Source organism: Budorcas taxicolor, chromosome 2 (genome assembly GCF_023091745.1).
Source record: "Budorcas taxicolor isolate Tak-1 chromosome 2, Takin1.1, whole genome shotgun sequence".
Taxonomy (NCBI): Eukaryota; Metazoa; Chordata; class Mammalia; order Artiodactyla; family Bovidae; genus Budorcas; species Budorcas taxicolor.
Window position 1 is genome coordinate 65,027,852 of NC_068911.1, and position 130,652 is coordinate 65,158,503.

A 130,652-nucleotide genomic window follows, 5' to 3' on the forward strand; every position below is an offset into this window, starting at 1 on the left:
CCCTCAATCCCTCCCAGCATCAGAGTCTTTTCCAATGAGTCAACACTTCGCATGAGGTGGCCAAAGGATTGGACAGCTTCAACATCAGTCCCTCCAATGAACACCCAGGACTGATCTCCTTTAGGATGGACTGGTTAGATCTCCTTGCAGTCCAAGGGACTCTCAAGAGTCTTCTCCAACACCACAGTTCAGAAGCATCAATTCTTCGGTGCTCAGCTTTCTTCACAGTCCAACTCTCACATCCATACATGACTACTGGAAAAACCATAGCCTTGACTGGATGGACCTTTGTTGGCAAAGGAATGTCTCTGCTTTTCAATATACTATCTAGGCTGGTCATAACTTTCCTTCCAGGGAGTAAGCATCTTTTAATTTCATGGCTGCAATCACCATCTGCAGTAATTTTGGAGCCCCAGAAAATAGTCTGACACTGTTTCCACTGTTTCCCCATCTATTTCCCATGAAGTGATGGGACCGGATGCCATGATCTTTGTTTTCTGAATGTTGAGCTTTAAGCCAACATTTTTACTCTCCTCTTTCACTTTCATCAAGAGGCTTTTGAGTTCCTCTTCACTTTCTGCCATAAGGGTGGTGTCATCTGCATATCTGAGGTTATTGATATTTCTCCCAGCAATCTTGATTCCAGCTTGTGCTTCTTCCAGCCCAGCATTTCTCATGATGTACTCTGCATATAAGTTAAATAACCAGGGTGACAACATACAGCCTTGACTGTTTGGAACCAGTCTGTTGTTCCATGTCCAGTTCTAACTGTTGCTTCCTGACCTGCATACAGGTTTCGCAGGAGGGAGGTCAGCTGGTCTGGTATTCCCATCTCTTTTAGAATTTCCCACAGTTTATTGTGATCCACACAGTCAAAGGCTTTGGCATAGTCAATAAAGCAGAAATCGATGTTTTTCTGGAACTCTCCTGCTTTTTCCACGATCCAGTGGATGTTGACAATTTGATCTCTGGTTCCTCTGCCTGTTCTAAAACCAGCTTCAACATCTGGAAGTTCACGGTTCACATATTGCTGAAGCCTGGCTTGGAGAATTTTGAGCATTACTTTACTAGCGTGTGAGATGAGTGCAATTGTGCAGTAGTTTGAGCATTCTTTGGCATTGCCTCTCTTTGGGATTGGAATGAAAACTGACCTTTTCCAGTCCTGTGGCCACTGCTGAGTCTTCCAAATTTAATATTTGTGTATTGAGTGCAGCACTTTCACAGCATCACCTTTTAGGATTTGAAATAGCTCAACTGGAATTCCATCACCTCCACTAGCTTTGTTTGTAGTGATGCTTCCTAAGGCCCACTTCACTTCACATTCCAGGATGTCTGGCTCTAGGTGAGTGATCACACCATTGTGATTATCTGGGTTGTGAAGGTCTTTTTTGTATAGTTCTTCTGTGTTTTCTTGCCACCTCTTCTTAATATCTTCTGCTTCTGTTAGGTCCATATCATTTTTGTCCTTTATTGAGCTCATCTTTGCATGAAATGTTCCCTTGGTATCTCTAATATTCTTGAATAGATCTCTAGTCTTTACCATTCTATTATTTTTCTCTATTTCTTTGTACTGATCACTGAGGAAGCCTTTCTTATATCTCCTTGCTATTCTTTGGAACTCTGAATTCAAATGTGCATATCTTTCCTTTTCTCCTTTGCTTTTCGTGTCTCTTCTTTTCACAGTTATTTGTAAGGCCTCCTCAGACAGCCATGTTGCTTTTTTGCATTTCTTTTTCTTGGGGATGGTCTTGATTCCTGTCTCCTGTACAATGTCATAAACCTTTGTCCACAGTTCATCAGGCACTCTGTCTATCAGATCTAGTCCCTTAAATCTATTTCTCACTTCCACTGTATAATCATAAGGGATTTGATTTAGGTCATACCTGAATGGTTTAGTGGTTTTCCCCACTTTCTTCAATTTCAGTCTGAATCTGGCAATAAAGAGTTGATGATCTGAGCCACAGTCAGCTCCTGGTCTTGTTTTTGCTGACTGTATAGAGCTTCTCCATCTTTGGCTACAACGAATATAATCAATCTGATTTTGGTGTTGGCCATCTGGTGATGTCCATGTGTAGAATCTTCTCTTGTGTTGTTGGAAGAGGGTGTTTGCTGTGACCAGTGCGTTCTCTTGGCAGAACTCTATTAGCCTTTGTCCTGCTTCATTCTGTACTCCAAGGCCAAATTTGTCTGTTACTCCAGGTGTTTCTTGACTTCCTACTTTTGCATTCCAGTCCCTTCTAATGAAAAGGATATCATTTTGGGTGTTAATTCTAAAAGGTCTTGTAGGTCTTCATAGAACTGTTCAGCTCCAGCTTCTTCAGAGTTACTGGTCGGGGCATAGGGCATAGACTTGGATTACTGTGATATTCAGTGGTTTGCCTTGGAAACGAACAGAGATCATTCTGTTGTTTTTGAGATTGCATCCAAGTACTGGATTTCGGACTCTTTTGTTGACCATGATGGCTACTCCATTTCTGCTAAGGGATCTCTGCCCAGAGTAGTAGATATAATGGTCATCTGAGTTACATTCACCCATTCCAGTCCATTTTAGTTCTCTGATTCCTAGAATGTCGATGTTCACTCTTCCCATCTCCTGTTTGACCACTTCCAATTTGCCTTGATTCATAGATCTAACATTCCAGATTCCTATGCAATATTGCTCTTTACAGCATCAAACCTTGCTTCTATCACCAGTCACATCCACAACTGGGTGTTGTTTTTGTTTTGGCTCTGTCCCTTCATTCTTTCTGGAGTTATTTCTCCACTGATCTCCAGTAACATATTGGGCACCTACCGACCTGGGGAATTCATCTTTCCGCGTCCTATCTTTTTGCCTTTTCATACTGTTCATGGGGTTCTCAAGGCAAGAATACTGAAGTGGTTTACCATTCCCTTCTCCAGTGGACCACACCTTTTCAGACCTCTCCACCATGACCCGTCCATCTTGGGTGGCCCCACAGGGCATGGCTTAGTTTCATTGAGTTAGACAAGCTGTGGTCCATGTGATCAGATTGGCCTGTTGTCTGTGATTGTGGTTTCAGTCTGTCTGCCTTCTGATGCCCTCTCTCAGTGCCTACTGTCTTACTGGGGTTTCTCTTACCTTGGACTTGGGGTATCTCTTCACGGCTGCTCCAGCAAAGTGCCTTCAGGGGCCACACCTTCCCAATTCAAGCTGACTTTTGGCCTCTGTTGAGGTGGAGAAAGGTGGATGAAGCTTGCTTTCCTGTCTTCCTGTCTCCCCACTCAGGGCCAGTTTAAGGCCTCGCTCCAGACCACCCCAGCTCCACATTTCTCCAGTTCCTCGTTAATTTATGACTGGCATTGGAGCTGAAGATGGGCATGGTAAGCCAGACTTGGAGAGCCTCACCTCCTGGCCTTCATAGGTGACTGAAAGTACATTCCTCAGTGATGGCATGTCAGTTCAGAGGCTAGATCAGAAAGCCCTTGGCTTCTTGGGTTGCTTGTTTTGGAGGGAGGCAGTAGCCATGCCGGGAGGCTGCTCCAGCAGCCTCACAGAGTGGCCAACGTGAGAGGACAGAGCCACCAGCCACGTGAGAGAACCTCACTGGGAGTGAATCCTCCAGCTCACTCAGGCCCTCAGACTGAGGCAGTGCAGCAGACATCTGGCTGAAACCTGACTGGAGATCCTGAGCCAGAACCACCCAGTCATACCACTCCAGAATTCCTGACCCCAGGAACTGAGAGGTTTAATGAATGATTATTGTTGCTTTAAGCCACTAAGTCTGGGGTGATTTGTTACATCACAGTAGGTAACCAATACAGGAGGTTAATATATAACCTCTCTTGAGGGGCATTTATACTTTAACCAGAATCTTTCACTTAAAAATAAAAAGGCAAAATGACAGGTAGGGGTGTTTATGAGTGAATGTGTGTGTGTGTGAGTGAGTGTGTGTGTGTAAAACAGGCTCATTGGCAGTCAGGCCCTACATTACCAGGCAGCCCCTCCCCGACTCTGGCTTCTTTCTACTGTGGAAAATAAAATGGAGTGCTTTGAGCAATAGGTTACATCTTCTCCCTCAGACTTCGACAGAAAGATTCTTGATTATGACCTGGTACTCCCCCTCCTCCTGGCTTTAAGAGACCCAGAAATGGGACGTCCCTGGTGGTCCAAGTTAAGACTCTGTGCTTCCAGCGCAGGGAGCATGGATTCAGTCCCTGGATGGGGAACTAAGATCCCACATGCCACGTGGCATGGCCAAATAAAAAGAAACCCAGAGACGTAAAAACACTGAATCACTATATTGTACAACTGAAACTAATATGACACTTATAAATCAACTATATTTCAATTGAAAGAAAAGAAACCTGGAGAGACAATGAGCTCATAAAGCCTCCCATTACTGCAGCTCCAACTCTAGCTCTACGCTGAGCTGTTAGGACAACGCCTCTGGGCTTCAGAGTAAAGTGAAGGATGGCTAACGTAGATTTGCTAACTGATAAATCACTTCAGTGGTGTCCGACTCTGTGCGACCCCATAGACGCAGCCCCACCAGGCTCCGCCGTCCCTGGGATTCTCCAGGCAAGAACACTGGAGTGGGTTGCCATTTCCTTCTCCAATGCATGAAAGTGAAAAGTGAAAGTGGAGTCGCTCAGTCGTGTCCGACCCTCAGCGACCCCATGGACTGCAGCCCACCAGGCTCCTCCATCCATGGGATTTTCCAGGCAAGAGTACTGGAGTGGGGTGCCATTTATTTAGTGCTTACTATATAATGAAGATACAAACTATACCAAAAACTGTCCTTCAACACTTTTTAATAGGCTGTCTTTATTTAATCCTGATGACAATCTTATGAGGTAAATACCATTTAGTTCATTTCCCCGCAAGGCAACTGAAGCGCAGAAGAGGTCAAGTGACATACCCAAGGTCAAACAGTAAGGAGTAGAGACAGAATTCAAACCCAGGCCCTCTGATTACCAGGCCTATGTTCTGAGACTGGCTCAGGCAATCACTAAGCCTCTTTCCAGCCCAAACAATTAGGATTCTATGCTGTAAGAGGCTCTTCCTCGACCCTGCCTCATGGCACCTAAGCACCTCCACCTTCACCCAGGAGTGCTCATGCAGCCATCCCGAGGGCTCATCTACAAGGGAGGTTTGGGAGAGCCACACACCTGCCCTGGCCACACAAGTCTCACCTTCTCCAGCAGCTTGCCACTCTCCTAAAGTTTCCATTCCCACACTGTCTCCAGGATTCATTAGGGTCTATTAGGAAAAAAAAACAAAAACAAAAACTCCTGGTTAAAATGTAAATATTTAACCCGGGAAATGGACACCAATCTATTGTCACCCTCCTTGATCTTTTAGTAGAGAACAGCCCAGAGGGAATAGGAGACTGGCCAGATACATTTGAATCTGGGGAGAATCCAAGAAAGATCTGAAAATGTAGCTTTTCTAGGCATTGGAAGGCCTCCTGAGTAGTGAAGGAGCACTTAGTAGGGGAGCAGAGGGTACCCCTAAACACACTACACACCACTCACACCCCAGACACACGTAGAAAAGTTCAGCTTCATTTATCTGGAAATTTGCAATCAGAAAACCCAGAAATAGGCCTTTTAAATTTAAGCATATACATAATCGATGTCATTTTGAAAAATACAACTTTATTTTAAGCGACTTGTGATGGGGCAAGGTACAACACAATTATTTGTTTTGGAAACATTATGCTAATTTAAATAAGCCAGACACAAGTGGACAAATATTATATGAGATGCCTAGAATAGGCAAATTCACAGAGATAGAAAGCAGAGTAGAGGTTACCAGGGAATGAGGGGAGGGGTGATGGGGAGTTAGTTTTTAATGGGTACAGAGCTTCAGATTGGGATGATGAAAAACTTCTGGTGATGAATAGCGGTAATGATTGCACAACAATATGAGTGTACTTCATGTCACTGAGTTGTATATTTTTAAATGAGTAAAAGGATAAATTTTAAATTATGTAGATTAATATGATAAAAAATTATTTTAGTCATTTCTGTTTCTAGAGCTCTAAGGTCTGTATCTGGTCTTACTGCTCTCCTGTTACATCAGTCACTAACACTTTCCCATTTTTGCTCCAAAATGTCTGTTTTATGTTTTTGTCTTCTTTGCCTCAAGCCTTCAACATCTCTCATCAAGGCTATTGAAATGAACCCTGAAATGGCCTGGCTGACTTCTGCCTCTTCCCATCTAATTCATCTTACAAGGCTGCTTTTCATGTCATCTCAGAGTTTAATACACTGAGTCTCATTCTTGCCTCTAGAAGAAGCTTAAAATGTATTAAAACAGCCTTCACTCTCATACAGAGGGAAACCCAGTAATATGTAGTATAGACACATGCTTTCAGTGTGCATTGTTTCACTTAATTTGATTGCAGAAGGGTACAGTGAATTTTGGGGTACAGTTTAAAAGACAATAATGAGACCACTCATGTAACCAGGTTAAGACAGAACATTGTCAGTTTAGTGCTTTAGAGCTGACTTAATCCACAACTGACTGGAAGGTATACCCACAGGGGAGTACTGGCAGAAGGTACCTCGGAAAAAGAAGATACAGAGACAAACTTGTCCTACTTTATCATTCTAACCTGAGCGTGGGAGGCAGCAACTTCTAAAAGGACCAAAGTAGAGCACATGGACAATTCTTACAAAAAAAAAAAATGTCTTCAGTAATTATGATAAATAAAAACAGCATAACACTAAACACAGCAAAACTGGGGGTGGTAGAGAATCCAGAATTAGGAAGATGAACATATTACAGCTCCTGCCCTGGAGACATGGACACAAATCATTGTGATAACCTGCAATCAAAGGCATGTATAAAGTTCATTGTGGAGCACAGAAGAGTATGGAAACAGAAGGAATTACAATTAATCAAATGAACCCAAGCAAGAAGCAATTGATAGTGAGATGTTTATCATCACTGTCAAAATTCCTGCCTTGAGGGACTTCTACGGCAGTCAGTGGTTAAGACTCCATGCTTCCAATGCAGGGGAGATGGGTTCGAGTCCTGGTCAAGGAACTAAGATCCCACATGCCATGTGGCAAAAAAAAAAAAAGAAAAAAAATCCCACTTTGAGCTGAGAAAGTTCTTGGGAACCAAAAGAGAGGAAAAAAACACCCTCTCTTCTTCTCCATTGCCAGAGTCTGTGAAGCAGCTCCCAGCAAGCTCCCAGTGGAAGCTGTAGATACCCTTCTCCAGAGATATGATCCACTCTGCAGCTTTATGTATTCAGTGAACTGCCAAAATTATTAAAGCTACTGGATGCATGCCCAACTGCCACTTCATTTTCTGCTGTGTAGACACCGTTCTCAGCATGTGAAACTCCCCTAAAGCACTTAACATTATTTTTGGACTCGTCTCATCTTCCCTACTTCTGAGTGTATAAGTTCCTTGAGGGCAGTGCGTCACACAGGGTTTTGAGAGACAAATATCACACCCATTCAAGTCCATTTAAACAAAAAAGAATAAAAGATTAACTTTAGTTATCTCTGGGAGGGCTGTAGAACTAGGCTTGGAGGTGGCTCCACAGGCTACTGAGAACACCCTGAAAAGTCCCAGGGGTGGCATCACCACCATGGGCATGAGAATCAGCCATTCCTTTCCCCACAGGAAAAGTGGAGAGTTGTTAGAGGAAGGAAGAGTGGGTACTGGAAAACCCAGAACAACCAAATGATGGAACCCACTGTAGAGCTGATGCTCCACAGAATTTTCACAATGTCAGACAAATGGAGATACACAATCTAGTTAGAAAAAATAAGCATCTATTTTAAGTTTTATCATACATACTTAGAGGTATCAAGTTACTAATGAAACAAGCCAACTTTGAAATAAAACAGTGAAAGAACTAGCCTTTTCTCATCATGGTTATCTAACTCCTAACTATAGTCCTCGAGGCTTAACTCTGTGTATGTGTGTGTGTGTGTGTGCGTGTGTGTGTGTGTATGTGTGCACACTCAGTCACTCAGTCGTGTCCAACTCTTTGCAATGCCAAGCACTGTAGCCCACAAGGTTCTTCTGTCAATGGAATTTTTCAGGCAAGAATACTGGAGTGAGCTGCCATTTCCCTCTCCAGGTGATCTTCCCCACCCAGGGATTGAACCTCCCCACCCCCTCTTGTGTTTCTCACATTGGCAGGTGGATTCTTTACCACTGAGCCACTTGGGAAGCCCCCAGAGGCTTAACTAGACCTGGTATTTTGTATGTTTCTCTCACAGACCACTGTGAAATTTTGTCTTCCTGCAACAGAAAATGCAAGAAAAAAACAATATTTTGGTGTTGTTCTCCATGAAAATGCAAAGCTCATTAAGAATGTGGATTCTTATAAAAAGCTTGTTTGTATCTTTATAAACTTGCTTTTAACATAAAAAGCAGTGTTCCTCTGGTTTTGCTTTGTAGGTATGAAAAAATGATCATTAGAAGTGCAGTTTTCCATATTTCTTGGTTCTCCATTTTACTTAAGCGAAGGTATCCTTATTCTTTTGCTAGTCATGAATTCTGCTTTTATCAGCACAATTCAGAGCTGGTTTCCAACCGATAGGATGAAAATTGAACATATGTGACATTCAAGTACTGAATTCCCTGTTGAAGAAATGAATGATAGACCTTATCTATCATTTATTTGACTCATGTGTATACCCATGTATATTACAGACATTTTTATTTAATTATTCAGGAATTGGCACATGAGATGCATTATCTAATTCCCCTGGGGTCTTCCACTGGCAAAAATAAATGCAAAGACTGTGGCTACCAATTGCATTTCCCCCTTTTTTATATATATTAAAGAAACAACTCTATTATCTCTACATTTAATGACTGATTATTTGAAAAGTTTAAGCAATATAGAAATGTACTACAGAGAAAACAAATTGACAAAATTCTGCTATGTAGAAATAATCATCAGTAATATTAACATCTTTCTATACATAGATGTGAGGGATGATAGATGAACACATGAAGAGATAGTTTTGTGCTCAGATAAAATTTTATAAAACTGGCTAATACCATGTATATTATTTTTTAAATAAAGCTATTAAATTTGACAAAAGAGAGAAACAGATAAAACTAACAACTAACTTCCTTCTTCACTAAGAGAGCAGCTTCTAATAAAGCCTTCTAACATTAAGAGAAGAAAATACTAAAAAGTTTGGATTTTCTAGCAACCCAAAAGTGTTTTGGAATTTTATTAAAGTGTCCCTAACACTACATTTACTGTGGAAAATCTGAAAGAGATGGGAATACCAGACCACCTGACCTGCCTCTTGAGAAACCTATATGCAGGTCAGGAAGCAACAGTTAGAACTGGACATGGAACAACAGACTGGTTCCAAATAAGAAAAGAAGTACGTCAAGGCTGTATATTGTCACCCTGCTTATTTAACTTATATGCAGAGTACATCATGAGAAACACTGGGCTGGATGAAGCACAAGCTGGAATCAAGATTGCCGGGAAAAATATCAATAACCTCAGATAAGCAGATGACACCAGCCTTATGGCAGAAAGTGAAGAAGAGCTAAAGTGCCTCTTGATGAAAGTGAAAGAGGAGAATGAAAACGTTGGCTTAAAGCTCAACATTCAGAAAACGAAGATCATGGCATCTGGTCACATCACTTCATGGGAAACAGTGTCAGACTTTATTTGGGGGAGCTCCAAAATCACTGCAGATGGTGACTGCAGCCATGAAATTAAAAGATGCTTACTCCTTGGAAGGAAAGTTATGACTAACCTAGACAGCATATTGAAAAGCAGAGACATTCCTTTGCCAACAAAGGTCCTCTAGTCAAGGCTATGGTTTTTCCAGTGGTCATGTATGGACGTGAGAGTTGGACTGTGAAGAAAGCTGAGCATGGAAGAATTGATGCTTTTGAACTGTGGTGTTGGAGAAGACTCTTGAGAGTCCCTTGGACTGCGAGGAGATCCAACCAGTCCATCCTAAAGGAGATCAGTCCTGGGTGTTCATTGGAAGGACTGATGCTAAAGCTGAAACTCCAGTACTTTGGCCACCTGATGCAAAGAGTTGACTCACTAGAAAAGATTCTGATGCTGGGAGGGATTGGGGACAGGAGGAGAAGGGGATGACAGAGGATGAGATGGCTGGATGGCATCACCGACTCGATAGACATGAGTTTGAGTGAACTCTAGGAGTTGGTGATGGATAGGGAGGCCTGGCGTGCTGTGATTCATGAGGTCGCAAAGAGTCGGACACGACTGAGAGACTGAACTGAACTGAACTGAACTGAACACTACATTTAGTCCTGAGTTCAAATGATAATTATGTTTTATAACTAAAATTGAAAGATGACAGAATTGGAAAATATGAAATTATTACTTACAAATAACCTGGGGTGGTCCTTGTGATGCATACTGAGTTAGGGACAGGTATAAAGCAATGCCTTTATTATCTTTGATCATTCAGAATGAAGATAATTCAATGTACTGGTGTTATAAAATATATAACTTACAATAGCCTGTGTTTATATGGGATGAGTTAAGAAACTGTACCATTTTCTTATAAAATATATACATCTTCAAAGTCAAGGGCCAAGGCAAAAGTCACAACCTTTTAATCACAGTGGACTTAATTCTTGGATAGTGTCATCATGTGACGAATTCCAATGCATCTTCAGAGATACAAACACTGCCATTTTTGAAGTTTGCAAAAAATCATATGCTATTATAAAAATAAATTATTCTGATTGCATGTGGGCTTTTATTTGCAGTCAAAACAGAAGAATAAATTGGGCTTTTTGGCAGGTTAACCCAAGAAAGTTTAAATTGCTTTTAAAGTCACTTGAAACTTTTAGGGACAAATAGTATGCTACTTTCATCTGAATGAGAAATATTAGAGCTTTAGTTTGTCCTTTGGAGTTCATTTTATTTATTTTACATTGAATCTGTCTTTTCTACAGTTCTTTTATAAGTTAAGAATTTCTTTTCTTGTCCTCTATAGTGAAACCAATACTTTACAAATTTGAAATTTCAAATGGAAGAGGAGACATAAACATTTACATATGGTAGAGCAATAACTCATAGAAGCAATTGAATACTAACACTATTTTGACAATTAGGTCATAGGCATTTTGGAAAAATAAAATGCTTTCTATTTATATAGAACTTTATACAGGACCTGAAAGTGTTCTTTTTTGCAGCAAGTTTTTTGGTTTTGTTTTGTTGTTGTTGTTTTACTTTAAGAGTAGGCTTTCTTAAACCCACAATGGAAATAGTAACAGGTTGGGAAAATTCACAATTCCCCACTGACAGTAGCAGAGAGAGAAAGACTTTCTTCTCTCTGCAGTAACAAAGTAAAAACTGTGGTTAATCCTATTTTAACTTTGATGTCAACAGAACAGAGCAACAGGAGTCTCTATTTTTAAGGATGATCCATTCCACACAAGGAAATATCCCAATGTAGGAAAGTCATGTAAGTCAGTACTTTGTTCTAATTTATGACACCTGATCCCAAAATACCATGCATGTCAATTCACAGATCCTTTTGATAGGGAAAAATGAATTTAAGTTTTCTGTGTTGCCTGGAATGATCCAGTAAATTAAAAGCAGTGTTTAATGGTCTAATGCCCTTCTTGGTTTTTTATTTCCCCTGTAGCGAAATAAAAGGCTCAGCAGATAAAGAATCTGCCTGCAGTGCAGGAGACATAACAGACACGAGTTCAATCCCTACAAGGTCAGGAAGATCCTCTGGAGGAGGAAATGGCAACCCACTCCAGAATTCTTGCTTGGGAAATCTCACAGACAGAGGAGCCTGGCAGGCTACAGTCCATGGGGTTGCAAAGAGCCGGACACGACTAAGTGACTGAGACACACAAAGGCTTCTTCCAAGATCCTGGGCTCTTAATTCAGTGAGAACTCAGCCATTGCTCTCATCAAGTATCCACTGTCTATTATCATGTACCACCAAATTTTGCTAATTTTATCAATAACCATCAGTTCAGTTCAGAGGCTCAGTCGTGTCCGACTCTTTGCAACCCCATGAATCACAGCAAGCCAGGTCTCCCTGTCCATCACCAACTCCTAGAGTTCACTCAAACTCATGTCCATCGAGTCGGTGATGCCATCCAGCCATCTCATCCTCTGTCATCCCCTTCTCCTCCTGCCCCCAATCCCTCCCAGCATCAGAATCTTTTCTAGTGAGTCAACTCTTTGCATCAGGTGGCCAAAGTACTGGAGTTTCAGCTTTAGCATCAGTCCTTCCAAAGAACATCCAGTACTGATCTCCTTTAGGATGGACTGGTTGGATCTCCTCGCAGTCCAAGGGACTCAAGAGTCTTCTCCAACACCACAGTTCAAAAGCATCAATTCTTTGGCGCTCAGCCTTCTTCACAGTCCAACTCTCACATCCATACATGACCACTGGAAAAACCATAGCCTTGACTAGAGGACCTTTGTTGGCAAAGGAATGTCTCTGCTTTTCAATATGCTGTCTAGGTTAGTCATAACTTTCCTTCCAAGGAGTAAGCGTCTTTTAATTTCATGGCTACAATCACCATCTGCAGTGATTTTGGAGCCCCCCAAAATAAAGTCTGACACTGTTTCCACTGTTTCCCCATCTATTTCCCATTTCAGCCTTACCCCCTATTTCCCATGAAGTGATGTGACCAGATGCCATGATCTTCGTTTTCTGCATGTTGAGCTTTAAGCCAACTTTTTCACTCTCCTCTTTACTTATTGTCCCCAAACTGATTTTCCTCAATTCTTGTTTTCTTCTCAATATCTCTTCAATTCCAGTAGTTAAAATTCTGTGCCTGGCACCTGGGAGCTCAATAAATATTTGTTCTATATATAAATTATTTTTCTCCCTTAGCCTACATCTTTTCATTCTGGCTGCCTATTATAATTTTCATAATCCATCCTATATTAGTAATTAGTGATTGTTTATTAAGCATCAGATATCACGTTAAACAATCTGCATGTATTATCTTTGTTCATCCCCAAAAGTCAATGATGTAAGGACATTATTATTTCCATTCTTAAGGGAGGAATATAGAAGCTAAGTGTTACTAAATCATTTGTCCCAGCATTTGCTCCCAAGCCTGTCTGCCTCCAAGGTACACTCTTATAACCAGCACATTTTATTGTTTCCAGACTTTTCTTGATAAACTCCACACTAGCCCTTATTTGTTCCCACAATCCTGAATGCTTCTGTTCCCATAAGGTCCTCAAGTGGCTGTAGCAAGTAATTAATGCAGTATATTAGAAAGCCTCAAACAACAACCAAAGTGCATTTTAAATTATATTCTGAAAGGATAAAAGGGACCATGTTAGACAATATTCACAATCTTTGTTAGTTTACAATGTACTCAATCAAAAAACATGTCCCTTGACATACAAGGAAAGGAGTCTATAGTTCCCCCTTCTTCACCTGCTAGCCTCTTATTGGAATTTTGTCCTGTGGTCAAGAATAGCTTGTGTTCTATTGTAGATAATGAAATATAAAGAATACTTAGCAAATAAGTGATTATAGTGTTCTTCACCTGGTAGAAGAGGCACTTAACAAGTAGCAGTATATGCTTACTCTACTAAAACTGCATTTCAGTTCAGTTCAGTCGCTCAGTCGTGTCCGACTCTTTGTGACCCCATGAATCAGAGCATGCCAGGGCTCTCTGTCCATCAACAACTCCCGGAGTTCACTCAGACTCACGTCCATCGAGTCCATGATGCCATCCAGCCATCTCATCCTCTGTCGTCCCCTTCTCCTCCTGCCCCCAATCCCTCCCAGCATCAGAGTCTTTTCTGATGAGTCAACTGTTCACATGAGGTGGCCAAAGTACTGGAGTTTCAGCTTCAGCATCATTCCCGCCAAAGAAATCCCAGGGCTGATCTCCTTCAGAATGGACTGGTTGGATCTCCTTGCAGTCCAAGGAACTCTCAAGAGTCTTCTCCAACACCACAGTTCAAAAGCATCAATTCTTCAATGCTCAGCTTTCTTCACAGTCCAACTCTCACATCCATACATGACTACTGGAAAAACCATAGCCTTGACTAGATGGACCTTAGTCGGCAAAGTAATTTCTCTGCTTTTGAATATACTATCTAGGTTGGTCATAACTTTCCTTCCAAGGAGTAAGCGTCTTTTAATTTCATGGCTGCAATCACCATCTGCAGCGATTTTGGAGCCCCCCAGAATAAAGTCTGACACTGTTTCCACTGTTTCCCCATCTATTTCCCATGAAGTGATGGGACCGGATGCCATGATCTTCATTTTCCGAATGTTGAGCTTTAAGCCAACTTTTTCACTCTCCTCTTTCACTTTCATCAAGAGGCTTTTTAGCTCCTCTTCACTTTCTGCCATAAGGGTGGTGTCATCGACATATCTGAGGTTATTGATATTTCTCCCAGCAATCTTGATTCCAGCTTGTGTTTCTTCCAGTCCAGCATTTCTCATGATGTACTCTGTATAGAAGTTAAATAAGCAGGGTGACAATATACAGCCTTGACATACTCCTTTTCCTATTTGGAAGCAGTCTGTTGTTCCATGTCCAGTTCTAACAGTTGCTTCCTGACCTGCATACAGATTTCTCAAGAGACAGGTCAGGTGGTCTGGTATTCCCATCTCTTTCAGAATTTTCCACAGTTTATTGTGATCCACACAGTCAAAGGCTTTGGTATAGTCAATAAAGCAGAAATAGATGTTTTTCTGGAACTCTCTTACTTTTTCCATGATCCAGCAAATGTTGTCAATTTAATCTCTGGTTCCTCTGCCTTTTCTAAAACCAGCTTGAACATCAGGAAGTTCATGGTTCACGTATTGCTGAAGCCTGGCTTGGAGAATTTTGAGCATTACTTTACTAGCATGTGAGAAAACTGCATTTAACTTTCAGCAAATAGTATAGAGACAGACCAATGAGGGCAGAGGAGAAGGGAGACAGTGGCAGAAAGGGAGAGGGAGAAAGAAAGGGAGACTGAACGAGGGAGAGCTCATAAAATAGCAGGAGATTGTTAGTGCTAAAGGAGTAATACAAGCAATAAATGCTGCACAAGCTCAGAGGAGCTTGCTTTAAACTTGGATAGGGCAAAAGATTCTACAGAGGGGATAGGACTTTAGCTGTGCCATAGAGGATGAAGTAGGATAGGCAAAGAGAAGGTAGGATGTAATTACAAGAGAGAGGAACAGCATGAGAAACAGTTCAGAGGCAGAAAAGCTTAAATTGCCTCGGGGAAAGAATGAACGGATCATACTACCTGCGGTGAAGTTTTTGTGGCACGCAAAGGTATGAGATTAACATGGATGAATAGAGGTGTTGAGGGTACTTGAGTCTCAGGTTAAAGACGTTTGTGTTTCTCCCACTGGCAACCAACCAGGAGCAATCAAGAATTTAAAAGTGGAATAATATGGTGAAGACGTGGCTTTAAAATGGATTGACCAAGGAAGCGAGATGCAAGGAGATAAGGAAGGCGGCCACTGCACAGATGAATGAAGGATGATGCAGCCTATGTAGAAAAAATGGACAGAATTTGGTGACTGATGGAAAGCAGGAGTGAGCTGGTTCTCTGTATCTCTTGTCTTCAACATAACAGCATTTACTTAGGAGTCCCACAAATCTTAAAAGAAGAGAAATTCCGGACTTCCTTGGTGGTCCAGTGGCGAAGACTCCATACTCCCAATGCAGGGGGCCAACCATCCCTGGTTGGGGAGCTAGATCCCATATGCCACAACTAAGAGTTCACATGCTTTTGAACTATTGTGTTGGAGAAGACTCCTGAGAGTCCCTTGGACTGCAAGGAGACCAAACCAGTCAATCCTAAAGGAAATCAATCCTGAATATTCATTGGAAGGACTGAAGCTGAAGCTCCAATACTTTAGCCCCCCAGTAGGTAGAGCCAATTCATTAGAAAAGACCCTGATGCTGGGAAAGATTGAAGGCAGGAGAAGAAGTGGACAACAGAGGATGAGATGGTTGGATGGCATCATCGACTCAATGGACATGAGTTTCAGCAAGCTCTGGGAGATGGTGAAGGACAGGGATGCCTGACATGCTGCAGTCCAAGGGGTCTCAAAGAGTCAGACACAACCGAGTGACTGAACAATGCCACTACTAAAGATCCCGCATGGTGCAACTGAGACTCAGCACAGCCAAATAAAAAATTTTTTTTATTTTGAAAAAAGAGAAATTCAAGATTACTTCTTTATTCTGAAACGAAGAAATTCAGAATTAAGAGCTAGGAGACTGAGAATGTGAAACCCTGACACTTATTTGAAAAGTTTCTTAGTAGACCCTAATTTACCTGTTCAAAGGGAGAATCTAACTTCCAGGAAGGGGGCTATCACCATTGTTCATTGTTAACTTTTTTGTTCATCAAGTCAACACCATGAGAAACATTACCCAACTCACTCACACCACACACATACACATCCTAAAGCTCCATAGGTTAACTTTATAAGACCTCAGATATTACTTCAACAGTGTCTCTTGTTGATAATAGTCATACAGTTTCATTATTGCTAAATAAACTCTTCAGTAATAGCCAGCAGAATAAAGAAATATGGAAGGATACTCGATAAGAAAACAGAATGATCATCCAAACCAACCCTCTTTGTTTTATTGGATAAACTGAGACCAGGGAAGTTATTTTCCCTTTTAATCAGGAAACACAATTAGTGTTAACACACAATTATTATTTAGCACATGTGTGTGTGCATGCTAAGTTGCTTCAATCATGTCTGACTGTGCAACCCTATGGACTGTAACCCACTAGGCTCTTCTATCCACGAGATTCTTCAGGCAAGAATACTGGAGTGGCTTGCCATGCCCTTCTCCATGGGATCTTCATCTGAGTCTTCTGCTTTGCAGGTGGGCTCTTTACCATCTGAGCCACTTTGGACTTCCCTGGTGGCTCAGACGGTAAAGGGTCTGCCTACAATGTGGGAGACCCAGGTTCGATTCCTGGGTCAGGAAGATCCCCTGGAGAAGGAAATGGCAACCCACTCCAGTATTATTGCCTGGAAAATCCCATGGACGAAAGAGCCTGGTTGGCTACTGTCCATGGGGTCACAAAGAGTCGGACACGACTGAGTGACTTCACTATCTAGTGTTAAAAGCAATTATTGGTCTCATCTTACAAGTGATGGCTGGGTAGTGGGAATAGAGAAATCTTTCAGGAAGGAACAGAGGTGAACCCAAAGAAATGTAAACTTCACTAACTTGGACCCTATAAGTTCTAGGGAAGTGCTCCAACAAGTTTGCACTTATGATTTTGAGAGTTTTTTTTTTTTTTCCTCAAAGATATTCCCTCAAACTGTAGTTTAGGCTGTACAAAACCCCTAAGAATCAGTCAGTCCAGTTCAGTTCAGTTCAGTCACTCAGTCGTGTCCGACTCTTTGCGACCCCATGAATCGCAGCACGCCAGGCCTCCCTGTCCATCACCGACTCCTGGAGTTCACTCAAACTCACATCCATCGAGTCAGTGATGCCATCAGCCATCTCATCCTCTGTCGTCCCCTTCTCCTCCTGCCCCCAATCCCTCCCAGCATCACAGTCTTTTCCAATGAGTCAACTCTTCGCATCAGGTGGCCAAAGTACTAGAGTCAGCTTTAGCATCATTCCTTCCAAAGAACACCCAGGACTGATCTCCTTCAGAATGGACTGGTTGGATCTCCTTGCAGTCCAAGGGACTCTCAAGAGTCTTCTCCAACACCACAGTTCAAAAGCATCAATTCTTCAGCGCTCAGGCTTCTTCACAGTTCAACTCTCACATCCATACATGACCACAGGAAAAACCATAGCCTTGACTAGACGGACCTTAGTTGGCAAAGTAATGTCTCTGCTTTTGAATATGCTATCTAGGTTGGTCATAACTTTTCTTCCAAGGAGTAAGCGTCTTTTAATTTCATGGCTGCAGTCACCCCTAAGAATGGGATGTACTAAATAGTTTAGAGCCCTCTAGAAATTCCTTGAAGATGTCAGTGATCTGCTTTATTAGTTATTACAAGTCCAAGTGACCACCCTTTGGCCATCTTTTATATTTGTTAGATATATCAATAAGACTATTAGAAAATATAATGTTTAAATCTTTGCAATCTAAGCAAAAGATCTTTTCATACCAATGTTTAGGATTTCTTTCCATTTGGCTTGAATTTAAACACTTCTATTGAAATTATATTTCTTCATAACATATAACTTCAGAAGCAGTTATAAGTGAGATCTTAAACAAAACTGTTTTGTATATTTGTTGCATGTTCATGCCCCAGAAATATGCTATAGAATTTAAAGCCATGGAAATCCTGATTCCTATCAACATGGAGATTTATCATTATTTGTGATATATGTCCAGCTTGGTTTCACTTTAAAACCACCAATAAAGTTTGAACAATGGACATTTTTCTCAGTGAGAGGTCTATGATCAAACTAAACATCTCTCTGAAACTGATTAGGTCCTGAGGTTTTCAAATTCAATATTCGGTAAATATAGAGCATTTGTTTGGCCATAAGAAATAATTAAGAACTTCAGAGTTTGTGCAATTCTCCTGAGCCTGCTCCTCTTTTCTGATAACATGATAATTGGACATAACCTCGTGTGGTCTTGGGCCTCATTTTATATAAGACTGAGGCAGAATAAATCACATACAATTAATCTTTTGAGGATCTAGGTGACATTGCTTTACGTTTGCACATCAGCAAGTCCTTTGTTTCTAGTAGTCAAGTGCAGTAATGGAAATTTTTGTTATTAAATGCTTTATTTCTTCTTCCTCACTCCCAGCTATCCTGAATCCAGAAAAATAGACACATAGTCATTCTGTGAAGACAAAGGAACATTGAATAGTTAATTATATAACAGATAGAGCCGTCCACTGTGTATTCATTCTTGTAACGAGTTGCTAGAAGAGAAATTTGCATATTTAGTTCAAAATCTTATAAAATAGAAATGAGATGGATTGTTTTAGCAGTTTCATAGTTTCTGTAGTAACCATAACACTTCATGGAAGATCTGACTCAAAATACCACAAGGCTCTAAATAAATGGAAGAGGAATGCCATACAAACATCCGCATAGTGGTATCTCCACTGACAAGACATATTTAATAATGTTTAAAATTCACTTTTCCTGTATAAACAGTATCACTGTAAACCTAGGGACGGCATTTGCTTTCTCAGAACTGAAGTCTCTTTCTTCCAGTGATAGGCCTAAATTAAAATCAGCAGAAGTCACTGAGTTGTTTTTGTAGCATTTTCATTGCTGGAAGGGACCTCCAGAGGTCACCTAGTTCGTCCCGATCTCCAGCCAGGACTCTTCCTCATACTGAATATAGCTGTATAGCGATCTGCATTAAGAAAGCTTTTAAAGATCCCTGGGGTTAGTCAAAAAATAGCTAATATTGGCCTGATTCATAGAACAGCATTATATGTATGTCAAAATAGCCACCTTCATCAGGAAAGACATCCATCAGGGCTAAGTGCTACTAGTAGCTTCAAAAGGGAAAGCATTATTTTCTCTGAGAAAAGGGTGGTAAATTAAGGAAATGACCAAGTGTGTTGCTATTTTTTTGTTTAGGTGTGTATTTGAATGCTTATCAAAAAAGAAACATTGACCACTGCAGGGGAAGCCCGGAAGTAGCTGTGGGCAAGCAGATCACAACTCTTTAACAAGTACTTTCAAATTGCTACAGAGCTCAGAGGGGGACTGTTATCTCAAACAAGATCTGATTAGCATCAGGTTAGTGATGGGCAGATGGTAAAACATAAGAATAATATTGACAGACCTGCTTTATAAATGGTATCTTTTCCCCATAATCGGCTGAGTTTGTTAGAGTTGATCATTTTATTTCTTCAACTCCATCAAACTTTGGGTCCAATGGACAGGAATTTAAGTGTCATTTCAATTTTCTAAGACAATGACACTATTGTTTTATAGAGAAAGTATTTCTCCACAATTATTGGACTTCTGAATTATTGGATTGAAGTACTACACTAGAATCTAGAAATTCAGCTAAAAGGAGAGCTGATGCTCTTAGCTGGATTATTGTGGGCCTTTAAGCCTTTCAGTGAAACTTGATAGAGAATTTAGATATGTCTATAACTTATGAAGTGAGGAAAATGAACTGCCCCTTCTCCCCACACAACTGTCCCAAGTATCTGCTTGTTTTTGTGTATTAACACCAGAGTTTTCCAAGTAATATTGTGTTTGGTTACATAAAAGCCTGCTCAATCATGGATGCTTTCAGGTGGGAACTGGGGGGCTGGATGGAAATAAGGTTAGAGGGTTTTTTTAAATCACATACCTTCTTGGCAACTTTCAAATTATTTCGTGCCTGGGGTGCGCCTTCAAAAAAATTCATTTGAAAATATATCATAAAAAAAAACACACACACATAAAGGTACCTCTATGTTCTTATAAGTTTAAACACAAAGTCTGGGTTACAGGAAGTGGAAAGCTTGACTACTGTACTGGCCTCTCCCAGCCTCCTCTGTAATTCTTGACTTTGAAAATGGGAATTCAGCCACTGAGACTTTTTGATGTGCAGCTGCCTTTCTCAGAGAACACTGACCAACTAACAAAGTCTTCAAGTTGTCTTTCTTCTTCCTTTTGTGAAAGCAGAAGACAAAAGGAAAAGGCAACGTCTCTTCAGTGTCTCCTTAGCTATACATCATCCCCACAGTGGACATCTAAACTTAATGTGCAGTCCACATATTCACCATAAAACTTGGGCACTTAAGGTAAGGAAATACTTCTATAGTTACTTGGTATATTGAGCAGAGTTAGGTGTTTTCCTCCCTTAAACTACTCAGATAATTGTCCCTAACTAGTTTGCATATACAGCCTTTAAGAAGTGTTGTTTTTTAAAGTTGCCAGCCTAACAAATTTCCATAGCAGAATTCCAAATAGAAGAAACTGAATCAGCTTTAAAGAAAGATCATCAAAATAAAGGAGTATAAGGAAAAGCAGAAAGTGGCACATTCTGTCATTTTTATTACCAAAAAAGTTCAAACCATTTACATGCTGACGTTAAATGCCATATGTAAGTTCACTACAAGCAAACTTTCTAAAAAATATACATACTGTATATATTTACATTCAAGTTTGAGTAACTGGTGTCAAGGTATAGTTCAGGGTCTTTACTTACCCTGTGCATTTGTTCAGCTACTAACTAAACAGAGATTGTATCTTCACTTAGGCACCTGGAGAGGTAGAAACTGCTTTTTAAGAGGGGGAAAAAAACCTGTAGTGCAAATGTGAGGATCAGGGTTGAAGCAGCTTATACACCAAGGAGGCCTTAAGTATAACTAGCTTTGGTCATCAGAAGCTGAATACATGTAGCCTTGTCTTTTAAATTAAAACCAGATAAAACTTTGGGTAGATGCTCTTCTGAGCACATCAGAGGGTTGGCAGTTAGCAAGGAATGCTCTGCCACTCTGCAGGAGAAACTGCATATGAGTAAGTTAGGCAACATAGCAGTAGGGCTGGGCTGGCAGCTGGGCACCTTTTCCCTGATAAGACACAATACACAGATGAGTGGCTTTAGAGACTTCAAATTAACATCTGTACACCCACAGCCCGGAACTCAGAAGCCACCAAGGTATTTCCTCTCCCAAGTGAAACCGCTCTTATTTCCACCATGCCCACCTCCATTCCAAACTGAGCTAATAAGTCTAGAGAGGGGTGGGGTGGCCCAAGAGTTCTGCAGCCCACAGTTCACCAGCGACGTGACTAAACCTCAGGATGGCTCCTGGGCCTGAGAGGGGCTCCCCGGGTTCTTGCCAGACTTGGCAGGGCTCGGTCCTGAGAGGGGAAGCTGGAAGGAAGCCACGGGGGTGGCCGAGGGCAGAAGCCCTTCCCGTTCCCTTTTCTTCTGTTTCATCCTGCGGTTCTGAAACCAGATTTTGACTTGGGTGTCATTCAGTTGCAATGAGTTGGCTATCTCGATGCGTCGGGCCCGAGTTAAGTACTTATTGAAATGAAACTCCTTCTCCAGTTCTGTCAGTTGCTTGGTGCTGAAATTCGTGCGGATCGCGCTGGAGGGGGTGGCGGCTCCATACTCCGCGAATTTGCCTGCAACGTAAAGACAGGGCGTCGTCAGCGTGGCGAGATGACACGGAGACGCGACTTGGGAGAGCTTTGGGGCCACACTAGAATCAGAGTTACTGAGCGGCCCTTCTGGGTCTCCGAACACAGCTGTGCCAAGAGAAAAGCTTCACGGAGCGCTCCTTCCCGCAATTTTCTCAACCCCTGGCATTCGGGGCACGCTCAATGCAATTCGCCTGGTTTAATAATGCCTGGGGCCGCGTGTTCCCCATAAGACCCAAACCGCCGTCCACAGGGACCGCTGCAGCGCGCCCTCGGCTCAGTTCCGCTGGGCAGGCTCGATCCCCAACCCCAGTCGCGTCCGTCCGTCCAAGGCTCAAGTACTTACTTTTCTTCGGCGCGTTCCTCTTCACTTTCATCCACTCGAACGTGCTGAAGGCGGCAGGGAAGCCGGAGGCTGGGGACGCACACTTGGGGTAGACGCCGGGAGCGGGGGACGCGGTCTGGAAGGCCCCAGACTGGCCGTCGGTCGGCTCTTTGAGACACGCCGAGAAGGGGCCCGGGTCGCCGAAGGCCGCGTAATCCACTTGGCCACTGAGGAGGAAGGAGCCGCCTCCAGAGAAGACAGCCGAGGTGGCGTAATGGACGTGCGCCCCGCTGTCGTCTGCCGGCCGCCCGAGCGCGCACGGTAAATCGTATGCGGGCGCAGACCCCGGCAGGCAGTAGTCCTCGCCCCCGGCCTGGACAGGTGCGGCGCCTGGCTCGTAGGCCCCCTCTAGGGGGCACGGCGCGTACGCGGGCGCGGCAGGCCCGGGAGGCTGCGCCGGGGCGGCCGGGGGCGAGGGCACCGCTCGCGCCGCGGCCAGGGGCAGGCAGCTAACAAACGCGCCGTCGCCGCTGCCCAGGGGGAAGGCGGGCTGCAGGACCATGGGCCGGGCGTCGGCGCGACAGAACTTGGGCGCGAAGCTCAGCAAGTCGCCGCCGTCCCGGCCGCACGACACGTAGTCGAGGTAGGAGCTCATGGTTCTGGCCCACCCACCGGAGGGCGCCGGCTGCGCCTGGGTGTGGGGTCCGCAGGACCGCCGCGCTCTGCGCCGTTCCGCCTCCCCTGTCTAGTCGACCTGCCCTCGCCGAGCCATGGCGAGCCAGCCGGGGGTAAATAGTGGCCTAATATAGAGGCGGGGTGGCCACGTGGCGCCGGCCGGCCAATGGGCGCCGTCCCCGCACGGCCCGGGTCCCGACTGGCGCGCGGCTCCACGCGCCTGCCGGGCCGCCAACTTTGCCAAACAGGCGGGAGGCCGCCGCCCCGCGCCCCAACCCGGCCCAGGGGACAGCCTCTGGCCCCGGGGCTGCTTGGCTGAGGGCGGAGCCTGAGCGCTAAACGCCCGCTTCCCGGACAGGTATTGGACAAGTTAGGGGCAGAAAAGCAGGAAGGGCCGCTCGGGGGAAGAGGAGAGAATGGAGAGGGGGAGAGCCTGTTCTACACCATGGGTGGCTAGCCCCTCGAGTGTGGATGGTGGGCGCCGCGGTGTGGGAAGGGTTAAAAGGCCCTACGGAACCCCTTCCTAGCCTCCTCCAGGGAAGGTAAAGTGATTTCTCTTCCCTTTTTATCTGAACCCTATGTGCTTTCAGTATTCTTGGCACTGGTGATATCTCTGGTGCTCAGACGGTAAAGAATCCGGCTCCATCGCGTGAGACCTGGGTTCGATCCCTGGGTTGGGCAGATCCCCTGGCGGAGGGCATAGCAACCCACTCCAGTGTTCTTGCTTGGAGAACCCCATGGGCAGAGGAACCTGCCGAGTTACAGTCCGTGGGGTCGAAAAGAGTCGGACACGACTGAGCGACTAAGCACACAAACCTGGAGTAGACGTTTAATTTTCCTTTTCCCCTCACCCGCGATTTTGGAGACATAAATTTTATGCTGTAGGTGCTGTGTAGTTGGGACGGCACAAAAGCTTCACTTCTAGGCTAGATTTTCACGTTACTTCGCAGCTTCTTCCACTGTTCCCATTTGTGGTGCACGAGAAGTGAGTGTTGAGTGCGGGTTTTGATTTGGACAGAAGATAAAGTTTCTGCCTGTGGGACGTTTAGCAGATTATCCTCGTGGACTAGTTTGTAAAAGACAGAATCTGCCGTTGGGATGAGTCGCTCGCTGTGTTCCTCTCTGGGAGGCTGGCTCTCGCACCCGTGCTGCGCCCGCTTTTTTAGAGGTACTTTGGCTCCAGGGCGCAAAGGCTTCTCAGGGACCCGTCAGATCTCAGAGGTTTGGACGGGCTTGTGCCTCTAAGCAATTAAAGCTTCTGTTCCATCAGATAAGTGCTGCGTCGTCTCTTGCGAGTGAAATCTGAGGGCTCACAATGTTAATGGGCTCACGTCTTTCCCTTGATAATATGGTTTTGTTTTTGAGTGTAGAGAGACGGGAAATAAAAGTGCAATTGGCACAGGAAATGGTGGGTAGAAGAGTTACAAAGCTTTACACTGAAACTTTCCAACTTCCTTGAACATTTTTTTTTTAAATGTTTCCTTCTTTAGGGCTCTAGGAAAAGTAACAAGCTAAATAAATAAATAGATGTTATTTACACACAGCAGTAATGAAAGAGGGTGGTTTCCTAAACTCTGTGTGAATAAAGAGCCTACTCTTGGCTTTTTCAAGTGCTTTTAAGAACTTGATCTGTTATAGCCTCTGAGTTATGGTGACAGAGGTTTTATTGTTGTTTTACTGATCCACTTGTCATGAAAGAGCGATTGAGCCCTTGCCTAAAATTCCACTCTGAGGAAGTCTGGAAAATAGGAGTGGTTACAGCCCAGGGAGCCAGTTCCCTGCAGGTATGTGAACTTGTGAATAAACAGAGAGGCACCGAAAGTGTTAACCACAGTGCTGAGGCTGAAGTTGAGCCAGGATGGGGGAAGGCTAAGCCAGGAGGGGAGCGGAGAGGTAGAGAGGGGACACCAAGGAATGAGCACAAAGCTGAAGAGGTCTAGGATTCCTGCATTGCTGAAGCTCTTGGATTTCACTGGGAAATAAAATTCTGGGCTGGAAAATAGCCCTTCAAGCTTGATATTGCTACTTCAATTATCTCCTGTAGCCAGTCACACAGCAAGGGTCCTAAATAGTTTTTATTTTCTAAATAGTTTTTTAAAAGAAAAAATTAAGGTTCTTCTCTAGCACCTTGGCTGGGAAATAATAGACCTCTTTGGAGCTAACTCAGGCTTCAAATATATAGGCATTTCTTCACTGTCCTCCTTCTGTACCCTTAATGCAAAAGTATCAATAGGTCACAATGTCCCTTAACCCCTCACTGGCTAGACTTCAATTTTTACCAGTTTTTACCAGCATAATGTCTCAGCTCTCACACTCCTGTCTCAAAACTAGAAGACCCAGTCTCAGATGGTACTCATCTGATCACAGCTCCTAGGTCCAGAGGCCCAAGGGGGTCAAGAAGGAAGGGCTGCCTTGTCAGCTTCTCTGGAGAAAGACCTCTAGCCCTCTACAACCCAGGTGGAGGACAGAAAACCATGGTCTGGCAAATATGGCCCATACCTATCAAATTAATTGCCTTTTCTCTAAGGTTTCAGGAAAAACAGCCAGCCTAGATGCCTTGGCAACGGTCATTTCAACAAAGACCAGGTTTTTGCTGCTAAGCATTTAGAACAAAGGTTGGGTCCTGCCTGTCGCAGTTAAGCACTGACTTTGTTGCACCCATGAGCTGTACACACTATTTCCCTGAAGCGAAATTTGGGAGATTGAGCTTTGCTGAGGGAAGAAAATGTCCTGAAAACGACATCTAAAATTAATAATCTAAAAATTAGATTTTAAAAAGTGTGTTATTTTAACAACTGTGGACGAAAGTAAGTAGGTGGGGTTTTCAGTATTTGTTCAGATCCAGTAACAGGTCCCTGACAACTGCATGCAAAGAGCTATATTCTGTTCATCCTTCTCCCTACTCCCTTTACTCTCCCAGCCTTTGGCATATTCTACACCTTGGGGCTCAGAGTTGCCATCTCCACTCCTGGGCTGTTCTGACTTGCTCAGGATGAAAGTCAAGAGTTTGGTTATCTCAGACTCAGATTCAGTAAACATTTGCCAAAGACCTACTGTGTAAGAACTTTTTGTTAGGGGAGGGTTAGGCTAAGAAAAAAGATATTTTTAAACCAAAGGAATAAGGGATTCATTTTTGACACATGTTAGCTATGCTATAAATCTACTCTAGGAAAATCTGAATCTATAATTTTCTAAGGAGATGTTGGAAGGTATTATTAGGGCAATTGTGTATATAAAGATATGAATATAGGATATTTTGAGTACCTTTAAAGTTTGTCTCCTAGAAGTTCACAGGGTATAGAAGAAACATCTTAAGGATTTTATTGCTTGTTCCCAAGGGTCACTTGCCCTGCTGGGTCCTGGTGCTGTGAGTTCTCAGCAGGAGGTGGCAGCCTAGGGGCCTGACTGCCAGGTTGTGTTTGATGTAGGAATGCTTTGAAATCTCTTCCATCCTACTTACCACAGCAGTCACCCCCAACCACCCCCCAGGACTACCTTTCTCTCTACCATTCAAACAAGCAGCTTCTTTTCTGCAGACAGAGCAGTGGAGGCTCAGCAGTCTAGTCTTCTGTGTGTTTACAGTTGTTCCTGAAAAGCCTCTTACAATCCTTCTCCACAAGTCCCATTGTGTTATCCCTTTAAGATGCTTATGTGCTGGCTAAGTCCTTTCAATCCTGTGTGACTCTTTGCAACCCTATGGACCATAGCCCCCAGGCTCCTCTGAGCATGGGATTCTTCAGGCAAGAGTACTGGAGTGGGTTACCATGCCCTCTTCCAAAGGATCTTCCCAACCCAGGGATCAAACCCACTTCTCCTGCACTGACAGGTGGGTTCTTTACCACTAGTGCCACCTGGGAAGCCCAGTGATGCTTGAGCACAGGCAAACTCTTGGCTCCATAGTCCCAAAGGACAGAAAGGCTCTTGCTTGTTGGGATAAAAAGTGGGGTTGTCTTTTCTCTTAAGCAAGATTTGTAGTTCTCTGCAGCATCTTGCTATCCCAAGATAGGGGTAGAGATGAACAGGATCCTAAAGACAAGAATTCAAAGCTTGTCAGAAGTCTGATACCATGACCCTCCCTGAGGAAAAGAGTCTAGTGTGCTGTGACTTTTCCTAGAGCTTTGTGAAAGGCTTGTGAGTCAAGCCTGTCCCTGGCATATGGGAGGCATTCAAGAAACGTTTGTTGGGCAGAAATGAAAATGGACAGAATGGTGTGTCTTCACCATGACCAATGTTGACTAAAGGATATCCTTAGATTGCTGGCTCCTAGCACCACTTCAGGTGGGTAGGAATCACCAGAGAAGCTGGTTTAAATGTGCAGTTTCCTTAGCCTTCCCCCACCACCACTGAGCTTCTAATCCAATAGGTCTGACTCAGGAGTCTTTCTTTTGAATAAATCTGCCGAATGATTCTAAAGCAGTATTCTTCAGAACCACACTTTGAAAATGTCTGCTTTAGGAGCTGGGGTAGGGGGTAGTGTGGGGAGATGGGGTAAGTCTTGACCAGCACGATGAGAGCTCATGGCTAAATGGAGCAGGATTATACCTGAAAATTATCCAGAAGCCCCTTGGGAGGTAGAGGAAGAGAGATCAATGTCAAGATCAAACTTAAGTCTCACCAGACTGAAGTTCCAGAAAATGTCCTTAAAAGGTAGTCAGTAGGAGCGTCCCAAGTGCTTTGAAGAGATCTAGCTCACTTCTTGCCACTTCCCTAACCTGACTTTGAGAATGTAGTGGAGTAGGAAGTGAAAGAAAGGGATTTGTCACTGGCAATCCCTTCAGAGGGAGCCGAGTGGTTCTGAGGCAATGGGAAGAAGGAAGGAGTAGGAATGGGGGTCTTAAGAGAGAGAAGCCAGCTGTCATTTCCTTCCATCTCTCCCAAATGGTCTGGAATGAGCATTTAAGCTCTCAGGATCCACAGCAGGCCACCGTCCCTTGGCCTAAGGTGTAACTCCTACTGTGGCTAAAGATTGACCTTTTGCACACAGGATGTCAATGCTAGAAGACCCCTTAGAGAGAGAAGTGACATCAAACCCCTCATTTTAGTGGTGAAGCTACTTTATTTACTCAGAAGTTAAAAGGCAAAGCCATCCTGCAAAAGATGAGGGTGGCCACTGGGGTCTCCTGCATTTCCAGTCTGCCAGGAGCAGAGAGTCAGGCAGCCCCTCCGCTACACAGTGGCGACCTCCATGCTGAGCAGCTGAGCAGTGCTCAAGGAGACCACACAGCCAGCGGGCTGACTGGGAGGCCTGCCCTCCCTTTGCCATTTGTTTGCTAAACCTGTGCCCTAGACTTCTGAGGCCGCACCTTGAGCTGCTCCAGCTAGAAAGGGCAGAACTGAGCCTAGATCCCTACACCCTCCATGAAGGTAAAAGATCCCCTCATTTCCTGTTCAACTGATAGGCATCAGGGTCCTGAAGATAAAACAAGAGGTATCCATAGATTAATGTAGTTGGATAGGCAAGTACAAATAAAGATATGTGTGAACATGCAAAAGTACACCCATGTCAGTTATACTGATCTTTGGGACTTTCCTGGCAGCCCAGTGGTGAAGACCCCATGCTTCCACTGCAGGGGTCTTGGCTTTGATCCCTGGCTAGGGGGAGCAGGGGGTGGGGGGAAGGTCCCACATGCCAGGTGGTATGGCCAAAAAAAAAAAATGCTGATTTTTTTTGCTCCTTTATCTTTATTGTAGCTATTAAGTTTAAATTTATATGATTCAAGATTCAAAGGGTACAAAAGGGTACCCTTTCTTTCTCCCACCTCTGTCCCCAGGCACCTAGTTCTCCTTCACATGAACATCAATTTTGAGTTTCTTCACCAATTTTATGAGTATATCTTTCCAGAAATACTTTCTACTTCACAATTATAGATAGATAAATATCTAGTTAAGAGATATATCTCCCCACATTTTTACACAAATGATAACATATTACAAGACTCTTCTGCACCATGCTTCCCCCGCCATTATATCTTGAAGATCCTTTCTTTCTACTTTCTTACACCTTTACGCTGTTCTACTGTATACATCTACCACCATTTATTTAGCTAGTCCCTTATTAGTGGGCATTTATTTTCATTTTGGTATTAAGACACATGTTCAACTTTTTGCCTATTAGAAAAAATTCCTAGACATGAAATTACTTAATCTAATATATGTGTACTGGCAGTGTTTCTATATATTGCTAAATCACTCTCTTTAGAAGTGAATCAATTTATACTTCTACAGTAACATATGAGAATTCCTGTTTCCTCATACCTTTGATAAGTCAGTGGGATATTAAAGATTTTTTTTAAAATTTTTGCCAATCTGATAAGTGAAAGATAATACCCTTATAGCACCTCCAAAAATGTCATTCTTCTTTATCTTACCTGATCCTATTATAATTCTATTTTACAAATGCTAATACTGACACAGAAAAAAGAAACAACTTACTGCAGTCACGTTCAATGTAAATGGTTAGGGTCAGATGTTCAGCACTTCCCTATACAACACAAGGAAGCCTAAGATTTAAAGAGAATGGGTGGCTGCAAGCATTCCCTGAAAGACACATGGTATAAAAAAGCACAGAAGCTTTCAGACATCTCTTAGAGGCCCCCTCTTTAGTGGTCTGATACCAAGACCACATTTCTGCATTCCCCTGGAGAGTACCCTCTGGAAGCTGAGGGACTCTGATTAGCAATCTGATCTGACCTAGTCCTAAGCATTAGCTTGAATTCAGTATCTGGGAAGCAGTAGGGTGTTGCTTTTAATTTCCCTGAGACTTATTTCTCACTGGCCACCCAGGATCTAAGTATTGATCAGCATGGGGGTGGGTAAGAGGATGTTTTCCCTAGATTTTAGCTTTTTGTAGACCTGATAAAGATAATTCCTAAGCTTGGGAGTGCACACATGCACTGCTTTACTAATGATAAACCTGTAGATATCTTTATTGACTGTTCCGTTGATGATGAAAGTGAAGGCCAGAAAGATTAGGTGAATATCTTAGGGTCACACAGTGCATCAGTTAGCAAAGCAGAAACCAGTGAACAGAGACCTAAACCTGAACTCATTCATTTCCCCTGCAGTCTTCTCTTCCACTCCACTGTTCATTTTGGTGGATAACTGACTACCTGCTTAGGCTGTCAAAATCAAAACCTAGGGATTAGCATCCACAACTCCTCTTTCACTAATCCAATTGATCACCAAGTCCTCTGAATTCTTCCTCCTAAATGCCTCTCCTCTTCATCCTTATTAAGTTTCTCCCTCTCTAGGCTGGATTATGGCAGCAGCCTCCTTCTTTATTCTTCCCGCTTCCTATCTCTCCTTTCTCCCACCAGACACAGTACCCCCTAGAGTCAGCTTTCCTAATATAGATAACAAATGACCACATGTCCCAGCTTAAGACCTTTAGTGGCTGTCCCTTGCCTACACGTTAAGTCCAGGTGCCCTTCCGTGGCCCTTACACAGCTTCTGTCCAGCCAGATGCCACACTCCGAGCTCCTCCCCTTGTTCTAGGTCCATACCTTGCTCTTTCTTCCCTCCCTGCTTTAGTATGTGCTGCTCTCTCCACCTGGTAGATCACTCCTTCTTGGGCCTAAAAAATTCCTATACTTCAGGAACCCAAATTCACCTCTTCTGAGAAGCCTTTTTTGACACTATGATACTGTTAATGACTCCTTTATTCCAGGAACATTTTGGCCACACCTATGTTATAGCATCTGTCATACTAATCTTAGGATTAATTCTTTTCCTACCCCAGTAGACTGAAAAGCATATGCCATTAGTGACTCAATTTTTATATCCCAGAGCCCAGCACAGTACACGTAGGAACTGTTCAGTAGGCACTGCTGAAGAGAGAAGACTCTGAACCAAGAACAGGAGGTTCAGTATTGAAGCCTTAAGGCTTCAGCTTATATCCATCTGAGGAAAATGATAGTAGAACATTTCTCCGGAACAAGCTATTTCCACCCTAGAGGATGGTGAGAGAGAAGAGGACTGAGGGAAGAGGGAGAGAGCTGGGACTTTCTGTCCTCCAGGGGCTCTTTACTGTGGGCTGAGACAACACGTTAACTTGAGAAACTTCCCATCTCATATCACTGAGAACAAAAGTTAAAAAAAGAGGGTAGCCCAGAACTCTCTTAGAATTTATGACAAAGAGGACAGCGGGTGCCACTCAAGAGGGGGTATGAGTGCTTCCCCACCCACTCACCCAGGCCTTCCTGCTGTGAACAGCTCTGACTGAGGCCTGCCCCTCGCCCCCAGCTGTCGTCTGCTCCTTTACGGTGTTTCTAAAATGAACCCCCAAGAGCTAAAAACTACTCCAAGCCTTCCCTCATATCACAAAAGAGAGAAGAGGCATATCATTGTGGTTAGTGTTTTAAGTGTATTTTAATGGTTATTTTAAATGGCATTCAAGTTTAGTTCCAAGTTCAACAGGGGCTCTTAACCTCCTTCCTCCCATACAAATAGGAAATAGTCCTGAAGGACAATGAGAGAACTCGGTCAGCGTCTCCCCTGAATTCTGATCCCTCGGGACATCCTTTATAAAACTCTTAAATAAAAGTGTTTGCAAGAACCTTCCCACCTATTGAGGTTTTTTTCTCGTCCTGCCCTCAGAGACGGGTTTGTCCCTAGGGGGACAGCAGCGGTGAAGGGTGTCCCTGGGGCAAGCGCGAAGTGCGCGGAGGTGGGGCGTGGAGGTGGAGCCGGGAGGCTCAGGGCACCCGGCGCCCTGCCTGGCCCGCGGGCGGGGCTGCTGGGCGGCTGCCGTCCCTGGCGAGGGGAAGACCGGGCGGCGCTACCCTCGGGCCTGGCGCGGCAGAGCGCGGGGCGGCAGGTCGCGCCCTCCGTTACCGCTCAGCTTGCGTACCCGCGTCTCCTCCGCTTGCGGTTTCTGGTCGGATCCCAGCTGGCCCGGACTTGCTCCGAAGTAGGAGGAACCGCTGTCGAGCGAAAAGTGCACACCGGTGATTGATGAACTCTTAATAGAACTAACCTCTCCCGCCCCCAGCCTAGACACACACGCAGAGCAGGCCTTCACCCCAGCCCCTCCCCTGGCCTCCCCGCGGGCCAGGGGGACGCGGTCGCCAGCCGGTTGGGTGATTAACTCACCGTTTGTCTTTCGGAAAGTGTTCCAGGTGGGTCGGAACACCCTCCCGTCCGCCGCGCCGCCGGGAGAGCGGGTCGAGCGCGCGTCACATGGCGCTGGCCGAGCCGGCTTTTGTGCGGCGCGACCGCCCCACCGCCCCGGGGAGGCGGCAGCTATTGTTCCCCGTGGGGGTGGGAGGCTCTCCGACTCGGGGTCCACGCCGGCCCTCTCTCCAGTGTGCCCCCAGGTTCGAGCCTGGGTGGGGGCCTCCTTTGTGTGTTTTTGCCGGCGACGGAGATGGCATCGTTGCTGCCCCAAGGGGTTAGCAGACGCGGGTGAAAGAGGTCAGTTCTGGCTCTGCCACTGCCTGGAGTTCAACCCAACCGACCCACTTTCCCGGTCATTTGGCTCTCAGGCCCTTGTGGAGATGGGGAGAGGTGTGGTATTTTAGGGCAGCTTTCCTACCAGTCGAGCCATCAGAAGGCCTTCTGCCTGTCTCATAAGTCAGGGACTCTCGTCGCCTCCTTCAAAAAGGCCTTGGTCCAACAGGCACTCTTAGACAAGATTTTAGCCTGGCTTCCCCACCTAAAACACTGCCTCTGTACCAGGGTTCTCCATGCATCCTGATTTCAATCAAGATCTCCTCTTTGGGCTCTTACTAATGTTAAAATCCTATTTTAATGATTTTCCAGATTTTACTCTTCCATATAAAATGACCCCAACTAGATATAGGAACCATTCAAGAGACTTACCTCTGGAGGAGGAAATGGCAACCCACTCCAATATTCTTGCCTGGGAAATCCCATGGACAGAGGAGCCTGCGAGGCTACAGTCCATAGAGTAGCAAAGAGTCACGACTGAGCAATGAGCAGGAAGAAGAGATTTTACCACAAGGTCTGGGACAAGACTTCTGTAGTATCTCCCACCAGGCTGATCTTCTGGGAACCCATCACCTGCTTCTGCTACTGCAAATGACTGGACATCCATTAACCTTGGCTCTTCATGTGTGGAAACCTTTTGTTTACTGTGCTTCAGAAGGCTGGGCCTGGCCTGAAAATGGATCTTTGAATTGTCTTTGTACTTTCCCAACTTGCCAAGGTGAGTATGAGACCTGAGTGAAATGTTTAGGCATGGGCTTTGGGCCAGGCATATAAATGCATTTGGGCAACTCTGGGCGCCCAAAATAAAGGGCTTTGTAGCTGGAGTAGAAGACAAGGGAGCAGTGATAACTAAGATTTCATCCTCTGTAATGATCTTCTCTACCACCAGCATCACCAGTGCAGTAAGTGCACAGGATTCATCTACCCTATGTTTGTTCTCTCCATCCAGACCCTTCTACAAGAGAGCTCTAAGAAAGCCAGTTCTCAGAGGTGCTGTGGGTGCAGCTGGCGACTCAGCCTCACTTCCCTGTGCCTGAAGTGTCAAGGAATAGGCCTGCTCACCCAAGCCATAGCTACATCCCCTCTCTAGAAAGTTGCAGTGCCCTGAAGTAATCAGACTATAGGCCTGTGGGAACTGGAGCCTTCTGTCTCTCTTTTTATTTTCTTAATATGAACTGCTGTTCATCTTGTTCTTTTCCTACAGTTTGTGAAAGAAGGACCAGAGTAATGCCAAGTTGCCAGATGAAGAGGACCTTCCTGGATTCTGTAACTGGGATTAACCCATTCTTGACTTCAGGAGGCAGTTTCAACTAATTCTCAGGATAAAGTCTAAACAGGCCTGGGATGTCCCTTGAATATCCATGGTGTAAACAGGCTTCTGGCTCCCCCAGGTCAAGAAGAGAAACACTTTTTTAGAATGTTGGGTTTCTCCTTTGTTATTCAAACATACACCCACACTTCACTCTCCCTAATGAAAAACCTCAACAGATGGGGAGCCTAGGTGCTCAAGCCTGCTGGCTGAGATCACTTCACTCAAGGGTCAGTTGGCTGGTACAGAATGGGGGAGGGAGAGGGATGAGTAACTACTATGGTTAATTACCACGTTTAAAGTACTCCTTACAGATACAAATTTTAAAAATGCTTTTCAGCAAGGTTAGCAGCCTCTGGGGCCTGGGAAACCAATTTGGCTGATGCATCTCTGATAGGGACTAGGCTTGCGGTTGCACCAAGGGGCAAGCACTTGCTCTGTATTCTCTCCCTCTCTTATTTGGAAGCCTCTACAAAGAAATGGTACAAATGGATAGTTAACAAATGATTCCATCTGAGAAGGATTTTTCTCTGTGAGGTCCTTAGATAAGGCTGAGGTCTGAAAGCCAGGAGGTAGAATGCGTTACCGCCCTTTCTTGCCACCTTTCCTCTGCAACTTCCCTATCCCCTTGGCTAACTCAATAGGGTTTTCTCACTCCACTGCAGGCTGGGTCTTGAGTTTCTCTTTGGTAGCCAGGGCAGGGTCTCCTTGTCCCTAAATCTTTTCCCACCCCCAGCTCTCATTCTGCAGCTGGTCATTCCAGCTACTTCATCTCAACCCTGCTTTAATTCACGTTTGATTGGCAAGACAGACCAGGGGGCTCCCAAATGACTTCCACCCCCATCCGTAGGCCTGGGCTTGGAGCCCTGACCCCTTTCTTCTGGTCCCAGGAGAATCGCCCACAACCTCCCAGATAAGACCTCCCTCCAATGGGTCTAAGTAAGGGGGGGGGCCGGGGGGGAGGCAGAACCGGCCACGGCCAGAGCCAAAGAACCATTTCCTGCTCTTGGGCAAAGGGGTTAACCTCCCCAGCCCAAGGCCCACAGCGAGGCCGGCCCCTCCCCGCCGGCGGGTGTCGGACGCCTTGCCGCCTTTGTGCGGCCTCTCCGCCGCGGGGCCCGTGGGAAGCCGCACCCGCAATGGCGCCGCTGCTCCCGGAAGGCCTGCTGCTGCGGGCCCCCTCGACCCAGCAGCGCTCGGCGGCGAGGGGCCAGCAAGCAGCCTCCTCGAGGCCGTGGTGAGCTCCCAACGGAGCCCGCGCGCCGCTCCCGGGAAGAAGCCTCGGTCTGGAGTGGCGGTGTCCTTCCGCTGCAGACGCGCCCCTTCCCGCGGCAGGTCCTCCGCGGGAGAAGGAGCGGCCTGGGCCTGGGGCGCCATTGCCGGCCCGCGCTCCCCTCCCCCACCGTCCTTTCTCTGCCTTCCAGAGACCCGAGAAGGGGGAGGCGGGCGCCTCCGCCGATAGAGCAGCTATTGTGACCTTCTCTCGCGGAGCGGGAACCCAGCCGGCTGCGTACCGCCGGCGGTGGTGGGGGAGGAGACTGCGCAAATCTCGGGCTGTGGCGGGGGTGGCAGTGGGAAATAAATAAAGCTTTGCAACCTCGGGCAGTTGGGCCCTTCAGAGGGTGTTTGGTTGTGTTTAGACTCTGGTGTTTCCTAACACTAATTGCAGGCTCAAAAAGAGCAGAATTTATGGCGAAGGACAAGGCGGCTTGTTTATAATTCATGCAGTTTTAAATGGCTGTGCGCGGGCTCCGCTCTCGCCCTGGCTGGCGGCCGCGCGGGAAGGGCCTTCCCAAGACTGGCCGCCGCCCCCACTCGCGCCGGGAGCGACCGAGTGTAGTCATCACATGACGCTCACGCCAGGGGCAGGAACGCATCTATTCGAGTCGCTCCCGGAAGCCTCGGGGAACCTTTCTCCAGAGGTGGGAGAGGACTCCCACTCTGCTAGTGAGGGTGTGCTTTGGGGCGGCTGCAGCTGCTTGGAGAGGGAGCTCCCAACCCCGCGCTTCTTTGGAGCCTGAGTGGGAGAGGAGGCTGATGTCAACCGGGCCAGACACCGTTTAAAATCTAATCCATGAAACCCTAAGCCGCAGATGACACTTGGGGCCTTGCAGACACCCGCAGACTCAGCAGATACTCCTGCGGTAACACACCGCGCTGGAAAACGCCTGGAGCCGTGATGCATTATGTATTTTTATTATTATTTATGGTAGGAAGAGGAGATGAGGGGAAAACCGGGCTGAATCTAAACAGCCTGACAATTCATCTATTTAATATTTAGCCAGTTAAGAAAGGTTGTTGTAATCCCTGCAAGGCAGCAAGCTCTCCTTTGATTTCCCTAATAGCTTTAAAAAATAATTTCTTACAAGACAATTAGAAATTCTGCCTATGGATGCAAATTTCATAGAAAAACAATTTTAAGCCTTGAACGTGGGTAAAATATCCCTTCGGTTGAAGTCATTTATTCTTTTGATACACTTCTACAACATGTATACTTTAAACCTGCTCAGATAAAGTGAAATTTAGCAAAAAGGATAATTCCCTCCCGCCCCCAATCTAACATGCCATTTTAAAAACAGCACAAAGGAACAAGGAAACTAAATATTATTTTGAGCCATAATTATTTAGCGAAACACAAACATCCAAATAGAAACGATTGTTGTTCCACCAGAAGATTGGAAGTTAAATGATTTCCACACAATAGAAATTTCACCTCGTGTCACCGGGGATGTAGTAGGAGTTGCATTATTTGTCAAATCAAATAGAGATGCGTGGGCCGACTTTGCTGAAATACAAAAGAATCGAACCTTATCTGAAGGCGTTTTCCGAGTGCCTCCTCCTAGAGAAGCCGGTCTAAGCAGTCCGCCCCAGTTAAAACCACGCTAATATTTACAAAACGGTTATAAATCGTCGAAGACATTTTGCCCATTTTGTACAAAGAAACAGGAGTAAACAAAGTGTTTATACTTATTATGTTCCATTAATGAAACTTTTATTACTTTACATCGTGGGGAACGTTTGTTTTCTTTAGAAATGAACCACTGATTTCTATAAGGAAAAAATCGTGAGGGCATTTCCGACAGAAAAAGCTTAGGTGCATGGCTTCAAATGATCGTTTCTTTTTCTGCATCTCAGCTTTTTCATTGTTCGATTCTTCTTATGACTTCTCTTGTATCTTTTCTTTGATTGTCAGTTTTCTTTCAAAGTTTTTTTAACTACTTAATGCAGAAAAGTGAGCTCTGGCCTCCCCAATGTAAGTGCAACCTAAAAAGGTGGATCTGTATCTAGAAAGAGGGCGGTAGAAACAGTAAAACAGGCAGCAGAGAAACACCCTACCCAGATCATCCCACCCAGAACATTTCTAGGTTTGCATCTTCAGATATTGCACCCTCTGAAGTCAATAGCTAGAAAATAATCAAGTATTCCCCAGAACCAATTTGTGTACTAGATTCCAAGTAAGTGGAAACAATGTTTCACAGGGTTAGCCTATGGGGAGGGGGGGGGGAGGCGGGGTTCCTCTGGGATTGTGCACAAGATAAAGGCAGAGAGACCTACTTGCAAGTGTGGGTGATTAACACAGATACACTTCCGACTGAGAAATTTTTTATTCTAAATATTTGTTCAAATAGTACCAGACAATTTGAAATCAATAAACTGTGGCGAGGGCTGTGGCTGTTGGGAAAAGAATAACGAGTGTCGTGCCACGCCATGGGGCCGCCTGACTCTACCCGTGAAGGACAATTTGCGGTCTTAATCCTTTACAACTACAAACACCAGCCACGGTTACAACTGTTCAAAACTACTCTCTCAACTAGTTTAGAGCAAGGGGACTAAAGAGGTGATATGTGGCCCCCCGCGGCCCGGGAGCGCGTTCCTAAACTCGGCTGGAGAACTCTACGAATATACACATAAATACATTAAGACGAGGATAAATAATCAGGAAAACGAAATGACTCGCTTCAAATAATAAATACAGATCGTTGAGTCCGATGCAATTCTTATGGGACGGGAAGAAGCATATAAATTAAGGTCTCCGCAACTAAACTAGACGCGGGCTAGGCCCGGACCCTCTGCGAGGCGCGCCGCCGATGGATCTCAGACTTACCTTCGGGACACCATTACCAGATTAGAGTCCCTCGGTCCGCAGTATGTGGCACTGTCGGGTTTAACAGCGGAGAATCCTTGCGGCTGATTTACGGCGAGTCACCCAAAACAGTGTGCGCCTGGAAAGGAGGCCCAGGCGCCTGCGCCTCGGCCGCTGTTGGCCCAGAGACGGGGAGGCAGCGGACCGGGCCAGAGCGAGGGAGTGGGGGGGTCACCGAGCTGCCCCGCGGGCCCCGCCCGCCACCCCCGCCACCAAAACCAAAGAGGTAATCGCGCCGCGAGTTCGGGCCGGTGGCGGCCGCTACAGATGCGTCAGTTTGGGGGCCTCGGGCAGGCGTCCCTGAGACGAGTGGTGGGCCGAGAGATCTGTGTAGGTGGGATGAGGGTCACACGGTCCGTGGTGGTGGTTGCCTGGAATCTGCGCGGCGCAACTGTAGTCCACGCTGGCCGAAGAGGGGTGCGAGAGGTGGCCCAGATTGAAGACGGGGCCGGACGCGGGCGCCATGGAGTCGACGAAGTTGCCGCTCACGTACACCGGGCTGCCCTGCAGGTTGGCGCTGGCGAAGCCGCCGCCGTTGCTCGCCATGGGGTGGGGCTCGAACTCGGGCGCCGCGTAGCGCTTCTGCTGAGGCAAGCAGCTGCTGAGCGGCGCCGTGTAGGCGGCCAAGCCGTACATGTTGGGCTGAGATTTGGCGAAGGCGGGCGGCGAGGGCGCGTCGTAGGCCAGGCCGGGCACAGGTGGCAGCTGGCCTGAGTAGGCCACGTGGCCCGCGGCGCCGCCGAGCGGCGGGCTGCGCTCCGGAGACTGACCCGCCGGCGAGTGCAGGATGCCCTTGGCCTTCTGGTCCTTCTTGTACTTCATGCGCCGGTTCTGGAACCAGATCTTGATCTGCCGCTCGGTGAGGTTCAGAAGGTTGGCCATCTCCACGCGGCGTGGCCGGCACAAGTAGCGGTTGAAGTGGAATTCCTTTTCCAGCTCCACCAGCTGTGCACTTGTGTACGCCGTGCGCACCCTCTTGGACGCTGGGCCCGGCGGGCTCTTGTCCTCGCAGCTCTCTCCTGGGCCGGGAGAGAGAGAGAGAGGTCGCTGAGCGGGAGATGTGGGGACACCTTGGGCCGTAGAGGGGTGCTTCCCTGACTCCTTCCTCTTCCTCCCCTTGCCCCACTTTAATCCTGGCTGGAGCGAGGGAGGGGCGTTAGAGCGGTGAGATTCCAAGAGATTCCCAGAACTCAAAGGCCCCAGGCCTACCTATCAGTGGCACCTGAAACTCCCATCTGCCTTCTGAAGTCCAACTCACTCAGCCCACCCCTTCCCCTTCAGCCTAGTCCATCATCCCGTTCCCAAGGCTGAGGAGGAGTTTAATGAGAGACTAGTAGCAGCTGGTAAGGCCTCCCGCCCTGTCAAAGAAGGACCAGACTTCACTTTGAACACTCCTTCCAGCCGCTGCTGCTAGGAAGGTAGGTGGGGGGAATCTTGGAGGCAGCCTCAAACTGCCTTGCTCAGAGGCTGGCTCCTGGGCAAAGCACCCCAGGCATGGAATGAGGGTGTCGATCTTGGCAGCTCACTCCAGCTCAACTGCACCCATGGGCCCAGTACTCAAAGGCAGGGAGGTGACATACCATGAAAATATAGCCCCAGAGTTTTAGGGCATCCAAGGCCAGGCTGGGCATATTTTGAGTATTGCCATGCTGGGAGCAGCAGCTTCAGCAGTGGTTTCCACCACCCCTGCCACCTCTCAGCAGCTTGTCCACTCCCCCCTAGGAAGACAAATGGATTTCTCCTGGGAGGGAGGGCCTAGGCCTGCAGCTGGGAAGGAGGGGCAGAAGGAGAAGGAGCTTACAAGACTTGAAGACACTTTCCCCCTAGGAGCAGCAGCCCCAAAGAGCAGCAGGCAAACCAGAGATCTGATAACAAGCTGACTACATCCCAAGCTAACTACACCTCAAGCAAGCCCTGGACCTGAGAGCAAGTTCATCTACCTGAAGATAAAAAGTACATCAGAGAACACAAGGCCAGAAAAGTTCAGGAATCCAGCAAGCTGAGCAGAGAGTGGCAGAAGGTCTCAGAGCTGCTGGTTCTGCCCTTCTTCTTCCACGCAGACTCAATGGACGTAGGGAAAATTTTCTCAACACCAGAGTCTCCCTTTCCAGGGAAAAAAACCGAAGGCTGCTCCTGTTTCAGAGTACAGCCTCTTCTCCTAGGATATGTGCCTCCACATTAGGGATTTCCTGGGATGGGGAGAATTGAGTGGGAGTGGGCTGAGACATGCTATTTGAGGTTTTGTTTTTTGTACATGTTATTTTGTTTGTTTTGTTGGGGCAGGAGAGGGTTGGCCGTGCCTTTCAGCTTGCAGGATCTTAGTTCCGTAACCAGGGATTGAACCTGTGCCCTTCGGCAGTGAAAGTGCACAGTCCTTAATCACTGAACCACCAGGGAATTCCCCAGGTGTGCCATTTGGTAGTTTAGTTATCTTGGGCAAGTGACTTATCATCTCTAACATTTTCCTTATCTGTTAAAATGGATGTTTTATTATATACCTACCTCAAAGGGTTCTTTGGAAAATTAGACAGCGCTTATAAAGCACTTAACATGATTCTTAACATAGTGTTCAATAGCCTTTTAGTTCTTATTAATTTAGGGAAGTGGGATTCATGTGATATGGGCTATATCAGCCCCTGGGCTTGGAGATCATAGTACCTATCTTCAAGTTTTGAAGATCTATTGGCTGGAAGGAGTTGAGTTATGACCAGCAGTCCAGATATTGGGGCAGTATAAGGAAGAGCTGTCTATGAATAACTATGAGACATATCCAGCAGCGGTGCCAGCAGCCTGGAGTGGACATCAGCACCCTGTCACTGTAAGGATGTGACCACAACCAGAGACACTAAAAAGAAAGAACCGGGAGCTCCCTGGTGGTCCAGTGGTTAGTATTCAGCACCTTCACTGCCATGGCCTGGGTTCAATCCCTGCAGCCCTCAGTGAGGGCACTGAGATCCCTCAAAGCCATGTGGTATGGCCAAAAGCCCTCGACAATTTCTGCATTGCGAGTTTACACATATGGCCTCCAAAGTTGTACTTCCAGCCCCGAGCCTCTTAATTCCTAGGTGAGCTAGCTTCTTGGGGTCAGTCTTGGGGAAAGCCCAGAGAAGAGGCCCCTCAGAGGGCTACCTGCAGTGGCACAGCTGTTCTTCTGCTTGGAGTTCTGGCGGGACTCTTTCATCCAAGGGAAGATCTGCTTGCTGATGGTGGCTGAGGAGCCAGAAGCATTGGGCCCACCCTTGGCCTTCTTGGCAGGTACTCCACCTCCAGGGTTGGTGGGAGAGGATGGGGGCAGGGCTGGTGGTGGTGGCAGTGGAGGGGGCTGTGGTGGCTGCTGCTCTGAGTTCAGACCTGGAGGCTGGCTGCCACCACCCCCACCTTGGCTGTTCCCAGTGCCAGGCCTCATGCAGCTTCCATTGAGTTCAGCTGCCTTATGGGCCGGGGCTCGGAGAGGCGCAGAGCTCTGGATGGAGCAGGCAGAGCCTGGGTAATCAGTGTCCATGGCACTGGCAGCAGCAGGGGGTGGATAAGGCTGATGGGGGGCACTATAGCCATAAGTGTCAGCAGCTTTGCTGTAGCCATAGCCTCCAAAGAGTCCTGGGTTCTCATAGTAAGCTGCCTTCTGCATCGTGTACTCAGGAACCTCCGGGGCCTGCTGACCCTGCTCAAATAACATTGACCACCACTGTCTCCTTCACCACCACCTCCAATGTCTGCCAAATCCTGAGAGAGCTGGGGCAGCCCCAGGCTCCAGATAACCTGCAAAGAAGAAAAATGAGAGGTCCCAGAGGGACTGTCATTGGCAAGACCAGTCAATACAGAAGGACTAGCCCAGGCTCTCTGCTTCCTACCCACTTCATAGGAGGAGGATCTGGGATTTTTATGAAGTTCAACTTATTTGAACCCTTGGAAATGTCAGAAGGAATTTCTCATAAACCACAAGTCTCCCCTTCATCCAAGGGAAGGGGTTAATTTTTTTTCCCAGATACAATTTTCTTTCTCCAAAATTGTCAGTTTAGCTTTTGAAACTGCATAGAAAAGCACTTATGGCCTATACATTTTAATGACTGATTCGCTCACTACACTTTGAGCTTTCTGCAGGTAGAGACTGTGTCTTATTCACCTATATATTCCTAACATCTAGCCCAATGCCCCACATGCAGTTAAGTGCAGTAAATGCATGTTGAATGAGTGAATGAATGAATGAATGGATCAATCAGTTAATCACAGGTCATCCCAGGGATGTGATGGGCAAAAGAAAAGCCTATTAACACTCAGAATAGCTGGCACTCTCAAAAAAAAAGTATCTCCCCCACCTGGTTTCAAAATCACAGCATCTTTCACGGAGACCCAGATAGTCCACTCTCCGGTGAATGGGTCAGAGTCAGCCAGTTAGCACATGGGTCAGCACTGTGAAATCTACTAGGAGATAAAACCCAAGAAGAAGACTTAAAGACTCCCAGAGTTATTTTGAGGCTAAAGAAGTTTCTTCTCTTCTACATTTTTCTAGATGCTTTACTTTGTAGTCCACTACTTTTAAATAGGTATCATTGGAATAGGAGACTTAGAATTTGAAATGCATGGAGCATGGGTGAATAAAAAATGCTTTATGTTCTAACTGTATAATTTTAATCCTGCATCCATTGTATGAATAGATACTACTACAGACCTCTGCTCTCGATCAGCCATTCCACTCCACTTCCAACCTACAACCAATGAGAGACCTCTTATGGCGTAATGAATGGATGTAGAATTAGAATAATAATAATTTAAAAAAACTAAGAAAAATTCTACCCTTTTTGTGTCCTTTGACTCTTGATGGGGGGTTTACCTTCTTACTTACCCCCCTCTCCTTCTGAAAGCCCCTAATGAGTTAAAGTGTAACCAGCACTATTCAACCACTTTCATCTGCTTGATAAAGAAAACTCATTGGTCAGCTCCTAGATCTGAATTCTTGATCTCACCTTTCAGGCAACTCTCCTTCCCCAAAACTCCCTGGTTTCCATCATAGTCATCATGACAGACCACATTATCTAGACAACTTATGTGGCCTAACACATTTGACCATTAGTACTACAACTCCGTTCATCCATTCCCTTCCATTTTCACCAAACAACCTAACTCAATTTCTTAAATTCTTCACATTAGGCTTTATTTGGTAGAATAGTTGCTCATTTTGTTTTAAAATATAAGTGAGCATGCCATTAATCTTGATAAGAGAAGTGCTTCTTAATAACAGAATAGTCAGATGTAATGTTTTAGGAGTAGTTTCTATTATTGTTCTTAAACATGTGCAGTTAGGATATCTACCAAATAAAGCTGGTCTTAATCTTTCTTTCATTCATTTTCTGTATCATTATCTGACTATTAAAGCTACTGAATATTAAATGGAAAGCTACATCCTCATTCTGTGACTAATATTTATATGTGTTTGTCCCCAGGCCAAAAGACTACTCTGACTTTGGTTAGATCTCAGGATTTTTCTAGGATCCTGCTTCCAGTCTGAAACCTTGGGCTCTTTGGATGTCAAAATGGTCACTTTTGACACTCAGACCACCAGAACTTGATGCTGCTTCTGTCATTCCATCTACAGCAGTGGAAGCAAACACCCCCTCTCTTGCCTCCCAGGGTGACCAAGTTTATCTTGATAGGTAGACTAGTCACAGTAAAATAGCCTCTTTAGTAACTGACCAAGTCTTTGAATCAGATGGCTTTACATATATATTTGTTCCTATGGCATATTCCCAGACAAAGGTCTGTGTACAGACCTCAAAAGTGCTAATACTGGGCAGCTCCATGAGTAAGCTTAGAGTCTGTTCTCCCTCTTCTGTTTTCATTGTCTTAAGGAATTTCAAGGGTCACTCCATGATGATCCCACACCCAAATGTCCATTTCCCCAGAAGCAAGGACAATAGCTCTCTCCTCACTGAGAAGGACTTTGTAGCCTCTTCCCTCACCCCAAAATGTAAAGCTCCAAAGTCACCTTTCCTAAAACAGAACCTGAGAATATTGTTACAAAATTGGTTTAAAAAGAAGCCGTAGCTTATTTCTTTCCAGAAATCGCTACTCCTTGTGAACTCTGCTTGAACCTAAGAAGCAGGAACGGGTCATAAATCACTTGGACAATGGTCAACTGTTCAGTGGCTCATCTTTTCGAGCCGCCCCCCCCCCCCTTTAGGGCTTTCTTTTCTCGCCCTTTGGTACCTCTGCTCATTTGGGCCCTGGGACCCAAATGCCTTGGGGTGAAGACTAAGCCGCGTAGGGGGAGGGGTGGTCTTCGAAGTCCTCAGCTGCCCTTTCCTCTCCTCCTCTCCTCTACCCTCAAATCCTGCCCCCACCCCTGGCCCGGAACACCGGCCAAGGCAGACACCCCAGAACCCCGCCGGCGCCATCCTCAGCTCCTCCTAGGGCAGGCACGCCAAATGGGATCTAGCTGGCTCTTTTCTCGTGGTCCCGGGAAGTTGCCCAGCTCAGCTCGGAGGCCCAACCGCCGGCCGGGAATGCAGGGCCAAACGGTCCTCAGGCGAAAGGGAGGCGGCCTCCTTGGAGTCACCACCGCCGGATCCCCGCCGCACCCTCTGCGCCTCCGAATCAGCCGAACCCTGATACTTGCTCACTGCACTTAATTCTGCCCGGGATCAATATCTAAATATGATACCGAATAAATAAAAGGCGCTCAAAGCGGCTGGGGGACGGAGTTATTAAGCAGCTGGAGCTCTCACGGTGCATATCAATGCACCTGTCATTGTGGTTTGTAGCAAAATTTATGACTGCGAGCACGGCTGCAGTAAACGCTTCAGTAAGGAATGAAAAGAAAAACACTTCCCAAGGCCCGGCACTTTTCAGAAGTGGAAAACAGGCACTGCGTAGGAGGAGGCGCAGCAAAAGAATTCCCTGCTCCGCAGTTTTCCCGGCCCCGCTCCCGGGGAGTAGGGGGAGTATATAAAGTGGCCTCTGCGGGCCTCCTGGAGCAGCTCTGCTCGGCGGCCGGACTAGGGACGCGATGCGCGCAGCCTGGCCAGGGACCGGAGACCTGCCGCCCCCCAGCCTTGGAGGCCAGGCCAGAGGCTCGCCGGACGCACGGAGGCCGGCCCCGCCCGCGTTCGCCCGCCGCCCTCAGTGGCCGCGCAAAGGCTGAGGGGGCTGGGGAGGGAGGCGGCTGCAGTCGCCCGGTGGTGACTAGAGGTGCGATCGTGGTAAAATGAAGGACGGGTCGGATTAGTCTGTGCAACTTGAAAGAGAAGGGGTAGGCGTTGGGGTGCAGGTTGCTTCTATTCCTTTCATTTTTAAAATTATTATTGTTTCCTCTAAGGTTCGAACTGATCCGGCTTCTCTGCTTTACCTGAATCAGGGCCTTGGAAACCCACAGATCTCTTTCTGGCAGACACCAATCTTGCTGGGCATCCCCATTAATTCACTGGAACCGGGCAACGATTCTTCCTTCCCTGCTGGCTCTACTACTTTGGCATTGGAAACGACTACTTTTTCGATTTGCTAAGAAGGGGCTCTATTTACCATAGAGATGGGGCAGTGTTCTGCCCACGTTCTCCCGATCTCTCAGCCTGAGCTCTTCTGCCCTATGGGAAGATCCGGATGCGCCTTCTAAATCACTCTTACTTAGCCCAGATAGCTCAATGTAATACACCCTGCATTTAAGGCACTGGGCTCACCCTATTAAGGTGCCATAAATTTGAAGACCGATGATCGGTTATCATGTAACTGGCGGCAGTTCACACTGAGGTGATCCACTTCAAAGCGGCCCTTTGTTTTATGTTTTGATGTATGAATCCTGAGATGGCTAATTTGAGTTGCAGGACAAATGGAAATGTAGTGGAAATTATTTTTAAAAATCACACCACTCACCACAATTTGTGTGTATGTGTATTCTCAAAATTTTGTCTCTAACTCTTTGTAGGCTCTTCGAGTTCCTTTTGATATTCTGTTGAGATGATCTGGAACAAAATGGAAAACTCAGCAGCGGCTAGTTCTTTCTTACCAACACATGCGGAGAGACATTACTCCCTTTAAGGGTGTCATAATCAATGTCACTATTTTATATAGTGTCTGTAGCCACTCCAGGCACCTTCTGGCAGAAAGGAGACTTGGTTGGCTCCTGGGGAGCAGGTGGCTTTTAACACCCCAATCCTTGACTGGATGTGAGAAAGGGGAGGCAGAGCAGTGGGGAAGGACCAGACCTTGTGCAGGGGGTGAGCCAAGTGGGTCAGAGGCACAGGGAAGCCATTCCCTCTCCTCCTATTCCAACCAAGCGCTAAAAGCCCCATGTTCCCCAATCCCCCGGGTCAAGCCCACCCTCTAAGGAGCAAAAGGGAGGGACTGCAGGATTGGAACAGAGGGAGGCTACAGCTCAGGGCACCAGAGAAGGAGGGCAAATGTGTAGATGGGCCTGGGTGGGTCCTAGTCAAGACTCCCACGTGAAGCCACAGAGAAGAGGGAGCTGCGTTGTTATTTCTTGGTTTGTACATTGTATCTACCACGATTTCCCTGATTTTATTTTATTCCAGTCAGTCCCCACCACATTCCTGGCCTGGGCTGCCCACAACTGGGTAGGGATCAAACCAGCTGAAAACTGGCAAAGAAGCAAACACCCCTTCCACTCTACCCCAAAACAGACCAAGCTACCTACCACTGCCTGCGCTCAGCGGGTGCCCGCCCTGGTCAGGTGAAAGGAGAGACACAGTCCCCTCCTCTTGTATCTGCCCTGTGCAATTTGTCGACTCAGTAGTTTGCAAACACTAAACTGTGCTGGGGAAAGCCCCACACAAAGCGTTCAGGGCCCTTCTAAAGACCAGAGCGCGGAGCCATAAGCCTTTGAAGTGACCTTTGGCTCGTGCGGCAATAACTCACCCCTTAATGAACACCCAACGGAAGCGCCTCGGAGAGATCCCGGACCGGTAGGGCTCCTAACACCGCGCCCGGGCTTCAGCTCCCCAGCCAGTCCCAAACCCAGAGGGCCCACTCCACGGAGCCGGCCCAGAGGGCTGAGCGGTGGAAACACGATATACTCGAGCCCTCGGACCGGATCAGCGGGTCCTGAAGCCATTTATATGATGCTTTCACGTGGGCGGTCAACTTTCGCCGCTTAGTTATTTCTTATTTATTTGGGGAGGGGGTAGTTCTTCAGAATTATGCACTTCCCCTCAGAAGATCTAAATTGTGAGGCCTCCCAGTGCCGCGATTCCCCCATGCCTGTAGCTAGATTTTGTTTTCCCAGCCGCGGAGGAACAGGGTAAGTTACTCCCGGGCGTTCTTGGGCTGTGCTGTGTGCTCTGGGCACACCTTGGAAAGGGGAAAGCAAAGAGGACCCCAAGGTGGCCAAAGTTGGGCGGCCCAGAGACCCCATCGTCTTCTCGAAGGCTATTTCCCCAGCCCACCCACCAACCAGCACGGGTCCAACTAACTTCAGCCTTCTGCTTGCCCAGCCTTCTGCCGACTTTACCCGGCTGGCTCTGAGCCACCAGCTCAAGTACCTCTTTCACAGCCAGAAACGGGGAGCAGGAAGGAACCTGGTCTCAGAGCTGTCAAGGAAGAGCTGGTCCTGGCAGACCTAGCCATGTATCCCATCCCCTACCAGTACCCCGGGAAAAGGGGAAAAGCCTTTTGGATAGGGAGCCTTGGTGCGGATTATTGAAATTTTCGGGGAAGTTGTAAGTGAGTGCTCCACGGGGCCAAATGAAATGCTGCTCGCAGTAATTGGATTCAGCTGACTAAGTTGGCAGGCGTGCAGCTCCAAGGCAGCAAGAGAAGAAAAATGTCCAGCGATTTTAACTTCTGATGGAGCGAAGCATCAGCCATTGACCAAACAACTTTACTGCTCTCCTTTGATGGCCAGGACCCTGGGAGTCTGTCCCTCTGTGGCTGAGACCTGTCCCAACTTAGGTTAAGGGAGTGCTCCTTGCTTTCTGGGTCCCTTTCCCACAGAGGCCCAGTCTGGCCTAGCCCTATAGCAGTTTTCCAGGAGCTAGGAGCCGCTCACTCATGGGGCCGCTTCCTCAGGCTTTGGTCCTGGGGAAAAGACCCAGGAAGAACTGTCCTGTGCTCCCACATCCAGGACACAATACATAAAATGATGGATGGGATGCAGGAACCAAAATATTATTTAGCTGTCATTTCAGTTTCTTTAAGAAGGACCCAGAAGCCCTAAACCTTTTCTCTGCCACTATTGCAGTCAAAAACCAGATTAGTGAGGAGGACTGTGGAGGTGCCCCCCAAATTCTTTCAGGTAGTTTGGGGGTTCTCTTGAATTTGGGGGAGAAACTTGAATAGCACATTAACCTCACAGAGGAAAAAAAAATTAAGCCAACAGTAAGAGGATAAAAAGCGTGCGTATGTGGAGCTAGCTTCTAGAACAATACAGGGAGCTGGCTGTTCACAGAGTTTATTTTAAATACGTATAAATCAACCTGCCTGCGCCCAGCCAGGCAGCTCAAGACACGGAATTAATATGATGCTCCATCTTACTTTGGAAGTGACAGTGTTGTTTTTTTTTAAGTTTCTTTTTATTCATTCCATTTTCCACCCATTCTCATAACTGTACATTTACCCCCAAATACTTCCTCCAGCGCCCAGTCCCCTCACCAGCCCCCTCCTCAAACTGCCACCTCCCGCCACTATGCCACCGGCCACCCTCCCAACCTGGCAAGGTAGTGTGTCCCCCTAACCTTTGGGTAGGCGGGGAACATCCCCACAAAGCGAACCTCCTTAGGATTAATCACCATCCTGGATGTATATGTACAAGTGTATCTAGGTCTACGCGGGCTACCTCACCAATTGGCAATAATCAAGATCACAGATTACACAAAATAAGTCATATTTAGTATCCCATTCAGGGCAGCAAGCAGCCCTGTGCCCAAAGATTTCTATTTTGTCATGCAATTGCTTACCTGGATCCCAATTTATCATAAACCTGGTGTTCTCGGCCTCAGAGTGGGCTCCAGTGGGGGGCAGAGCTAGCCTTCCCCCTTTGTCTGCAGACAACGCTGTCCCAACCCTGGTCCTGCGCGCTTCAAGACGCGGCCATATACCAGAGCACACGGAATTCCCGGTAGAACGGAACCAGGCTGAGGTTCAACTACCAATAAACGTAGGAGGAACGAATTCGCAGTCCCCGAGCTGGCTTTGCCTGCGCTGCACGCCCGCCGGTCCACCGCCTGCCTGTCCGCTCCCAGGCCCAGAGCAGCGGCCACCCGCGCCCCCACCCACTTCTGGGTTCCTGCCCAGCCCTCCCAGGCCCCCCAGAGCTTGGGGTTTGTTTTCCTTTCGGAATGTGGACCTTTCTGGATTTGAAGAGAGCCCCGGAAACCCCCTCATAGTCGGGAAATACAGACGCTGCCTTCAAATGCGAGCATATTTGTTCACGTGACCCCGAGGGAAGATTGTACTGATTGAGGCTGAAACTTTCACGCCATCCAGCCCCGGAGCGCAGCCAGGCCTGGGGGCTGGGAGGAGGGGCAGGAGGCGTGGGATCTCGGTCCCTTCCCCTGGGCAGACCACGGCGGGTTTGGGGCGGAAGGAAAGCCCCCATCCCGAGGCCTGGGAATGACCTAGCTCCAGCCTGGCCGCTGGCAGTGGGATGGGGGCGCTGAGCGTCTCTCCCCCCACGACCTCTGACCTTGGCCCAGCCTTCCACCAGTCTGGCCCGGGGACTGGAAATTTTAGAAGCTGCGTTTCTTACAGGCCTCTGTGGAGGCAGCTGCGGAGCATCAGAGGCCCAGGTTCCCCAAGCTCCCCAGCCGCGCCCGGTACAAGGTCCCGCATCCTCAAACACCCAGGGCAAGGCGCAGCCTAGCCTAGGCGGACCGGCCGCTCTTCCCCTCCCCTGGGAGGCAATTACGTTGTGGCACAGCGCAGGCTCCCGTCCTAAAGTTGAGAGCCTCCAGCTCACAGACCCCGAGGAACGCCCCTCTTCACCACCACCATAATCTGGGACCTTGGCTCGTTCCGCGGACACAGCCAATGAGCCTACACTTTCAGAGCCAGAAAACGCGCAAAAGCATCGGCCGAGACCGGGGGCGTTCTCCCTTCTCTGCATCTGGCGAACTTCACCCGGGTCCGGCGGGGCCTGGAGCAGCGGAGGCGTGGAGCCGCTATTTGCCGCGACCTGTGAGCCTCCGGGTCCGGGCAGGGCCCATGGATCCCGCAGGCCCAGCGACAGCAGGCCGCGGCTTCCCGCTTCCTGCGACGTCTCCAAGAACGCGAAGGGAGTTGCGGGATCGGTCCCAGCTGGGCTTAGCTGGGAGAAGAGGGAGCTTCTATTTTAGAAATAGTAAATCAGGATAGATTTCCAGCACACTCCGAGTGGTCGGGTGTAATTTACGGTAACAAGGGTAACAACTCTGCATGTGGGAAGAAGAGCTTAAAAGCTACGGGCCAAAAAGAAAAAAAAAAGCTCCTGGCCAGGGCGAGCAGCCAGCCTCCAGCTCCCAGCTTGCAGTGAGCCCCCACCGCACTACCCCAGCTCGACTCGCACCGGGAATCCCGCACCATGTGGGGGTGTCCACTCCATCCCCGAAGTCCCGCTTTCACAGCCGGCTCTTCTCAGAGGCATCGGGCACGGAGCAGATGCCCTGTTGCCACTTGCGAGGTCTCGGACAGGGGTAGGCGCATGGGCAGGGCCGCCGTACAAGAGCGGGGAGAAGGGGGTAAGATCCTCCGCCCTCCCACTCCAGAAGCACAGGAAAGTCCCGGAGAACAGGTCACAGGCTCGAGCCCCCAGACCTGTCAGCGAGCCCCTCCTTTGTTCACCTGGCCAGCCCTAGCTAGAGGCCCACTAAGGGCGCCTCTTGGAGCCGGACGGTGGGTGCCCCCACCCTCCCCCGTCCACCCTCACCCGGAGGACCCCGCCCCCAAGCCTCCCACCAGGGGCCATGCAGCCGCCCACAGCAAGTGTTAATCTCCAGCCAAAGAGGGGGGCCCCTTTGCGGGAATTTGTCTCCAGGAAAGGATCTAAGCCTTCTTCAATCGGAGCATATGTTCATAGAGCAATAAACCGGAAAGATTTACAGTCCTCGCCCGGCCCCCAACAGCCTCGCACCCTTTCAGGAATTACTTACGATGATTTATCACACCAACCCGGGCAATTGTCACACTGATAAAATAGCCCGGGCCGGTGCCCGCCAAGCCGGGCCTTGGGAGGCTGTTGGCAGCCGGGCTGGGGACGTTTTTTGTGGGTTCCTCTCTGGAGCTACCAGGGTATGTCCAGGTGGGGTGGGGTGGGGTGGGGTGGGGTGGGGTGGGTGGATGTGAGATTAGGAGGGTGACAGCCAATTCTCATTGAAAAAAAACGCAAGCAGCTCAGAGAAAGCGCCCAGAATCTGCGCCAAAGTCACTTGCAAAGCACATAAACATTTGTCATCTTTGAATAATTGAATTAATGTGTTATCGTTTGAATGTATAATTCATAATGGAGGAAACTTTGTCTTTGTCCTGATGGAGGAAATATACACACGCCAAAAAAGAAATCAAAACACACACAATCCCAAAACAACCACCACACGCAGCCAGCCCCCAGCTCGCCCGATATCATCCTCAAAGCCAACTAGAGGAAAGGAGGCATCAGGGCCGGAGTGACGAGCTGGAGGAGGAGAATGCCCGCTGCTGCCCCCAGCATGGACCTCCGGCAAGCTGGGGTGGGGTGGGGTGCGGTGGGGTGGGGTGCGGTGGGGTGGGAGCGGGGTGGTTCGTGGGACCCGACAGCTAGCTTCTCGGGAGTTGGAGAGAAAAAAGGTTGAAACGAGCCAGCGGGAGAGACGGCTCCAGCATCTCATCCCTGGTCTCTCCCCCACTCTACACGCCCGTTTCCCTTCCCCCAGGCTTCCCCTCACCCCAGGGTCTCCCACTCCTTCGGTGGCAGGGAATTTCCCCGTCTTTATTTTAGGTCTCCTCCCCAAATTAAAGATGGGGGGAAGAGGGACAGATTCCTTGCTGGGGTGACGGAAGCAGTAGAGCTGGGGTGAGAGGGAGGGGAGTGGGAGAAGCGACTCGGAAATCATTATCTGTTGGTTAAAATCTGCCTGGGGTAAAATTTCAACTCGATTTTATAGCCTTCCATTATGACGCAAAGAAAAATTTACGACCCTTGCTTGAAAAGAGGGCCGGGGCCTTTTCTCACCGGTTTAAGAATAGGCGGCAGATGCCGTGACAGCGACCATTGTTCCCGGTAGACACAGGCGACCGGGCAACCTCGGCCCGCGTGCGCCAGGCGCGTCCCCCAGCCGGGCGGGTCTTTACTACTCCTGTCGCCTCTGAGCAGCCCGCGCGCACCCTCGCCCCCCGCACACCCTCACACACTCTCTCTCTCACACACACACTCGGCCGCTCTTAGTAATTTTTCATAAGTGCAAAGCTTTGCTGAACCAAAGGTCACCATCCAAGCCACTAACAACTTCTTGCCAGCGCACGCTTCCAAATCAGGAAGCAAAGGGAACTATTTGTCAGCGGCCCTGACAGCTAAGTTCATTAAGGATTTAAATCCGAAGAAATAAAAGTCGCCAAAATATTTACCTGCCGGCTGCACTCCCGCGCCCGCCGCCGCCACCGGGGGCCGAGGGTGGAGGGCTGGGGGCGCCGCGCAGCCCCCCTCGGTGGGTGATATTCTTGGGATCCCTGCACTTTCCAAGTAGGAGAGAGCCCTTTGCGTGGCAGATTAATGACGACTCCGTGTTTCTTAAGGGACGTGCTGAATTAATTATTTCGCCAATCACGTGGTCGGGACTTGTAGAAATCTATTCTTATCATCTTCCTCGCACTTTGAAAATTCTCTGGGTTATGAAAGGCCCTCCCCCGGCCGCCGGCGAGCCCCGGCCGCCCAGCCCGGCGCGGGGGGCAGGGAGGGCTCCCCAACATGGCGGGCGCGCGGGAAGCGCCGACTGCCGAGGGTCCCCGATTTACGGTCCTGCACTCCGGCCGGCTGGGCTGAGCACTCGCTTCCTCCTCATCCCTGCCCGCGATTCAATACACACGACCTACTGATGTATTGGTGGGCACAGGAGGAGCCATTAACCAGAAGACGGGCAGAGGACAATCATAAAATGTGTCTGAATATTTAAACTTCTGTCTGCGCACTTATAAATACACATGTCCACGCGTCTGAGGCGAGCCCTTACATATATTAAGGACACACGTCTGATTTTTTGCATTCTGCTCATTTCCTGTCGAGAGTAAGCCCCCCCCCCCATCTATTTTGGGACTTCTGTCTTGGCCCCCTCTTCAAGGCGAGGCCAAGACGTGAAAAGCCCTCGTGAAAAAAATAGCGCGCGCCACTCTTTATAGTGGGGAGTGTTTATTGTCGTCTGGAGGGCGGAAGGGGCGCTCGGGGGAGGAGGGGCAGCTGCTGCAGGCCCCAGTGGGGCTGAACAGCACAGAAGTAGGAGCCCAAGACTGGAGGCCAGAAGGGTAAGATCCGAGCAGCCACGGCCATCCTCAGGTTGGCCCAGAGCCCAGCACCAGACACTCTTAGAGTTGGGGAGCCAGGAGATCTCTCACTCACCATGTCACAGATCGAGGGGGGTCTGGGGCTGACCTGAGCCTGCACAGAGCCAAACTGGAGCCTCTTTTTAGCCCAGGAAGTTACTTATTTTCCTTTAAAAAAAATAATAATGCCCACTCCGCCCCCACCCCAGCCTGAATCCAGCCTCTGTCTTTCCAATGCACACAAAATTTAACAGCCAAATTGGGAATATGTAGGTATGGGGGAGGGAGAAAATGGTAGAATTTCTACGCCTTACACAGTTTAACCCTCACACATCAGGCATATTATAGAAAATAATAAAATACATTGTTTATACTGGATGTTAGCTTTTAGAACACCTAATGAAGAATGCTTCTGTGGAGGCACCAAACAGAAGGGAGATTTCGCTACACCTTTTATTATTTCAAATATAGATCAATGAATTACATCAAAACTACAGGCAACAATTAGTATAAATAATACTTTAATCAGTGGCAGCAGAACATTGATCAGTTCTATTAAGAAAGCATCTTGTGTGAACAGACACCATGGGGCTGACAGACAATGTCATCTCCCAACAAAAGGCTGCAATGGACGAAGTGAGATGGGAGTCTGAGAAGCAGTGTCCTCAGCAAACACTTCACTCCCCCCCAGTTACTATCCCAGCATACCATTTTTAAAAACCCTCAAAACAAACACTTCTGGCTCATAGTTGGGGGAACAAACTGGAAACAAATAAAAGCAAATGGGCACTGAGCCTTTCTACACCTAGGTCTCCAGAACACGTTCCCAGAAGGAAACTCATTTCCTTCCCTGCCCTGGCCAGCTGGGGGGCCCTGCTTCTTGCCCGCCCCACTCCTGTGGGCCCAAATGGACAAGAGGGTCTGATTGGGACCTCAGGGTTGAGGGCTGCCCTCCGGGCCTTGCAGGCCCCATTAACATTTCAAAAGAGAATCCCTAGAAGCCGAGAAGGAGAACTGAGACTTATAAACAAAGAATTTGTTTCTCTGATAAAATTACTTTCCAAAGTAGTGGGGCTATTTTTAATAAGGAACTTGGGTTTTCTTCATCAAATATACCTCTTGGCTTTCCTCTAGGGCAGAAGTGAAGGCAGTTAAGTAGTTTGGCATTAGGTCTGAAGCTGGGATGAGTAACCTGAACTTCTAGGAAGGGAAGAAATCTATATAATAATTTTTATAATGCATATATAGTTGAACATTGTGAAATATATACCCCCTCCCCACAAGGAGAAGTTTCAATGTATTAACAAGTTTGGGTTTTAGGGAAGAATCTGAGCAACTTTCCAACTTGCCTAAAGATAGCAGCTCTTTTCAAATGCTACATCCAAAGACTGCTCTCCATGTTAGAGGGGGGAAAAAAGAAGAGAAGGGTAGTTAGAGTCCAAAAGGTTAAGGGTTTAGAGGTCAGTCCTCCCGGCTGAAATACAGCTAATCGAATAGAAAATTTGTCCTCTGGATGAACCTGATTCTGTAATTTAGCCGAACTTCAGTAAAATACCTTTTCAGCTTCTCAACGTGAGGGCATCAGAAAAAAGACATCTTGACTATGTATGAACTCTGTGCTTTTTGTCATAGAAACAATGCTGCAAATAATGCAGGAATATCCATCTTTAATATCCCGACGTGGCGATATTCAAGTATTGCCATGTGCAAGTCTGAGAGCCAGGCTCACCCCAAGGAGGAACAAAGAGCTGTCCCTGGGGTCTAATACAAAAGACCAAGGCTTGTAAGATACTTTAGAGAAGTGGAATTTCAGCCTAGGGACCCCAGTGAATACCTGCTCTCAGGAGACACAGAACCAAAGAACATGCCCGTAGAGGAAGTCTTTTTTCCCTCTACACTCAAATATATTTAAAAAATTACCTCTGAAGCCTTCTAAAGTGTTCTGAAGCACTGAAAAATAGCCCCAATTCTGAATCTCCTTTTCAACCTCCCTCCTGCTCCCTCCCTACTTTTGTCACTTTTTGGTAAGGGACAACCAGGGGTTTCTTTTTGGAGCCCGAGGCTTTGGGGTTTAAACTTCTGAAGCCTTGTTTCATTTGAGTCTATGAACTCTGGCCATTACCTTTGACTCTTTCCCCTTATCCTTAAGGGTCAACATTTTAGAAAAATGAGCTTTGAATCCTTCGCAGGCAAGGCAAGAGAAAAACGACTAAAGAACATCTCTCCTGTTGTTTGAGAGTGATTATTTTTAAACCACTATTCTCAAGGCAAGGGAGCAGAAAGGGCCTGAAAACTTTGGTACTTTTACAAATTCCGCTTCTAATTAACAGGTTGAGAAATTCCTTAGATTTGTTTTGAAAAATTAAAACTTAGGGGGAAAAAACCCTAAGACCAACTTTTGTGGACTTCTAGATTCAGTTAGTTTTCCATTTTTTAAAAAGCAAGATTTCCTCACCTTTCCACTTTCTCCCCAATGTACATCCCTTCTCCCATACCAGCCATATACCAATTCCTATAAAATACTGCTACATGGAATATTTGGGGACATTCGGAATCCAGTTGGAACAGAAAATTGTCATTATCTAATGACCCAGAACATGGAGGTTTTGTTTTCTTTCCCCAGAAGAAAAATGTTGGACCATTTGTTTCTTTCTTTTCTCCCTTTCCTCTAATCACCCAGAACTAGTCCTAAGCACAGTGCTGAAAAACGCACATGTGGAAATATATATTCAAGAACTCAACTTTGAGTGGATCCTTCTCTTCCCTTTATAAGGGTTAAGGGCCCCCTATATACATTTCCTGGGAGTGGGGAGGGGGTGGAGTTCCAGCCAGGAGTCAGGCCACACACCTGATTCCGCTCCCTGAAACTCAGCCCTTTTCACATGTTAAGTTTTTTGGCAACACCATGTCAGTTATTTCTGTACCCCAATTCTCCAACAAATAAATATTTAAGCAAATATAAACATAAAACAACCCGTTTCCGCTTCCTTCTTAGACTCATTTCTTTGGGCATGGGGACACCGGGAGCAAAAAATATATATATATTTTCACACTGGAAATTATACAGACAACCCAGAAAGTTCAGGAATCCTGGCTCAGCTCTCCTGCTTCTACTGAAAACACCTAGCGCAGAGGCAGCCAAGCTTCTGCCTCAACTCTGGCACATTTTTAAACCACAAAGAACCCTGGAGGGGTGGGGTGGGGGAGCATGTTCAAATTCACACTGGGATAAAGCATCCAACCTTCATTTGCAAATTCAAAACCCAACAGCAGAGATTTTCAGGAGTTTAATGACTCGCCAAGGTTTTATGTTCTCAATAGCTCCTGCCATTTGATAATATACTTAGAGAGAGAATCCCGCCCCCTCCCACCCCCGTCCCCCGCTCCAGGGAGGGGGCTGTCCTTGGGCAGGATGCTAACCTTAGGGAGGCCTGCGTGTGTCCCAGGTCCACCCCACAGTACCTTAGAGCCCAGGGAGGTGACAGCAGGCCCGGCCTGCCCCCGCAACTTCGGCTCAGCCAGGAGCTCAGGGAGGGGTGGGCCCAGGGTCCCCACTTCTATAAGGTCGTCAGGTCCGTGTGGTGGTCCTTGGCCAGCGGCTGCAAATGCTGGCCGGGGGCAGCTGAGGAGGAGCAGGAGGACGAGGACGAGGATGAGGAGGACCTGCCTTTGGTGTTGGGCAGCTTGTGGTCTTTTTTCCACTTCATCCTCCGGTTCTGGAACCAGATCTTGATCTGGCGCTCGGAAAGACACAGGGTGTGAGCGATTTCAATCCGACGGCGCCGCGTCAGATACCTGTTAAAATGAAATTCTTTTTCCAGTTCTAGGACTTGCTGCCGGGTGTAGGCTGTCCGGGACCTCTTGGGCTCCCCGCCGGTGTAGTTGGGGTTCACTGAGAGACAAAAGAGATCGCACAAGGTCAGCTCCAGCCTCAGGGTAGGCCCCTGGCCACCGGCGCTCACTTTCTGGCGCGCCCCGAGGCCGGGCCCTCCCTGCGCTCCCCCTGGCCCGCTACTCCCTGCCTCCCGCCCGCCCTCTTTCCCCAGCGCACACGCTCCCTCCCTTCCATCCCCTCGCACCCACCTGCTCCCCTGGGCTCGCAGGCAGGGATCCCCAAACGTACCCCCGTCTCCCCGGCCTGCCGCCAGCTCCAGAATTCCCAGGCATTTTGGAAATCCCTCTTCCACTGTGTTCCCTCCACTCTGAAAATGGAGTCCTCCCCCACCCCACCCCCATCTCCACCCCTTTTTGCGCCCACGGCCAAGCAGCCAGCCACATGGTCCCGGCCTGCTCCCTCGGCTATAAAAATTTATGGAGAGAGTAATTGCGGCGCCCACTGAAACCCCACACGCCCCCACCCACTCGCACCCCCTCTCAGGGCTCATGCCGCCGGGCCGGGGTGGAGACTGAGCGGTCCTGGGCCCATCCTTACCGGAATTCACGTGCACCTTCTTCATCCACGGGTAGACCACGGCCGGCTGCTTGAGGGCAGTCCCGGGGGGCGGCTGCTTGGGGCCGCCTGGCTGGCTACAGGCCCGGGCGCCGGGCAGGGGTGCGGGCGGGGGCGCGGAGGGCGCCGGGCATGGCTCTCCTGGAGCACCGTAGTGGCCGCCGGGGCCGCCGGGTTCTGGCCCGTGACCCCGCGTGGGCAGAGACGGGCCGGGCCCGGGGCCGCCACCTCCGAAGGTCTGCTCACCGAAGTCGGGCCGTGGGTAGAGCCCCGGGGGCTGGAAGTCGGTCCCCTGCGCGCTACCGCCGCCGCCGTAGTAGTCCGCGCCCTGCTCGCCTAGGTAGCCGCCCTGCAAATACTCCTCGCATGGAGGAAACTTGGGGTCCACATACTTGGAGTTCACCATATAGGAACTCATGGCCATTAATTTCAGAAGGTAGAAAATACTAATTTTTCTCGTGTTGTCTTTTTTTCTTCTTCCATAGGGCCCTCCTACTTGCTGTCAACTGAATAAAGTTGGCGGCCATGTGACCAGGCCAGCCAATAGCGAGGGAGTGAGTTTATCACCGGGCTGGTGAGCATCTCATAATTTTCACAAATTTAACTAAATAACATACGTGTAATCAAGTGACTCACCGTGGCACCTTTGAGGGCTCCCACCAGATGTTAGTGGAGTTCTAATCCCAGCACCCTCATTCCCCACTGGTAACCCCAGCTTTTGTCTGCCACTGACTTTGCTAACCTCCACTGCCCTCTCCATGCACCCGGCCTGCAATCAGCCCCCCAAAATGGGCACAGTTCAAAAGGGAATGAATCTCCCATATTTGTCAAGGTGCATGGCATCAAAAGGTGGTGGAGGAGGTGACTCCTGAGTTGGACAGAGAACCCCAAGCAGGCAGGACTCCTGCCCGCCCAGCCCGCGGGAGCGCGAGGACTCTGCCATACAAAGGCCGAATCCCGCCGGCTTTGTCTTCATCAGGGTCACCCAAAAGTTACTACAATCTGGCTGGCCTGAATCAAATTAGGCAATGAGTAACTGCCAAGCTTTCTTTGAAGGCCAGGGTATTTGTAGCCAAATCCGTCCTTGCTGGTATGGCAAGAAGCCCCCTTGATTCTCTGGCTAGGGCAGCGCAGAAGGGTAGCCCAGGAAGGTTGTGAGGTAACCCCACCTCACTCAAAAGCATCCCTAAAAGGGCCCTAAACTCCCTCTTTCCAGCTCACCTTTTTCCCACCTGGCAGTAAAGGTCAACAAGCCCCCTCTTTGGGCACCCTCCAACTTTATGCCCCTAGAGAGGAGACTGATCCTGGGGCTACCTGACTCTCACTTCACTCCCCAGTGCCCCCAAACCTAATCCTTTGGCCCTGCATTCATGCAACCAGTTAGGGATTTACACAGGGGGCCCTGTTTGAAGGTGAGGAGCTTCTCCAGGAAAAGGCTACTTTACATTATTGGGCTCCGACGATCCTCCTGCCTGGAGTCCAAGGTAATAAAACAGAAAGAAGCAACTGACCAGTCGGCTGCCTCTGGCCTCCACTTCTGACTATTGCGGAGAATGTGAAGTTTTTGCATCGACCATATATTCCCCTAGAATCGAATCTGTGACTACGTGGATACCACACAAATTCGGTTCTACAGGGTATATATAGACAACGTTACTGCCTCCAGGTTCCACCTAGAGCAAGTACCCAGACTGTTGCCAGCCCCAGCCTCCTCCTCCTCGGAGCCGCCAGCCCGACACAGCCACTCTCACTTTCAGAGACAGTTCAGGTAGTCTGAAGTGCTTGGTGGCAATTTGCAGCAATGAGTTCCCCATCCTTGTAACAGAGCCGGGGTTACCAAGCAGCCAACGAGTCAGGACAGTCTTCTTAAGAAAGAAAGAAAAGAACAGAAGAAAAATAATCCATCGCAGAATGGCGACTGTATTATTATCTCCTTTTCGGATGCACATAACACCCCCTCCCTTATCAAGTGGTATTTTCCAGAAAGCAGAAAATGCCCTAGTGGCAGAAGAAAAAGAGGCAAGAGGGAATATCCTCTGCCCCTTCTTTTCCCCACTGCCAGGGCAAGCCAGGTTGGCTGGCTAAGCTAGTTCTCCAAGAAGTCGCACGTTTACCTTCCAGGGCTCTGAGCCCGGCTGGCCTCTCTGTCCGGCTGCTGCTTACCACCCTGAGGCAGGCACTGCTTGCAGGCACGGAGCTGCCCTGGGCTGGGGCTGGCGTACTAATGGTGAAGGGCAGGGCGAGGGGTCATTCGAAATCATTTACGAACATATCACAAAGTTTCATTATTTTTGCTTTGCCGACAGCAGGACACAAGAGTACAAAAGTTCACGAAGTGTGCCCGCCCTAGTGCTTCGCGCAGTCTGGGGCTCACCCCTCAATTCACAGCACCAAGAGGGCTCAGGACTGGGATGGATTTCGGGGGCAGAGGGATACCCAGGCTTGGGTGGGGATTTTAGATCCTTAACTCTAAGCTAGAAGTATTTCATTTTGTTTTTTTATTTTGCCCTCATGATTCAAAAATTGTTTTCAAGCCTCAACTTGGGCCTTGATGAAACAGGGAGAATTCCCTCCACTCCCCCCACCCCTGGTCTGGTGAAACTGGCTGACTTCTCTGCACTGTGCACACTCCCCACACACTCCCCCCAATCCTTTGGTTCCAGTGCTTTGGCTATTTTGTAGAGATTTCCCCGGTGCCGATTCTAACAAGACCTTCTGAAACTCCCCCACACCCAACTTCCTTGTCCCAGGGGGTTCCCCCAACTTCCTTTAATGCCAAGAGCTCCTGGGTACCTTGGGTCTAGACTTTATCCAGACAAATTGGGGGAGCCTGCTGGGATGAGTGGGGACCTGGGTGAGGGTACACATTTTCATATTTATTAGACACTGTGACCTGCATTTCACCTTATTGCTCCACTCCTTCAGACAGGTCAAAGCCAACGAGTTATTGATGAACAAAACCGTTAAATATTCACCTCCCGCTCAACTGCCCATACAAATGCTTTTGATGTCTCCGGCTTTTTGTGCTGTATTCAGCTACGGGGTGCCAATCCTGGGTTTGCAAGCAAGGAGCATCCACAGAGATCAGCACCCAGAGCCAGAGGAGCTACAGGAAGAGGGAAAACCCAGGAGTTCTGGGGACTCCGGATTTTCCGGCCTGGAGCTGGGGGGCCTGTTTCACTTCAGACAGCCTGATTCGTAGAGGTGAACTATGTATTGCGTGGGTCCTCCACTCCTAGGGTGTGGGCACAGCCCCTAGGAAGTTGATTATGTTGCCCAGGCTGGAGGGCAGAAATCTGGCCCAGAGCCAAGCCTCATTTTCTCTGACCCTAGAAAGAGGACATCTCACCAGAAAGGGAGGGTGCCTGGCTCTTAACACCTTCACACATTCCATCTCTTGTTAAAATAAAACCATCTCCGTTTTGCATGACGGAGGGGCCCCTGGTCTGTCCTGGAGTCTCTCCCTACCTCCATCATCTTGAGACAGCCTTCCTGGACAGTTCACAGGCCTCCTCAGAAGTGTACCTACCTGCCTTCCGCGGCATAAGCAACTCTGAAAGAGCCAAACGTTTGAGCCCAACACCCCAAGAATCTCTGGCCCCCACCGCACCCCCAAACACCCCTCCCCCTTGTCTGCCTGCAACGCTAGCAGCTCTGGTGCAGAAATTCTCGAATTGCAGTTAGAGAGGAGCAGGAGTGAATTCGAAGGGCCGAATCTCTCCCTCCTCAGCCCGAGTCCCCAACCCAGGACCCAGATTGCTGAGGCCGGGGCTGGGCCGGGGGAGAGGGTAGGAGGGACTTTCACATAAAGCTCAGAATTTTCAGCCCTTCCCGGAAGCGGGCCAACCCAATACACCCGCAGCCGTAAAGGGTTGCGTCCCCCCACCCCCGCACCTTCTTTTTATTAAAAACAAAAAAGGAGAGATGATCGGGGCCAGGCTGGACCGGGTTAAGCTGGGCTGGGCGGCGAATGGGGATCGCGTTGCCTGGGTGCTTAGCAGGTTGGTTCGAGCAGAAGGCGATGCTCGGCGCAACTTGTTAATAGGGCAGGCTGCTAATTAGCTGCAAGCTCTTCACAGACACGTCCGCTGAGGCGGAGCTGCACCTGTGCGAGCTGGGGAGGCCTGGGAAGGCCGGGAAGGTCCAGGGAGGCCCAAGGAGACAAGTGCGAGTGCTCGCGACGCGTTCCTTTAGTTAGGTGACTGGAAACTAGGCCCCAGAAAATCTTCCCGGGAGTCCAGCTTAGATCCTCCAGCTCCAAACGGACTCCCCTCGCTTACCCAGGCCTGAGGAGCCAAGGGCCGTTTATCCACCCGCCCACACCCCCTGGCTCGGCCCTTCTCCCCACACCCGCCCCGTTATCAATACCGCCCCTTCGCGATTCGGAAGAAACGGGGAGGTACTTACAGCAGTGGTGTCTCACGGTCCCGAACCTGTTGCAATGGAAACGAGGTCACTTAAATTCCACAGGATAATAAAACAGAGATGGATGATACACAGAAAAATGACAAGGCCCAGACACCCCACCAATACCCGAACCTCCTTCCTGCTTCGGATGCCCGCCCCTAGGAACTGCGCCAAGTTCTCCGCGAAGTGGGAGACTGCAGTGCTCAAGGGCAGACCCGCGGTAGGAGAGTATGCCCCCATCACTTCCCCCACGCCATGCACCCCTTTGGGCAAAACCTTACTTTGTGCCTGGCCCGACTCAGGCGGTCTGTAACAGGATTTACCCCGTGGGAAAACGGGAAGCGAGGAGAAAACGGGCCTTTGTGTGTTTCCTTCTGCAAAATCGGCTGGGTGGGCGCCGGTCCACTGGGGACGGGGCAGCCACTGCATCTGTCCCTTGCCCCAGCTCCCCGTCTGTCTGCAGCTGGAGCAACTCAGCACCCTCTTTCCAATTTCAGGTTGGTTTCAAATTCCCCAGCCAACCAGTGCCCCCTCAAAACTGTCTTCTTCCCAAAGAAGGACCAGGCAAGGCTGGGACTTGCCGTCCCACTTCTGCTCTAATTCAAAACAAAGAGCAATTTCCAAGGGAAATGAGGACCCAGATGATAGCCAAGGAAGAGGAAAACCGATGGGTTTAAAGGTAAATGGCAGTGCTTTAGACTGTTACCCAGTTCTGTGGATATGACATCGTTTCATCAGCATTTTTGCTGGAGAACCCACAAAGCAGTCTTACAAAGCAGTGGTCCTCACAGGGGCTGGTGTCCAGCTTTCAGTCGCCTCTAGTTTTAGTCTGGGACAGGGTTCTTCTCTGAGAAATCACAGAGGCAAAGCATCTCCATTCTTAAACTTTATATCTGTCCACCTAGGCTACCCATTTTATTCCACTTCTGAAGCAGAACTTCACTCTGAGGAGGTGAGAGGCAGAAAGTTCCTCTGGTGAGGCGAGAACCCTCAATTCCTAACTTTCTATGTCTAGAAGGGAGAGGGGATTCCCATCCTATTTCTTGATTTAGGTTAAGCTAAAATTAACGTCCATGAGACTTCACCCCACCACCAGGCAGAAAAGATGGGGCAGAGAAATCCCCCACCCCTGGAGTTGTCCTGGAAAAAGTAATAAGTGACTTACTGGTTTTCTCTCCTAGTGGGCAGGGGAGCTGGGAGCAGACCTGTCTCCTTCTGAACCCGGCGCTAGCTGGAGCCTCTCACTTTCCTATCGCTGCTCCAGGAACCAAGCATCTGCACTTGTATGCTCTTAACCTAATTTATGGTGGGAATTATATTTTGGCTTGTCAACTCTCAAGCCATAAAACAAAGTTTATTGGAATCACGTGCTCGTAAATAGCCACTCAGGTCCCATCTCTGCAGAACCATAAATAACCTTCGGCTTTAAACTTTTATTCACTAAATAAAGGTTCACTGCAACTGTTCCCTCACATTTAAATAGTTCCAAATATCTAGGATTCAAGGGGGGGAAGTCATATTCATATCAATACCCTGGTCTTTTCAAATAGTATCTTTTCAGGGACTCTGTTTAGAGGGGGAGATAGTGCTATTTGGAAAAGGCTGGTTGGTGGGCATGTCTTATGATTCTTTGGCTGCATCCGCTGTGAGTACCATCAACTCCTTTATTTCAATCATTTTCTAGCTCTAGATGTGGTAAAGAGGAAAGCCAAAGGTCATTTCTATTGGCTTATACCAGAAGTTATTTCAGATTTTGTTTTAGCTTCAATAAGAAAAGAGTGGTTGGAGGCTGGGTGGGCTTGGGGGTGGGGGTGGCAGTTGGAGTTAACACTTGGCTCTGTATTGTTGTGAATGGGCTCAGCAAAAGTTGAAGGTAGCCACATGCCTAGAGGTTTCTGTAATTTGCTTAGATCTGGAAGGGAAGCCTTTGCAAGTGACCAAACTGCTTAAAACAGCAAGACTTGGGGTTTGGTGATGTGAGAAAGTAGAGAATAGCCTCATCGGGCATCTTTGGCAACTGAAGCTCTAAAGAAGGTTATAAAACAATAAAACAGCCCTGGTGTGAAGGGGACAGGGTGTGAGGAAGCAAATGAGGCTCTCAGGAACCCAAGCCCAGGAAGTCAGATGTCCCCAGTCCCACAGGGCCCCAACCACAGGGCCTGGGGTCCAAATCTGGCTGGGTAAGATCCTATCTCTCCCCGATCTTACCCCTCCACTCCCCGCCCCCCACTGCCACTCCCACCAGAGGGAGAGCCTGAGAGGAGGAGGCAGCGTGCTCTCCCGCTGAGAAACCAAGAAAAGAGCTTGGGCCTGAGCACTGCTCCATCGGAGAGCGTGACTCCGTGCTTGGGGTAGGTGGGGGTGGGAAAGACACCCCCAGCTCCCACCAAAGGGAGAGAATGAAAAGAGAATTGACACCGCCCTCCTCAGCATCCTTCCACAGCCCGCCAGAGTTGCTACCAAACAGTGTGGAAACATGTGATTTTGACTGTTCCGATTAAAAGAATGGATGTTCTCTGTAGCTTTGTAGAGCACATATACATCTAAGATTTCTAAATAAAATTCACTCGTGAAAGTTCTCATCAGCAAGTCCTATCAAACCTATGAAAGAGACTCCTTTCTACTAAAATCTCTTTGCATCCTAATTTCCACCCATTCTCTGTGCATTTCTAAACCCATTTCCTAATTTCACATTCATTGGATAGAAAGCAGGGAGCTATTAGTCCAGACTGTACGGCATTGATTTCTCTCCCCCAACCCCCACCCCATTAGCCCACTTAGAAGTGTCTTTTTCTTTTACAGTTGGTAGCATCTGTTTTTAAAATATGAGTAAAGATCAATCCTTTAAAAACTGTTTTCTGACTCTATTAGCACCAGGTGAGCAGCTTCAAAACAAGTCCTTGTTAATCCATTTTTTAAAAAGTTTGAGGGCTTGGGAAAGGCTTCTTTATTTTTCCTTAATTCCTAACTTAATAAAACTGAGTTAACCAAAGGATATATGACATTCTAGGCAGTTGTGATGAGCTTTTTATGGAAGAAGGGTGGTGTAAAGAGAAGACCAGACTGAGGAGATGGTGTTTGAAACAATGTCTGGCACCTAATCTGGGCTCAAGAGACATTTTTTGAATGAATGATAATGAAAGATGATGACTGGGGCTTGCCCACAGTCTTCACTGTGGCTTACATAAGAAGAATAAAATTATACAGCCTACTCTGTATATTTAGATGATAACAGGAAAGTAACTAGCTCTGCTGAGGGTAAAGGAGGAAAGAAAGGAAGACACTGAGGCACATAACTTCAATCACTTTCTAATCTTAGGACAGTCAGACAACATGATTAAGGAGAGTGTACACCTTCCTCCAGTCTTCCCTTGGCCCCTGCCCCCAAGTTTGGGCTTTTTTAGATGAATGACACAGGGGAATGGGGAAGAGCAAACTCTGTCTAGTAAGAAGGCTGAGCACCAGGGAGAAGAGCAGAGTAGCTTGGGCCGATTTCCTGGGGCTTTTCCAAGGACTCTCAATGGTGGTGGTGCTAAGTCATGAAGACGAGGTGGGGGAGAAGATGTAGGAGCCTTCTTAGAAACCTGTTGCTGGGTACAGTGAGATTCTGAGCACTGTCTTCCCCATCTGACTGGAAAGAGCCAATTCTGGGAGTTTCTGCTCAGAGAGCTCCCATGAGCTAGAGTCCCCTGCAGGGCTCTCCCAACCCAGATGCCAGAGCCACTCCCAGGAAGGAGGAGAAAGTGAAGGGGCCCAAGAGGCATCAGCTGCACTCCAAACCTAACAAGGTCCGTTCTCTGCCTGCCCTAGAGGCCCTTGCTATGTGGCCTAGGAAAGGATAGTCTGACCTTGACTTGCAAGAGGCCTCTTGCCCAGAGGTGGTGTTGAACTCTTCTCTTAAACTATCTCCACAACCAGGATAAGTGGGAATGAGACTTCAGATGAATCCCCTAGACCAGGGGTAGGAAGGAAACTGCCAGGCCTGGCACTTAGGGACACAGGCTGGGGAAGAGCCAGAGAAGGGCTGAACAGGGAGTCCCAAGCATGAGAGAATATAATTTCATATTCCTGACACTATACTCTATCGCTGAAAGAGGAACACTTCTCCTGCTACCCCTCCCCCCTCCCCCTACAGTAGGGTCTGCTCACTGGAACTCTGCTTTGGTGTCTTCTGGGAAGGAGAGGTAACCCCGGAGGTAACAATTCCAACAGTGAGATGTGGCATCCCAAAGAACGGGCTCTGGGGCAGGACCTCTAATGGGGGGCCAGACCTGGAAAAAGCTCCAGCGGGTCCAAGGAAAGCAGAGTGTGGGGTAGCCATCTAAGCCCATTGAGAACCAAGAACAGAGGTTAGATGGATCAGGAGATGGGGGTGACTGGGCAACTGCAGCACTGCCCAATTTCATGGGCCAAACTCTGCCAGGCATGGTTTATAGCAGGAGGGACAAGGTGTGTTTGGACAGAAAATCCGACCCAGGTGGACTCCTGGTTAAGCAGAAGCAGCTTGGCCAAGGGCTGCAGAGGCCCTCGTAGGAAAAGTCTGTAGTCAGAAGTCCTGGAGGCCAGGGGTAAGGGGTAGAACCTGGCTGCATGAGAAGGGTGTACATATGTGTGGGTTACAGCCTGAGGCAGTATTTATATAATTCTTTTTAAAAGATATAAAGTATCTCAAAAAATTGAAGGGCTGATGGAGATCTGAGGGGGATAGGCCTCTTTAAGACACACCTTGACATCACCATGGCCCAAGGTGGGAGCTGTGGCTCAGCCATGGCCCTGGAGCCCAGATCTTGGAACACAAGCAGATTAAGGGTGTGGAACACTCCTTGCCTCCTTTATGTTGCCCACTGGCATTTGGCTTATCCAGTCTGTCCCAGCTTTCAAGATACTGAAAACAAGGGTAGTTGCCTTGGGGCTGTAAAAAAGGCTGTGACTGATGGGTGGTGGTAAGGAGGGTGTCTCCAGAAGGTGGCCAGTAGGGCCTGCTCTCTAGTAAGACCTGAGCTTTCTGTAAGAGTCATGGATGTGCCTGTGTGGCTGTGAGGCTTCCGCTACCTGATATCTGCCCACTAAGGAGCTAAGGGCACCTTCCTCTTGGATATGGCCCTGAAGTCTACCTGTAGGCAGGTGCCAGACAATAAGACCCAAGGAAGCAGGGCCTATGAGACCCACTACAGCAACAGGGGAAGCCCCAGATCCATGTTCTCCTGTGACCAAGCCTAGGCCTGTCTTCTCTGTACAATTCACGGACTGAGTGCATAAACCAGGTCTCTCTAAGCTCTAAAAGGCTAGGCCTGATTATTAAACAGAAAAAGTATACTGATGATAAGAAACACCCATTGAATGCTTGTTATTCAATATGTGATTGAAACAGGTATTGAATGTTTGGCTTGTGCCAAAAACCCATTTTAAGTGCCTAATCAGTGAGTTAATGTATGTAAAATAGTTAGAATAGTGCTGGACATATAGTAGTGCTATGTAAGTAAAAATCCTCATAACAATCCTTGAAGGTACTCTAATTATCTCTGCTTTCCACATGAGGAAACAAGCCCAGAGAGTTTGCCCTACTTGCCTAAGCTCATACAACAGTTAAGTGGAAAAAATTTGAAAGAAGGCAGTCTGTATCTAGAACCTATTCACCTCTTTGAAAAAACCTCTGAGTTAGCAAGTGGTCAACTTCCCTTTCCCAATTTGGTAGCAACTAGTCAGCTTATGACTTTTCCCTGGTGGCTCAGATGGTAAAGCATCTACCTGCAATGCAGGAGACCCAAGTTCGATCCCTGGGTCAGGAAGATCCCCTAGAAAACCCAATGAAAGAGAGAGCTCCCTTAACTAGGGGGCGGGGCATTGCTAAATGGTAGCGAGAACTTGGCCCCTGTAGACCACAGAATCATAAAAGATACAGGAAAGACCCTCGACGAGTACTCAAACATAAGCATACATCTTAACTGCCATGGTGGAGAGTGTTTATAAACTGCAGGTTCTAGACATCCTGATTCAGTAAATCTGAAACAAAGGAACCTGCATTATAAAGAAGAGGCTTGAATGCAGGCCTTCATTAAGAATCACTGCTCCAACGCAGGGAAATGAGGGAAGCAAAAGGCTGTGTTGCCAAGAGACAACAAGGAACAGTGAGGTTGGATCAGAGCCAGTTGGGGATGTCACCGCTGATGCGAGAAACACCCCCATGGAGCCCACCAAAGGCCTGAAATGGGTGCAGTGGGTAAAGAAGAGTGTGAGGGTGGTGTGAAAAGGGGAAGAGATGAGTAACTGCAGGGTTTTCAAGCCACACGCAAGAAGTCGCCCTGGATCTGGAGCGTCGAGGGAGTCCCGGGGCCGAGGCCTTGTTCTAAATGAGCCTGGGCGAGCCCATCAGCTTGAGGCAGGCGACGCTGAACGCTTGGCTTTTCAAGGCTGCGGGTTCTAGGTACCAGGAACTGCAAGAAAGTAAAGTGGCAAGAACAGCAGCCCAAATGAAGGGGCTGGTGGGGATTGGGCGTGGCTTGCCCCACCACCAGACCCTCTTTTCCTGCTCTTCAGAGCCCAAAGCGCAGAAATCGCGCCCCCTCCGGGAAGGCGGAGGAAGTGAGGTGGCCCGCCACCCCGGAACCTGCCTTCAGGTTCCTGGACCCCGGGCTTCCTCTGCTGCCAGTCTCGGGAAGCCGCCCCTGGGGGTGGGCGCCGCCTCGCCAACTATCCTCGTTGGCGGAAAACACTTTGTGAGCTGGGGTGGAGGGCGGGGAGAGGGAGGGGGCGGGGTCAGTGTCCCTCCCACGCTCCCGCCCGCGAGCGCCCGGGGCATCTCCCGCGCCTCCGTAGCCGACAGGACGCTTGTCCTACAGCGCCTCCTCCTGGACAAGGCGCCAGACAGCAGAGCAGGGGGGCTGCTGCAGTCCCGGAAGCCCGAGGCCCCGGCTTCTTAGCGCGGGCAGAGGTCTTCCCGAACCAGAGGCTTGAGCTGGTCCTCCCTTCCCCTGGGGGAGGCCAGAAGGAGTCGAGAGAGCCCTGAGGCCACCCCCACCCCCACTCCCACCCTTAGCACTAACAGCAGGCTCGCGACCCAGAAGTGTGCATCCTCTGTTAATTAGGCGAGCCCAGGCGGGAAAACCCTACAATTCGTGCGTTTATTTATTTATTATTTGTTTGACCGCTTTCTGCTGAGCCACTGGTCCCCACAGAGCCTTCGAACGTGCTGCGCTGGCGTAACAAGATCCGAGAATGGTCCGGTTGAAGAATTGGCCTGAAGTTTGGCGGTTTGAACAGGCGCCAAGAGGAAAGGCCTTTTCCCAAAGCAGAAGCACCAGGCTGAAAAACATCTATACACTTCCCTGAGGATTATATACATATATATAATCTTCGTTTAAGGTGTTACAAAATGTATGCATGTTTACTTTAACACCATAAAAAAAGATTTGGTTTTCTTCTGGTCACTAGCTCATATTTGCAGACTGTTTTTAAAGTACAGATTTAAATTTGGGTGAGGTGGTGAGTCAAGATGATTGAAAATAACGTGGTCAAGGGCAAGATGTTTGGCTATATTTAGATCGAAGGCTGGAATAAAGGAAAGATCAGGAGCGAATCTTGAGGCAGGGCCGAGTGGAGAGATCGGGTTTTATCTTCCAGCTCTGAGTCCACTCGCCCCCTCCCCCCATCCGTGCTTTGCTGGTTGGATCCCCAGGCTGGGTTATTTCACTGCACATGCGCCGGACGCTTGGCGAGCGGGCTAGGCAGGCGCAGCCCTGGACTGAGCTGTGCGGGCGGCGGGCGGCGTGCGCAGCACTGGGCGGTGTGCAGCACCGCACACTGCTGCAGCGCCTAACTGCAGAAGAGCCTGAACGCCCCATCTTAGAGACACAGGAAAGATACTTTTGCAGGAAACCCTGTTAAAAGCTTCACGCGTCCTTTCTGATCTGCAAGCCCTGTTCCGCCAAACCAACAAAATCGCCATGCTTCCAGTAAACCCTCAAGGTTGTCCTTTGGATCAGCAGTTTCATATCCAGTGCACGCCTTCTCCCCCGTCGTTAATCAAGGCTGGGGGGGGGGAGGGGGAAGAGGGAACCACCCTACGTCCAGAGAGTACTTCTCCCTCATTCTGCACAACTATGAAGTCCAAGAGACCAGTTCCTAGAAAGAGGGTATCTTTTCGCATTAATTTCGGAAAATTGGCCCTAAATGGGACTTAAGTCGGAATTCCGAGTTCTTGGTGGCTTCTCCCCAGCTTCCGGTGCCCCCGCGTGCCCTGCCCGGCGGTCGCACTGCGGCAAGGCCGTAAATACCTCTAGCAGCTGCCTGCCAGCCCAGAGTGAAATACTGTCTTTGTTCCGATTTCCCCTGCTTCTCGAGCTCGGAAAACAGAATTCTGGCGAGATATATTTATTTGGAGGAGCATCTGACAGGAAAATACGTTCGGTTTTCAACCCGGTGCTTGGCCACGTTTATAACAACGAGCTTCGCTCTTTTTCCTGATCCTCCAGGAGAGCGCAAGCCCAGCTCATTGCCTGACCTTAGACACTAAGGCCCTGACGTGCCATTGGTTCTCTGATCTACACACAGTTAGAGGTTCGGTTCGAGGACTCTGGGAATTACACTCCCCGGCTTGTGAGTTCTTTGGATCCAAGTTTTTTTTTTTTTTTTCGTTTAAGTTTTTTAAAATTGGGTTAACAGTGGGGGCATTTCCGGTAGTGGCAGAAGCGTTGACTAGTCTCCTCTTGGACTAAGTGGCCTAAGTTCAAATGTGACTGGCAGCGTATATATTCCCTTAGATGCAACTGACTATTTAAGCTCTTAATGCTACTATGGGATTTAGGAAGAACCCCTTAGTCCTCCATATCTGCCCATGACATCACCCTCTGCTGTGCAATTGGACCTGCAGACTGCCCAGGTTCCTAGTCACTTGGGCGCGCTCAGTCATTGAACCCAGGGAGAGGCTGCTGAAACTCGGAACACAAGGGCTTGGCCATCACGGCCACAACTCGTCCCCACCCCCACCGCAACTCCAGGCAATTTAGGGACTCCTGGAGTTGCCAGGGGAGGGCCTTGGGAGCCCCCGTCCAGAGGCCTGTTTTTCAGTAGGTAATGCTCCATACCAATATGAAAGAATGATCTCAGCAGTACTCTATCAGGAATATTTACAAAATACAGACATTTCGGACTTAACAATCAATTTCTCATTTGTGAGTGATCATAATTAGTGATCAAGGACAATTCTGTGCACATCAACTAGCCACAAATCGTAGCCCTCCATTTTGAAACGAGCATGATTCCGTTGTTACTAAAAATATCTTTCTATAAAAATATCATTTATTGTTCAGAAATGCATTTAAGGCCAGCATGGTCACACTGGGATATTTGGGAGAACATTGAGTTAGGCTTTTCCGCTGGTTCCTGAAAAAAACAATACTCCGCAACGCGCAGGTCAACCCCATGCGCAATGCGGCAGATTGTCCTAAGGTTTTAATATTTCACGTGTCCATGAGGGAAGAGGCAATGGGATTTGAGAACTGCATCCTCTAGTGCCCTTCAAAATCCATAGGAGAAAATAGCATTTCTTTCTGCAAAGAATTTTCTTTCGATTCATAGATATTTTGGTTCACTAGTTTTGAAGTCTAGTTGGAAATATTGCTATGCTATTCATTTACAGGCAACACAAACACACCACAACAGTACATTTAGAGAGCAAAATGTCTACTCTTTCCCTACTCTGACAAATAAGAAACACACGCGATGCTTGAACTTTTTAAGCATGCTTAGAACTTCTGAAACGTCTCTTGTTTTTTTCCCAAGACCTGCACCAGGGTTTCTGATCCTCTGCTCTACTGCTACCTCTCAAAACATGCGTCCATTTTGTGGCACAGAATAACCCAGATTCACCTGACAGATGTGTGCGGAACCTTTCTTGAGTTGTTAAGAAAATCATCTGAGAACTAGAGAAGCAGTTAATATTTAAAATTCCATCCCATAAACAGAGCCCAATAAACCAAAAACTCTAAAAATCAGCATCGCTCACCAAAGCCTAGATGAACAAACGTAGCCCCATCCTGGATACACAGAATCCACCCCACCCCCACCCCCAAGCTCCAACCCTCAGAAAACACCTGTTAGCCTCCCAGGTACCTCTGACCACAGACCAACCGCAAAATACTGCTCTAGACTTCAGAGTGCCTGTAGTGACCCCCAGCAAAGCTGACAGCTCCAGAAACCATCTGCACAGTCTTCCAGGGCGGGGATCCGGAGGCTCTCGATCTACGCCTCTATCCACCTCTCATAATCTCGAGAGGAAATGGGGCTTCCCTTCTGTTTCTGAGCTCAGCCGGACCCCACCCAGGGCCCCAGGGGACGCCCGCTCAGAACCTGAGTGATCTGGAGGCAGGGGACGCAGACAGGCACTCCCAGGCCCCGGGGAAGTGTGGGGGGTCGGGCTGGGCTCCCCGAGCTAACCGAACGGGTGGGCGCCTCGAGCTTCTCGGTGGCAGCGCTGGGAGCGGGGCGGGGGCCGCTCTTACCGGAGGTGCAGAGCTGGAGGCGGCGGTCGTCCCCGGCGGCTGCTGTAATCCACTAAGCGCTGCCCGGTTGCTCGCGCTCTGCGCGGCGGGGACCCGCTCATGTTGCAGAAAGAGCCGCGTCGGAACCGCGCGACTCGGCCACCCGGCTGCAGGCCGGCGGCTCCCGGCGGGCGGTGCCGGCGCCAGTGGGGGCCTCGGCGCCCCGGGCTCCTTCCGGGCTCTCCCGCCCGCCGGGCTCCCCGCCGGCTCCGGAGGCGGCAGCGGCGCGGCCCGGGGCGAAGCGGCCGCGGGGCCAAATTGGGCGCCGGGCGCGAGCCGAGGCTGCCGCGGACCCCGCAATCCCGCAGCCGGCGACTGGAGCCCACCTCTGCGGAGACAAAGGTTAGAAAAAGAGGGGGTGAGGCTCTAGGAAGGCAGAATGCGGGGGGAAATTCGCCTGGGAAATCAGGAAAAAGGCCGTGAAGGCGAGCGGAGCCTGCACATGACCAGCCGCAGCCAATGACGACCGCAAATAGGTCATAAAAAGGTCTATTACCAAGTTGTAAATTTTCTTCAAACAAAAAGGAATTTACTGCAATTCCTTGCGGATTTTGCACATACAGCTCGCAAGCGCCATGTTTTTCCCTCTTTCTCTCTCTCTCCTCTCCCCTCTTCTCTCTCCGTTTTTCTGCTCTCCTTCCTCCCCCTCCTCCTCCTCTTTCTTCCTCCCTCCTCCTCTTTCTCCGTGTCCCTCTCCACCGCTCGCTCTGCCTTTCTAGACTTCACGGTTCCTTTCTCTAGGAATTCTTTTCCTTTTATTTTTTATTTTGGTTCTTTGGCTTGAAACCTCTGCTCCTTGGGCGCTGTGTTTCAGGGAGAATGAATGCCGCGCTCGCTTGGGGAGGTGATCCTGTCAGTCACCCCTCCAACTCTCCCCTCACTTGGCTTCTCCTCTCCTCCCCTCACCAAAAGGCCTCTCTGAAAGAGCAGCCAAGCGCTTTCGGTTTTTGCCCCTCTCATCTTCAGGCAAGCCACCCAGTCTGACCTTGTGCAGAAAACCGGGGCTCTGCAGGCCAAGAAAATGTGTGCTCTCCCCAACCCAACTCTCTCCAACATAAACTGGGATCCCTCCTGTTTCTTGGGGTTTCTGCAGTAGGAGAGTTGCCAATCAGCTCAAAGGCTGAAAATGGTTTTAGGTACTTGTCAACTTCTCCAAAATAACAGTTTGAACTCCCAATACCTATACTTAATCTAGATAGAAACACCCCCTGGGACAGTCTTCTCTAGAAGAGTCAATCTTTTTTAATACCCTCTGAAAATCCTTGTTTAAGTCTCCCCTAAGTGCAATTCGCATTTCTATGGAATTAATTCTAGCCCCTCTTCCCTTGCCCCCCAAAATGTTTGTCCATTGAAGAGCCTATTCAATGCAATATTGAAGAGGAGAGGGACTCCATTTGTTCAGGAAAAAAGCAGCTCCCCAGTTTCAGGCTTGAAAAAAAAATAGTTCTTTTTCTTCAAAGGCAGGAGTGCCATTCCTTTCGCTCTTCTCATGGAAGCTGCTCCAGAGAACCCCAGCTGAAGGTAAACATCCTTGGCTAGCTCCCCTCATCATTAATGCATGGGCATGGCCATCCAGGCTTCAAATGTGCCTGTAAGAGGTAACCTCTCCTCACCCCAACCCCATCCTTTCAAGGACACTGCTTTGGACTTCTAGTAATACATTTATAAATATGTGCATTAGGATTTCAATGTGTAGGTTCTCTATTAACATCCTCACACCAAGTCCCTAAGTGGCCACACACTTAAGTAGGAAGCACATAGCACCCTCTGGAGCAGGCTATGTGTATCCCTTGAAAAAGTTCTGATGACCTTGGATGTTTCTGATTAAAGTGCTTCTGTTGCCATGTGTCTGCAAAAGTCATATTCTTTCTAGAAAAAGTCAGTGAGTTCTAACTTTGCTGGAGGTACCCAGAGCAGCAGCCAGGTTCATTAAAATGTTCTCTTTCCCCTGTTCACCGCCAGATGCATTCGGATTCAGCAAACAGTGGGAAAGCAGAGGACACAAGTTTGGATGCGAAATAGTAACACCTTCTGCAGTGAAGAATAATTAAACAATATTTTAATTACACAAAATCGAGCGTGTTGTTGGACCTTCCCAAACAGTTAACACTTTATGCTGGTCTATACATGTCTATACATTCAGAACATTGTTTAGTTCTGAAACATTCTGAGAAATAACCTCAATTGTCCATTTTCCTCTACCCAAATAAAGGCAGAGTTTATGACCCTCTATTTCAGCTGGTGGAAGGAGGGCTGGGAAAAGACTGCACTTTTGAAAAGGCAGCCATATTTGTACTTTTTCACCCTGTGCAGAGATAAGCCATGTGCTGGGCTTTGTGGAACCTCACAAAATGGCAGCCCCTGAATTGACTTTTCTCTAGGAACCGTTGAGACCCACACCTTTTTTGGTGTGTTTCTGGTCTACGCGGAGAACCTAAATCACTTAGGACCCTTGGTTTTTTCATCCAGTGTTAACATTGGAGGGTCCTATTTTTCTGTAAATGATTTACAGACCTCTCTAAGCAGACTCTCTAAGCAGTCCAAAGGGTTCTCTGAAGATTTATGCAAATTTCTGCAGCAAAAATGTTGGTTCGATATGCTGCAACCCTCGGATGTTTACAGATCTGAGCCAATTAGAAGGGCATCTCCTGCACTCGTCACTGGGAGTTGTCTGCATGAAACACAGATGGGGGTTTCTAGCCACTGCAAGAAAGAAGGTGGTGAGTGTGTGTGATTGTAATTCCACAGACTCTTTATTTGAAGACAAATCTGTTTTCCCCAACTACAAAAGGAAACATGTATACCTACATTAATTACCAACACTTTCTCCATGAGTAATCTATGTATATGTACAACAAATATATACCCAAAATACCAAATGTGTAAATGTACAAATACTCTCAAGTGTACTAATTTTTGCAAGTCTTTTTGTGTACATGAGCTACGAATTTACCATAGGTTAGGGGTCCAACAGGGCCAGAAGGTACAACACTTTCAGAGTAGCACAAAATGGAGGAAAAAACATTTTTACCACCCTTCCTTAACAGATTTCCACATTAATCCATGCACCGGGTCCCCCACCATATAGAGTCTTGCCCAAATCAATGGCTCTAAAAGTGATTTTCAGGGAGAATTCTTGTGTAGAAGACAGTGGATTTTGCTAATAGAGGAATCCCTTAAATGGAGGGCAGCTGGAGCCTAGCCAGCACCAGTCTCTAGCCAGCTTATTCCCACCCTCTCCACAGCCAGACTGTTCCCTAGCCATGCTTTCAAGCACTTGGCACACTTGCTCTAAACCAGTCAACAGCAGAGTCTCAGGCAACACACAGAGCAAAACGTTTCCAAATCCAGCAGGCACGTTTGCAGCTGTCTCTTCTTGTGCAAATGTTTCTTAAGCCCCGGGCCGCCACCCTTGACTTAAAACTCTTTCCTGGCTCAGGTCAGCAAATGCCAGAGCCATGGCCTCTTCCCTGGATAGAAAGCCAGGTGGTGCTTCGCCTCTGGCCTAACCTGTGCCAACTTTTCCCTGGTCCTTGAAGCAGCAGGCAAACAGCCCACCATCACCTGAACAAGTGATACAGGCCCCAAAGTATAGGATTCCATTTTCATACCTGTGCAATAAAAGCCACTCTGGAAATTAAGATGTACCTCTTTAAAAACATACAGGCATCTAGAAAGAGAAGAGAATTCTCCAAAGTCTACCTGATAAAGGGGCTTTCCCTTTTGTGGGGAGAAATGTTAGTTTACTTGAATTTCTCCTCTTCCCTCCTGTCCCTCTTCCCCCTCCTCTTCCCTCATAAAATGGCAGCTGCAGGAGTAGCCTCAAATGGAAAATGGATATCTTGTTAATAACAGATCCCAAACCCCAGCATCAGCACTGGCTCAATGGAATAAGCTGTGGTATAATCTGGACTCTGAGTTGCTACCCACTGGGCCTACAACTCCAGTCTTTTGTGAAGTTCAAAGCTCTCCCAGTATCTTATCAAGGTTGTTTAGAGCAAGATGAAGCTAGAATAACCTAGCCTCTCTGAAATGAAAGAGAGCTCCCCCCCACCTCGCATTTATTTATTTTTATAGCAAGGGTGCAGGTAACCCCCCTCCCACCTTTTAAAAATCAAATAGATGCTTTAGCAGGATGCTGCCTTCCCATGAGCCCTGGAGATTGTTCCTGACTCAGGAAAAGGGTTATTGGCGGCGCTCAAAGACACTAGCTCTAGAAAAATGATTCATTTCTTTTATTAAGGAGCTAGCTATATTCTGCAGCGGTTGTTTACACTTGGATTTTTCTGCATTTGCTCTCAAGGCTTGTTTCAAATAGGTGAGGCCAACCTGGAGAACAGCAGAGGACGTACCAACCGATATCTGAGATGCACACAACAAGTTGGCTCACAATGGGTGTGCAAACAGAGAGAAGAGAATACAAAATAAATATGGCACCTCCTCAGAAAAAAAAAAAAAAAAAAAAAAACACAAAAACCGGAATCACAGCGGTGGCCACAGCACAAAGACCTAGCAATTGCAGGCGATACCAAGCAAGCACAGTTCAAAACGAAAGCAAATTCAGAAAGGAGAGGCGTTGCACAAGGTGACTTGCCAGACTAAAAAGTATCTAAGTGAAAATGTTACAATTGACTTTTCAAGTATTCATTCACTCTAGATGATTAAACTGCCATAATCTGTATAAACTATAGAAAAATTATTAAATGTCAACTTTGACATTGTCCTGAAACTTCTGTCACTAGCCGAACATTTTCCCCAAGTTTAAGGAAGCTGCAGAGCCAGGACTATACATTACACTCTTAAGCTAACATGTGCTTTTCTCAATATTTGGCCCAGACTTTTCCCAGAGATATTACATTTACAAAATTCTCAAAGAAACCTTTTAGGAGTAAACAAAAGGCACCCGAACCATTCATTATAAAAGCAGAAAAAAATATAAATAACACATTTTAATCAAATAATATAAAGTAAATATTCTGCGGGCATAATTTTTTAAAATTAATAAACTTCTTTTAATTTACTCACCATAAAGAAAAGATTTAAAATGTTCAAGTGCACTTGTTTGATTAATAAAGCATTTTATATTCAATTATTTAGTGCTAATCATTAGGAAGTTTACGTTGTCGAGGCAAAATCACCAGCTCAGACATTAAAAACTACCATTATAAAAATATAGCTACAATGTCAGTATCAAATTACTCTTACATAGGCCAGCTCAAGGGCTGTTTCTATGCGACACTAGAAACATTTTTTTTAAAACACCCAAATCCCTCTCAAAGCGCAGAAACCTCAAGAGCAGTGACATGAAGGTAGCTTGAAACACAGGTAAAGTCCTTTCCAAAAAAGAAAACAGGTGGTGTCCACCAGCATATGCTGATCATTAGTTTTAATAGTCTGCGGTAAATTTTTAAAGGTAGAAGTTAATTTGTCGGGCCTTCAGCTCGGTCTTCCTCCAGCTCTTGGGCTTCCTTTTTGGTTTCCCCATCCTTCGCCTCCTGTCTGGAAACCGGGAATTTGTCCTTGTTGTTCTCCTTTTTCCATTTCATTCTCCTGTTCTGGAACCAGATTTTTACCTGTCTCTCGGTGAGGGCTAAGGCATGGGAAACCTCGATTCTTCTCTTCCTGGTCAGATAAGGGTTAAAAAGGAATTCCTTTTCCAACTCTAAGGTTTGGAAACGACTGTAGGTTTGTCTTCCCCTTCGTCTACCAGGAGCTGCTGATTAAAACAAAGAGGAAAAAAAGAGGAAAATAAACATTAAAAATGTAATGGTGCGTCTGCAGGTTGCTGGGGGTTTCTGAAACAGGTCTAAGGGGTGAAATATACACAACTCTCCTTAGGTCTGATATAATATATAGCATGGGCAGGCAAGAGGGACAGCGAGAACGTCCTAGCAATTATTATGACCCCCATCATCTTTTCATGGTTTCTACTTTAAAGAAAAAAAGTCTGTACTACTTCATGAATAAGAGTCACTGTAAGCTACACCAGAAGAAAAAGGAGAGGGAGAGAAAAGGGGAGTTTTAAAGCAATTACGTGAGATGAAAGCAGATTTCTCCCCCTCTCCCCGCTTAAAAAAAAAAAAAAAATTGCATCCCAACCTTGTGGTCTCATCCAGGGAAACATTTGAGAAGGAGACGAGCTCTGATTTAAGTGGTCTGGGTCCTCGCCAATATTACCACTGGACGATTTACAGTCAGGATATTGTACCAGCTCGGCCTCTTGCTGGGTCGTAAAAATCGGCTGTCTCTGTAAGTTATCGTATCCGTAAAACTTCGCGGGCTCCCCGTGACAGGCAATCCCACCGCAGGGGGGAGGCGGCGGCGGAGGAGGTGGGGCGGCCTGGTAGGCTGCGGCTGGGCTGCCCCCGCCGGGGTGGAAGTAGTCCTGGCCGGGACCCGGGCCGCCCCCACTACTGCAACCCGGCCCGGCGGGCGGCGGCGATGGGTGCGGGTGCGGGTGCGCGTGCGGGAAGCCGGCGGCGCTGTTGCCATAGAGCTGCAAGGCGGCGGCAGTGGCGTGGCGGCCGCCGACCTCGGGCGCGAAGTGACAGTCGTAGTAAGTGGGATTGATGGCTTCGCCCGCCGCGGCCGCCGCCTTGTACTTGGAGTACAGCGGGTTCACGAAGTACGAACTCATCGAGGCGGCGGCGGCGGCCAGCGGCCGGGGGCCAAGGTAGGGCGGCCCCGGGCGGGCGGGCGGGCGGCGCGGAGCTGGCAGGGAGCGCGCCTCAGCGCCACCGCACTGCCGCGGGGGCCTCTGGGGCGGCTGCTCGCGCCACTGGGGCCGCCGGGCTACGTTGCTGCTGCCACCCGCCCGCCCGCCGCTTCTGAGACCCCGCAACCGCGGGCACTCCGCTACTGGGCGCTCATGCTCCTCTCTCGCGCCCGCCGCCTCGACCTCGCGCCGCCTCCCTCGCGGGTCGCAGGGCCTCACCCAGCCCCCGCGTTCCACTGCCCGCCCGGCCTCTCCCGGCGCGCGCCGGCTTGGCCGCAATAAACTCGCCAACACCCCGGTGACCTGCCCCGCTGCCTCCACTCTTTCCTCTCAGGCACCAGGCGGCCTTGAGCGCACCGGGACAACAAAAAAAAGTGCGCCCGGCCCACGGAGACACTCTTTGGCTTCGGTTTACAAACCCCCGCTCTGGAGGGAAAAGGAAAAAAAACACCCTCTGCCCGCCGCCACCTCTCACCTCGCCCCCCCCGCAGCCCCCTCCCACCGCTCTCGCCGCCGCTGCCGAGGCTGCCGCCCCGGTGCGCCCCGGCGAGGCATTTTCGCACCACGCCACTGCCCGGAGAGGGAGCGAGATGGACGCGAGATAACCGCGCGGAGGGATCCGCGCGGAGGCGACATCACGGCACCCGACGGGACGCCTCACGCTGGCGCGGAGATGCCTCCGCCAGCCTTAAAGGGGGCCCATAAAACCGCACTGCCAAGGGCTCGCCGTGCCCCCGGGGCCCAGGGAATGCGGGCCATGGCCGGCAGGGCGGGGGCACCGCAGAGCCTTACACTTGGGGGTGGGGGAGCGGGGAGGCAGGGAGGCCACTCCCAGGAGACTGTGGAGCAAATGACTCCCTCCCCGGCCCCTGGAGCAACCCCTCAGAGGTTGGCCGTGGCTTTTGCGCCTCTGGACACGCGGGCGCAGCCCAGGGAACGAGGACAAGCCGTGTAGACGATCCGGACTGAATATTTGAGTTAGGTCCTATCCAAGTGGCTTGATTAAAGGCCACAAAGGTGACCTCAATACCAAAGTGCATTATCAAAGCGAATCTAAGTAAGCCCTTCTTTTCCAGCCGAACGGGCCTTGTGGAAATGAGATGTACATTTACCCTTGACGCACTGCACGCCTGGCTGAGGCTCCCAGGTTAATTGATACTTAATGGAAATCATGTCCATGAATATAGTTTCCATCATTTCACCCTTGATAGACGTCAGTACCAGGCGCAGGGGGCAGCCTGAAGAATGTGGGGAGGGGGAACATTAGCATTGCTGAGGGAGTAAATAGAACAGCAGAGAGAAATGTTCCAAGCCGCGAAGGAGGACTCACGCTGGGAGGCTGGTATTTTCTCCGGCAGGACGCGCGGCTCTGGGTCTCAGCCCCTGCGTGGAGAGGACCTCGGCAGGCGGTGACCCCGGGCGGAGGTCGGGGAACCGACACCCGGGAGCCCCCCAAGAAGCCTCCGGGCCTGCGTTCGGAACATGCCGGTTCCAAGCAGCTGCAGGCGGCGCCCATCTAACGATTCTAGTTCATGCAACAAGCCTGTGAAGTTAGTGCCGAGAACACGCGCCGTGTTCAACTTAAAAAGTTAACTAATTTTTCCAAAGGTAAAGAAAGAAAAGTCAATCTATGAAGGACAAGGAAGAGAAACGTCCCATGTCATGTGGGCAAATCGAGTGTGAATCGGAAAAATATTCCTGATTTTAGAAACTGGCCCTGAAGCCTCTTGGCTTTACACCACCAATTCGCCTTCTCTTTCCCCTTCTTCTTCCCCCCACCTCTACTCCTGTGTTGATGATGTTCAATGTCCAATAAATGTAATAGGTCTCTGCTGAGTGTGTTTTCCTTTGCCTACTCTGCCTTTTTCGTGGGTCTTTGGGTGACCCTTTTTCTTGGGATAATCCATTGTTGTTGAGGGCGCCAGGCCCACGGGAGCCGACCTCAGAAACACTCTCTCAGCCCACCGAGGACGCCCCCGCTAAAACTTAAACACACCTCGCTGGCTTTTCACGCCAAATGAGAATGTCTAAAACCCCCCAGACATCTCCCAAAGGCGTAGCAGGCGACTGATTTCAACTACCTCTTGCCCCTTGTGGGGTGGCCCAGCTCGTGGTTGAGATCCTGAGGTTAGTCCGGGTGGACAGAATATTATTATTCTGCAAATGGAGAAAATAAGGTTGAGACAGAAAGGCATAACAAGATAGTGTTTTATTTCTACAGGGAATAGCTGAAAATAGTGAAGGTAAACGGATTGCTAATGAATCTGCAGATTATAAAGGCATGTCTTATTTTTAAATTAGTAGGAAGTGCAAGGAGGCTTTTGCTGTGTGAGTGGTGATGGGTCCGGTTTTTGTTGTTGTTATTGTTGTTTTCTGCCAGTTATCACCAGGTTAAAAACTTCCTTTAAATCCCTAGGCGAACGAACTGATTCTCGGACAGTTAAGGGTTTGTACTCCAATCTTGCAAATACTCAATTAAAAGAGTAATTATTTTCAACAAAGCCTTGAAACAAACTTTGTAATCGTGCCTTTTAATTTCACTGTTTGGCGTGTGTGTGTGTGTGTGTGTGTGTGTGTGTGCGCGCGCGCGCGCGCGTGTTTAAACCCTCAATAGTGGATTTTGGAATGGAATGGGGGGAAAGAAGAGAGAGCCCAGATCTCAATAATACAAAGCACTTTCTAGAACTTTGTGATTCCTGACGGGGCGAAAAAGAAACACAAACACCAAATTCATTTCTACACACATTCTGGCCTAATTACGAAAACATTGTAAGACAACATTTCCTCTTGGGACAAAACAGTTTTATTTTTTTTCCTTCAAGCATTCCGTTTATAATCTGAATGGGAACAGAGTGCGATTAACTTTGTAAACATGTATGCTTTTACACTTTTCTGTTTTGATACAATGCATTAACGTAACGTTTTCAACTGTGCTATAGTCCAAATTTTCTGAAATCCTGACTAAGCCAAATTTTATACGTAATAAACACTTCTAGAGAATGTAATAGTGCACATTGATTCTTTTTGGTTAAATTTATCCTAATTTGGAATCTAACATAGGATTGTATCTTTAATCAAGCCCTTCTTCCGCCGCAACGCCAGCTTTACGATCACAAAATGGAGCAACGGCGCTCTCTAGTGGCCAAATGCCACCTCTAACCGAACGAGCTTAACTTCTCTTTATTCAACTCAAACCAATTCCAATCTTGTTCTTTAGTTTGACTGGGACTTGGATCGCTGACACTAATAATGCTTTCATCTCTTTGACTGTCGACAAGTCAAGTGCAGAAAACAGGGGCTCCTGAATGCCAAAGATATTTCTGCTCCCGAGAGCTTCCAGTAGTGTCTTTTTCAAAAGCTTCCAGCCCTTATTTGCCAGATACAGTAAGTCCCCATTCTGTAATCGCCCACAATTACAGGATGGGCTAGATTCAACGAGATCAGAACTTTCTAAATATCAACTGCTGTAGGCCTCCTTTTTTTTTTTTTAAACAGTGGAACCACGGACTTCGAAAGCTAAGAAACTACATAAGTTAAATTCGTTAATTTTTTTCTTTTAAAGCTGTTACATGTAGCATTAAATCCTGAATGTTTGCTACTTTGTAATTTTAATGCTTAAGGCCCATTTCACTGGACAATGGGGGTGGGGATAGAAGGCAAATTAGAAACTTTTTTGATTTATCTCTGAATGCCTGTCTGGAAAGGCCCCGTTGGGCTGTGTTCATTGGAACTTCTAAGCACAATAAATGAGATATTAAATTTATATCAAAAATCACAGAGTGAAATGAATTAGCTAAGCATTCCATTTGAGTTTTTTTTAAAAAAGCGAAGACTTTAATCAGTTTAGGTGTTTCCTAAGAGGCTAATCTTTTTTCTCATTTTCAAAAATGCTTTCCTCCAATTCATCTGTAACGATTAATTTATCTATAAGCAAACATAATTCCCAACAATATTTTTGCTCCATGTTTGGAGTGGAGGGCTACATATTTTTGTGAAAGGTCATTTAAGTGGTAACTTCATCTCTTTCCGTCGACCATGCGGCTGGGAGATGCTCGGCCTAAGTAAATGACCCAAGAGCACTAACTCTCCCACCCCCAAATAACAGACATATTTTCCTTTTTTAAAAAGAAGGAGCTAGATGGCGGCCATAGTCAAATATTATTGAGAGCCACCCACTGGCTTCTTCTATACCCAGCTTATTTTAAAAATCAGAATTGTATTGTCTCCTCCCTACTACCATTTTTATTTCCTAGGTGCTCACACCTCATCCAGGGTTCCCCAGCCCGTCTTCTTAGTCCAACGGGGTCCTGTTAATATTTTATTGTCCAGATTTTAAGAGACCCAGTTTTGTCTGCATTTTTCCTTTCCTCCCACAAACACAAACATCAAAATGAGATACTTTCAAAGCGAAGCGCCGGGCCTGTTGTAAACTCATTACCTCCAGACGTCTCGCCGACTCGATGGCTTTATGACACCTTGGCTCTTCCTGTTTTCAAAGAGCCCAAGGTATCGGGTTGGCCGCAGGGGCGGGGGTACGCAGCACCTTCTGCCGGATCTGGGCCTTGGATTTCCCTCCCTGCCCCCCTCTGCTTTTCCTTCAAGTCCCCTCTTTCATCCGGATCCCCCCAAAACTCTGCCATCGCCCCCGCCTTCCGCCCAGCCGAGGCCGCCCGGCGCCGCCGCCTCTCGGGCCTGCAAAGGCCGTGTTGGGCCCAAATCCTCACTTACAATGACCTTCATTTTAGCCTCTGAATGCGACCCTCAGAGGGCCGAGCTGGGAGCTAAACACACAGAAACTGGGTGGGGGAGGGGGGAGCGGGGTGGGGATAGCTGCGGAGGAGAGCCTTGACCATTTTGATCTTCTAAGGTCACTTCGGGGCTCCTGTGGGGAGGGGCGGAAGCTCATAGCCTAACCGGCTCAGCCCTCCCGGAGCCAGCCAGCCCCGCGTAACTGGAGGAGTTGCCCCAGGGTGCTGAGTTGGCCTTTCCCTGGTTGCGTTGGGGGGGGGGGGAGCGGGGGTGTTAATGGCTGCGACTCCGTGAACAGAGGGAGATATGGGGTGCGGTATGTCAAAGCCCCAGAAAGACGGTCCCTTGGTTTCTGGGGTCCGTGGGCTCTGCCGGTTCTGCTGCAATGCTGACACTGGGTCCAGGGTCCAGAGTTCGCCGAGGCACTGGAAGCAGGCTGGGACAGGACCGCCGAGGGCTCCCCCGGGGTGGGGGTGGGGGGGAGCTGTGCTCTATGCTGCAGTCTGCCCAACCAAAGCGAAACTCAGAGGCACATCAGAGACCTCTCAGGTGGAAGGCCATGGATTTTTAGAAGAGTATCCTTCCCAGAGATGGGGAAGAAGTCCCATACGGGTGATATTTTGCAAAGAGGCAGAGAAAGCAAGCACACAGTGTTCAGGGCCAGCGTCTGGGCTCCATTTGATCAGGTCAGCATTTATTGGTAGGAAGCGGTAGCATTTACAACTGGTCCTCAGGCAAGAACCGGGAGGGCCTATACCCGCGGCCGCCCACGCGAGTCAAACCCTCCCAGGGAGAGTGCGGCTCCTCCAGTGCACTGAGAAGAAACCCCTGACCCACCGGAGGCCCTGGGCTCCTCTCTTGGCCTCATTCCAGATCTCAGTGAGGGGCCCACGGCCTCCCTGAGGAAAAGGGGCTTTCATAACCGGTGGGCAACACGGCCAGGGCTCGGCCCGGGTGGGCCTCCGCACCGTCGTCGCTGCCTTCGCTCTCGGAAATTGGGTGCGCTTGGCCTCCGCTTGAGCAGCGCTAAGCAGCGCTCGGGGCTAAACTACAGCACTTTTCAGAAATATAGGAGACATTTACACAGGAGAGGACTCCTCAAACCAGCGTGCACTCACAAAATATGGCATTTCCTAAGGAACCAACGGAACAGGAAAAGAGGGGAGCAGGAGAGGGCAAAACCCCAAAGCCACTTGGTTTCTCCAACACATAAGCCAGCAAATACAGAGTCCCCCAAATTACCTGACAGAAACCAACCACACAGTCACTTCTACATAAAATGGGGTGGGGGGAATGTCCGAATGGCTGGAGAAGTTCTGGAAATCAAGCACCCACAAAGAAAAAAACCCCACTGCCATTGCAAAGCAGAGCAGTCCTGCCAGAGCGCGCCGGGTCAGTCTCCCTTGGGGCATTTCTCCTTGCTCATCTTTTTCATTTTCATCCTACGATTCTGGAACCAGATTTTGACCTGTCTCTCTGTGAGGTTCAGAATCCTTGCCACCTCATAGCGCCGGTCCCGAGTGAGGTACATGTTGAAGAGGAATTCCTTCTCCAGCTCAAGCGTCTGGTATTTGGTGTAGGGACAGCGCTTTTTCCGGGTGGAGCGAGCGTGGATCCAGTTTGCTGCGGGGTTGTCTATGAAGAGGGGGGTTTGAAGAAGGGGAGCGAGGGGCGGAGGGGAGGCAGGGAGAGACAACGGGGTGGGGGAGAGAAGAAATCGTTAAATTAATTTCACCAAGGATGGCAGCTTTTCACAACTTGGGGGGGAATTATCATAAAAAGCCTTAATGCCCGCGCTCTGTTTACCGTACAAACCGCGTGCCCAGGGTAGGTGGTTATGGGACGCTTTTTTTATGGATGCGTGTAGCTCGCCCAGGCTAGGGTAGGCGTCTAGACGTTTTTATAGGTTAGTAAAACTATCAGTTTTGCACATTCGAGCCTTACAGGTTTCAGCAATAAATCAGGGGGCAATTTCTTTTGCACTTACTTGGGTCAAGTTGCTGCTGCGGCGCCTGCGAATGCTGCTTCTCTTCCTCCTTCAGCGGACAGCCCGGGCTCGGGTGGTCGCTGCAAGCTGAGGGCTCCGATGAGCCGCCTGCCCCGGACCCGGATCCGATCCCCGCCCCGGGCCCGGTTCCCCCAGCCGCCGCCGCTGCCACCTTGTCCCGTAGGAACGAGTTGCATGAGAACTCGGGGCCGCCGCTCCCCTGGGACTCTCGGGCCGCGGAGCACTCAGTCCTTTTGGAGGAGGAAGACGAGGAAGTGGAGGAGGTGGAGGTGGCGGCGGCGGCGGCGGCGGGGGTCGGGGCCGCTCCGCTTTCAGGCTTAATCCCGTAGTGGCGCCCGTTAGGTGGGCCGCTGGGGCCGGGGCTGGGACCGGGGCCCGGGCCACCGCCGCTACCGCCGCCGCCGCCGCCGCCGCCGCCCGCACCGCCCGGGAAGCCGGGCAGCGGCTCCATCCAGGAGCGCATGTAGCGGCCGGGCTCGGAGGCGGAAGCGGCCAGGGGCGGCGGGGGCACGTATGGGTGGTAAAGGCCGCTCATCGCCGCCGCCGCCGGGGGCTGGGCGGGCACCGCGGACCACGAGGCGGAGAACACGGCCGATTTGGGGGCAAAACTACACGAGGCGAACTCGGCGGCGGCGGCAGCCGGGCTGTCGGCCACACCTGCGGGCCTGCCCTGCGTGCCAGGCCCTGGAGGTCCGAAGCGTCCGGCGAACACCTCGTCTCCCTCATGGCCTATGAGCGAGTCCACGTAGTAGTTGCTGAGGGTGCCACTGGAGGACATTTTGAGGCGCCCCGCGCTCCCACCCAAGGTTACACTGCCCGCCGCGGCGCCGCTCCCCGCCGGCGCCCGAGCCGCCGACTAGTTCGCAGGCTGCAGCCTCCACCATTGGTCGCGCGGCCCACGTGATCATATTTACCAATACCAGGAGTAAATCAGTCCGCTAAACTGGGGGCTGCTGTGATTTAAAAAAAAAAAATCATCATCAACATAAGAGCAGCAATTAGAGCCCACGGGTCCCGGCCCGTGAGCCGAGCTCGGCCCGGCCTGACTCGGCCAACCCGGTGGCGACTGGGACCACGCGCCCCGACCGCGGCCGCAGGAGGCGCTGGGGACTATTTGTTCGCCTCTTCTTGCCGCCCTCGGTCTTGCAGTCCGGACGGGGGCTGCCTTCTCAAGCGTCTGGGCTCCGAGCTCCCGGCCGTGAGTTCTGGGCGCACCGAGCACTTGGCAGAGCCCAGAGCGGCCGGGGGCGGGGAGCGCGAGCCTGCGCGGCCAGAGGCAGGCCGGCCTTCCGAGGCGGCCCCCTGGCGCCCGAGGGGAGTTCTCCCGGTGCTTCTCTCCCGGCCCCAGCCCACCCCTGCCTACGCACACCCACACCCACACACGCTCTCTCACAGCTTGTCGTGTTGTTTAAAACAGGTGGAAGACCTCTGTAATGATATTATGCCTTTCAATAAAAATTTTATGAGGTGTATTTGATTATAGATTAATGTGTCCCTAATAAAACGGACGGATGGAGCAGCTCGAAAGGCCCCCCTCCCCCTACCACACTCACACACGCCCGCGCAGACACACACCCCCGACGTGAGGCTGAGCACACGCTGAGGCCGGAGGGTTGAGCTGGGGCTGCCTGGCCCTCGGGCTGGGCGCGGCCGGCGGCCACCGCCCGGGCTCTGTCTGTCTGCCTTCGGAAGTGTCCGCAAGCTGGCAGTCAGCACTGCGCGGACCTTGGCGGCCAGGGTGCCTTGTCTTCTCCGGGACTTCTGGAAAGGTCCTGGAAGAGAACATGCCATAGGGCAGAACCCAAATGGCAGCGCAGACCCGCATCCCGCTGCCGCCCCGACCCTGCCTCAAGAATGGCCATCGGAACAGCATTTCCCTGGGCCAGGCCGCTCCCCTTGGTTCTCACTTGGATGCCTCCAAGTGAATTCCAGTCATCTCTAAAAAATGCCCTGGTCCTTGGGCTACTCTTACGAATTCTTTTCTTTCTTCCTCTCTCTCCTCCCCACTTTTTTCCCCCAGTCTCCAAAGGTAAGGCTAGGCAGCCTTGAATCTGAGGGAAATGCCCATTGTCACTCCCAAATCCATGGTACAAAGCCTCAGAAGCCCGGCTGGGAGCCAAGACAAAAAGCAGTCGGTCGTCGGCGACTGGAGGATATATTCCTCGCCCTACAAGTAGCCCAGAACACCCTTGCGGGGCTCCCAGCCCACCTTGAGCCCCTGAAAGGAAGGGGGGAAATGGCTACTTATGGTCTGATTGATTGCCTTTGCCAAAGGCTTTCTGATTTTATTCCAGAGGAGCTGCCTCTGCCTGTAGCCCAGACTTTCCTCTGAGACATGACCCCTTGTCAACAACGAATGGTGCTCCCCACATCGCTGGAGGTAAACTGAGAAGCTAAAATTGCCTTCCTTCTCCTGCCCAACCAGTGGAGGTCTGGGCAGATCTATTCCAGTGTTCCCAACCTGGCACTGATGCCATCCATCTTCCACCCTAGGAAATGGCTCCCCTAAAGCTTTCTGTCTTGGACCTGGAAAATAATCTCTGTTTTCGGCAGGAAGTTTAAAACTCTGAATGATTACTGAGTCTCCCAAGGACTCTTGGTAGAGGGTTTTAAGGCTGAGACCTCCTTAAAGAGATTGTTTTTAGAGGAAAAGTGGGGGGGGGCACAAAAAAGATTTGTCATTTTCATCATCCAAGGATTTGTCAAGGAAGCTGCTTGAGTCTACTGGAGACCTTTTGAAACCACAGCACAACCTGGGGTAACGAATTCTCTGTCAGCTCATCCCCCCAAGGCCTCTCCTCTTCTCCCTGGCAGGACTAGAAAAGGATGGACTCTCGTGGGCTGAGGATCCTGCAACCCATTAGTCAATCTATCTATCTATCCATCTATCTATATGCACACTCATACACAGAGAAAAGACAGCTGGAGTTTTCTGTGCCATGGTAACAACTGGAACATTGGACTTCATGGGAAGTCATGTTCATCTGAAAATTCTTTGGGTCACCTTTCGTACATTTTCTTGCCTCCCAGATACAATGGCTCCAACCAGCAGTTTGTAATTAAATGGAGGGAGAATTAACTGGTGAAAACCTTTCCTTCCTTTAATTTTTTTTTTCATGTAGGCCACCAAAAGGTAATGACTGAACATAAAATCCTTCCACAAGGAAACCAGGGCAAAGTGGGATGAGAAAACTCACTCATCCTTGGCTTCACTGTGGCCTGGCTATCTTGTGCTTGGGATAGGGGTAGGGATAAGAACAGGAGAGCAGAAATGGATCCGATGCAATGCTAAGCTGCTGCTTGTCTTTGCTCCTGTAATGCAGGCCCTGCAGCTTCCAGGTGGGGCAAGACTGATTTCGACCTAGTCCCTGACGATGGTACACCAGCTAGAAATCACCAAGACTCCACTGAAAGCATTAAAAATAACACAACCGAAACGAAAGAAAGGAAGACACACAAGTGGGGAGCTGCGAGGAAAATGCGGTTTGGGCACAGGTTTACTTACCAGGCTCAGGCTAGAGGAAAGTTCACATCCACTGACAAATCAATTATGTTACTATCATGAGGGGAGGGGAAGACAGGACCCTCCTTCTTCCCAACTAGGAAAACAGCAGGCACAGCCTGGATTATCACTCCCCCACCACTGCCAAATTTCGGCACCAAAGGCCCCCTTCAGCTTTTCTCTCCCATATTCCTCCCCCTACTCTCTACCACCCCCGCAAGTGCCCCAAACAAGCAGTTTAACAGGAAGATAATCTCTCCAAAGTCTTTCATCTCCATCACAACATATTTCCATTTCAGAAAGCAGAGGGAGTGCACTCGTTTCCAGAGTTTATTGCATTATACATGCGACCAGAACATGCACAGAAAGGACAGGTTGCTGTTGTACTTCTACCAAACCACAGATGCACCACAAGGGAAAGGCTACAAGGCAAAGTCAGTCAATATTCCATCTCACCAAGGACAACTGCTAAACTCATTTGCAAAAAGATACATTGTAATGTGCTTTTTTAGTCCCCCTCCCCCCAAAGCTTGTGGGTTTTAATCTTTTTAAATATATCTGTAATTTAAGTACTTTTAAGTACTGGATGTATTCAAAACGCCATGAGCTCATGGACTAACCACACACACAGACCTTTTGTGTTAGGAAAAACATGAAAAAGTCACATTGCTGGATGGACGAGTGGATTGATGGATGCTCTACAGTTCCAATAAGTTAAGAGCCAAATGAAAATACGCAGTAATAGTTACCCTGCATTACGATGAAAAAAAAATAATAAATTACACGTGCTAGTTTTTTTAATATACATATATATATATATATATACTCATAGGGATTACAGATCACTTGCAGCACGAACAGAATGACCCCAAAGTCACATTCTAGCAGGAAAAAAAAAAATTCAAAAAACAAAGAGCATTGAAGGTTTTGTTTCCGCCTTCCCAGTCCTCCAGCACTCGGCCCTGGAACTCGGCGCCCGTCTCCGATCCTAGCCTCTGACAGGCCTCGGACCTAAGAGAAGGTGAGGTTGGCGGTCAGTTCTCGGATCCGGTTCTCTCGGCTCATCTTCTTGAGTTTCATTCGGCGGTTTTGAAACCAAATCTTGACCTGCCTGTCGGTGAGGTTAACGCTCTTACTGATCTCTAGGCGGCGCTCGCGGGTGAGGTACATATTGAACAAGAACTCTTTTTCTAATTCCAGCGTTTGGTGCTTAGTGTAAGGGCACCTCTTCTTTCTGCCACTCTTTGCAGTGAGCCAATTGCTGGTTGGAGTATCGGACTTGATTTCCTCTAACAAAATTAAAGGGAGAAGAAGAAAAAAAATCAAGAATTTTTTTTTTTCTCTCAATCTGTTCAAATTTACCCTTGGCCATGACCCCGCTGGCAGCCAGGCCGCTTTGGGAAATGCTTGCATTAAACATTACTCACATGAGGTGGGCCCTGAAAGATATTTGTAAATGATGCCAGGTTAGTTAAAGTATCCAAAATGACACAAATGGGTGGGTATTCTTGCTGTCTGTGTCAGCGTTCTCTCTCTCTACTTTCTGACCTGCACAAAATATTAGTACAATAGTAAACTTTCAGGATCTCACCAGCAACGTTCTAAATGATCATCTCACAACAGGGCTCGAGTGGAAGAAGCAAACCACAGTCTGACAAGCCTACGAATCCCACTGCTGCCTCAGATCCCCAAACCTGCCACTTCTTCCCCACTTCTCCCAGGCAGGCGGGGAGCCCCACAGCCAGGCTTAGAGATGCCAATTCTCTTTCAAAAGATACCAGAGGAACCGAGTACACCTTCTCTGCCCTGCCTGGGCACCGTTTTATGCCCCAGAACTTCCTGAATTCTTGTGCTTTTTTGTTCCCACACAAAAGCATTCTCCCAGAAATGAGAAATGTAGCTCCTTGCTGTGGCCCAACTCTGAGCACTAGGGCAGAGGATCAGGGGCAGAAAAGCCAGAGCCCCTGGCTCTCTGCCCTATCCAGCCCTAAGGCTGGCCCTGCCGGGTGGGCCATGCACATTCCATTCTCCCTCCCTTCTGCCTTTGCCCCCTTTGCAAAAGGACTGCAAAGCTTTCGGCACTTTCCCCAGACAAAGCCAAGGTTACCTATCCCCGCAGAGGCAGGGAGCCCTGTTCTCCGGCCCAAGCACCAACTGGTCCAGCCATCTCATTCCCCTTGCTGTCCCCAAGCTCGCAGGATGCGGGGTGCATACACTTGAACACGAACACGGTACCTTGGACCACCTTAAAATCATCATTGAGTGAAAGGCATGGCTGGGACTGCAAATCTGAGCAGGAGAAAGGAGGTTCTGGGGCCGCGTTTACCAGCCGCAGGTCTCATTTGCGCTCTTTTGTTGCATTTCAGGTCTAGCTCAGGAAAAATAAACCCGGCAAGCCTTTCCTCTGCCCGGGCGCCATCAGCTTGGGGCCAGGACTAGCCAGGAGGGTCAGGGCAGCGCGGCAGAAGAGGAAACCATCTCGGGATTAAGATTGCCCCTCTAAAAGACGGGAGGAGAGGCACCTGCCAGTTGGGGCCCCAGGCTGCCGGTTCGGCACTGGGGACCCGGGTGTTCCCTCTCTCTGCCGGTTCCGGGGCTGCGCGCCCCGCTGGGGTGACAACTCTGCTCATACCGACCTTTGCTTTCCTTCTCCTGTACTTCGGGACTGGACACGGAGACCTCTGCCAGGCAGCTCCTCTCTTCCGGAAGGCCGCCCTTGGCTTCAGGGCTCTCCACCTGGGAGACTTTGGTGGGCTCCTGGCCACTCGCTGGCTCGTTCATCTTCTTTTCCATCTGCAGCTGGGCGGCCGAGAGCTGCGGCTTGGCCGCGCCGCGAGGGTTGAGCTGGAGCATGACTGTGGAGCTGCCTTCGGGGCTGTTATTGTACTCTTGGGTTTTCCCGGTGGCGTAGGTCTGACTCAGTCTAAAATATCCAGGGACAGGAACCTCGGGGTTCTCAACGGGACAGGACTCAGGGACCAGCCTCTGGTACGAAGGGACCTCAGCAGAAATGAGTTTGTTGCGCTTATCAGAATACATGCAGCAATTGGATTCTTCCTTAATGTTGGTGGTGAAGGAGCAAGTGGGGACTTGCTGTGTAACAGGTTGCTCTATCCGACAAGATCTGTTCGGGTCTGTCCAACTGTCTACTTGAGGTATATAAGGATGCACATTCATACCCATATTTTGGTGGTTCACTTCTCTTTTGGCCAGAGACGGGAGCAGTCCACAGGTTTGCATTCCATAGGTCCCCATGTCTGCGCTAGGTGGTGGCATGTACATGCTGGCGCTGCTCGAATAAAAACTGTCACTCCTGCAGGCACTGATCAAGGAATCTACTAAAAAAGTATTAGCAGCAGGAGAGCTGTTGGGAAAGGACATTTTGGGGAGGAATTTGAAGAAGAGAGATTGTGTCCTTTGTAGGCTGACATCTCTAGGAAAACATTCCCCGTGTAATTGTGGATGCCTCTGCCGACCACATGACAACCAAGCCAATGAGATTTGAAAATGGCCTTGAGCCGCAGCCTCCTCGCAGGTCACGTGCTCCAGAGCCCGGCCAGCCGGCCGCGTAAGCGCGGACAACAGCGACATCTACTACGCGCCCGCGATAGTGCGCGCTGGAGACAACCGGCGCAGCGCTCTCCGCCGCCCGCCGGGCTCCTGGAGCTCGCTCTGCCCGCCCGCCCCACTCGCGTCCCCCACTCCAGCCTCTGGGCCCGCGAGCGGAAGGAAAGGCTCGGCCCGAGGGGTCTCCGGGAGGACACACGCGGGGAGGGACGCCCGGGCGCCGTGGCGCCAGCACACAGAAGCATTCCCCGCACACACCCAGGCAGAAGGCGCCCGAGAGGGCCGGGGCCAGGGCGGTGGGTGGGGGCCCAGCCTGGTTCATTTTGTCCCGGACAGCCTGGGAAGGTGAGTTGGACTCCCCAGACTCTGAGACATCCCACCCCAGGAGTCCACAGGAAAGAGCTCTGGCGCCTTAGACGCGTCAAGATATCCTGGGGAGTGGAGTCGAGAAGGGCCGCGAGGGCCGAAGGCCACGCAGCTGACCGGCCCCGCGGAGCCCCGAGGACCGGCCCGGCCCCGGCACTGTCCTCTGCCTCGGCCCGCCAGCCCGCCCCAGCCCCCGGCGCCTCTGCGCCCCGGTGGGCTACTCGAGCCTTCGGCTCTTCAGGGAACCACACCCCGACCTCTGCGGGCCGGGCCGCTGGGAGCTTTCAGCCTGGAGACAGTCCCTCGCCAGCAGCGCGGCATCCGCGAAAGCGTCCCCCTACCCCCGGTTCTCAGCGGAAGAACTAAACCAACTAAACCGAGGTTTCCCTCCCCACACGCCCTGAAAATAGAGGGCAAAGAGGAAGGAAGGAAGAAGAGAGAAAAGAATGTTTTCTAGGAAGGGGAAACTCTCACCCTCTGACTCCAGAAGTTTTAGAAAACTGACTGGGCCAAGCAGGAGAGAGTGATGCAAAGGTGTCATATGGTTCTTCTGCAAAGAAAAATATGTTTTCCTTTTATGGATTTTGTAAAAGCATTGGTTTTTGACAAGTGCAAGGTACAAAAGGTTGTGGAATTTATTAATACATATTAAGAAGAATCAGGGCGATCAATAAAATTCTCATCTACATTCTTGGGCTACTTGGTAATTTTCTTGCTTCTGAAGGTTTTTAAAGAGTTATACCCGCTGTTGCCACACACGGGAAGATATTTTATTAACAAATCAATCGAGACTTTGTAAAGGATAAGATTAATAGTTAAGATTTAGCATAATGGCGTTCGCTTTATGAATTATTGAAAATTATACTATTGATTTTTCCCCCTTGCTACTAACCAAGAAGGTCAATTTTTGTTTTAACACAAATTGTCAAATATTAAAAGCCATACTTTTGTCAGAAGTTGAGTTTTACAGTTTGGGGCAATTCCTAAAATTATTTGAGAAGGTTCTGTTTGGATAAGGGAAGGGAGGGAAAAAAGGAGGTGAGAGAACCTTAGTTTTCTGTTTCCTTTGGTGAGGGAAAGTTCTATAAAAAGGATTTGGTCTGGGGTTGTGGTCGACCTCATTAAGAGAACAACCACCATCACCACCATGGAAACTCAGAGTTTTATGAGAAACTTCTTCAACAACTTCCTCCCTCGTTCTCTGTTGCAGGCGGTGAGCAGTCCTTCGGAAGCCGCGGCCTCGGGGCAGCAGCAGGGAGCTTTAAACTTGATTTCCAAAGGTTTGCCTTGGGTGAGGGGCCCGGCCAGGGCACTGGAGCCGTTCTCAGGCTTCCTGGATCCCCATTCCTGCATCTGAGAGAGGAGAAGGGCCCCGGAAACTCTGATGTGAACCAGTTCTCTGTCTGGGGAGGCGTCCGTGTTTTCTTCTCCCCACACTCCTGTCACGGGGGCGGGCCTTGGATTTCAGGCCCAGAGACTGAACTTGTGGGCAAACTGGGTTTCTGCCTTGCCTTTTGTTTTTTGGGGGAGCCCGATGCTCAGCCTGCTGGAGCCCGCTCGCTCCTTCACAAAAACCTTTTCCAGCAAACCCTTTGTCCACCCCTCCCCAAAAGGAGTCTCCCCTGGCCTGGTGGAAAAAGTCGATGGACATTATTTTCGGCCTTGGGACCGCTTCGGCTGTCCCCTCACAGTGCCCTCGCCCAAACAATAACCCCTTTTAAAAAAACTCCTCAGTGGCAATGAGACAGACCTTTTAAACCTTTACGCAGCTGTTCAAATACAACATCATTGTCAGGTTAAAAGCCTGGCGCCTCTAACTGCTCCGGCTGCGGGATGCCGGCTAAGGAAGCGGAGGTTTAAACATTACCTTCGGTAGGGGTGGCTGCTTTTAGACTTGGGGGTGGGGAAGTGAGGAAGGCAGGGGAAAAAACCCAACTTTTGACTCAAGTCTGCTAAGGTCCTGTTCAAAGCTAACAGCCACGGACTAGCACCCCGAAAATTGCCTTCTCTTAAGGCGGAGATCATGATCTCAGCCACAGCTAAGCGTGCCCAGGGCTGGACAAAGTGCCCGCTGCACACGCTCTCGGCAGGCGCCCTGACGCCAGCCTGGCGCTCCACCACTGTCCTCCCTTTGCATGTCGGCCAAGGGAGCTGCCCGGAACTCCGCTGTCCAGGTCTCCCTATCCCACAAGAGAGGCAAGAGTGTTCAATCTAATCGCAAATTTTATGCCCATCAAATGTCCTTTCATAATCTTTATTTATACATGAAGAAAACATCCAAGCTAAAAACCAGCAATTCCTCACCGAAGGGGTATATCTGCCGTTAACCAGGACCTCTGCCTCCTGAATTTGGGGAGCCTTTCTGTTTCAGCTCCCTGCGCCTTCAGGCTCAGTCACTCCCACACTGGATTTGGTTTTAAATAGGTCATCATCACTCACCGGAGGGGTGTATCAGATACACATTTTGAATCCATTATCACAAAATTCTATTTATTCTTTTTCAAATTTTTATCTTCAGACCAGCTCTTTGAGGCCAGAAATTGCCAATATTTTGGAGGGATTTTATTATAAAAATCAAGCAAAATAGAAACAATACAAGGAAGAGAATGATCTGAACCTGGGAGGATGGAAACTTTGCCTAAGACCCTAAGGCTAAGATAAAGCAAGTGGAATGAAAAGGCTGGGTTTTCAAGGCCAGGCTTTATTTTGCTTACAAGTATTTAATGTAGCTACATAGCTGCTGTTTTCGATCATCTTTAGATCAGTTGGAGCAGTTACCATTAATAATAAATCAATATTGTACCATAAAGGAGATGAATATCCACAGTTGTATCAAGACATCTTTCTCCCTGGCACAGTTCTTTCCAGAGAAAAATTAAAAGGGTCGCTTCAGCAAGAAATTAGCATTTGTAATCAAGAAGTGACTTGCATATGCTCTTCCTGTGACTGGGAAGAAGGGCAGCGGCCCTGGGCCTGGGTGGACCTGGGGATCCATTGATTTTGGGCCCTGAGTGACCTCTCAGAGATGTGCCACTTTTGGGGGGCAGAGTGGATGGGCACAAATTTTAAAAGCTGCTTCCTCCAAGCACCCTTCTGGGTTGCACCGTGCACCTCCCAGCCAATGTGTAAAGAACTCAAAAGGGCAACCGGGGTGGCCAGGGAAGCCGCCACCAATGCAAAGACGGGTCTAGGGAGACACTGCAAAAGGACCAGCAGCCTAGGAGCCTCCTCCCTTTGCAGACACAAAAGACTCCTACTTCTCCCAATCTCCCTTCCCTTCAAGCTCTGAGACCTCAGTGACTCAAGATGCTGGGGCCATGCTCCATGAGCCCCACATGCCCTGAATGGTCCCAGAAAGGTCAGGTCTGCAGCCTGGAGAAGTCCTGGTTCTTTTCACCAATCCCCTGGTCTTTTTTAGACTCAACTTGGGCACTGCCGAGAGGAAAGGGACTACAGATTGCAGAGCACTCGTGGTCTAGGAGAGGCTGCCAGCCAAGGCCAAGGGGCCCTCCAAGGCCACAAGCGCCCCCGCTGGAGCTGGCTAAAGAGGGACACAACGACATTTGGGGAGGAGGACTTTCACCCCACTTGGACTGAGGCCCAGGTTAGGCCCCGGGAAATGTCGATTCACAATAGCTAAGCTGGACCCACAGTCAGACAGGCAGGAGCCAGGGTGCCCGCGGGGAACATCAATGCCTCTGGCTGGCGCCTCCCATGGGGTGGGGAGACTCATGGCCCCCAGCCTCCACTGAAGCCGATGCCAGCTTCCAGGGGTGGACCCAGAATCTTTAGTCCGGGGCCTGGAGGGAGGGGACAAAGAGAGCAAAGTTGAGGAGGTCCTCACTAATTCCGGGGTTGCGTGTGCTTTACAATGAACTTCAGGAAAGAAGGGACTGCCACCCTTCATTTTGGAACTTCTCTTTCAGTCCTTGGATGGTGGCACAGGCCCTCCGCAATGTCAAGGGCTTTCGGGGTGGGAATGGGGTTGAGGAGAGCATACGGAAAGAAAACTGCTTTCAGGAGCTTATGCCAAAATCAAACTCCACGCTCAAGGCCAGCAGACAGCTGGGAAGGGTGGCCAGGGTTCTGTCAAACGCAAAGCCCCGTTTGCTTCAAATGCATACACCATTCCACGACACCTTGAAGTACAAACGTTCCCCGGGGCTGTCTACCGCTCCCCGCCGCCACACTAGCTCAGTATGGCCGGGAGCCCTAACTCAGTTCTGCCTGCGCCTCCCGGTCACTACCGGTAGCCCCGACCGCCAGGCACTACCGGGGGTGGGGGTGGGGGTGGGGGTCCCTGGCGCAGAACGACCCGCTAGGTCTCGACGCGTCTCATTTTTCTGAGACCACACTCAGCTAAGTTGCCGGCGCCCTGATCTGTCTTAAACAAAAGCCTTTTAATCACCCCAGGCGGTCCGAGAGCGTGCAAGGCGGACGCGGTTTTAGGCAGGGGTGGTCCTACCTTCCTATCGCTCTCCACACGTAAACCAAGAAAATTGATTTCCATAATTTAACTTGCAGTGGCATGGCTTATTTTTTTGAAATGCACACATTTGTCTTTTAAAAACCTCTCTTCGACACCACCAGGTTATACCGAAGTATTCTTTATAACAGCTTTATCTATAAGAAGACAACGATTAGGTGATCTCTTATTTCAGGAATCTGCTCGCGTTCCTCTGTCTTTATACAACTTCCCAACCCCATGGCTGCTGAGAACAAACAATCAGCAAGCAAACACCTTAGCGGTTTCTAGCCGGTTAAGATTGCATATTAGAATCCAGTACCCGAAAGATACGGTACCGCGGCCTCTCCGACAAATGAGGCTTCTGGAACGTGAGCACGCCCCCGTGTGGCTCTCCAAGGCCATGCAAACGCGAAATGGTATCTCTAGGTTCGGCTTGACTAAGGTGGTGCACATACAAGCTGCTACATTTAAACGCAGCATTTAAAAAAGAACAAGCCAGCGAGCAAGAGAGAGAGAGATGGAGAGAGAAGAAAATAAACCAGTTTTAGCCTCCTGGAATGATCACATTACTAGGGCACTGACATTGTAACGGATGCCTAGGATTCCAAACAAAGGAGTCCCCTTCTGAACGAAATTGTTCAATTGTAGGCTTTGTTTCTATCGCATCCTTAACCAAACGTTGAGGGACGCTTTTGGAAACAATATAAATATATTTTCTCTTGTTCCATATCATAGAAAGTACAGTAACTTATTTCACAGGGTGACTTCTTTTTTTTCCCAAATATAACGAAGTAAGTCTGTAATAGAACTTTCTTTTTCAAATGCCTACTTTCAAAATCGCGTTTCTTCATTAGAGCTAATGGACTGCTATCTATGACTCCCCCCGGCCCCAGCAAAACAAAACAAAACAAAACAAAAAACCAACAACCAGCACTTCCTAGCTGTAGTAAAAGCATGCTGGTAGACATTTTAATATAACCAGTATTTTTAAAAGAAGTCAATTGGTACTGAATTACGCAAATGTTTGAAGGGAAATTAAGGTTATTGATCCTGAAATTAGGAATTTGCTTAGATTTATGGGGAGCCCTCGATATGATTCTGTGTGGTCATAAATGTGTGTGGGGCTCTGGATGTGTGTGAGCATGTGTGTCTGAGAGTGGGTGGTAGTTGAATATCACAGAAGAACCTTAAGGTGCCTAATTATTCAGAAAGGTTAAAGGTGATGACCTTGACATTTTGGAAGTTCAAAGGCATACACTTATGCACTTATGTTTTTCCTTCCTTCCAAAAGCTTTGATAATTAAAAAAAAATTCTGCATTTGGAAATGCATGCCTCCTTGGAAGATGCATGGGGTGCTGTATAGCTCATGGATTTATTTTTTGACTTTGGACTTATGAGAGGTTAAGAGTCATAAGAGTCACTTTACTCTTTTCAGAGAAAGAGAAGCTTTTCTCACTCTTCCAGTTTATGGCACATTGCGGAAATCTCTTTTGGGCCCACCAGAAGGTGTATAATATAACCCAATTAAGCTGTTTAGAACTTTGGCTTTTATGGTGTTGTCTAGACAGTTCAAGGTTTTGTAAACAGCCTGGCCTGGCCCTGCAACATAAAGTGTGATGCAGCCTCCACCACATTCTTTAACTTGAAGCGGTATTTGCTGTGAGAAGTGGTCTGCAGTCCTGGGCCCTATTTCCAAGGCTGCGGGGCAGTGAGGGAGACCTTCTCTGCTCCAGGTCCCTGTGACACCAGCAAGGACCCAGGCCCTCTCCACCCCTGATACTGTCCCTTTAGAAAATTAGTTTTGTTTCAATGAAAGGTTCTAGTTTTTATTTCTTCTTTTAAGGGACCCTGACTCCTTGACATCTTATTAAGAGTGAATTTGGATCTCCTACCCAGTTTTTTTTTTTTTTTAAAGGAATTCCAAGTTTACTACCCTGGGTGTAGGATAGGGTGAGGTGGCAAGGAGACTTGTTTCTTAGGTCCTGCTGTCCCAGCCTCATTGCCTGGATAAGGCAGCACCAGCATGGCTGGGTCACATCTTCAATTCAGAAAGTCATCCCTAAAGTGATTTTTAATGCCAGTGTAGCTTAGAAGGGATAGGAGAGAACAAGTCTTATCTTAGTGGGATTATAAAGCTTTTCACTTGATTTTCAGTTGCTTGGGGGAGAAGGTTCTGGCCACACAAATATCCTAATCAGGCACTAAACTTCTTCAAAGAGGAAAATTCATACAGTGTATTGAAGCTATAACCTTCATTTTACTAGAAACCATTTATTCACACAAAAGACAGTGACTCATGCCTTGATACGATAGACCAAAGGTACATTTCCCAGAGTTTAAATAATCTGCATTCACCAAGGGGAAAAGATGCAGTCCCTTAAACTCAGAACAAAAACAAGTGCCTTCCAGCCCCTCGGCCTAACTCTCTACAGATCCCACAGCGTCCCCACGGGAGCTCAGAGAGAGGGAAGAGCAACAGCACATTGGCGGTAAAATTGTAAAGGGACATTTGCATTTACCATTTTCCCCTTATTAGGATCCGTTCGGCCAAGTCCCCGACCTCGTCCGCAGGCTGCAGTGGTCGCTGGGAGGTCCCGAGTTGACCGTGGGAAGGAATCGTGGAGTTCCACAGAGAAGAGGCGTCATTAAACCCAAGGACATTGGGCCTGCTCAGGGCAGGCTGGTGGGGAGGAGAGTGGGTGCGTGGGGTTCAGGGGAGAGGGGTGCTCCTGGAGCTCTCAAAATAAGGGGTTTCCAGTGAAATACTGCAGACGGTCTCTGTTCAGTTTCTTTTCTTTCATCCTGCGATTCTGGAACCAGATTTTGACTTGCCGGTCAGTAAGGTTGAGCATCCGAGAGAGTTGGAGTCTTTTCTCTTTGTTTATGTACACGTTAAAGAAAAACTCGCGTTCCAGTTCGCGGATCTGGTACTTGGTGTAGGGACAGCGCTTTTTCCGAGACCGCTGGGGGGCCACTGCAAGTTAAAGAGACCAAGGGGTAAGAGAGGCCACTGCCTGCCCACCCCTGGCTACCCGCTCGGGCCGCGCAAGGGCCAGGCCTCGGCCGGTTGGGGACGTCCCTGCTGCGGCTGAAAGGCCCTGCCTGCGTCGTGGGGGATGATATATGGGCGGGCACAGGAGAGAGTGCGGGCGTGGACCTGTGTTCACGCCCCGACACACACACACACACAACACACACACACACACACACACACAGCCTGGCATCGAGGTGGGGAGCGAGAGCGAGGCAGGCTCTGAGCTGGACTCAGAAGGGAGAGAAACACGAGCGTGCCGGGCATCTACTCGACTCCAGCCAGCAGCGTGCGTCAGGCAGAGGCTTGGATAAAGTCCAGTTTAAGGATCAAACTCTCCCCAACACCCCACTCCTTTAAAAGCAGGAGGCTCGAGTGTCCACACACACAAATTGGCTTGAAATCTCCCCTCCCTTTCTACCTCCCTCCACGGTCTCTCGGACCACCCCCCCACGCACAAAACTGGGGGAAAGCTCTCTGCAGCGATTAATGTCGTCCTCGAAGTCTACCTTAAGCCCACCTAAATTGGTTTCCTATCGTAAACACGCTTTACAACGGCCAGGGAAATCTTATAGGATGTATAAACCCCTTCGAACGCTTATAAAGTAGCACATAAAACGGCGCAAGCAGAGGGAGGCCCCCTCCGCCCCCCCGCGCCCACGGCCCCGGAGCCCAGCCGCCCACCCCGCGTCCGGTGCCTACCTGTGCCTCCGCTCTTCTCAGCCCCCGCCTCCCCCGGGGGCACCTCGCCGTCGCCGCCTTCCGCCGCCCCCTTGGGCTCCGAGCCGGGGGTCGTCTTGGCACAGGGACTTCCCCCGCCGCCACTGGCCGCCGTCTTGGGGTCGCTCTTGTCGGCGGCGCCCTCGGGCTGCGGCGGCGCGGGCGGCGGAGGGGGCTGCGGCCCGGCGAACGGGGGCCCGGGCGCAGCCTCGTAGAACTGGTCGAAGCCCTGAGGCAGGATGCCGTTGCGGCCCACGGCGCTGTAGAAGTTGGAGGCGGCGCCCGCCGGGCCGTGCGGCGGCCCGGGGGCGGCGCACACCGGCTCGGGCGCCTTGAAGAGCACGTCCGGCCGGCGGCCCGCGGGCGGGAGCAGCTCGCGCTGCATGGCCGCCTCCTCGGCCGCAGCCGCCGCCGCCGCCGCCGCAGCAGCCGCCGCGTAGTAGGGAGCGTAGCCCCCGGCGCCGCCACTGCCGCCCCCGCCGGGGCCGCCCCCGCCGCCGCCTCCCCCTGCGCCGCCGCCGCCGCCGCCGCCGCGGTATGGCCACTTGGCGCGCTCCAGGCCGTAGTCGCGGAAGGCCACTTCGCGCACGGGTTGGACGTGCGGCGCCAGGTTGGAAGAGTAGGGGAAAGTCATCTGGCAGGACGACGGTTGCGACAGGAACGACGGCTTGCTGGCGAAGTCCGACGGGGCCACATAGTAGGCGCAGCCGGGCAGGTACATGCTGGCTGCGCTCGGGCCGCACTCGTCAAAGTCGTTCATGGCTCCGCGGCGTGCGCGCCGGCGAGCCCTGGGCCGCTCCCCGCGCCGCCAACCTGAGCCATCGATTGCACAAGAGGCTTGGGCCAGGATCAACTAAGCAAAAATCCCCACCGGGCGCTGACGTGCAATTCATCTTGATTGATTCTGGTGGTAATTATGTCACGTGACGCCATGGAGAGAAATGTCCTTATATCTGTATCAGTGCTCGCCAACACGCCCCGGGACGGCTCCTGGCGCCGAGACGCGCGCGCGCTGGGGGCAGATCGGCCTCCCTCTCCAGCCAGCTCTCCCTGGGAGCCCCCTGACCAGGCTGTGCAGCAGGCCGGTCACCTGTGCGCCGCCGGCGGCTGCCACTGCTGGGTGCATCTGCCACCGCCCGGCTGGGCCGCCCGCCCGCGCCTGCCCGCGCCGCTTTAAGTACGCGGACTGAGGCCGGCAAGGAGGAGGAGGAGGGAGGGGGAGGAAGGGGGAGGAAGGGGGAAGGGAAAGAAGCGGAGCGCGGAGGGGGAGCCCCGGCTCCAGGCACAGGGGACTAGGTGTGAGGGTGTGAGGGTCCCACCCCCTACACCCCTTCCTGCAGCCGCTCCCTCCCCCGTGACGCCGACACCCTCTTCAGTTTGCCCGTCAGGAGCTTGTTGCTTCTAGTTCAAGGCGCGTAATTGCGCCGCTCTCGGGGAGCCAGGAGCCCTGATTTACATATTTCTCTGCCCGGCGCTCACGCCGAGCAGTAACTTGGCTCTCTCTACTGCCGACCCGGAGCGCGAATGCCAGCCTCAAAATACTCACGCCAAAAGCCTACCAGGAGCTCACCCGGCTCAGGGTCTCGGTGCCCACTCGGCCTGTCGCCTTCTCTTCCTCCTTCCTTGTCCCCCTTCAGTCTTCTCACTTGCCTGTCTCTCCGGTCCTCTCTGCTCTCACTTCCCCGTCTCCTTTTTCCTTCTTCCTTCCTGTTACTTTACTCCCCTCCTTGCCGCTGGCTCACTCGGTCCCCTGACCCTCTCTCCTCCTTTGCCCCAGCTATGTGTCCCCGCCTCAATCTCTCTCCCTGTCGCCTCTCCGCCTTTTCTCTTGCAGTGCTAAAGCAAGGAGGGAGTTTAGCCAGCGGAGATACCCCGTGGCCCTCCAGAACCTTGGGGGTCTGCTGAACAAAAGGATCTGGAGTCCTACTCTCAGGGTGCCTGGCTTCCCACTTTTCCGCAATCAAGCAAGCAGAGACAAACCACCGGTGCCTCCGCCCGTCTCACCCTCTGCCTTCTGGCCTGGATAAGACCAACCAGCCTCACATCCAGCTCCTTCCCTGTGTCGGAGCCCCGCCAAGGCCTACGCATCCGTGCCGCGCCTTCCCTGGGCTTCTGCAGCACCCTAGGGCCCCTGTGGGCTCCCTGGAGGTCCGTTGGCTCTGGGGGTGAGGGGCGGGCTCTCAGCCGCTCTTGCCTCCTGGTTTAAGCCCGTCTTCTCCACTCGACCCTGAGGGCCCCCCATCCAGTCTCCCCAAGGCCTCACTCTCCTCGGCGGCGGCTGCGTCCCTCTTTTCTAGCCCGGGGTGTGGGGGGGGTAGGGTGGGTCCAGGCGAGGCCTGGGCTCAGCCTCAGGAAAGCCAGCGTTTTCCAAAGGTGAAACCAGTCTCTTAGAAAAAAGCTCCCAAAATCCGAATCCCGGAACTGAGGGCAAGAGGTTGCCTCTCGCTCCCCAGGATTCCTCTGCCAGGCAATCAATCCCAGCATTTGTCCCAGGCCTCAGCCCTGCGCCCGAGACAGACAGTGCAGGTTGTGAGGCTGGTTCCCTCCCTGGCCCCGGTCACCGCAGTGCCAGTGCCGTGAGCTCTGCCCACCATGCCGACTGACAGAGAAAAGGCGGGTGATCAGAGCGCATATCTATTTTTCTGACCAATGTTGCCCCCTTCCTCTTTTATCTCCTCCCTCCCATTCTCCCTCCCACTTTCTCTCCTCCGCCCCCTCCCACCTCAGCTTCCCTCCGAACACTGCGCAAACAGGTCGGTGGGTCTGGAGAGCAAGAAACCCCCCATCCAAGAACTGCCCATCCTTGCATACACCCTCCACACACCTGGCACCCTCGCCCAGATTCCAGCTCGCCCCCTTCTCCTCAGCCTAGATCGCTGGCACACTTGTCTGCCTCCCCATCTCCATCTCTTGCCCAAACCTCTCCCTTTCGGGCTCGGAGTTGACGCCCCCGGATCTCTCTCCTAAAATGGCTCCCCGGACACTGCACATTAGCCCCGCGGCCGCTCAAGACCCAGGGAAGGGGCCGCGGGGTGCCCCCCGGCTGGCTCTTTATGTGTCTGCAAGTGCGCAAGATTCTGGCACCTTCTCTCTGCACGGGTGGGGCGCAAGCAGCCCGCTGCCCCCAAAGTGGAGCCTGCTGACCGTTAAAGAGGGAAATGGGGGAGGACGAACCATTCAAGTTCAACGACATGGCGACGGCGCTCGGGCTGGAGGCGCGCTTTGGCGGGGGAGGGTGCGCCATCTGCAGCGGCTCATGGGTGCACAGGGAAGGGGGCGGCCGGCCCTTCTCTGCGCATTAGCGCGGACCCCCACCCCCCACAACCAAGCCAAGGCGTTCGTTCTTGGCCCAGCCCGCCTCTCCCTTTGGCCCCAGCTTTCTCCTCCATCCTCACCCTGAAACCCAAGGAAAACCGCAGCTCCCGACCCGCGCGTCCGGCTCGAGAACCTACCGTGAAGATCCAGGGGCTGTGGCCTCGTCTTTGCCTGCGCGGCCCCACTCGAAGCGCAGGGAGTGCACCGGCCCCTGTCTTCGCAGCCCGGCAGCTCCGCGAGTGGTAGCTTTCCGCGCAGCGCCGGGACGCGATGCGGTAATTTTGAGCCACCCAAGATAAGACACTAACTTGACCTTAACTTTGTCAGGGCGCCCCTGGTATCTGGAGAACGTGAACAGACACTGTCTGGCAGCTCTCGTAAAAACTGACTGGGGAAGAGATTCTGAGTCATTTCATTTATTGCCACTACAGTTCTGCAAGAAAGCTTTTCCTCCCTGCCAAACTTTAATTATTTATGCCCTTTTAGGAAACGAAAGAAGAGGAGAAACGCAGGGGAACACCCAGAGCCTGTCCCTTCCCTGAAAAGTCTTCGGAATGGGCTCCCTAAGTCAAGTGACCGAAGAACAAAAATGTGGGGAGATTACCTTTGTCCAAGGACGGTAGGACAGCCGCTGTGCCCCCCGCCTCCACTAAGTGGGGGTGGGTGCAGCTGGAAGAGGCGGGGTGAAGGGGCACACCCTCCCCCCACCCCCACAGACATGAATATTTACAACGGTTCTGGGTTTCTCCTCCACGCGCCCGCCTCCCGGAAGCCTCCCCAGCCCGCCTCCCTTGGGGAGAGCCCCCAGGCCTTAAAAGCGTCTCTTGGCCGGCCCTCTGAGCTCTCAGCCGGTTGAATGCCAGACCAAGCTGTTTTTCCTTGTTTAAAAACCTTTTCTTTGGTCAAGAGGCCCGCCTAGACTGCAGCATTTCTGAGGACGCATTTGTCTTTGTGCGAGGGAATGTTAAACACTCAGATTTCAGCATTTTGCTGGGGTGTTTTTTTCAGATTTCATCGTGCTTCCAAATCCCTGCTGGGACTTTGGTTAGGAGGGGAGAAAGGACACCACCGCCTTTTATATTCGTGTGGATCAGCAAAAGGGATGGATTTGAAAAACACTACTGAAGCTCCAATCAACAGACAAAATTTTACACTTAGAATAATTTCAATCTCTTTGGGGAGTGGTCTTCACGAATATCTCCTTCCACCCTACATCCAGGCTAAAGCGAAAGAACACAATGATATAATGGCGTATATTGCAGAGAAAATGGTCTCCCTGTGTGGCCATAGGGCCTTGGTCTAAGTCTGGTTCCCTGGCCCTTTACCCAGCCGGCCATACCTGAGGTCCGAGTATGGCCTCTGCCTTTGTTTGGTTATTTTGAAGGGGGCAAACCTTACCAGACTCAGAGAGACTCAGTTCTGATACCATTGCTTCCCTGAGCCCTATCACATTTCTAAATAATAGGGCCTGCCTCAGCAGCTTCTTGCTTCATTTTTTCTTTTTTTAAAAGGAGCTGTTTAAAATATATTTCATCAGATTTGCTTCAGAGAAGGGGAGTTGGAACCATTGAATGCTCAAAATTAGAGACTTAATGTTTTTCTAATTCTTCCACTTGCTAAAAGCTAGTAATTCTCTAGTTTCCATCTCTGAGCTAACAGGGAGCTGGGGTCTGCAAGAGCTCAGAATGCTGAGCAGGCCCCAGGTTTTCTGGCCTGGTTTAGAGGCTCTGAAGACCTAGAGGGTGCTGGGTCCACATTTCCCAAGGGAGGCTGCTGGGCTCCTGGCAGAGGGACCAGTATGGAGGATTTCCACAGGACATAGGCTAGTCACAAGAAGCCTGACTGGAAAAACATGGCAGGGAGAGACGTTTTGTATTGAAGTCCAAGGAACCTCATATCTTGGCAGCCCCCTGATAACAGAAAGCTTCAAAGTTTGAGAATTTAGGCAAAATGCAGAAGTCCCGGCTAGCAACAAGCCGAGGGTTCTCTTAGTGTGTGGGACACGCTGAAAGCTGCTCATGGTTCCCCTACCTTAGTATTTTATATATTTTGTTCATAGGCTTTATACACCATTTCCTGACTGACTTGGAAGCCATTTTCTCATTTAATGAACAGTCAAGTCGACACCCATAGTGAAACGGCAACCAGGAAAGACAAACGAATTTGGTGACCTGAAAAACATTAGAAGAGAATCTGAAACATTTTGAAAAACTGACATCAGTCCCGTGACAGCTTGCCTGGGACTTGGATATTTATTTCCACTGAAAACATTTCTGTATGTCTGATACATACAAGCTATTGTTTTTGACAAAATAAACAAAACACATACAAAAATTATTAGATAGCAGAGAAAATGGAATTCATCTAAACATCAACTGAGGTCAGTTGGGCTGAGGCTCAGAGTGCCCCATGAGGTGTCCATTCCAGATCTTGTACTGAAGATTCTTGGTCTTGCACTGAGAATAAACATCATCATACTTTGAGAAAAAATTTTCAACTCTTTGGCTGTCGTGCATCTCACTAGAAGAGAGGGAGCTATTTCTCTGAAGGAGGTGGAGAAGGGGCAGAGATGATAGAAGGAGCTTGGGGGGCCCTTAGGGTCACTGAAATCAAGGCAGGACACCCCAACACATCCAAGACATCTCTACCTGGCATTCAGCAACCCCAGCCTCCACCGAGCAAGCCTGACAGGGCCCATAATATCTCAGGCTCTGCTGGAGCAAGTCAGACGTGGCTTCAGAAAGAGCACAGCAATGGGGCCCCTGATGAAGCTGGTGGGCAGTGAAGAGGATGAGGAGAGGGAACTTCTGCTTCTCTCTGCTTGGCTGGGAGAAGAGATGGGGCTGAGGATCTGAAGGGCCTCCTTTCTAACCCTCCTGATTTCTGGTTGTTGGGAGAGAGTTAACCTCTCCCTGCAGTGATTCATTACCATAATTCAAGAAAGAAAGACAGACCAGTGGACACCTTTTCCCACCTCTCCAGAAAAGCCTTATGGACAGGCAAAATGTAGGACCATCCCCCCTTTCCTGGCTCACTCCCACCTCCCCCTGGATGTTTCCCCTCCTCCTGGTGCAACTCAGCCTCAAAGCCAACTAGGAGCTTGCCTCACCAGAGTTCAGCTCTGGGGGTCCAGTTACAAAGTGGAGGGCTCTGGCATAGGTATGTGTGAGGATGTGGGAGAAATGGGGATATTACCAGTCTGTCTGGAGATTGCCGTTTGCTGTGGAGCCCCAGCCTCCCTCATCCCATCCATGGGAAGGAAGTGCCCAATCCATTCAGCCCAGCTGGAGGGGCCAGCCCAGCTTGGATTCCGAGGTATCTCTGGAGTTTGTCTGGCCACCACGCCCCCTTACTTCTTTTTCCTTCTGAAGGTCTAAGGCGGCCACTGTCCTCCCAAGGGAGAACGGTGCCCTTTCCTTCCTCCAGAGTCAAGATCCTGGCTTTGCCACAAGGAGTTTGGCTGCAAAGAGACAGAATTGTGCTGTCAGCCCTTTCTACTCTGCCTGGAAGGTCTTCCTAAATTCAGTTTCACTCTGAGCCCTAGTTAGCTGCCTGCTGGATGCAGAAAGGGCTGGGGAGGAGGGGATAGGAAGACGAATCAGGTGGAAGCAGAAATGCTAGTACAAGGGTGCTAAAGTGAATCCGGGGGATAGTACCCCAGCTAAGAGTTAGGACAGGTGACCCTAGACTTCCACTCTGGAAACCTCAAGGCCGAGGCTGCCACTTCTGCAGGTTTCTCTGAGAAAGGGGGAAAGCAGGGACGCTTAACTGGCCAGGTTTCCAAACAAATCTCCTGCAGGCTTCTGGGGCTGCTGTCTGAGAGGGAGGGTACCTGGAACCAGTGGAGAAGGAGCAGAAGAAAAAGCCCCATCCCCTGTCTTCCTTCACGGCCAGGCCTTGAAAAAAAGGCAGGCCCAGCTCGGGCGGGGACACACCCGGGGCTAGTACAATGCCAGCGCCTGCTCTCGCAGCACCACGCGCTTCTTCTTCATACGCCGGTTCTGGAACCAAATTTTGACTTGCTGGTCGCTGAGGTTTAGCCTGTTGGACAATTCCTTGCGCTTCTGCCGGTTGATGAATTCGTTGAGAAGGAATTCGTTCTCCAATTCCGCAATCTGCTGCTTTGTGTAGGGTTTCCGCTTCTTTCGGGCCCTCCCCGGGGCCGCCCCCCACGGCAGGCCTGCAACACAGCCCCAACCCAAGTCAGCCCAGCCCGCTCCCAGTTGCCTGCCCGCCCCTGGCGGCTTCCCTCCCTCTACACACTCTCCCCAGCACCCCACCTCCCACCCCGGCCCGGGGAGCTTTGCTCGGGGAGCCTGGCCACCCTTTACCGTCGGGCAGCGAAGGTCGCAGGCAGGAGGCGATGCCGGCCTGCATTGTCATGTTCAAGTTGAGCGGGCCTTTGGCGTCGTCCTTGAAACCGGCGGAGCAGGGTGTCCCCTCGAGCAGGGTTGAAGAGCCTGGCGCGACGCGGCCCATACCCGTGTAGTCGTATTTGGCCGCTTTGAGAGCAGCGGCCGCAGGGGCCAGACTAGACTCCGGGATGAAGGGCGGCCGCGCACGGCCACGCTCCTCCGGCCCCGCGGCCGCGTCGGGAGTATAAAACTTGGCCTGTTCTTCGGATCCGTCTTTGGCGCCCAGGGGCTGCAGGCCGAGAGGCCCAGAGCCAGCCAGGTAGGGCTGGGGAAAACTGCCGAAGGCGGTGGCACCAGCAGGCTGCGCTGGGGCGCAGGAAGCGGGCGTGGTGGCCCAGGGCAGCGCGCTACGTGGGTACGAGATAGGGGGAAGCGCGGCCAACTGGCCGCCATTCGGTCGCAGGTTGGAAAAGTAGAAGGAGTCGGGCGACTGCAGATTCAGAAGCGAGCCCACATAGCCCGCTCTGTAGAGACTGCGCTCACACATCTCCAACAAAGGGCTTGAGCTGCGCTCGCAGCAGTATTTAGTTACAACCCGGAATAAGAGGGACAGGCTCAGACGATTGGACGAAACTTCGCCTGCAGGTTCTTCAAAGCCGGTCATTTCAGCACCGCCTACATCCCCCGACCCGTTTCGCTCCCCCCCCCCCGCCCCCATTCAGGGTATTAAGATAACACCCGCAATATTCGATGGCGAAGGACGAGGTTGCCAGGCCGAGCCAAGTCATACTGAACGAAGATGGAAGCCTCTTCGAGTTTTCTGGACGATTTCAGGAGCTGGGGGGCATTGGGCATCGGGTACCTCTGCCTTAATGTCCCTTGGGACTCTTCTTGGTCTTGACTGGCTTTGCACTCCCGTTTTCTGCTGGCTACTTGGGTCAGGCTTGCTTCTACCAGCTTTCACTTGCAGCTGAGGCCTTTTCCAGTAGAGTGCACTTCCTGGCTTGTCCAGAGAGCCCTTGCTCTGGTAAGGCCATCCTCGGTCCGTAGGCCTTAGCAAAGCTAGTCCTACCCCGTCCCTCCCCACCTCATCCCTCTGGACTGGACTGTGCACAGGTGACCTGGCAGTGAAAACCCAGGGCTGCCTGAGCCCCACGTCCCAGGCTGCAGGCACAGTTTGCTGATAGAAGAGAAATGCATCACAAATTCTGCCCAAGTTTGGCGCCCAGGAAGGAGGCTTCACATCATTCCTGGTGTGCTTCACCATGGCCCAGCCTTCTGCTCCTAGTACAGTCAGCATCCAGGTCCGTGGAGAGTGCTGGCCTGAGGACCCGGGCTGCTTGATTGGACAATCGTTGCCAAAGGCTACATTCTTTTAATAGCCAGCAGTTCACCTTGGCGATTACACCCAGCAAACCAGAGTTCCAAGGTGTTCATTCATTCTGTGGCGTGCAGTAGAGCGAGCTGCCCTAACCTGGTGTTGAAGAACAGAAGACCAGAGCCACCGACCGGAAACAGCGGGGCACACCGAGGCACACCGAGGCCGCGGACTAACTGCGTTCCTCTGCTCCGCGCCTCCAGGGGCGCGCGGGCCGCTGGCGGGTTCGGAGGTCTGGCGAACAGGGAGGCGGGCGGCAGCGCTCCCTTGCTGGGAGCAGTGAGGCAGCCCCCGGCCGCAGCTCCTCCAGTCCAGTGTGGCCAGAGGGCTCAGGATCCTCCTTTCTTGCCTCCGGTCCCAAGACCCCCAGCGACCTGCCTCCGCCCCAGCCTGCAGCCCGCCTCGCGGTCCCCGAGCCAAGCTGGAATTGGTTAGACCGCCAGCTCCGGCACGGAGACCACACAGGCGCCGCCGGAGGGCAAGGCTGACCACCGCGCTGCGACTTTATTGTGTGAGTTATGGCGACCAATTGGGCGGCTCTGGGGAACGCAGTCGGCCTCTTCCCCTAGCTCTGGGGCGGGGGTAGGGGGTGGGGGTGGGGGTGGGGGGGCGGTGGCAAGTCTGGGCTCCTCAGGGCTCCGTCAGAGTTTCCTTAGGAGCTCAGAAACAGAGACATATTCCATTCCCTTGTCCTTTCGTGGGGGGTGTAGGCACGCGCTGCAACCTCAGTTCCTGGGGACTTAGGAAGCCTAGGCTCTCAGGGAAACTCGCCCTGTTTTCGAGGAGCTACAACCTCCCTAAGTCTGAAAGTTCCAGTTCCAAGGGGTGCTTGCAGTCTTTTGTCTTCCTATCTCAGTACCATTTCCAGGTCCAGGGGTGTCTACTTCGGACGTTTAGGCGGATGCTTGCTGCGGTTGGCCCAACCGGACTAGAGGTATAAAGGAATCAAGAGAGAAATAGAAAAGACGAGCAACTAGACTCTTCTTTCTCCTTGGCTCAGATGATGCCCAGCTGCCCCATCTCGTCTCCTGGGCTTATGATTTCCTAGGTCCAGCAGACAAAGTTTTATGTTAGAGCTGGCAGGCTGGGGACAGGGAGGGAGGGAGGGAAGGAGGGCGGCGAAGTGGGAGGGTGCCAGAGGCTTGGCTGGTGAACTGCAGAATGGGAAACGAGGATATATGGTCTCGGAGTTACACGGCGAGCTCTGCCAATGCCGCCTACTGCCCAGGAGATGGCGAGCGAGCTCCACGCCTGGCGAGGCGCCGCCGCACGGTCAAGATCAACAGTGAAGGACGGCTCAGCCGGCCTGGGGTCGCCAGCCTTTGCGGTCACGGCCCGCGGCCAGGCGCAGCCGAGCATCTCGAAACGCCGGAGATGGTAGCGGCAAGGCTGGCCGGGACGGCGGAGCCAAAGGGATCCGGATGGCTGCCAGAGCCTGGGAAGGGTCGCGGCCGCCCCTTTGTCTGGCGGTAAGTCGCAGCGCCGAAGTCTCCTTCGCCTCTTGGATCGCGCGTAGACGCGCGGGCCTTGATTCTCCACCGGCGGCGCTCGAAACCTGCCAGGTTTTGGAGGCGCTCTGCCGGTGCCCTTTCAGTCTCCACCCGCAGCAAAGGCCTCTCTCCGAAGCTTCCTCCATTCTCCTCGTGGGTCTCACTACCAGCCCTCCGGCCGTTGATCGGCTCCGCTCCTCAATTCGGAATATAAAAGGAATGCATATAAATAACAAAGTCTTCATCTGTTATTGATTTAGCCGTCAATTCAAATTCCACTGGAGAGCGTTTCAACGCAGTTTTCATCTTCAGCAATCCTCCTGTTTCTCTTAGGAGGGGAAAATTGACCGGCAAACTACAGATGAAAGGAAAACCTCGAGGCAATCCTCCCTACCATCCATGGCAGGAAACCTGAGAAATGGACCTGGGAGATGGGGTGCGGTTCTGGACTCTGGAATTTACAAAAAGAAAAGAAGTGGAGGGAAAGACGATGGAGAAGGGAAACAGGCCCGTTTTAAATAAAAACACATCTTGTGAGAAAAAGAGAAATATGTTAGTGACTCTAACTGAAGTGGAACGTCGGGGCGGTGTGGCCCCATTTTCAGGAGTTATTTCTTCTTGAGAGATTGAATCGTGGTCACTTTTCCTTTTCTCTCTGTCTCTGCTCCTGCCTGCTTATCTGTCTCTCAATTAAAAAGAAGTTGCCTGCTCGCAGTCGGTTGCAAGATACGGGAGAAAAGAAAAAAAAAAAATCAAGCCGAGGCGGAGAAAACGAAAGTAGCTCTAAACTTTGTGTCTCGGTGTTTTCTCTGGCAGATCCATAGGGGAATTCTCCCACTAGAAGAGTTTACATATTGTGTGAGGTTTTAAACAACTATATTTAACTCGCATACCAAAAAGTTAGCAGCCATTGAAATCATTGCGCCCGGGCGCTAACAACGAGGAGGCATCCAGTTCCTTAGCGGCCATTTCCCTGAGTGGCAAAAAGCCCTCAGAAATGAAGTTCCTAGTGCCTAAAAATTGCGTCTAGAGGTTTAGGGTGTATAATTATGGTTTCAGCCTTCAACTTCTGTACGCAGACTGCCGGGAGAAAGCGATAAGGGATAAGCTTGAAATGTTTCTTTTTCAGTTTCTAAATATGGATTTGACTAATTTCAAGACCTTCCTAGAATAGATACTTATAACAGCCTTTCTAGGAAGAAAATCGCCAACCCGAGCACATATATATTATACTGGTTTAAAAAATAAAGCCATTTGAATAAACTGATAATTTTCTTTTGAAAGAGAAGTAGAATTTTATTGGGGAATTTTTTAAAGCTGGTCTGGTAGAAAAATATAATTTTAGACACCACAAATTATATCCTAATTTAAAGATATCACTATTTGTTAAAGCCAAGGGAAAAGGAGGGGGAAAGGGTAATGGAAGTGCAGAGCCTGGAGGTTTTAGAGACCAGAACTGGTGTTGCGTTTCCTTCATCTACAAGGAACCATGGCATTTGGGATAACACGATTTTATAATAAATAAGAACAGTTTCTAGAGGCAACAAGAGCTTGGAAAAAGAAAACTAATGTATAAAGACTCAGAAAAAACAAGAGAGTTCTGTTTATTTGCATCTCCCTAGGAGTAAAAAGTGATTTTTTTAATGCCTGAAGCACTGCCCATGTGTCTCAGCTCACAGACATTGCATCTACAAAGATAATCTGTTGTATAAATATGCAGCACTTTAAAAGTAGTTATTTATCATCATTTTCAGAGACATCTTTTATTTTTTTCTTCCTGGACTTCAGAGCTCCACATTTCCCACATTTGTCAGATGCTTTAAGCTCCAAAAGAGCCCAATACATTTGTTCAGACAGTCAAATTCTTCACTGGGTTCTGGATTAAAGTTCCCACCCATGGCCACATCGATTCAAACCTCTTTAAGGGAACTGAGAAGATGGCCTCAATTCTAGCCCCACAAATTGGAGGCCAAGGAGAGGGAATGCATTTATACCATCCATGGGTCACTCTTCGAATTGCAGACATTTAAATATCTGTGTCTAGAGAAATGAAGGCATCCAGGAAGACACATTATGTCCAAATTAAAGATTATAAAGGCACAAATCTACAGGGCGTATTGTACATATACAACAGCAAACGGCCCAATGTCAGAAAGATTGTCTTCACTCCACTATTGATACAAACCCTATTTAATAAGGCAACTGCTTTAAAAGCCATCACAGTACCTCCAGCCTCCTGTTTTCAGACTTTCCCAATGACCCTAGAATACTGCTTGCCCAGAGCTGTTTCCATTTGCCCCAGGGTGACTGCTGAGAGCTAATGATTCAATTACCCATCACAGGATATGAATGACTGCAAATCCAAATCCTTTTGCCCTAATGGATTATGAAGATAGTAAGTGCTGGAAACAGGCATAAAGAGCTATTTAAAAAAATAAAACCCTAAAATCAGAATGGCACTTCTGAAATTCATTTGGAGGGATTATTCAAAAATACTTCAAGTCCTTTATACTGGCCTGGAGGGAGAAACAGAACATTAAAAAGTCATAAAAAATAAACCTAGACAAGAGCAAAATCAATAATAAGAAAGAAACAGAAGTACAAAGGTTGGGCAGCAAAAGGTTTTAGAGCCAGATAAGGGGAAAAGAGAAAAACAATTCACAAAATTTGCCATCACTGGCAGGGGATTGGGGGAATTAAATACATATTCAAGTCTTTCCAAAAGTCTTTTGGAGGCAACTGAAAGCATTTAAACTCTGTGGCCAATCTGGCCCACATCAGGAGACAGTGTCTTTGAGCTTGGAGACAATTTTCTTGTCTTTCACTCTTCGGTTCTGAAACCAAATGGTCACTTGTCTCTCGGATAGATTCGTGGCAGCCGAGATTCGCCGCCGCTTGTCCTTGTTAATGAACTTGTTAACGGCATACTCGTTCTCCAGTTCTTTGAGCTGCAGTTTGGTGTAGGGCACCCTCTTCTTTCTCCCCCGACGGTAGACACACATGTCTGGCTGATTTAGAGCCACATCCCCTGGTATTTAAAAGAAAAAAAAAAAAAACAGCACGGGAAAAATTAGATGGGGATATGTGGAGCACAAAGCTGGGGACTTCGTGTGTAGACTTGGAGAGGGTATAGAGAATGAAGAAAGCCAGGCTGTTTATACTTTATTATTATTTATACAGACACATTATTTACACATTATTAAAGAAAGATTATTTACACTTCAAAGTGAAGGCCAATTTGATGGATCATCATGGTTTCTCACACCGGCATCTTAACAAGCCTGCGATTTTATGGGGTGGTTGTTGGGGGCTCTCATCAGGACAGTTTCTGCAAATGCTGGTTGCAAACATACGAACATACACAGACTTAAGAAAAAGCCCAGGCTGTTTGTTCAGACTTTGATTTCTTGTGTTCCTTGGAGCTTGTGAGCTCTTGGAAGCTTTAGTGGCATTCTGGGGCATTCATGTCCCTGGAAAGTGGGGCTCAACTTCATGACACCTCTTTGGGGAGGAGGGGCCAAGGCCTAAGCAAAGGGCAGCAAAGACCTTCAACTTTTGGAGAAAAATAGGCCTATGCCCACACACAGGAAGAAAAGGGTTGTGAGAGAGGCAGTTTAAATCAAGGGATGAATTTACAGATTTCACACAAACTGTTCCACGGGGTTTAACCGCGGTTGGGGGAGAACAGACATTCAACTCCCAGTAGGGGCGCAGACTCCAAGTCATTTCTTTTCCTTCTTTCTCTCTTCCTCTACCTCCCTCCCTGCATTTCTTCCCCTTGCCCTTCTCCCTTCCCCAACGTCCCTACCTGGAAAGGATGACTTCCAAAAGTGAGAGCCCTGTGGCTGGTCCTTGGCGCAGTACACCTGGCTGTTCCACCCGTTGGCCAGTGTCCAAGACTGGTAGCCTTCCATGGAGATGTACGCCTCGTGCCGAGGCTCCCCGGAGCTGAAGGTAGACACCATGTCGATGTAGCCGGGCACATGCTGGTAGGGGCTTGTGTAGCCCTGGTAGAAAGACACCTCCTTGGCTCGCGCGGGCACCTCGTTGGCTGGTACGCTGCTGCTTGCCAGGCCCGACACGTCCATGTACTTCTCCACCGGGAAGCCTCCCAGCGAGGCGTGCGGCGACGACTTGAGAGCATTCTGCTGTAAGCCCACGCCGTGCGACATGCGGCAGCTATAGTAGCCGTTGCCGAAGTGGTAGCCGTAACCCAGGGCCGGGGCGCCCGGGGGCGCTGCAGCAGCTGCGCCGGGCGCCGGGCACTCTTTGGCGGAGGGCGCCTCCGGGCGCGCCGCGACCACAGCCGAAGATGACGACGACGAGGCGGAGCCCGCGCGCTCAGAGGTCCCCGGGTACGCGAAGCCTGAGGCCGCCGCCGCCGCCGCAGCCGCCGCCGCCGCCGCCGCCGCAGCGCGCCCAGAGTGTGTGCCGGCGAACACTGGCGCCGAGAGGAAGCCGCGACACTGGCCCGGCGCCGCTGCCGCCACAGAGGAGGAGGACGAGGAGGCCGGGGCGGCCCCGCCGGCCCCGCCGTCCGCCCGCAGCCCGTCCATGTCCCAGCTCGCGGCACGGCTCATGGCCCGGCCCGGCCCGGCCCCGGCCCCGGCCCCGTGCAGGACACCATGGCGCTGCGCGCCTCCTCCCTCCTCTCCTTTCTCTCCTGTTCTCTCGCTCCCGCCCTCTTCCTCTCGCCCTCTCTCCCTCTGCGAGCCTCCCGCCTCCCGCCCGCCCGCCCTCCAACAGGTTAGCTCATCGCGGGACGTTTATAAAAACGAAGTTCAGGTTGGGAGGGGGCCTGGGCCGGTCGGGGGGCCGCCTCCCTCCCCGAGGGCTCCCGCTCGGGGCCGTGCCATTGGCTGCGCGGGGCCACGTGGGGATGGGGGGCGCGGGAGAGTCTGGCTCCCGGCCCGGGCCCGTGGACCCACCCACCAGGGCCCCTACCCCTCCCCAGCTCTTGTGCAGCCCACCGCCCCTTTCCGCCCGCCCCCGGACCCAGGCGTTTGCGGCGCAGCCACCCCCACGAGCTGATTGCGCGACCGCCCATCCTGGGCCCTGTCTGCGACCGAGGCGGGCGCCGAGGCCTGCGCCTTGTCTCGGCCACAGCTGTTTTTGCCACCTCTTCTCGGCTCCCTGAGCTGCACGACTAAATGAAGGCAAAGGACAGAGATGGTCAGAATGATGTGAAAACAGACGGGTTTTGATCCTGTTGCTTAATGCCTGGGATTAGCTGACCTAGATCCCAAACCCGAGGGAGCTAATTTTCCCTACCTTGCGCGTTGTTACGGGGCGAAGGCTTTTAATACAAGTACTCCCAGGCGATCCTCCGAATTAAGACCAATTGAAGCACAACCCCCTCTCCCGCCCCAATTTGCACACACTGTCCACCCGGAAAATGCCCACGAAGCCGCCCTGCGGGTGGGGGGCAGACACTTACAAGTAAATCAAGCGGACGAAAGACCGGTCCTCGGAGCGGCGAACCGGAGAAAAGTCCGGAAGCCTGATCCACGCTATTCGCCTCTACAGTCAAGCCAGCCGGGAGTCTCCTGAGCTGGGCTCCCGAGCCCTGGCGCAGCCTCCCCGGGTCCGCAGAAAGACCCTGTGGAGGGCGCCCGGAGAAAGCTACTCTGCCGCCCTCCTGGAAACTTCTGCGCCTCGCCCTGCAGCCGAACTGCCTCATGCATTTTGCAGCCACCACCCACCCCCGCCCGTTACTCACACCAATTAATTGAAAACTTCACTTTCCCAGGGACCTTTGTTTCGCTTTCTTTTCCTAGCTGCCAACTGCAGAGAACCGAGAGGGGCAGACTAAGAGAGTGTTTTTCCCAAGCAAACTTGGGGCTTGTAATGGGAAAAGCCCAAGCAACAGGGTCTGACTTCGAGGGGGTAGAGTGGGCCCCGGACAGCCCTGCCAGGGTGCGGGGATCACAACTCTGAAGCCTTTTCAACACTTCCTTCCATTACTCGGCCACAGAACCCCAACCCATCATCCACCATCTTAGCCATTGTCTGGTGTGAGTCTTGTGGCAAATTTAAGGATCCACTTTAGAAGCAACGTTAGATCTAATGAGCTGAGGATATTGGGGTGTGTGGGAGAGCCCTCAGAGTGAGCCCATTTTGTTCTGTAGGATTAGCTCCCCAGGCCAGCCCATTTCCAAGAAAATCGCTTCCATGAGCCTGTGATTGGTGAGGCCAGCTTGTCACCTAGCCCTGCTGTTTCTGGACCAAGACAGGACCTGGATGGGGCAAGCAAAAGAGCCAGGGAGGCCGTCTTGGGCCTGGTCAGACATCGCAGGGTGGGCTGGTGGTGTTGGGAGTGTTGACACGCAAAACGCAGTAACCATAAAAGGCTCAAATAAAGGGGAAAGTTATGAGAGGGGCACTGCAAAGGAAAAGCAGGAGACTTGACCTTTTTGAAGTCTTAGACATGTTCATGATCAATTTGAGACAGGAGGGGCCTAAGCCTCTGCAGAAAATTGTAGGGAATATAACTCTGCTGGTGAGAACAATTTTGGCTACTTGAAAGAAGGCAGAAGTTAGCAAAAGAAGCTGGATTTTTGTTTGTTTGTTTGTTTAATACCAGCCAGAGCCAGGTAACAAGGTTGTTGACTTTTTGGAAGAGTTTGGCTAGGGTCTCTTTACCCAGCAATATCATTACCACCCAGTCATGGAGGCTGCCCTGAATGCTCTTATTTTTCCTTTGTATCCTTGTCTTTTTCTCAGAGAGGGTAAACATGTAGATACTTAAAAAAATTTTTTCTGTGACCTAAACAAATTCGTCGAAATATTTCTAAAACATAACTGCAACCAATGAACTTTCAGCCTCTTAAACCTATATATCACTGTGATTTTGAGTTCTGGAGTTTCTGTTCCATTTTTATCTGATAAATACGTGTTAATGACTGATCATATGCTTAAAAATGAGGAAAATGAGATTAAGATGAGAAGGAAGGACTTGTCCAGTTTTTCTGATTTCAGACAGCCCCTCATTTTTGGCTTAATTGTCCACCCAGCAAAGTAAGTTGTTCAGGACTGGAAGCAAAGTCTGAGTTTATGCTCTGTGAAAGACACTTCTCAATGGTGGCCATGTCTCTAGTTTCCTTATGGAACTCTGGCAAGACATAGGGTTTCTCTACCCATCCTAGTGAGCGGATATTCAGAGACCAGGGAGGTTTTGAACAATAAGTCTAGCCTCTTGCTATTCTGCAGCTGTATTCCCTTCCAGTATAGCCTTCTAGATCCTGGCCCTGGAGGAGGGGATTCCCCTTAGGAAGGAGGTTCTGACTTGACCTTGTGAAGGCCCCCTAAACCCAGCACCCCAGGGCAAGTTCTGCTATTAGATCATGGGGCTGTGGTTGAGTACCAAGCAAAGAAGTCAGGGCTGCTCTGTTTATGAACTAAGATGACACACAGTTTACAAATCAGAGTGGTAGGTAGTGGAGGAATTTTGAGGCTGAACTTGCAGAAACATTTCATTTAGCTTGTATATCCTGTATACCCTGTATCCAAGCTGATTTTAGGTTTAAACTTCATGGGAAATTTTTTCTTTAGCTGGCCAGGAGCACAGACTGTATGTGTATGTTGAGGGGGTGTATTATGTTGGGGCTTTAACAACAGAAATAGTCTTTGTTACATGAAAATCTTTGCAGTCTCTAAAAACTGATGTGCAGTTAGTCATTGAAACCAGTTTTGCCATCTTTCCTGATTTTGGCGAGAAACTCAAGATGGCCCTTCATTGCCCAAAGCCCTGCTCTCCTCTCCCACTTGCTCCTTTCCCTCCTTAGCCTGCCCAAACACTCTTTTTTGAGAATTGGTGCTGTTCTGGCAGTCACATCCTATTTTTTCCTCCTTGTGGCTGATATTTCAGATCATGTCCCTGTTCTGGATTGGGGAATGGGTAGATATAGACTGCAATTTAGATTTATTGAAGAACATAAGTGCCCCCACCCCCTTGCCAAGAAAGCATCCAGCTCAATTAATCACTTAATCGGTGGCCATTGCAACAATAACCTGGTCCTAACAGAATGGAGTCAGGAACTACTTTGAAAATGTTTTCTTTGATGGCCACACCAGAAAGTACAGGACACCGCCCGAATTAACTTGTAAGAAGCCAAAACTTCAGTGTAGAAATAGTCTTAATTCCAAAGTAAAGTCTTAAATCCAGTGGAACAGGCTGGACAGTTCTTGGTTAAGACCAAGTCTGTGCTCTGCCAACTTTGGAACTAATTTTCCCTCTGCAGGCAATACCCAGTTTCACTCAGGCTGGAAATATCGAAAGGATTAAAAAAAAAACAACAAACCCGGGGTAGAGAAAGGGGTCGTTAGCAAAAGTGAGACAGCGGAATCCTGAGTTTAGGCACTTTTGTGTCTGAGATGTATTCCATTTGAATTTAACACAGGCTTTATTAAATGTAAATTGTTTGCAACAACAACAAAAAACCGCTTCAAACCGAAGTGTTATTTGGTGAAACCAGGTTTACCTCCCGCAGGGCGGTGGGCTCCTCCAGTCCTGGCGGGAATTAAGCCCAGGGAGAGTCTTCCCTCTCACAGAAGCACTAACCTCACTACAAGGGGGACGCCGCAGCGTGGGTGCAGAGCTGGAGGAAGAACCGAATAACTTGTTGCTCCCTCCCTCCCTCGCCCTCTCCGCAAAACAAAAGATGGAACTGCAAACCATCTTCCCCTGTTTTGTCCAACAACTCAAGGTGTGAGGTTGTCCTTGGAATACTTCTCCAGCAGTATCAGTAACTGAAGTCCAGTAAGTGCTCACTCTGTCGGCCCTTTGAGATGAAAGAAAATAAGTATGTCTCTCTGTCTCTCCTTCCTCCCCCGCATTCCGCAGAGCCCCGCTGTCCCTGTGGGAAATCCACTTGTGGTCATCGACAGAACGAAGGGATGAAGTGTAGGGAAATGCCTAACCACGAAGGGGCGGGGGTTGGGGGGGGCGGGGAGGAGGAGAAGGGAAGGAGGCGGAGGAGTAAGTGATGCGGCTTAGCTTCCCGGCTGGACCGCGCGCAGTTCCCCAGGCCCGGCGCTAGATGTCCCTGCAAGTTTTCCTGTCGCGTCGGAGGGCGCGCGGGCTTCAGGCAGGCAGTGAGTCGGGTTAGTCCAGGAGTCCAGGGGGAAAGTACCCTCCCAGCCCCCCCGGGGGTCCAGTGGGCGCAGGATTGTAGGAGAAAAGAGGAGAAGAAATAGACGCAGCCAGAGAGGCCCGGGAGGGATAGCGCGAGGCCCGCCTGTAGAGGGACGGCAGCAAAAGTTTGCCAGTTACAGACTCCGCGCTGGAGTCGCCAGACCCACAATCTTTGCTAATAAACCGAAACCCCGGAGCCGTGGCAGCAGCACTGAGCCTTAGGAAAATGCACCCGGAGATCTAAGCCCTGGAATAGCTGTCCTGCTCTCCCCCCTCCACCCAGCGGCCCCTGTCCTGCAGAGGGCTTGCGTCCCGCTGTGGACCTGCCAGTTTTGAGCCCCGTTGGCTGGGAGTCTTCCTCCGAAGTCAGGAGGCAGGCCCCAGCGAGGTTTCGGGGGCTCCACGGCATCTCGGGCTCTACGAGCGCCCTCCACCCTTCGGACAGCCTGCACACATTTTTATTACCTTCAGTCGAAAGCCAAAAGTGTTTACCACTTCACCTGGCAGGACCCTCCGCTGCTCAAGAAACAGATATTTAGTCTGGAGGCCTAACAACAATAACAACAACAAATTTAGGCCTCTTTCATGTAAATTCCTCCTTTGGAGCAAAAAGTGCTTTTCAGTCATTCTGGAGAAAGCCGGTCCTGAACCCTCACCCCCAACGCATCTTAAAAATTCCTGCCAAACTGTGCAGGCATGGGTTGACTTTTGTTTGTTTGTTTGAGTGAGTGAGTCTTGTGCCTTGGTAGTGAGTAGGGAGTCCTGGTGGCCTGGAGGCTGTGTCTGAAAACCAGGGACTTTTGACAGGCCATACCGGTCTCAGCTTGGACATTCCAGAGGTGCAAGGTTTGGGCATTTCAATAATAGCCCTCAACAGAATTGTGTCAGTCTTCTCACTACCTCTATACAGACTAAATGTTTTTGAGGTAGGCCTATATTTAAAGAAGACATATACAAAATAAAAGAACCAACCAAAAATGCTGCCCAAAGCTTTATAATACAGAATAGTTTGGATGTGATCAGTAATAACTTAAATCACAAGCAAGTTGTCTAACCTCCATGTAGAAAGTTTCTCACCTCTGAAAAAGGGATAGTAACAGAATCAATTTCTATAGTTGTGAGTTTTAGAGGAGCGAATATATGTAAAAAGCACTTGTAATTTCAGAGTAAAAGCTCAATACAGGTCGGCCAGTATTACTACTACTAGTAGATGTGAAATCTAAATAAATTAAGGGACATTAAATATTGGAATGTTCAGTGTCTCCTATGAAACACTGTCTGCTAAACGGAGTTCATGAACAATTATAGATGGCTTTTTGTGTGAAGAGTTCTCCTGACATGGTCTCAAATTAACTTTTCATAATAAACGTGCTAGAATAGCAGTATTAGTGTTATTTAAAAGGTGCAAAATAGTTTTCAAAACCACTAATAAATGAAGGTGTCGCCAAGAAATGGTGTTCTCCCTTTCCATCAGACTGAGATACAATTTGCCACAGACTTTGGCACTAGAGCCGAAGGGTCCCAGAGGAGGGGAAGAAGTTGGAGACCCACCCAAAGGGTGAAGGAGGAAGGGGCTGCGCTCAACATCCAGCCACCCAGCGGCGGCTCCTGCGATTGAAAGTAGCTCACAGCCGCTGAAACCGCTAGGAAAACAGACGGGGGCGCCAAACGACAGCAATAAAGACATTCGCGACTTCCGCTTAAGTCGCGCCTCCGTGGATCCCACCCTCTGCCAGGGCCTTGACCCGCCCACGGACCAGAGCCTGGACCGAAGTGTCCCGTTCAGTCCCCAAAGCTAAGTGGGACTAGAGGGTACACTTCCCAAGTTCCTGGGACAGCTCCCCTCCTCTGCCAGAGATTGTGAAACTGGGCACCCGGATTGTGGAGTAGGGAAGGAAAGGTGGGGGCATCCGCTCGGCTGAGCTCGGACCACGTTAATGGCCTGAAAGCTAGCGCGAGAAGGGTTCATAGTGCTCGGAGTCAGGTGGCCTCTGGGGCAGGGGCCGAGGTGGAAGCGGGTGATGTTCTCCTCCGAGCTCCCGACGCCCCCTTTGCGTCCCACCTCTTACCTCCCCAGCCACCAGGCAGGTGCTCCAGCTTTCCATTTTTCACCTTTGGGGGTAGAATTCCGTTTATAACCTTAAAGAGGTGGGATTGATTTTCGAAGCAAAGCTCCCGTTTAAGTTGGTGCCAAGGGGAACAGGAGAGAAACTTTTGGCATTGCCTGTGTATAAATGTATATAAATATATTTCACACCTCGTCTCCTCTTACATTCCTGACTCCCCCAATGGGTACAAGGTTAAAAGGAAAGCGCCAACAGAGAGATGGGCAAATAGATCTCAGGTTTGCCCCTAACACACCCCCTAGGTTCTGGGTGTGGCGGCAGGGAGGAAAGGGGGGGGTCTGGGTTGGGGTCTGGGTTGGCGGTGAGGCGGGGATGCAGGACCCGAGACTAGCGCCCAGATTGCCAGGGTCTCTCCGCCTCTTTGGAAGCTCGCAGGCCGATCTCCCGGTCTAGTCTCTATCCGCCCTTGTTCCTGCCTGCGGTCGTGGACCTCTCCCCCTGGGCAGCTGGTAGGTGGACTCGCACAGCTAGTTGGGGGTCCGAGCACCGTGGCGCGCAAGCGAGGGAGGAGACGCGCAACGGCCTTGGGTGAAGATTGATCTTCGTTAAAATGGTTGCCTCCAGCGTCATTATGACCATCAAAGTTATCACCAAGAGGCTCAGCCGCCAAGCTCAGGTCGGGAGGAGCAGCGGCAAGGCTAGTCCGCGATTTTTCGCGCGCAGACCCAGCGCAGAGATTATCCGAGGCCACAGGTAAGGGGCTGGGGCTGGAGAAGGGAGGAAGGCGAGAAGGAAGAAGGGCACAGTGGGAAAGAGAGGGCAGTAGGATGGTAGGGAAGGGAACCAAGACTGTTTTTTCTCATCTTTGACCTCGAAATCCAGCGATTTTGCCATAAATAATTCGATGTGAGAAGGAGTTGGGGGAAAGCTGGCAAAGTAAAAGTGGAATTGGGGCCGCCCATATGGCACTGTAAATTACGACTGTGTTTAAAGTTAGCTGTAGAATTCTGCTATGAAATCGTCCAGCCGAGTTCATTTCCCCCAGGGAAAATGCGTAGGCGAGAAGCCTATCCATCAGCAGGATTATAAAAGTGAAAAACCCGGGACTTCAAGTTCAGAACTCACTCTGCAAACGGTGTTAAAAAATCAGAGAGGACCTAATGATTTCCGTTTGGAGGCGCGGGCCCAACGCACCTCCCCAGCCACGTAGCACTGAAGTGCTTTCAAAACTCTAGGAGATTCTCTCTCTCTCCCTTCTGGGGTGGGAGGAGAGCAGCCAGGCTGAGGTGAAGTGGGGAGGGAGAGAACTCGGCGTCCTATTTGTTAAATAAAACACATATTTGGTTCTGAAATTCTAAAGATAAGTAATCCAGACAGGAGCGCAAGGTCTTCTCCTTACGCAACTCTTCCAACATCCTCCCCCTTGTCTGCCCCCCCCCCCACCCCGCTCCCGCTTATAAATGTAAAAAAAAAAAAAAAAAAACCCACTTCCCGACGATCTACTCTGGAAAATCAAAGCATTATCTATTATTTAACACGTATCTATGTCCGAGGAAAAATGAGGAAGGCGCTGCATGATTAGGACCTAAGGGGCAACCCAGCAAACTGAGAGCGTAATGATGCCCCTAAATGAAGGGGGAAATGTGCCGCGGCGCGCTCTATTAATCAGACTGTCAATTTCACCCCCGAGGCCAAACCCCCGGGCGAGCAGAACCGGCTCTGAGCGGGCAAAGGACCGGAGACTTCCTCCTCACTTCTTGTCTCTTCTCGCCTCCTACCTGGATCTATTTGTCTGCTCTGAAGCCGCCTTCATTACCCACTGACAGGAACGTGTATTTATTTGCTTATAAACCTGTTACAATAAATGATTATTCGAACAGCGTCATTCGTACCTTAATGACGAGCGAGCGCTACTTTTTGATGAATGACATCTCGGGCTCGGAAGGATGTATGGGTCATTTTGACCAGTCATTCCCTCGCTCTGGCATCCCACAATTTTTCCGCCTCCCTCCAAAAGAGATAATAATATTTAGAGGCGCTCGCTGGGGCTGAATGAGAATTAGCCCTCGGCGCAGCCCATCATTAGGACGGGACAGCCGGGCCACTGTGACATTTTTTAGAAAGCTGAAATGATGGAAAGAATAAGAAAAGAGATGATTCTGATGGAGAGAGGGCTGCACAGCCCTACGACCGGCAAGAGATTCTCCAATTTGTCGGACTCGGCTGGCAATGCTGTGCTCGAGGCCCTGGAAAATTCGCAGCACCCGGCTCGCCTCAGCCCGCGCCTGCCGTCCGCCCCCCTGCACAGCGCTTTGGGAGACCTCCCTGCCAAGGGCAAATTCGAAATAGACACTTTGTTCAACCTGCAGCACCCAAGCAGCGAAAACACCGTCTCCTCCGAAATCGCGTCTGCCGCGGAGGGCCGAAAAAAGCCGGGTCATTATTCAGAGGCGGCCGCTGAGGCAGACATGAGCAGCGACGTGGAGGTGGGCTGCTCGGCGCTGCGCTCCCCCGGCGGCCTCGGAGCGGTTCCGCTCAAGGAAAACAATGGCAAAGGTAATCGCGCTGCCCGCGCCGCGCTCCCTAGTCCCATTCTCTCTCTTCCTTCGCTGCCCTGCGGGCCCTTCGTGGTGCCTTTGCCCCTCTCCGACCCTCTGCAGCGAGCTGCACCGAGCTGGTTCGGGCGGGGGCGGGACGCAGGCGTGGGACCGTGCCCTCCGGCTCTGCTCCTTGAGCCTCCCAGAGAGACGCAGGCCTACGGCCTGCCCTCGCTCCTAAGTCGGAGAAAAGGTTTTCTGCTTGCGGGTCTAAACGCCCGTGCGAGCCGATAGACCCCGAGCCATCCACTGAGTCTGTCCGGGGGAAGGATGCCCTGGGCAACTGTTCTGAACTCCGCGGCCTCTGAACCCCGAGGCCGAGAGGAGGAAGCATTCTAAGTAAGTCAAAGGAGCCTCGCTGGGCACCTTTGGGAGACCCTCTTGGGTCAGCGAGAGAAAGTTGAAAAGTAGAGTTCACCCCTCAATGGTTCCGGTTTGAGCTGTTGCTGTCTTTCGAATCTTGAAATATTTTAAACAAAATTCCAAAGCCAGTCAAAGGAAGGTTAGAGGCCGACAGAAAGCTGCCCTGTGGTCTCCAGATGAAGGAAAATCCAGAGCTTCCCAAACTGAGTTTAGATGTAGGGTTTTTCCCTTGGCCAGTTTTCCTCCTGAGTTGAAAATTTCCAATTATTAAAACAAAACTACCGTCCTTAATTGAGTTCCTATTATTTGGTTATGAAGGGCTCCCCAAACTTTATTGATTCCATTAACGGCAGCAATTTGTAAACATGACAGACCCCATCAATTTAGGCAGCGCCTCGCCCTCCTCTCGCGGCTTCCCCCATCCGCGTGCAGCCTCAGCGCCGGGATCTCGGTCCTACAGTGACTCATACGCTGCCGGCCGTTTGTTTGCCAGGGTTCGCAGAGAGTGGCTCAGCCGCGGGCACCACGACGTCTGCGACAGGCTCCGGCCTCGGCAGCCTGCATGGAGGCGGCGGCGGCGGCGGCAGCGGCGGGGGCGCGGCGCTGGGCGGCTCCGGCTCTGGCGCGGATCAGGTGCGGCGCTACCGCACGGCGTTCACCCGCGAACAGATCGCACGCCTAGAGAAGGAGTTCTACCGGGAAAACTATGTGTCGCGGCCACGCCGGTGCGAGCTAGCCGCTGCCCTCAACCTTCCCGAAACCACTATCAAGGTATTGATTCCAGCACGCGCCTGTTCTAGCCTCCCCCGGGTGTGTGGGTTTATTTTTATTTCTTCTTTTTCGGCGATTAGGTTTAGCTGAGGGCCTGAAAACCCGCGGGGAGAGTCACCAGAGGAATTGGCATGTTTATTTCTCAGTTGCTGTATCCGAAGGGCTAGCCGGTCTGGCTGACCTGGGAAGGTCCCCGAATGGCGCAGCCCATGCCGCAAATGCTCGCCTCCGCCCAGCGCGTGCCCAGGTGCCCCTAACCCTTCTCCACGGCTCCACTTTCCCCTCGGCGGCAAAGCCAGCTAGTCTTTGTTGCTCTGGCAAGAACCAGAGGTGAAACTTTTCAATTGCTCTTGATCTTGGAGGTTTATTTTTCACATAAATCGTTACAAGGAGAAAGGACAGTGTATTTTAAAAAATCGATTGGGTTCAGAAATAGTTTTCTAAACATTTTTCTCCGGGGCAAAGGGAAAGAAAGCAAACTCCTGGGGGGGGGGGGCAACGAAATTGTCCTTATTAATATCTCTTTAGGTGATTAATTTTATTTTACGTCCAGGAAAGATAGCCGGGAGGTTGGGCGACTTGGTGAACTCTTCAAGGAGGATCTGGCATTCTAAAAAAAGAAAAGAGGAAACTCCATGGGATAGGGGAGGAGTGTAAAAGTCTCTTCGGTTTGGTCGGGCTTTCTTTAATTTAGAGTTGTGACGAATGATGTCTTCATTAGATACTGTTGGGAGGGGTAGAAAAGTCCCCTTCCCAGTTTAAGAGGATGTTGCTCCCGCCATTCATTTGAAGCAAATGATTCCAACAAAACCATCCCTTCAATATCAGAACCGGACCCATGCCCCTCGGGACAATTCCTCACAGCTCAGAGGACTCAAGACCTCACGCGGCGACTTTTTACAAAAGCTGCGGCGGCAGCTTCTCTTCAAAGGAGCCCTAGAATCCTCGCGCAAATCCTGGGATTGAGAGACGGGTGCTCTGCGAGGCCGGGCAACCGGTGGGTGGCGAGAAAGAGAGGAAAGGTTGGGTTGGGACGGGGAAGCGCAGTCTAAAGCTAGAGAATAGAAGCCCCAGGAGCCGCAGCAATCGGACACAGGGAAGATTATTTTCGCTGAGGAGTGTGCCTACGGCGCTTTACACCGCCGCTCACACTGTCTCAGCTGGAAGAGAGGACTTGGCCCGGTCGGAGGGGCGTAGGCCAGGCCATTCCAAGGTCTGGGAGGGGCGGGGAGGCCCGGGGCGGGGGCTGGGGCCTCCGGGCGCTCCCTAACTCGGGCCGCGGCGCGGCTTCCCCTGCAGGTATGGTTCCAGAACCGGCGCATGAAGGACAAGCGGCAGCGTCTGGCCATGTCGTGGCCGCACCCGGCCGACCCCAGCTTCTACACCTACATGATGACGCACGCGGCCGCCACCGGAAGCCTTCCCTACCCCTTCCACTCGCACGTGCCGCTGCACTACTACCCGCACGTGGGTGTCACGGCCGCGGCCGCGGCGGCTGCGGCCTCTGGCGCAGCCGCCGCGGCCTCATCGCCCTTCGCCACTTCCATCCGCCCGCTGGACACCTTCCGCGCCCTCTCGCACCCTTACTCGCGGCCCGAGCTGCTGTGCAGCTTCCGCCACCCGGGCCTCTACCAGACGCCCGCGGCTGCCGCCGGGCTCAACAGCGCGGCTTCGGCCGCGGCGGCTGCTGCAGCTGCGGCGGCCGCGGCCTCTTCGGCCGCGGCGGCCGGGGCGCCTCCCAGCGGCGGTTCCGCACCCTGTTCGTGCCTCAGTTGCCACAGCAGTCAGTCGGCCGCAGCCGCCGCCGCCGCCGCCGCCGCCGCTCTGGGCTCCCGGGGTGGCGGCGGGGGCGGCGGGGGTGGCGCCGGCAGCGCAGGGGCCGCCGGGGGCTCGGACTTCGGCTGCAGCGCCGCGGCGCCGCGCTCTGAGAGCGGCTTTCTGCCCTACTCAGCCGCTGTGCTAAGCAAGACCGCCGTGAGCCCTCCGGACCAGAGGGACGAGGCGCCGCTCACCAGATAACTACGTCGCTGCCGCCAGGGGGCTGCGCCCGACGCTCCGAGTGTGCCCCGGGAGACCCCTGAGCGCCCCCCATACCCGCTTTGCGCCCACGTGCCCTCTGCGCTCCGCCTGCTGCTGAGGCTCTCGCCAGGGGGCGCCCCGGCGCGGGAGGCCGCAGGGAACTTGCCCCGAGTTGGGGGGAAAGAGCCAGCTCGAAAGCCCGGCGTGCGTCCCCTCAAATTATTTCTATTTTTGTATTTGCTACCCTGCCGCCTCCCCTCCTTTTAAGTGTTTCCCGTCGCCCAGACCCCGCTTCCTGCCTCTGTCCCGAGCTCTTGGTCTCCCCAAGACAATCTCCTCGCCCCCGAAACCAGTCCGCTGTGGTCTCGGGCCCAGGCTGAAGCCGTCAGGCCTAGTTTCTCGGCTGAGCCACGTGGCCAAAAGCAACGGAAAACCACAACAAAGAGAGTAGGGAATGGTGTGTGCTAGTGCGGTGTGCGGGAGGGAAATCCACCCCGTTGTTCCCGCTGCTGCTGTGTTTCTTCCATCCTTTCTTTTATTTTCTTTAAACGAGGGTGAGAGGAGGTAGCAGTTTTTCTCTTAGCCTGAGCTTGTTAGGGGCCCTATCCGAGGAGAGCGGAAGCATGGAGGTCTGAGAAGAAGGCCTAGAGGGCTGATGGAGAGTGCGGGCGGCCGCGGGTGTAGAGAGTATTTACTGCGTGCAGGGGACACGGATGGTGGGGCTGTGGCCGTGGTCCCAAGAAGGACAAAGCCACGAAGCCGAGATGGGAAGAAGCGCAGTCTCTCTCTCGGCCCACCACCGGTCTCTCTTCTGATCTTCGGTTTGGGTTGGAGGCATCTTGCATATTCTTTTGCAAAAAATAATGGTTAATGAGAGTGGCACAGCCAGGCCAGGGGAGGAAAGGCAAACGGAGGGATGAGGAGGGCAAGACTGAACGATCTCGTAGTATTTGAAGAATCGTTTTCAGCTTAGTTTTCCAACGACTGGGTTCCAGTCCATCTGGGAAATACTTGAATCTCTAGATATATATTATCCTGAAGCATTTACTTAGACACTTTTCTAAGTTCAAACTCTATTCCCTTCACCCCCTTCCCTCCTCGCTTTCCTTTTCCTCGGGTAAAATGGTTCTTGGCTTATTTCTCACGCATGTCTATTGCGCCTTCGCCTCTGCAAAGCCACCGCTGGGTTGCTGAGACCGGCTCTGCCAACCCCGGCTACTGGAGGGGTTTCCTTGAACTTGAAGAAAGGCACATCAAAACCCACCAGTGTTAACTGCCACGTCAATTTTGATGCTAATAATG

The 130,652-nt window shown here is 50.1% G+C and overlaps 10 protein-coding genes and 1 long non-coding RNA gene across 12 annotated transcripts; 2 read left to right on the forward strand and 9 right to left on the reverse strand.

The window, feature by feature from the left end:
• Positions 1 to 20,982: 20,982 nt before the first annotated feature.
• Positions 20,983 to 22,992, reverse strand: HOXD1 (homeobox D1). The gene is made up of 2 exons (XM_052635796.1): positions 22,359 to 22,992; positions 20,983 to 21,997 (listed from the first exon to the last, which is right to left on the reverse strand). Exons 1-2 carry the CDS (start codon positions 22,990 to 22,992, stop codon positions 21,663 to 21,665), a joined length of 969 nt encoding a protein of 322 aa, XP_052491756.1. The 3' UTR covers positions 20,983 to 21,662.
• Positions 22,993 to 38,173: 15,181 nt separating this feature from the next.
• On the reverse strand, positions 38,174 to 41,588 carry HOXD3 (homeobox D3). The gene is made up of 2 exons (XM_052635709.1): positions 41,042 to 41,588; positions 38,174 to 38,931 (listed from the first exon to the last, which is right to left on the reverse strand). Exons 1-2 carry the CDS (start codon positions 41,586 to 41,588, stop codon positions 38,174 to 38,176), a joined length of 1,305 nt encoding a protein of 434 aa, XP_052491669.1.
• A 15,044-nt stretch (positions 41,589 to 56,632) lies between these two features.
• On the reverse strand, positions 56,633 to 59,344 carry HOXD4 (homeobox D4). Its single transcript, XM_052635716.1, has 2 exons — positions 57,774 to 59,344; positions 56,633 to 57,233 (listed from the first exon to the last, which is right to left on the reverse strand). The coding sequence occupies exons 1-2, from the start codon at positions 58,213 to 58,215 to the stop codon at positions 56,899 to 56,901; spliced, it is 777 nt and encodes a 258-aa protein (XP_052491676.1). The 5' UTR covers positions 58,216 to 59,344; the 3' UTR covers positions 56,633 to 56,898.
• Positions 59,345 to 72,945: 13,601 nt separating this feature from the next.
• Positions 72,946 to 75,276, forward strand: LOC128043380 (uncharacterized). The gene is made up of 3 exons (XR_008198949.1): positions 72,946 to 73,078; positions 74,197 to 74,257; positions 74,699 to 75,276. It is a non-coding gene; the product is annotated as an uncharacterized LOC128043380 (long non-coding RNA).
• Positions 75,277 to 76,681: 1,405 nt separating this feature from the next.
• HOXD8 (homeobox D8) lies at positions 76,682 to 79,417 on the reverse strand. 2 transcript variants are annotated; one of them, XM_052635714.1, is made up of 2 exons: positions 78,836 to 79,417; positions 76,682 to 78,449 (listed from the first exon to the last, which is right to left on the reverse strand). In XM_052635714.1, exons 1-2 carry the CDS (start codon positions 79,371 to 79,373, stop codon positions 78,157 to 78,159), a joined length of 831 nt encoding a protein of 276 aa, XP_052491674.1. In that variant the 5' UTR covers positions 79,374 to 79,417; the 3' UTR covers positions 76,682 to 78,156. The 2 variants fall into 2 exon arrangements, with proteins under 2 accessions (XP_052491674.1, XP_052491673.1); XM_052635713.1 differs by having other exon boundaries at positions 76,683 to 78,452.
• Positions 79,418 to 84,867: 5,450 nt separating this feature from the next.
• On the reverse strand, positions 84,868 to 87,436 carry HOXD9 (homeobox D9). The gene is made up of 2 exons (XM_052635711.1): positions 86,188 to 87,436; positions 84,868 to 85,835 (listed from the first exon to the last, which is right to left on the reverse strand). The coding sequence occupies exons 1-2, from the start codon at positions 86,984 to 86,986 to the stop codon at positions 85,594 to 85,596; spliced, it is 1,041 nt and encodes a 346-aa protein (XP_052491671.1). The 5' UTR covers positions 86,987 to 87,436; the 3' UTR covers positions 84,868 to 85,593.
• A 3,285-nt stretch (positions 87,437 to 90,721) lies between these two features.
• Positions 90,722 to 93,301, reverse strand: HOXD10 (homeobox D10). Its single transcript, XM_052635710.1, has 2 exons — positions 92,347 to 93,301; positions 90,722 to 90,999 (listed from the first exon to the last, which is right to left on the reverse strand). The coding sequence occupies exons 1-2, from the start codon at positions 93,299 to 93,301 to the stop codon at positions 90,722 to 90,724; spliced, it is 1,233 nt and encodes a 410-aa protein (XP_052491670.1).
• A 7,549-nt stretch (positions 93,302 to 100,850) lies between these two features.
• Positions 100,851 to 102,623, reverse strand: HOXD11 (homeobox D11). The gene is made up of 2 exons (XM_052635712.1): positions 101,846 to 102,623; positions 100,851 to 101,086 (listed from the first exon to the last, which is right to left on the reverse strand). Exons 1-2 carry the CDS (start codon positions 102,621 to 102,623, stop codon positions 100,851 to 100,853), a joined length of 1,014 nt encoding a protein of 337 aa, XP_052491672.1.
• Positions 102,624 to 109,119: 6,496 nt separating this feature from the next.
• Positions 109,120 to 110,197, reverse strand: HOXD12 (homeobox D12). Its single transcript, XM_052636285.1, has 2 exons — positions 109,510 to 110,197; positions 109,120 to 109,358 (listed from the first exon to the last, which is right to left on the reverse strand). The coding sequence occupies exons 1-2, from the start codon at positions 110,195 to 110,197 to the stop codon at positions 109,120 to 109,122; spliced, it is 927 nt and encodes a 308-aa protein (XP_052492245.1).
• A 4,981-nt stretch (positions 110,198 to 115,178) lies between these two features.
• Positions 115,179 to 116,981, reverse strand: HOXD13 (homeobox D13). The gene is made up of 2 exons (XM_052636004.1): positions 116,210 to 116,981; positions 115,179 to 115,429 (listed from the first exon to the last, which is right to left on the reverse strand). Exons 1-2 carry the CDS (start codon positions 116,979 to 116,981, stop codon positions 115,179 to 115,181), a joined length of 1,023 nt encoding a protein of 340 aa, XP_052491964.1.
• Positions 116,982 to 125,729: 8,748 nt separating this feature from the next.
• Positions 125,730 to 129,350, forward strand: EVX2 (even-skipped homeobox 2). Its single transcript, XM_052636294.1, has 3 exons — positions 125,730 to 126,156; positions 127,054 to 127,331; positions 128,631 to 129,350. The coding sequence occupies exons 1-3, from the start codon at positions 125,730 to 125,732 to the stop codon at positions 129,348 to 129,350; spliced, it is 1,425 nt and encodes a 474-aa protein (XP_052492254.1).
• Positions 129,351 to 130,652: the final 1,302 nt, after the last annotated feature.

Excerpts from the sequence above, each read along its gene's own strand:
- HOXD1 (XM_052635796.1), bottom strand. The coding sequence starts at position 22,992 with ATGAGCTCCTACCTCGACTACGTGTCGTGCGGCCGGGACGGCGGCGAC. Across the intron at positions 21,998-22,358 it reads GAGGAACGCGCCGAAGAAAA|GCAAATTCGCGGAGTATGGA; the intron begins GTAAGTACTTGA and ends TTTACGTTGCAG.
- HOXD3 (XM_052635709.1), bottom strand. The coding sequence starts at position 41,588 with ATGTTATTTGAGCAGGGTCAGCAGGCCCCGGAGGTTCCTGAGTACACG. Across the intron at positions 38,932-41,041 it reads GAACAGCTGTGCCACTGCAG|GAGAGAGCTGCGAGGACAAG; the intron begins GTAGCCCTCTGA and ends CTCCCGGCCCAG.
- HOXD4 (XM_052635716.1), bottom strand. The coding sequence starts at position 58,215 with ATGGCCATGAGTTCCTATATGGTGAACTCCAAGTATGTGGACCCCAAG. Across the intron at positions 57,234-57,773 it reads GAAGGTGCACGTGAATTCCG|TGAACCCCAACTACACCGGC; the intron begins GTAAGGATGGGC and ends TTTGTCTCTCAG.
- HOXD8 (XM_052635713.1), bottom strand. The coding sequence starts at position 79,373 with ATGAGTTCGTACTTCGTGAACCCGCTGTACTCCAAGTACAAGGCGGCG. Across the intron at positions 78,453-78,835 it reads TCCCTGGATGAGACCACAAG|CAGCTCCTGGTAGACGAAGG; the intron begins GTTGGGATGCAA and ends TGTTTTAATCAG.
- HOXD9 (XM_052635711.1), bottom strand. The coding sequence starts at position 86,986 with ATGTCCTCCAGTGGCACCCTCAGCAACTACTACGTGGACTCGCTCATA. Across the intron at positions 85,836-86,187 it reads GCAGCAGCAACTTGACCCAA|ACAACCCCGCAGCAAACTGG; the intron begins GTAAGTGCAAAA and ends CCCTCTTCATAG.
- HOXD10 (XM_052635710.1), bottom strand. The coding sequence starts at position 93,301 with ATGTCGCTGTTGTCCGCGCTTACGCGGCCGGCTGGCCGGGCTCTGGAG. Across the intron at positions 91,000-92,346 it reads ACAGGAGAAGGAAAGCAAAG|AGGAAATCAAGTCCGATACT; the intron begins GTCGGTATGAGC and ends TAATTTTGTTAG.
- HOXD11 (XM_052635712.1), bottom strand. The coding sequence starts at position 102,623 with ATGAACGACTTTGACGAGTGCGGCCCGAGCGCAGCCAGCATGTACCTG. Across the intron at positions 101,087-101,845 it reads TGAGAAGAGCGGAGGCACAG|TGGCCCCCCAGCGGTCTCGG; the intron begins GTAGGCACCGGA and ends TTTAACTTGCAG.
- HOXD12 (XM_052636285.1), bottom strand. The coding sequence starts at position 110,197 with ATGACCGGCTTTGAAGAACCTGCAGGCGAAGTTTCGTCCAATCGTCTG. Across the intron at positions 109,359-109,509 it reads GCGACCTTCGCTGCCCGACG|GCCTGCCGTGGGGGGCGGCC; the intron begins GTAAAGGGTGGC and ends GCTGTGTTGCAG.
- HOXD13 (XM_052636004.1), bottom strand. The coding sequence starts at position 116,981 with ATGAGCCGTGCCGCGAGCTGGGACATGGACGGGCTGCGGGCGGACGGC. Across the intron at positions 115,430-116,209 it reads TTGGAAGTCATCCTTTCCAG|GGGATGTGGCTCTAAATCAG; the intron begins GTAGGGACGTTG and ends TTTAAATACCAG.
- EVX2 (XM_052636294.1), top strand. The coding sequence starts at position 125,730 with ATGATGGAAAGAATAAGAAAAGAGATGATTCTGATGGAGAGAGGGCTG. Across the intron at positions 126,157-127,053 it reads CAAGGAAAACAATGGCAAAG|GGTTCGCAGAGAGTGGCTCA; the intron begins GTAATCGCGCTG and ends TTTGTTTGCCAG. Across the intron at positions 127,332-128,630 it reads TTCCCGAAACCACTATCAAG|GTATGGTTCCAGAACCGGCG; the intron begins GTATTGATTCCA and ends CTTCCCCTGCAG.